Here is a 121,693-nt window from a genome sequence, read left to right as displayed (position 1 = left end):
AAGATAGGGGGCCAAAAGTGCAATTAAGCCTTTATTTTATGGTTGGGCAGCCCTGAAATTGTGAGAGTATTTAAAAACTCAAGGGTCAACACATCAAAAGCCTCATTGACATCAGCTTCAAATCAATCAACAGAATCCGCACTTAAATACTCTTTTTCGTCACCTATAAAACATTAAAAAAAAACTACAATTAATGATAAAAAATTACAACAGGAAATTGGGAAAACATGTTGAAACATTGTATTACCTGGAATCAAGCCCAAAATGTATTCGTTGATGGTATTAACAATCTCGAGTGTTCCAGCCAAAATAGCTCTGGATTGTAGAAATTTTGGATCCTTGTAATTCTTGACTAAGTCTGGATATGAGCTTTGAACAATCGCCTGAATTGGATCATCAAAATTAGTGATCAATGTAACGCCCTATTTCTATTAAAGCGATAAAACACGAATATAACAAATATTCAAGAAATAAACACTACGTCTAACACGAATATATATATATATATATATATATATATATATATATATATATCTCAACAGTCGCAGCGGATACAAATCAAATATTCTCCAAATCTCAACAAGGAGTACACCTCAACATAACAACAAAATTAAAGGACACCGACTCAACCTAATCAGAGCCCTAAAACTACGACGCCAAAATGATAACGGAGGCTAGCTCCCGCTATCCAAGTACAACATCAAGCAACTAACCAAGCGACTAAACATGCACAACGTCTACCCATCCATACAGACAGGTAGGCGGTCGAAACCACTGGGGGTAAGCATTACATCAAACATAATCCACATATGAAGACATAACATTCACGGATTCATACATATCACATATACATAACCATCCCTCCTAGAACACTAGCATCACATGATTATTATCCCCCATCACTTACATTTCAAGCAATCACATTATTAACATGGCATAGTAAGTATGTCCAACCTCTAAACAAATCTTCGACATAAGTTCATCAATTATCAATCAATGAAAGATTACTCACCTTATTCTTCACTTAGCATACTTAACTCAACAAGTACAATTCATCTTTTCAAAGTTATAAGCAAGCAATTATCATTATCAAAGAAATCACCACATCTTATGTATATACATATACAATTCTCACCTCATCATTATTATCAAATTAATTATCATCAAATAGGTTCACCAAGTGTATAAGCACAAACAAGTAAGACATACAATTAGAGCATGATTCAATTACTCACAACCATCAATAAAATCCACCAATGTACATATACACCAATCCACATAATCACAACATTCACCAAATTTCACCATTACACAAATTCACCAAGTCACATATTCAATTATGACACGACTCATCAATTAATCAAATGCATGCAATGTTCTAGACTTTTCTAGATGCATGTGGTACCAAATCACCTCAAGGTCGTCACCTTCGATGCAACAAAAACATCGTAATCATCTCAATTGAATATAAAATCAGTCATCATCAGTCATGAATGCATGAACATATGACTCGACTCAATGCATATGTTCACACAAACAATAATCACCTCACCATCACCATCATTTTGCATACATGCATTCACCAACAAGATCACCATTAATATTAGCATGTATGAATTCACCACCAACAATCAACATTTAACATGTTCAACAAACAACATAACATAAACATGTTCATCACCATTCAATTAGTATATATGCATCGACAACAATTCACCACCACTTGACATATATACAATCACCGACAACATCCACAATTCAATCAACATATAGTTGTCACATATATACATCATCAATCATCTCCACATAAATCAACATATAGTTGTCACATTTCCACATAATTCCTTACAATCCAAATAAAGGAACAAATACAACATATGATCACAAACATCATATTCATCACTCAACAACCATTCATACATCATCTCATAATCATATTAATCTATTCATAAAGGGTTCATAAGCAATTGGCTCTCAAAACCATTTTCTACCAGGTTCGTCTCCAAAAATCACAACATTGAATTAATTAGGCATTTAAGTCAAAGCCAAGTAAACAAGCCTAATTGCCTATGCCATGTATTCTCATAAGTCACATGTACGTGCAGTAGAGGTTACATAAGCATTTCATCGGCCAAATACGATGAATTCATGAAAATCACAAAGTTCGTCTCACTATATCACTTTTCACAAAAATTTCCATTTTCAAATCAAACAAGTTAGATTCACCACATCATAGTTTAAATATCATTAGGCACCTTAATTGAACTCATAGAACATAAATTTAAAGTTAAGGAACAATCCATGAGGTTTGGGTCGACTTAGAAATAGTTATGCAGATTTTTCGTAAAAGCTCACTAAGACCTCTTAAGAGTATTTGCCCTATAACTCAAAAACCAAAAATCATTTTCAAGTCAAATCAAAGCCATTGGAAAGCTAACAAAATTATCTACAACTTTCATGTTTACACCGAAAGTCAATTCAAAACAGAAACGAGGGAAAAAGACGCAAGAACGCGAAACAGAAAAAGTTGTCTCTGGGCAATTTCGCTGATAGCGAAATTTTCGCAAATAGCGAAAAAGTTCCAGACAGTTTCGCTATTAGCGAGTTTCTTAGCGAAATTCCCCTGTAGTTACGGGTTTGGCACCATTTTTCACCCCAAAAACCCAATTTTTGATCTCCCAAATGCCCAAACTCGTCCCAAAGGTTGTTTACAAGTATATGTACTCAAAAGGACTTTCAAAAACACAACCAAACATGAAATCAAACACCATTCCAACACTATTTATCAAATCAACCCATTTTTACAAAACCTTCAACAACCATTCAATTCTCATAATTATTCACCAATACATGATACCCAAAGCATCAATTCATCAATAACACATCTAACAACAACCACAACAACATCTAATCATGATTTCATCAACAACAACATCTCACAACAACAATAGCAACAACCAATCATGAATGCATCAATAATTCATCAATTCACCAAACTCTCACAACTTTCAACAACAACAACAAACTCATCACCAATCTACCATTTCAATGATACCCATTGCATCAATTCAACAACAACATATGTCAAGATAACAACAACAACAACAACATTTGAACATGAATTCATCCACAATTCAACAACAACTTAATTCGTCATCAATTTTGCACAAAAACAACTTATGTTAGAATACAATGCATTTAGATCTAGATCGGTGATAATACATTACATTAAAGCGATTTATCAAACAGTTTGAATGCAAGTGCATATTAAGGAATAATTAAAATCAATAAACGTTAAAACCAATTTATGTTAGAATACAATGCATTTAATGTTAGAATACAATGCATTTAGATCTATATCGGTGATAATACATTACGTTAAAGTAATTTATTACACAGTATGCAAGTCCATATTAAGGAATAATTAAAATCAATATACGTTAAACCCAATTTATTGGATTGGATTTGTGATGGAATGAAGTTTGTACCTCGGTTTAATTTTTCGGATAGCTGGCCATAGGTTTTAGATTATCCCCATTGTTACTGAGAGGAGAAGAAATGTTGAGAAGAATTACGTAGTTCAATATAAAATAGAGAAAATAATTTTATATAGTTTTACTTCTTTTCACTATGGTGTACAAAATAGAACAAAAAAAACCGTAAATTGAACCAATCGAAACTGAAATCGTAAAGAAACTCTTTACGGAGAGAAAAAAATGTATTCTCTTTACGGTAGTACATATGCAAAAAACTCTTTACGGTTCAGCAAAATTCTTTACGGTTGGGAAATGCATTGTATTGTATCGTGTATGTATGTATGTATGATCTATGTTTATTAATTTAATTTATGAGTTAAAACAAATGCATATATGGTCAGAAACATGAGTTTAGCTTATACTATTTTACATGACTCAAGAGCATTTTATCAAACGATAATTTACTATTTATGTTATAATACATTACATAAGCATTTTATCAAACAGTTTGAGTGCAATGATTAAAATCAATTTAACTTAAACCAATTTATGTTAGAATGCAATGCATATAGATCTAGATCTAGATCGGTGATAAGATATCACATTAAAGCAATTTATCAAATGCAAACATGAAAACAGTATGCAATTTATCAAATAATTAAAATCTATTCATTGGATTGGATTTGTTATGGAATGAAGATGTACCTCGGTTTAGCTTTTTGGAAGAGGTTTTGGATTATCCCTATTGTTACAGAGAAGAAATGTGAAGAAGAAGAATTGCGTGGTACAAATGTGGAGAAGAAGAAGAGAAGAAGAAATGTGGAGAAGAAGAATTGTGTGGTACAGTAAAAAAGAGAGAAGTAATTTTATGTAGTGTTACTGAATTACGTGGTACAATAAAAAAGAGAGAAGTAATTTTATGTAGTGTTACTTTCTTTTTACTAAGGTGTTCAAAATCGAACAAAAAAAAACCGTAAATTGAACCAATCGAAACCGAAATCGTAAAGAAACTCTTTACGGAGAGAAAAAAATGTATTCTCTTTACGGTAGTACATATGCAAAAAACTCTTTACGGTTCAGCAAAATTCTTTTCGGTTGGGAAATGTATTGTATTGTATCGTGTATGTGTGTATGATCTATGTTTATTAATTTAATTTATGAGTTAAAACAAATGCATATATGGTCAGAAACATGAGTTTAGGTTATACTATTTTACATGACTCAAAAGCATTTTATCAAACGATAATTTACTATTTAGGTTATAATACATTACATAATCATTATATCAAACAGTTTGAGTGCTATAATTTAAATCAATTTAAGTTAAACCAATTTATGTTAGAATGCAATGCATATAGATCTAGATCTAGATCGGTGATAAGATATCACATTAAAGCAATTTATCAAATGCAAACATGAAAACAGTATGCAATTTATCAAATAATTAAAATCAATTCATTGGATTGGATTTGTTATGGAATGAAGATGTACCTCTTTTAGCTTTTTGGAAGAGGTTTTGGATTACCCCTATTGTTACGGAGAAGTAATGTGGAGAAGAAGAAATGTGAAGAAGAAGAACAGCGTGGTACAAATGTGGAGAAGATGAAGAGAAGAAGAAATGTGGAGAAGAAGAATTGCGTGGTACAGTAAAAAAGAGAGAAGTAATTTTATGTAGTGTTACTGAATTACGTGGTACAATAAAAAAGAGAGAAGTAATTTTATGTAGTGTTACTTTTTTTTACTAAGGTGTTCAAAATCGAACAAAAAAAACCGTAAATTGAACCAATCGAAACCGAAATCGTAAAGAAACTCTTTACGGAGAGAAAAAAGATGTATTCTCTTTACGGTAGTACATATGCAAAAAACTCTTTACGGTTGGGAAATGCATTGTATTGTATCATGTATGTATGTGTGTATGATCTATGTTTATTAATTTAATTTATGAGTTAAAACAAATGCATATATGGTGAGAAACATGAGTTTAGCTTATACTATTTTACATGACTCAAAAGCATTTTGTCAAACGATAATTTACTATTTAGGTTATAATACATTACATAAGCATTTTATCAAACAGTTTGAGTGCAATGATTAAAATCAATTTAAGTTAAACCAATTTATGTCAGAATGCAATGCATATAGATCTAGATCTAGATCGGTGATAAGATATCACATTAAAGCAATTTATCAAATGCAAACATGAAAGCAGTATGCAATTTATCAAATAATTAAAATCAATTCATTGGATTGGATTTGTTATTGAATGAAGATGTACCTCGGTTTAGCTTTTTGGAAGAGGTTTTGGATTATCCCTATTGTTATGGAGAAGAAATGTGGAGAAGAAGAATTGCGTGGTACAGTAAAAAAGAGAGAAGTAATTTTATGTAGTGTTACTAAATTACGTGGTACAATAAAAAAGAGAGAAGTAATTTTATGTAGTGTTACTTTCTTTTTACTAAGGTGTTCAAAATCGAACCAAAAAAAACCGTAAATTGAACCAATCGAAACCGAAATCGTAAAGAAACTCTTTACGGAGAGAAAAAAATGTATTCTCTTTACGGTAGTACATATTTAAAAAACTCTTTACGGTTCAGCAAAATTCTTTACGGTTGGAAAATGCATTGTATTGTATCGTGTATGTATGTGTGTATGATCTATGTTTATTAATTTATGTGTTAAAACAAATGCATATATGGTCAGAAACATGAGTTTAACTTAAACTATTTTACATGACTCAAAATTTTAAAACTATAACTTGAAAACAACATATTCAGTGTCCTAAATTTTGTAGCATTTTATGATACTTCTTCGTTGTATGTCGCTTTAGAAGAAAAAAATTGTCTCAAATTGTATGCCACTTTACAATTCCAATAAAACATTAATGTTATTTTCCCTATTATATCCTTAACTATTTTTTTTTTCTTTCAATTCTTTCATTTATCTTTTCCATATCATGACAATTTTGAAAAACAACTCATAATATCTCGTTTCCACACAATATTAATTACATTTCTTTATATGTGTGCAATGCCCAAAACATCATACAACTTGAGACGGAGGGAGTAAAAATTTTGTAACACCTAGTAAATAATGATGACTTGAAACGAATTAAATAGATTCAAAGTTCAAAACAAACTTAGGAAAACAATTAAAAAATAATTCTAGTAACTAGCTTACTTAAAAAAAAATAAAAAAAAATACATAAGAAAGTACCAAACACAAAACACAACTGAAATGAAACACAAAGTACATGTGTAAGTGACTTTGGCAAACACAAGGCACGCGCTCAAGTTAAGTTGTTACCTTGAGTTTGGCAAACCTAAATTTGTCTTGCAACCCGCACTTTCTTCTCTTCCTTAATTTCCTTGTGACCAACCAGATTGGTGATAATACATTGCATTAAAGCAATTTATCAAACAATATGTAAGTGTAGATTAAGGAATAATTAAAATCAATATATGTTAAACCCAATTTATGTTAGAATGCAATGCATTTAATGTTAGAATAGAATGCATTTAGATCTAGATCGGTGATAATACATTACATTAAAATAATTTATCAAACAGTTTGAATGCAAGTGCATATTAAGGAATAATTAAAATCAATATACGTTAAAACCAATTTATGTTAGAATGCAATACATTTAAGGTTAGAATACAATGCATTTAGATATAGATCGGTGATAATACATTACATTAAAGCAATTTATCGAACAGTTTAAATGCAATTGCATATTAAGAAATAAGTAAAATTAATATACGTTAAAACCAATTTATGTTAGAATGCAATGCATTTAAGGTTAGAATACAATGTATTTAAGGTTGATAATACATAACATTAAAGCAATTTATCAAACAGTTTGAATGCAAGTGCATATTAAGGAATAATTATAATCAACATACGTTAAAATAAATTTATGTTAGAATGCAATGCATTTAAGGTTATAATACAAAACATTTAGATCTAGATCGGTGATAATACATTACATTAAATCAATTTATCAAACAGTTTGAATGCAAGTGCATATTAAGGAATAATTAAAATCAATATACGTAAAAACCAATTTATGTTAGAATGCAATGCATTTAAGGTTAGAATACAATTTAGATCTAGATCGGTGATAATACATTACATTAAAGCAATTTATCAAACAGTTTGAATGCAAGTGCAGATTTAAGAATAATTAAAATCAATATACGTTAAAACCAATTTATGTTAGAATGCAATGTATTTAAGGTTAGAATACAATGCATTTAGATCTAGATCAGTGATAATACATTACATTAAATCAATTTATCGAACATTTTGAATGCAAGTGCATATTAAGGAATAATTAAAATCAATATACGTTAAAATCAATTTATGTTAGTATGCAATGCATTTAAGGTTAGAATACAATGCATTTAGATATAGATTGGTGATAATACATTACATTAAAACAATTTATCAAACAGTTTGAATGCAAGTGCAGATTAAGGAATAATTAAGATCAATATACGTTAAAACCAATTTATGTTAGAATACAATGCATTTAAGGTTAGAATATAATGCATTTAGATCTATATCGGTGATAATACATTACGTTCTAGTAATTTATTGAACAGTATGCAAGTGCAGATTAAGGAATAATTAAAATCAATATATATTAAACCCAATTTATTGGATTGGATCTGTGATGGAATGAAGTTTGTACTTCGGTTTGATTTTTCGGACAGTTGACCATAGGTTTTGGATTATCTCCATTGTTACTGAGAGGAGAAGAAATGTTGAGAAGAATTACGTAGTTCAATATAAAAGAGAGAAAATAATTTTATGTAGTTTTACTTTCTTTTCACTAGGGTGTTCAAAATCGAATTCTTAATATGATGTAACTTATTCTTGTCTAAAGATTTATTATAAATACTTTCTAATATATAACTTTGTCCACTGTTTTTGTTGTGGTTGATCATCATGATCCATCCTTAGATTTGACTGACGCACATGCTGAAAACGTGCAGATTCTCCTATGTTTTCTAGCTTACAGAAACATCAACAACTACACAAGATATGCACACAAGATATGAATGTTATATCTAGTGTGGCTGCTCATACAATCCAAAAGAAGAGGAAGATCCCATCCTTATAGCTACATCATACTGAAGCCAAGAAAGCATTAGCCCCTTCAAATATAGGCTACTATAATTTATGGTTTTGTTTCTTTTAATATTTTATGTAACCAAATTGCTCGAGTAAAAATATTTGTGGTTGCTATGTATGATGTTAACACTTGTATCCCTATGAAAATTCATTATTTCGAATGATAAGCAAATTTAACATGTATGCCCCTGCAAGAGGTCCCACTATACGGTCCTCTGCGGCCTAACTAGGAGGCAAACAACAACGAATCTGTGTCTGTATCGCTGACACTTCAGGTTGTGGGCAACATGTTTGAGTATTATTCAACATGTGTATGTCCAAAAATATACATGTGCTCAAGTATTATTCTAAATTATAAACTAATTTCTCACCAAACATAAACCCTTTTTACCCCTTTCCTTTGTTCCCAAAATGGACTGTGATCTATATATAGATTCACACTGTATCTTCATTCAAACGATAATTTACTATTTAGGTTATAATACATTACATAAGCATTTTATCAAACAGTTTGAGTGCAATAATTAAAATCAATTTAAGTTAAACCAATTTATGTTAGAATGCAATGCATATAGATCTAGATCTAGATCGGTGATAAGATATCACATTAAAGCAATTTATCAAATGCAAACATGAAAACAGTATGCAATTTATCAAATAATTAAAATCAATTCATTGGATTGAATTTGTTATGGAATGAAGATGTACCTCGGTTTAGCTTTTTGGAAGAGGTTTTGGATTATCCCTATTGTTACGGAGAGGAAATGTGGAGAAGAAGAATTACGTGATACAAATGTGGAGAAGAAGAATAGAAGAAGAAATGTGGAGAAGAAGAATTGTGTGGTACAGTAAAAAAGAGAGAAGTAATTTTATGTAGTGTTAGTGAATTACGTGGTACAATAAAAAAAAGAGAAGTAATTTTATGTAGTGTTACTGAATTACGTGGTACAATAAAAAAAGAGAGAAGTAATTTTATGTAGTGTTACTTTCTTTTTACTAAGGTGTTCAAAATTGAACAAAAAAAAACCGTAAATTAACCAATCCAAACTGAAATTGTAAAAAATCGCATTTGGTTCGGATTATTTTTTTACTCAACCGCACGGTTTGGTCCGGTTTGCGGCCAATCAAACCAAACTAAACCTTAATATCATAAAATCACTAATTAAATATATATCATCTAGACCAATACCTTTAATAAAATGATTTTTTTTCTCTTGTTAATTTTCTTCTTTACTTTTTCTATAAAAAAATGTATTTATGTGCTACTTGAACTCTTGGAGAATAATTAAAATTTTAGTCTTTTGAATTTCTTACAAAATACGATTACTTTTTGTCCACGTTTTAATTTGGTTTGCGTGGTTGGAAATATAGTTGTATGAAAATAAAATTGTAATGGATGAAATTTAAAACATTGTTGAAAATATGTTGTCTTTTAGCTTTTTAATTTGATTTTAATGTTGAAAACAAAAAAAATTATTGTTTAAAAAAACCGCACCAACCGATACAATCCAAATTGCGTTGGCCTGGTTTGGTTTGATTTGGATTTTATTTTAAAAGTCAACTGAACCAAACCTAACCGCATACTTATTTATCTAGCGATTTGGATGACTTCTAGCCTCAAAACCGAACCAAACCGCACCACGAACACCCCTATTATTCACTCATTGGAATGAATGGTTTTGGATTAATTTTTGGTATGAAATCACATTTTTACATGTGTTTTCACTCTTTTAAATATGAGTTAAAAATGATTTTGGTCCCAATAAATATGTTAACTTTTCGTTTGTTTCTCTAAAAAAATTCTTCAACTTTTAGTCATTCAAAATTTGTCTTCACTTTTGGTCCCTCTTATAAATTAAACTCATGTAGAATTCATATTTTTAAACCAAATTTTGCATAAATACTATATTACTAGCGAAAATACGAGTTTTCGCTCTTTTTATTGTCCTAACGGTTTGAAAATTATGAACGGTGCTTTTTTATGACATTTTAGTTTTGATTAAAACTGAAAATATAAATGTTTGTTGCTTTCAAGTTATAACAAATCAAACTAACCATGATTATCTATTTCAATGACACCAACGATATAACAAAAAAAAAAATATAATCTTCTAGGACCATTTCCTAAAGCCGTCAGACAATTGAAATACTTGGTCGTATCGGTAGACTATTTTACGAAATGGATCGAAGCTGAGCCTTTAGCAAAGGTCGCGGCAAAAAATGTACTCTGTTTCTTCCAAAGAAACATCTTGGCAAAGTTCTGAGTACCGACCCTCGTGATCTCCGACAACGGGACTCGGTTCATCAATCGCAAATTCCAGGACTACCCGAGGGATTTAAACATCAAACAAAGCTTCACTTATGTCGAACATCCTCAAGCTAACGGCCTCGCCGAATCAGCAAACAGGGTCATCCTACGAGGGATACGAAGAAGGCTCGACGAAGCCAAAACTAGTTGTTGAGGAACTTCATACGATTCTTTGGTCCTATCGAACAACCTTTCACTCTATTACAAGCGAATCACCCTTTCGACTCACGTACAAAACGGAAGCGGTCATCCTCATTGAGTTAAACGAACTCAACTGGCGGACTGGTGCTGACACGAACTTCCAAGCCAACGCCGCGAACCTGCGCGAGGAACTCGAATTTGTCGACGAAATCAGAAGCAAAGCAGCCTTAAGAGAAATAACTCTAAAACAAAAGCTAGCTGCCCACCAAAACAAAAGGGTAATCAAACGAGAGTTCCAGGTCAGCGATCTAGTCCTTCGAAGAAATTAAAATGATTTTAGAAAGGGAAACTCGCTGCCAACTGGGAGGGCCCCTACATAATCTGAATGAAGACTGGGACGGGGGATTACGGCCTTGATGACCTAGGGTCCAGTTCCTAGAACTTGGAATGCCAAAAAAACTCAAAAGGTAGTACAGTTAGAAGGTAACAAAGCCAAACAACTCTACTTCACGTACAAGGTTCAAATTAACGAACTATACACTCTCACGATCAAGCACTTACAACAGAGGATGAAATTTGTGCAACTCTGAATCCAAAACTAGTTAAAAGGATGAATGAAATCTAAAATGCAAACATATTCATCAAATCCTCAGTATGTTCGCTCACAGCTGCGAAATCACTGCTCGACATTGTTAGGTAGAACTCCAGCTCGCAATGTGTGATTCACGCCTCGAGGCATTGAACTTGGATTGATTTTTAGTTCGTCCACCGTTATACGTTCGGAAGACAACTTCGAACACACATTCAAATGAACGATCTCTTGGATGTAAAATGCTTCTAACAAATACCCCACGTAAAAATTGGAACTCTCACGCTCGGATCCCCTTGCAAAAATAACGCACAATTATTCGTTTTTAAACAAACAAAACAATACTTGTGGGAGGAAGGGCACACCTTTAAGTCAAAACAACGAGTTAAAGAACTGATCCATTTGGCGTTCACAATCATCGGTAAACCATAATCACTTTATTTTAATAAAGCAACGACTGCGAGGGGCTGGTACTCACCTCTACCTTACCGAATCTACTTTTGATTTATTTGCTTAGATTGTTTACAAAATAAATCCTACATGCATACATCTAAATCAAACAAAAATATACGAGCATACAAATCACTATTCTTAAAACATAGAAGGATATTGATCACTCTTGAATACTTGAAATAAAAAACATTTCGGTATAAAAGCCTCACGCAACGAGCACTCAGATTACACATCATACTTGGAAAAAAAAACATACATTTTCACAACAAAGCATGATAACGAAACAAACAATAAAAGCAAACCAGAATATAGATTACATAATTGAGGGTGCTAACCACGAAGGGCGCACATTGTCATTGGCACGAAGGTCGGTCACAACAAAATAATTGTTCGACAAAGAAGATAAAAAATTACAAGGCTGTGTGGGCCTGGGCATTTCCAACATGCCTATCATCTTCTTCACGAGGGATCACAATCACCCCATCTTCAACAAACTTCAAGAAATGAATCCCGTCGACACACAACTTGACCTCGGGATTTACGACCTTCAATTGCTCGACCGCATTCTCAAAGTCATGTTGATCAGCACCCACCAGGTTCGCTTCTAGCTCCGCAATCCTGTCCATCAGGCCACAGTGATCCAGACCATGCAGATCTTTAGGTTCTCTTGGGCGAGGTCCAGCAGCATCACGGAGAGTGACTTCGAGGTCCGCCTTCTCCTTAACCAATTTCCTTCGAGCCTCTTTTAGTTGGCCCAGAATCTTACGATCCTTAGCGGATTTCTTCTCCAAAGTAATGCACTTGCAATCTTTCTCCTCAAAGGAAGGCCTCTCGAATTAACTCAGATTTGCTTACCCTTGCTTGACTAAGCCATTTTGTTTCTCTTTAGAGGGACCTCGTCCTCCTCCACATGATCATCAAGCACCCTCACAAGGAACCATGCCTCCAAGGTAGCTTCCCTCCGGGCATCCCTTTTCCTACTACCACTACTCTTGCCGGCCACCCTTTGGTTAACCTTGACAAGAAGGGAGCGCATATTCTTCATCTTTCTTGCAAACTAAGACATAAACAACGTATCACCAAAGTTGTTCAGGAAAAATGTAGCAATTAAAAGCGAAAAAAATGAAGACATCTACCGAGTAACTCCATCAGATTATTGGAAAGCACCAAATCCTGAGTATTGTTCGCACGAGGCGCAATAATCGAATTCCCTCATGAATCTAACACACGGTTAACCTCCTCGTCCACCATTTTGGCGGGCAGGAAATAATTGACAAACTTTTGAGTCCTATCGTTGCCCATTTTATCTCGTTTCGACAGACAATCATAACTATGACTGAAGGCTTTAGGCTCGTACTTAAAGTGGTCTAAATACCAGAAAAATGGAAACGGGGAACGATGGGTAGACATTATACCTCCGTTGTTATGTGGCCGCTCCACAGTCTTCAACAAACTTCTCAGGGAAACCTCAGTTCGTGGTCGCACTAAAAAGAATCGCTTTTTAAAGCTCTCAACCTTCCCTGCAAAAGCATTAAAAAGTCTTTTGTTCTGGCAGAAGGAGACCCAATTTTGCTTGCCTTTCTTTTCTGTTCCCCGCTGAATAGTAAAAATGGTAAAACATAGGTCTTTGGTTGGAGTAATTCGCAGGTGTTGACAAACTAACTCAAAGGCTTTCATGAAAGGATAAGAACTCCGGTGCAACTGCGAAGGGCGTAGTTCCAACCATTGGAACATACTCATTTGAAAGACAGAGAAAGGGAGCCTAAAACCCATATCCTTAAAAACTACCTCGTACATAGGGATGCGGTTTGCAGCGTACCGTGAGCAAATTTGATCCGACGTGCTTGGAAAGTTTACTTCTCAATCTTCTCTCCTCCCAACGGAACTGTGCGGGATTTCCGCCGCACCATCCGACGAGAACAAAGATATCACCTCTAAAGGCTAATTTCCTACCCAGGAAACATCATGCATGATGGCCTCATTTCTATTTGGGTTACCTGCCATAACCAAACCTGAAAGGAAAAGCAGAGGGAGGATGAATTTAATGATCAAATCCACCCTTCCTTCACCTATCAAACTTATCGTGGCAAGAAATGGCTAAGAGCCCTAACGGGAAAAACAAACCGAAAAAATGGGGTAAACCACCAACAAAGGCGGAATGGTACCCATCCAGTGGTGACAAGTCAGAACCCTAAACATATATGACTCATCACCGGCGGTTTCTCCTCAAAATACAACGAAAACAAGCTCTAAGTCTTAAAACTCCTCATACACAGTGGAAACCTCCATAACAAATGGCGGAAACCACTGTACCGGAGCAAACATAACTACACATGCAAGATTACCATTTTCAACAAAAAAACTAACGCAATCAAACAGGAAAAAATAGACAAGAGAATGCAGTAGAGAACGAATGAAGAACTGGACTTGCAAGTGAAAGGTTGAGGGACCAAAATGCACTGGAACTCTTGAAGAAATTCTGAAACTTCAGGGTTGCTAAAATACGAAAATGGTAAAAGTGTTCCAAACATACGTTTGAACCTATTTATATTTCCTTCACAACCTTTCAGAAAACAGCGAACATGATCTGGTGCAGTCCTTCACATGCAACCATTCATTAATTAAACAAGACAACAATCCATATCACACCCATCTACACCTCCAACGGTTTTGATCAAACGTATCTGATTCCCAAACGTCAAGATCAAACCAACGACTACGATGAAACTTTAGGAACATAAATCGAGACACTCTCAAGGCACTAGTACTCAAGTACTACACTAGCCTTTACACGTGGCCTAAAGGAACCAAAGGTCATGTCCCCAGGCTCACACTCGATACATAGGCATTGATGGCTGAACGACAAACGACAAAATCTCTGACGAGGGAATCTTTCCATCTCACAACAATATAGACGGTCACTTGCATGCCGAACGCACCTCACATAAATCAAGGGATTCACTCTCTCTTGACTAACGAGCATGTCCAAGGGTTTAGCGGGCATAGCCCTGGGCACAACGCCGTTAACCACGATGTCGACATATGATAAGTCCTGAGGTAGGTTCGCTCCCTCCATCAAATCAACTCGCTCGTGGTAGAATTTGTGCGACATCCCCTTGCGAACTATACATTTCCATAAATTATATATAATTTGTTTTAAAAAAAAGTTATATACAATTTGATTATTTGAATAGTCACACCATAAATTCTTCTCAAACAATATTTTTTTTTTTGTGGCTGATGTTTAAACCTCCGACCTTACATATATACATTGTTCTTACCAACTGAGCTAAATCACGAAGACTTCTTCTCGAACAATTTAAAATAGTTAACCTATAGATTACAAATTGTTCAAGAAAAAGTAAAAGAAGATAGTTGACTTAGTATTAAATTCTGTCAAAGAAATTAACTTTTTTTTTTTTTTTTTGGATGGGTCAAATAAATTAACTTATTACTTAATTAATCGAAATAAATTATGGCTTATTCAATTTATTAAAGAGTGAATTTGGCGCCAAAATCCAAAAGCAAAACGCAAGTGAAGTACAAGTCCTCAGTATTGAAAGAAAAACTAAAATCAAGGGATTTTCTTTGGCTCATCATTATTATTCAATCAATTTCAACAACGCTTCAAACGCTTTCCGTTTTCGTCTTCTCGATTCCCAATTTCTCTCTTTCTAGGGTTTCGTTTCTTGCTCTTTCTTCCGCATCAATGGCTTCCACACCTCCTTCCTTCTCTCCTTCTCGCACCACATGCGCTTCTCTCCTCCGTCAATTGCAGGTTCTTTACTCATTCACATCCACTTCAAACTTTTTTTTTTCTTTCTATTTTTTGATTTTTTTTTTGTTTTATGAATTTTGAGTGGCGGAAATTATTGAAATTCGAATTAGTCATTTAAAGATTCAATTGAACCAATAAAGTAGAGATTTTGATGTTGCCTTGAGTAAGATTCATCACAATTCTTTTCTTTTTTTGGCTAATAATTATAAAAATGTCAGATTTTGTTGTTTTTATGCTGAATAGTTTAATGATTCTTATGCCGGTGATTGCTGAATTTAAGGGTTTCTTGATGAAATGTTCCGTAGTTTGATTTCTGGCTGTTATGTGCGAAAAAGAGTAAATCTTGAATAAGTACGTGGCAGTTTTTCGGTAAATCTTGAAATGGTTCGGTGTGTGTTTGGCGAAAATCACGGGTGTGGTAGCCAACTAAATTCTGATTTGTTCTTGTCGAAAATCGTTTTTGTAATGTTCAGCATTTTACGTATGAAGAAACATCTGTTAATATCTTATCTTATATGTATCCCATTAGTGTCTTTAATTGCGCGCGTAGAAAAATCTTGGTTTACCTAAAAAAAGTGGTGTGCACAATTGAAAAAGGGTATGCTGGTAATCCCTTTTTATTGGTGATTAATTTGTTATCTTAAGTAGAAATAGAATGAATGGTAATAGAGATATCTTAGTAGTTTTTTATCATAAAAGACGCTAATTTTTTATTATAATTTGGTGTAACCCTCCAACAAAGGAACACATTAGAATCAGCCTTGATGGGGTGATATGCTCAAGTTTTGACGGATATGTGAATGCAACCTTTGGTGAATGCATTAATGATCTAAAGTTTTGGATTTTTAGGTGATATGGGATGAGATTGGGGAGAGTGACACTGATAGAGACAATATGCTTCTTCAACTGGAGCAAGAGTGCCTTGACATTTATTACAGAAAGGTTGAGCAAACCAGAAAGCACAAAGCTGACTTAAATAAGTGGTTGGATGATGCTGAATCTGAAGTCGCTGATATTGCTTCTTCACTTGGGGATGATTGTGCGTTCTCACGGGTATGTTCCATCGACATTGGCATTCTGTTTTGTACTACCACTACTGTTGCTAATAACACGACACCCTTAAGTACCATTTTGTATTAGATTTCTGCAGAAAGAGTAAATCCCCTAATCTAGGTGAATATCTTCAATCGTCAAGTCATTCTGTGACAATTTCAAGGATCAAATTGACAAATTTGAAAAGATTAATTGAATATCTTCAATCATATTCGGCATTTTGTGACCATTTCAAGAGTTAACTTGGCTAACTTTACAAGACTAATACTGTGTTTGACGATTTTAAATTTTATGATCATTTTGAAATTTGGTTAATGTCAGAAACCAAATTACCCTATCTTACAATTTCAATAACTAATTTGGTGATTCCCTTAAAATAAAACATTAGGAATTTAACCTAAAACTTTCCATAGTTGGATTTTGTTTGCTCTCTTGAAATCTTTTATGCAAATCCAAACATAATTTTAGCATTTATTAGTTACTTTTATTTTCCTCATTGTTTAGTTAGATAGAAGACTGTATTCTTAACACTTGATGATTCCCAAATCTCATGTTTGCTCATATTCACAATTAGAATTTGGCTAATTGAATCTTCTAGATAAATATTCATTCAATTCAGTTCTGTTTTTAACAGGGAAAGGGTACTCTGAAGCAGCAATTAGCCAACATCAGACCTCTCTTAGAGGACTTGAAGTCAAGGAAGGCTGAGAGAGTTGAGGATATTTTAGAAATAAAGTCCCAAATATCACAGATATGTGCTGAAATAGCAGGCTGTGGACAGTCCAAAGGTGTAACGGATCAAGATGTTGATCAATGTGATCTGACCATGGAGAAATTGGGGGAACTTAAATCGCATCTTCATGAACTTCAAAATGAAAAGGTGCTACCAAATTCAAAATATAGTCACATAATATTGGTATCCATATTTTTTTAGTTCCTATTAAGTGCTAGCTCAATATTACTTCCTTTTTTCTCTCAGATCATACGACAGCAGAAAGTGAAAAGTCATATCAGTACTATCAGTGAGCTTTCAACTGTAATGTCAATTGATATTTGGAAGACTTTAAATGACATCCACCCAAGCTTGAGCGGTTCATCAAATGGTGCACCACAATGCATTAGTAATGACACTCTTGCTAGATTAACTGGGGTTGTTCTTTCATTAAAGCAGGAAAAGCAACAAAGGCTACAAAAGGTGACTTTTTCTGATCTAGATTGAAATACTGCAAATAAATATATACGTGTCTTGCTGCATGTATATGTATGTGTCTTACTGTTGCTATTGCAAGTAACACATCTGGATCATCTCATTCGATACATCAAATGATCACTGTAAAAGCTGTACCAACTGTTATAGTTTAGTGTTGAATGGTTATTAGTATCATAGTCAACTTACTCATTTCTTGCATATAATTGCAGTAGCTTTTGATACCATGTCTCTTAATTTCTTGCAGATCGCATAATCATTTTGATTTCCTAATGTCCTGCTTTGTATACAATTGGAATTTGGAATAAGGTGATTATGAAGTCAGAAGAAAGAGTATTGGACAGTAAACTCAATGTTTTATAAAATAAGGTTTAAGATGCAATGAATGAAACAGAACTCATAATTTTTCTTTTCGTTACTAAGATGCAATGAATGAAACAGAAGTCATATTTTTTCTTTTCTTTATTGTGTATCAGATTAGTTTGCTTATTTTTTCTAATTTTGTTATTGACGGAGCACCTTTTTCCAAAAGGTTCTTTAAGATTTATGAATATAATTTTACTTTCTTGCAGGTACAAGAACTTGCTAAGATTTTGGTAGAGTTATGGGATCTTATGGAGATACCAATTGATGAGCAAAAGGCCTTTAGCCATGTTACTAGATTAATTTCAGCATCAGTTGATGAAGTGTCAATCCAAGGTGGCCTTTCTGCTGATGTCATAGAGCAGGTGAAACCTTCAACGACTTGTACTTGCATTACAATTTTATTTGTATAGTCTGAATTTTAGTTGCTTGATTTTTTATATTTGTGTAGGTTGAGGTTGAAGTTCAGCGCTTAAATGTTTTGAAAGCCAGTAAGATGAAGGAATTAGTGTTCAAAAGACAGAATGAACTTGAACAAATTTACAGAGGAGTTCACATGGATATGGATAGTGAAGCTGCTAGACAGACTCTGACCAGCCTCATAGAATCTGGTACGTAAATTATGCCTAAAGTGTCATTGAATTTTTTTTTCTTGAAATTTCAATGTGTCTACTTATAAATATACCTTTAGATTCCATTTTCTTCCCTCCGAAATACTCTCTAGACCTGATGTTACAGAAATTATTGTCAGAATCCTAATCAAAATCGTGAAAATCAATGATTTTGCGATTTCACTCTCCCCTACCAATCCGAATCGTAAATTGAATCCTGATTTGAGTAAAATTCCCGCGAAATCGCATGAACACGTGAAACTGGCATGAAATCGTGCAATGCCATAGGATTCCAACAATCCTGGCATTGAGTCGTCTATGTTTAAGCTTTGTGACTAGGTTGTTTTATGTTTAAGACTTGAGACCGAGTCATTTATGTTTAAGATTTGTGTCTCCGAGTCTTATATGTTCAAGATTTGAGACTTGGTTGTTTTACTATTATGTTTGTTTAAGATTTGAAACTTTGAGCAGTTTATACACTATAGAAGATTGGTTGCGATTTTATGTTTTACGATCTTGCTATCCCCTTTCGATCCGACAAAATTAATTGAGTAGAATCCTTCGATCTTGTTTGCGATCTTATGTTTTACGATCTTGCTATCCCCTTTCGATCTTATGCAAGATCTCGATTCTGACAATCATGTTTACATATTTATGTGTGCATCCATAATGTCTGTTCTTAGTTTCTATTTTCCTTTAATCACATAAGCATTAACGGCTTTGCAGGTAATGTTGATATGTCTGAATTGCTTCAAAGCATGGATGACCAAATCAGGAAGGCCAAAGAGCAAGCTCTAAGCAGAAGAGATATCTTAGACAGGGTGGAGAAATGGAAATTTGCTGCTGAGGAGGAAAAGTGGTTAGATGAATATGAAAGGGTATATAACTTTCTTCAGTATATTTCATTCTTAAATAAGCCATAAATCGATGCAGTTTAAATTTATCACCATAGAGTACAACAAATGTTATTTTATATCATTTATATATGCAAATGTTTTTATGATTGTTTTCAACCCACATATTTAGCTTATTGTTGTCAAAAGGGAAACTGATGACTGTCATATGCACATAATTTACCATAGTTTATTGGTAATTTAATTTGAGTTTATTTGGTTTCCCTTTAATATATATATATATTTTGAATAAATTCCTTTTAATATTTAACTATTAACTATTTTTGAGCCTTTACAACATCTAAACTTTGATACTCACAAGCTGTGGGTCCCTCTTGTAAATAAAGTTGATTTTTAGCACCAGGTAGGGTGGTCCTGTGCATTTCCTCACTTAAAACCTCAAGTATCGTTACATGTGATATAAAATCATTTATCTACAAGCATTCACTCATAAATTTAGTTATTAGTATAATTGATCATTGACAGTTTGTAGATTGTATAACATCTTATAGGTTCTTTATATAAGGAATTTGATGATTCTGAACAATTGGTTGTTGAATTTGCTTCAATATCTTGACTGTGTTCTTTGTAAATGTGGTAATGGTATCTCACCATGTCTATGGTGCATAAAAGAATATTCTCTGCTTTGGTCATTTTGCATCATCTTGAAAATGAAATCATAAAAGTTACTGAAAGCAATACTAAGCTATCAATGATGGTTATTCATGGCATTTGTGAACTTTGACTTTGATATCCGAAGTTAATTCATCAATTCTACCTAGTAAAATGAAATTTATTTTGGGAACATATAAGAATATAAAACATGGTGAATGCATTATGAGAATTTCTTGTTGGCACAAAATACCTTGTTGTGTAGGATGCAATGAAACTTTCTTATTGTTGTTTCTTTCTATATGATTTAGTCTTATAACATGTTAGTTTGAAAGATTTTCGCTAAGTCTTAGGTTGTTGAATTTTGCGATTTTAAGCAAAACCAAATTACTATATTCCATTGATCAATTAAATTTTTTTGATAAGCTTTCTCTTGTTTTCTTTACTTAGTAGATCTATTTTTGAGAAACATAACAAAATATAGTCTGTTTGCACCATTTCCCGTTTTCACCCTTATACCAGGATCAAAATCGATATAGTGCAGTAAAAGGAGCACACAAAAATTTGAAGCGTGCGGAGAAAGCACGGATTCTTGTCAGCAAGATTCCATGTGAGTCATTATTTTATTTTAATTTTTACATTTATATGTGATCTAGAGAATCTTGATTAATATGATAGATATTTTTGTCTTCATGTTAAGGGAAACCTGTGAACTTGTTGCTGTTTATGATTGAATCATAATGCTGTTAAGATGTTAGTGTTATTTAGAACAAACTGAGTGATTCCAAGTATGGCCATATATAGTTTGATTATGCGATACTGAAAATCAATATTTTAAAAATCTGACGATCAAACTGGCGAGACCTGCAGATCATGGTTTAATTAGTTCCTCCATGGCTTAAATGGATGACTAATAAATAAATAAAAAGTAAATAGCATTAAAGTTCAAGATTAAACCAACTGGCAAGCAAAGGAATATCCACTCATATCTGACCTATACTAATTTGAGATGGTGTGTTATAAATGGAAAGCTCTTTGAGTGCAAACCGTATGTTAAGTAGTTAACTAGCAAAATAGGCAGAGGTCAAAATTGGGAGGCTAGACAACTGTCAAAATATATTCTTTAGCTGCTGTTACCTTTATCTAAGAAATCTTAACTAGTGAGGCCACAAAGGTTTTCCGTTTGGTAGTAGCTACTGAATCTGCGATTCTGCAAACTGCCAATTAGAAACTTCTAACCTTGCTTGACTGACAAAGAGCTTTTCATATGCGGTGTTGGCAATCAAAATCTATATAATTTTAACAGCAGCTATATAGTACTGTCTAATTTTGAAAGAAGTGAATTCAATAAATGTGGGGAGAATGAGATTAGCTTTATCCAATACAAGATGATCATCATTTTATATATGTATGTTGTTCAAAATTTCATGTCAGGCTTCTTGAAGCTCGTGTCTGCTTGAAGTTTGATATTTCATTTTATCAGAAGCTTTTCTGTTTGATGATAGAAAGCGTTTATACTCACTGGGTTAAAATAGTAAATTAAGGTCAACTAGGCTATGGATTTCTTTGTAAAATTTTAGTAAGAAGCAGCGCCAAAGTTACAATTTAGTTATTTTTCAAATTTCCAATTATTGGATTTGGAATAGAAATTGGTCAAGTTAGTAAGTGAAAACCTTTATTTAACGTTCAATAGCTGGCAAACTTAAAATAATTATGTTTTGAGAAAAAAACCTATGTAAGTGCTTAGTCCTAGGTTGTAACTTGTAGTATTATCATGATGCTAGTTTCCTCATTCGTTTAAAAGTAACTTTCCTTCCAATTTTTTACTGAGCAGCTGTGGTTGAGAATTTGACTGCAAAAGTGAAAGCATGGGAGACAGAAAAAGGAATACCTTTCTTATACGAAAAGGTGATGATGACTATACTATGTTATTGACTATAATATGCAGAATGATTAGTCAGGTTCTGACTCAAAATTATTTCAGGTTCCGTTGTTGAATAGCTTGGATGAATACAACGTACAACGACAATTGAGAGAAGAAGAGAAGCGGAAATCTCGGGTATGACTTATAGTGATAATATTTTTTTCTTCCTCTATCGTTCTTCTCTTACATATTACTTCTATATCATTGAAATTAAAATCTATGCGGAATGAAAATTAATATGCATTTTCCGTCAAGCACATCTGTATTCCTGGTTATCTTATTTTTGACTTGTTCAAAAATTTATTTGAACATTGTCTATAATCATGTGAATTTTTTTAATTAGTAATTTTATGCAAAGATAGGACAAAATAATGACGTTGAGTAAATGATCATTACAGCCATTTTATGTTATGGCTATGCGTTACTGAAACTAGGAAATGAACAAAAATGACAAACACAGCAAATAAGTTTTGAAGGTTAAATTTGGTTTTAATCCTTATAAATATGACTATTTGCTTTTAATTCCCCCTTTTTAAAAAGTACAATTTTGATCCTTAGTTTTTGAAATACACCACTTATAGTCCCTCACCCTGACACCGCTCAGTTAAATAATGATGTATCTCACTGAAAGACAAGTCATTAGTGCCAATGCGGTCAATTAAATTTAGTTGACAGAGGATATAAAAATGATTGTTATTTTAAAATGGAAATAGAAACTAGGAGGGATGAAAAGAAATTTTAAAATATATATATTTGTAACTTCTTACGTGACGGAAAAAATTGAAAAATGTCCTATAGCACTTCACAAATAAATCAAGTTTTACATTATTTTTGTCACATAATTTAATTTGGATGGTAATTGATTGTTTTTGTCAGCTTCAAACTTTTGATTGCGCAACTATTCATTCTGGTCTTTTTTACAGGAGCAGAAGCGGCTTAATGAACAACTTGCTGTAGAGCAAGAAGCAATGTTTGGTTCAAGATCTGCAACAAAGAAGCCTCTGAACCAGAGTAGTCATGTTAACACTCTAGCTGGGACACCAAACGGGCGCCGAATGCATACTCCTTCAGGCCGTTATGGAACATCAGGTGCAAAGGATCGCAGAGAAAGTGGCAGAGTGAATAACATAATTCCAGTGAACTATGTTGCTCTTGCGAAAGATGATTCTGTTTCAAGGGGCAGTTAAAGCTGCCCCTCAAATTTGACTCATGTAAATCAGTTTTATCTGTAAATACGCTTATTCTAGTTACTATGTTTCTTTTTGCAACATTATACAAAAGCTTTGCTCTCTAAAAGTAGAGATTGATGTTAACTTGGGGTGTTGATTGTGAATTCTTACATGCAGATGACAAGATTTTTTGTAGGATCAATACAGAAAGATTGTGTAAGTTGTGGGCTAACTGAAAAAAATTACAGAAAAGTCATCCATACTCATTCATGTCAGTAGTTGTAACAAGGCATGTAGTTTCAACTTTGCTAGAGTTTGAATTATATGAATGAAGTATGACGTAGTCTTAAATTTTTTGTTTTATATATAATGGGATTTTTTAGCTGAAGGCACATTGTGAAAAAAAGTGAAAGCACGACTGTAATTTAAAGTAGGATTAGTTCTTGACAACCACGACACTCATTTGATAAATCTTATTTTAGTAAAACATTTCCCATTTAATAAGTTCTTTATCAGGTTATCTGGATGATGTATCATTGTAATTTGATGAGCTATTGGGGTGCATATTGTTTTAGTGCTATCTTATTAGATATTTGCTATTATATTATGTCGGGCTTCTTTTATTTTGAACAACTTTTGATCTTGAAAAAGTATGCACAAATGGTTAACTCCTAGCGTGAGTTAACTCACGCGGGGTATAACACCTGCGTGAGTTAACTCATGCGGTGTGACTTAAGTCACGCATGTGTAAAACAAATGAAATTTTAAGTCATGTTAATTTTACATTTGTGTTAGTTAACTGACGCATGATATTTTGGTCAGTTTGGTTGGGTAAGAGCGAAACTTGCTGGGAGAAGAGCAGAAATCCAAATGGTTAGATACATTGTGAAGATGTTATCTTTTCACAAATTAATTTGTAGACAATTCTTCACATATTGCAGAATAGATTCCACACCAATTTATATTGAAAAGATATCAATAAAAAAAATACTACAGAATATACATCTTTTGTTGCATTATTTGAAGATATGCATATGTAATAATAAAGCACGAATGTGACTGCAAATACAAAGAATGCAATTAAAATTTAGAACAATGCCTCCACTTGACTTTAGAATTGTTAAAAATATGATGAATAATAGGACGAAGCACACTTGGTGCAAGATTCCCAAACAAAGTAAAATGGTTTAACACACTGTTTTCCTATACTGATGTGTGTGACACAATAATAATATGAGAAAACACAAATCACTACCTGCCTAGTGGAATCTGAATCAGGCTTCATTAAAAATATAAAATAGAATGAATGTAATCCCACAAAATTTGTTGACCACAAATTCCACAACATCAATAGCAAATAAGAAACGATTCAAAAAATAGCAAATAAGAATGAAATAAAAAAAAGATATATAGAGAGAGAAAAGAGATAAGATGGAAAAACTTTATGATTCCCTTTTCTACATGGATTAGTTTGAATTTTGTTACAAAATTATATATAAATATATTTTGCTCAAACACAAGGGGTGATGGGGGGAGGAAAACTTGCAAAAAAGGGACAAAATGGGGATGATGGAAGATGAAGTAAATGACATTCCAATTCATATTCCATTTCTCTTAAGTGGGCTAAAGGCAGTTGCAAAGACAGGTCCTTTCTTCCTAATCACTAGCCCTTGTACATAGTATGCCAAGCTTGAGGTCACAATTCCCTAACAAAAATAAAGTAAATTATTAGGAAAATAATATTTCTAAGAATTACAATAGTAATTTAAATATCTTAAGTCCCTTGAATATAGGTATCGACACAAAAACCAAAATAATAGAGTAAAAACACAATAAGCATCAGAGAGTTGTTTTAAAAAATTGTCAAAAAAATGGATGTACAAATATTATTTCTCTTAAATCATACTGAGCGAAATTGTTTTACATATAGTCAATAAATTTTAACCGTCGAATTGTAAAAATAATTTGACTTTTATTATAATTACTTTTAACTTCATGCATAGATGTTGATCATTATGATTTATTGACAACGTAAAACTTTAGACATTGACAGCGAATCAAAATTAAAATATTGTCATAAAGTTAGAAAAAATTGAAAATACTTACAGCATAGGCTGAAGCAAGTAAACTCATATCCCAACCAATCCTCCATACAGAAGGATCATGCTCAGCCACAAAAGTAACAGCAATAGCTTGAAGAGTACCAATAAAGACCACAAGTGAAGTAAGACTTGGTTGATGATGCTTGTACGTCTCTATAACTTTTGCCTAACCCAATAAATAATTTTCACAAAAAAAAATATGTTATAATTAATAAAACATACACTTTTTCAATAAAAAATGTATGATAATTAAAGTTAGTGCATATTTTTTGAGTATTACTTTTCCCACCCTATGGTCTTCTCTCGCACCCTGTAAATTTTCCAAAAATGCCCTTGTGCATTCCGGATTATAGAATCCGGATTGCATTAGCACCATGAAAAAAAGTATAAATGATGGAATTTTGAATTTTGGGTGTAAAAATCATGGAGCAAATGATAGAGGAGAACTTTTGTATATTGTTAGTGCACTCCAATGTGCTCCTGGCTTGGTTGAACTTATTATACATGTAAACATGATTACCTAAGCTTCTTAGCTTATTTCTTATTGTTGTATTTTGACACTTTAATTTTTACACTTCAGAGTTACATCGATGTTTCTACCGTACAAGTGTCGGATCATTCAGAAGAGTTAGAATGCAGTAGTGATTGCCTTAATAATCTGCAGATGGTGAATATCCATGTTAGAGCATCTAGAATTTCTCAGCATGCAATGAGTTTGATACGGTTCATACTTGCAAATTCAACATCGTTAAGGACTCTTACTTTTAAAGTTTGTCCTGATTCTAAGAGTTTAGATGCACATAGAATTTTAGAAGATTTGTTACATATGAAAAATTTGGTGCTGGTGCATTCCGTAATATAGAATCCGGATTGCATCAGCACCATGAAAAAAGGGTGTTTAGGGGGTTTTCGGATTATTTAATCCGAAAAAATCATGTAACGCGCCCTATTTTTTGAGCTTTCCGGATTACAAAATCCGGAAAAATCCGTAACTCACGTTGAAAGTCAACAAATAGGGTGAAAAATGATGTTTCCGGATTACATAATCCGGAATACGTTAAACAATTCGGATTTTGTAATCCGGAATGTGATTATATGGAGGATTTCTCTAGTATGACCAATACTTTTTTCCAGAAACAAGCTTTGAATTGCATAAAAAATGGTTGGGATATTTTGTTGGGAAGAATAAATCCTTGGAACCCGGTGTTGGAGTACTTATTTCTCTACATAACAATGCTCAAAGTATGAAGTTGACATGTCCATAACTCTTGTGATGAATGAGACAAGTAAAGTTTCAATACTCACTTCAAAGCATTAGAATCATGACCTAACAAGTATTTGAAAACTTCATTCAGTGCTGATGCCTTTGGAAGAAAGAAATTAAGAAAGACAACTCAGTAATATCATTCATATTATATTTAAAATCTGCAGCACATTGCAGAATATACCTCTCTCCATAAATGTTAAGTGCACCGTTATTTTTAAAATCTGTAGCTTGTACATAACCAATTCCACAGCAATAGAAAGCTTAAAATCAAAAAAATTCTGTAAAAACATCATTCCGGATTATAAAATCCGGAAAACTCCGAGGGTAATTTTGGAAAAAAATAGGGCGCGCGAGGAAAGGCATAGGATGGGAAAAGTAATACTCTATTTTTTTTATTATATACTTTAAATCTTTGACATAATGTCTTACTTGCAAAACAAAGAGTGAAGCCCAAGCAAAGGTGGCAATGATAAGAAAAGTGCACCCTAAAATCCAATCTCTTTCAGAAGATCCTGTGGTTGTTGTTTCATGTGTTTCATTTTGAGGATGTCTATTTTTGGCCCATACCATCTCCACAATAGGACCTTTATATAATGTCATTAACATTGCACCAGCTACTGTCAAAATTGTTCCCAATATCTTTGATTGGCATCTTACTTGCTTTATGTTTATCTTCTCCATCCTTTTCATATTTAAAAACAAAAATGAGCAATTATCAAGGAGAAGAAATAAACTTCAGTGTAAATTGACTACTAAAAAAACTCATGGCAACAATTCACTACACCGAAAATAATAATTTCATGATGATGTGCATAGTACGAGGTGCACATGTGTCTCTACTGGTTAATTTTCCATACAAGGAATGGTTTTCAAATTATTCCATCCTAGGGCATTAACCAAATCAAGCAACAAATCATTGGTGATTGATCAAGCTTCAATAACGACTCTTTGATGCGTTGGCACCTCTACAACGTCTCTTTCATACCTCTAAAAGGAATGAAGACTTGAAGATTAATAGAGACTCTACAACATTTAAATTGTGCCAAAACTCTGCTGAAATTGTTGTGCATCAAACACTTAGAATTTCTTAACAACTTTCATATCTTAGGAAATTCTAAAGTCTTAAGAGTCTGATTTGATTTGTATTGTGAACACCACTGATTGTATATCAAGTGTTCAACCAAACTTATTTCTTTGTAATTTGTTTGTTTAAAAGTCTCTTGCTTTTTTGCTTGAGCATAGGAAATCTCTTGTTTGTGTGCTTGAATATTTGAAGTCTTATGCTTGTGTGGTTGAGCAATTGTATTCAGATTGAATTATAGTGAAAATCTCCTTGGAAGTGCAAGGGGGACTGGACTACTTTCGGATTGTGGAAGGAACCAAGATAATTGCTTTGTATCTTTTTCATCTCTCTCTCTCTCTCTCTCTCTCTCTCTCTCTCTCTCTCTCTCTCTCTCTATCTATCTTTACTTCATCCGCTGCATTAGACTCTGATCATTGCTCCATATTTTGAACTCTATCAGACTCTGAACTTAGTTTAAAAAGAAGCAAAAGCTAACACAATTCAACCCCCCTGTGTTTTTCTCACCTTCAGGATCTGATTTTTATTTTTATGAGTTAGAAGAAGCAAAAGTTCTGCAAGGAGTAAAGATTAGAATTAATGAAACAAAAACATGTAAGTTTTTCTTTTCTATCTAATACTGCAATGAGAATTATTATACATGTGCAGTGGGAGGTTAAATGTAATTCTTCACCTGAACGTATTATATTTGTGCAGTGAGAAGTCAAATATAAAAAGAACATCAAAATTGACTGCTAGTTGAACACATTTAATATATACTGAAAATAACTTGTCTATCTTGCTTGTATCATAAGAAGGGGAAAACCTTGACAAAAGGAAAAGAAGAAGAAGGGGAAAACAAAAAAATTAACAGAAATTATATGTTGCATGGAAGACACTATATTTATCAGTTTGTGTTGTATAAATTGTCATTACCTCCTCAGCAAAGACCCTTTTAGGCATTTTCATAATAATCTCATGAGGGTAACCTCTGAACCGATTATACTTGTGTAGTGAAAATAAATTGTACTAAGAACATTAAAAATCATTGTTAGTTGAACACATTAAAAAGAAACTTAGTGTATCATAAGAAGGGGAAAAAAAAGAAAATGAAAATAATTAATCTATCTTAGCGCATCATAAGGGGAAAACAAAAATATAAAGAGAGATTATATGCTGCATGTCACTACTATTTTTTATTTTCATTCTTTTACTAAATTTCAGCATGGATTAATTGAAGGTGAAATAAAGCAGCATTGTTGATGAAGAAAGTGCCATTCTTTAATGAAAATGATGGGGATTGAGAAATAAGAAAGAAAGAAAGAATGGAAATATGGACTTGGCATTGATCAAAGCAAAACTTGTTGTATTTATAGAGAATGTTGTAGTGGTAAAAAAAAAGCTTTGAAAGGGGGATTTGAGTCCCATAAAATCTGTAAAATGAATTTTAAATCGAAAATAGTTTTATACTATGGTAGACTTTTTGACTTATAAGACCTATTTGCAATTCCATATTTTATGGGTTTTTGTGTTTTAGTCCACATTTTTAGGCTTTTGCATGTGGTGTAGCCGCAATATTCAAATGCTTGGAAGAAAAACAAAACTTCCCTCGTTGTACTTTATAAATTGGGTTAATTATGTTTCTAGTCCCTGTAAAATAGCGACCTTATAAGTTTAGTCCTTACTTAATTTTAATAGCATTTTTAGTCCCTAATTTTGTTTTTCTGCACTGAGTATTAGTCTCTACTCAATTCAAATTTGTTTAATTTATGCTTAAACTCTTAAATTTTTGAACAATTTTTTGCAGACATGTTTAGAAAATTAATAAAAGTTCCTCTGCAAAAAATTATCGCAAAATTTGATTTCTACATCCAGATTTTATTACTTTTTTATCTTTAACTTTTGTCGTTTTAAAAAATTCATATTTAATTAATTTCATGTCAGAAAATTCTAAATTTTAGTAAACGAACCTTTCATAGTGTTCTAATCTTGTCTCAAAAAAATCGTTCAAAAATTTAAGAGTTTAAGGATAATGAATCAAACTTTGTTTTAGCAGAGACTAAAATTATAAGTAAATTTTTTTTATAGGGACTAAAAATGCTATTAAAATTAAGTAAGGACTAAACTTACAAGGTCGCTATTTTATAGGGACTATAAACATAATTAACCCTTATAAATTCCACTTTCAAAGACCATCTTCGAGAAGAGGATCTTCAACATTTAAGAAACATTTAAGACCTGATACCTATTAAGTACCCCCATTGCGGAGAAACTTTTTTGGAGTCTTATAAGACCTAGGGTCTTTCTTAAGACATCCCGTCTTACGTGGGATCCACACTTTTTTAATATTAAAAAAATGGAAAAGTAATAATATAAAGTTTTTGAAAGTTGATTAGTAGGTTTCATTTAAAAAATTTGTGTGAGATGCTAAGTTTGAAGGGTTGAGTACTTATTAGATACTACTATTAAAAAATTATAAATGAGTGATGTGTAAACGTAGAATCCATTTAAATATACAATAATGAATTATACATTGTGGATGCTCTAAGAAACCAATTGCGCATATTTTTCAACAAAGTTTGAGAAATTTAACTTTCCAGCCGTACATCTTAAAACTTGAAGACTTTTGGCACAACAAACTTGTAAAATTCATTCAAAACTCTATAATTCCTAGAGGCAGCCACGTGGAGCAAAAACAATGGGGATTCAGAGGTTTCCCTTGTACTCCCTCCGTTCCTTTTTAAGTGTCACTTTTGGAGAATTTTTTTGTTCATATTTAAGTGTCACTTTACATAGTTCAATGCAACATTAAATGTTATTTTACTAATATTACCCTTATTTATTATTGTGGAGAGAGAAATATATGTAATGAGATATTAAATAAATAAGGTTATTATAGTAAAAATAGAAATTATTGTATCAAAAGTAGCAACATTTATTGATTGTCTTGGTTTGTGTAAAATGTCAAAATGTGACAATTAAAAAGGAACGGAGGTAGTAATATTTGCATTATATGCATAAAGAGGTGATATTTGAACAATTATTTCATACAACTTTTGTGACAACTTTTCTTTTCTCTCTTTTCATTGGTCAAAAACAATAGAAAGAGAAAAAGGAAGAGAGAGAATAAAAACATAATGTGAGTATGAGAGAGAAAGTTGTCAAGAAGTTGTCACAAAGTGGTTGTACAAATATCATTTCTCTTATGCATATTTGCAGCCTAACACAATAAAAGGTTTGAAAAATCCTCTTCTCCCATAAAAAATTGCTCGCTCCCAACCAAACTTCCATAAATACCCTTGCGTGACTTAAGTCATGCAAGTGTTAAAGTCAGCGTCATCATCATCCTCCTCCTCCTCCTCCTCCTCCTCCTCCTCCTCCTCCTTCTTCACGCTGCCTTAATCAAACACGCTCTACATAAATTGACAAATTGCAAACATGAAAATACCATTTTTTTTAATGACACAATTGATTGAATTCAAAAATTAGTAATGAAATCACGCGAAAAAGAACGAACCTTGGCATGTCGATGAAGAGGGGTAGCAGCCATTAAGCAAATAATAGTAGAACAATTAGGATTAGCAATGAGAGCACCTTTTCCCATTGGTTCTAACTAATTCCGTTCTAATCCCGTTCTAAATAATAGTATAACATTGCTTCTGGATTCACTTTAGCTATCACCAATGGAACATTCTCATCCATTCGAAACGCAGAGCTTTTATCAACAACTATGGTACCACGATTAAGAAAGAAGAAGCAGAGAAGGAAAATGACAGTGAAAAACCAGCATGAGTTAATTCATGCTGCCGTTAACACCTGCGTGACTTAAGTCACGCAGGGGTATTTTTGGAAGTTTGGTTAGAAGCAAGCAATTTTTTATGGGAGAAGAGGATTTTTCAAAAGGTTTTGGTAGACTTAGAATTGTAAACACACAAACAAAAATAGCACTGACTCACTGAGCAACCAACAAAAAAAAAATATAAAATATATCTTTTCAATTTAATAAACAAAAAATATAATACATAATGGAAAAAGAAACACAGACAACCATAGATGAGTGAAGCAATAACTCTTGAATTTTGCATCATGCTTGAATGAGTTTTGCAAGTTGAAAAAAAAACACAAACAACCATAGATGAGTGAAGCAATAACCATAGATGGTGTTTTATTTTGAAAGATGGAGATCAATAATGCCGCATGAGCGCCATGAGAGTACGCCATCAATATCAATTAGCTTTTTCATAACTAATACAGTTTGCCTAATTGATTGAGTTAGAACAAAAGGAAATACTTCCGAGGGGCTTTCCTGTAACCATTTCAACTTTGCTATCAACAATTCCACCAATTGAAGGATTTCATTTTCAGTGAGAGACATAAAAAATGTTGGTCCATGCCTTTGTAATCTATGAGCCAGATCCTCCCTGACAACACAAACAACATGCAGCAAAATATTACTATTGAATTATTCCTTTAACAAGTAGCTAAATAAATATTGCATAGCGAATGGATACTTATGAAAAGAAGATCTACAAAACTAGCAAACCTGCTTCTTGATCGGGAAATAAGACGCGATCCTCTAGAAGAAAAAACAAAAGATTCCACATCATCCCCAAAGGAACCAGTAGAAAATAACACAGGTATTTCTGAATGATTAACGTCTCTCTGCTTCTTATTCTTCTTAACATTAGATGTTGTTGATGGGATCAAACGTACACAAAAAATATCATATCCTATATACAAGAGTTGTACATGTGGTAAAGATGCTATAATTTTGGAAAACATTTTAATATTAAGTATACCTATGCTATTTTGGTAATGAAGATCTCCGATGGAGATCCCGTTCGAGTACGAACTCAATACCTCCCTAATCTGCATAGAAATCAAACTGAATACCTCCTTAACCTCCCTAGAATCAGATTCCTGATCTTCATCAACAAATAAATCTATGTACGAGGATGGTAAATGGATTTCTGCATTTTGTGAAGATGTGGGCTCCTCAGCAGTTGAGAAGGGGTTTTCGTGAGGCACCTTCCAATTTCAATTAACAATTCACAATTCTGAAACCCTACAACAAGAAACTACAGAAGAAATGAATTAGAGAATCAATTGGCTTACCTTAGCTTATCTAACAACAAAAGGTGAGAGAGACGAGAGAACCCAGCGGGAGAGGAAACACAAGGACGAGATAATAGAGACGGTACGGTGAGGCGAGTGAATCGTCAGTGAGAAGAGGAGAAGAACTGAAAAGAGGAGAACAACTGAGATAAAATGATACACAAGAGAAGAATTGAAATACTTGAAGTTATTGCCAATTTCAACCTTCGATTGGTGTTATTGCTGCATACGATGAAAACTAAACTGAATGCATTTTCACACCCCTGACTACTTAGTACTCTTTGGTAGTTATATACCGGATTCTCTAAATAAGGGCAAAATAGGAAATTCGGGGGCACAGAAGATTTTGGGGGGGCCAATAAAGCAATATGAGGAGTCCATTCAAGTTGGAACAGGCCCAACACTTACGCTTTGTAGAAATTTGCTTTTGACACATCATCATTGGCTGAAAAACGCATGTAAATGACCAAAATACCCCTCGGCACTTAAGTGGGTAACTGACGATTCTCTACCTAAGAGATTTGATATGAAGGTAACTGCAATTGAAGAAGCCCATGACATCTTAAATTTGAAGGTTGATGAGCTGATAGGATCACTTCAGAACTTTGAATTAAATGTCAATAACAAAACTGATAAAAAGGGCAAAGGCATTGCATTTGTTTCAAATGTTGATGCTGAAGAGACACAAGAAAATCATGAGGATAATGAAAACTTGTCAGAATATCTTGTGCTACTTGGAAGACAGTTCAGGAGGATCTTAAAACAAGTTGACAGAAGATCTAGGCCAAATGTTCAGAACATCAGACCCAACATCGATAATCAACCTGGAAATATGAAGAATGTAAGAACTGATGAGAAGAGCACTCAATCAAAAGGGGTCTCATGCCATGAGTGTGAAGGGTATAGTCACATCAGAACAGAATGTGCCACATTTCTCAAAAGACAAAAGAAAGGCTTGGTTGTTTCTTGGTCTGATGAAGATAACTCAGAAGGGGAAGTTGAGAGTGAGTGTGCTAAACATGTGTCGCGTCATTTTTCGGACGGTCCAAAGACCCCTTTTTGATTTCACGACTGAACATTTAATTCTTTTCAAAAGAAAGTGGAAAAAGGTTCAAATACCACGTTTTTAAGGGATTAAGGGTTCGGGGGTTGGTTATATTTAGGGAAGGTGTTAAACACCCTAAATATTCGTAGTACTCTACGAGAACCTCTTGATTTTATTTAGACTTTTGTGCTATAAACTTGCTTGCTTTAAAAAAAATGGAATTAGCAATGATAAAAGAAAATTAGAGACCTAAATTATCTACGTTTTATTGATTTGGAAGGACGCGTGTCCCTTGCCTACGTACCCGTGAGGGATCAAAACCTCGTAGTTCGGGGTAGAAATTGACGTTTGATTTGTTTTGTGTTTTTTAATAGTTTTTGAAAAAAAGGTTTTAAAATGAAAAGCCAAGTGGCAAATTGGAATTTGTTTGTATTTTTGATATTTGAAAGAAAATAGACTTAAAGTAGAATTAAAATTGATTTGAAATTTGATTAAGAAAGAAAATAAAAAGACGATCGCTTGATTTAGGATCAAGGTTTGTTTATAAAAATATTTTAGTGATTTTGATATATTTGAATGTTTTTGTTATTTTTAATAATGATATAAAAATTATATAAGCAGAATGAGAAAAATGTTGTTAAGCTGAAATATAATAATAACAGTTAATTTAGGACCAGAGCATTCTGGAGAATGATTATATAAGCAGAAATATAATATTAACAATTAATTTAGGACCAGAGCATTCTGGATTAATTTAATTAACAAGGACCAGAGCACTCTGGAGAATAATATAATATTAACAGTTAATTTAGGACCAGAGCACTCTGGATTGATTTATGTATTTAATGACAAAATTTAAATATGCATATGATAATAGTAGATAATAGGATGTACTGCGAAAATAAAATAAAAATGCATGAGAACTAAAATGGACCAGAGCACTCTGGATTTGATTTATGTATTTAATGACAAAATTTAAATATGCATATGATAATAGTAGATAATAGGATGTAATGCGAAAATAAAATAAAAATGCACGAGAACTAAAATGGACCAGAGCACTCTGGATTTGAGGTGTGTATTTAAATGATGAAAATTTCAAAAATGCATGATGATATAATAAACATGAAGTAAAAGAATAAAATGCAAAAGAAAATATGAAAATGCAAGAGAATGTTAAAATGCATGCAAAATAAATAGAGTTAGATGCAGGGGGTGCAGGAATTAAAATGGGGGGTGTAAACAGCGAAAACGTAGAGAAAGCAAATGAGTGCAGTGGGCTTAAGCAAAAACGACATGGGCTGGATTATGGAGCGGGTCAGGTGGGTTGTAGTTGGGTCGGTTCATGGGCATGTATATAAAGTTGTGTTGCTGATTTTTTCATTCATTTCCAACAAAATTCCTCTCTCTTCTCTTCTCATGCTCACTCGGTTCTCTCTCTTCTCTCTCTATCTATCTTCTTCTTCTTCAATTATCCGGTGCGGTGGTTGGCCGGCCGGAGTGGCGGCGCCACCGCACCGGAGGCTTAAACCTCTTCTTTTCTTATTTTTCTTTGCGATTTCCTCACTCTTTTTCTCTCCTCTTTTTACCTCTTCACTCAAAACTTTCGAAAATAAACCGGTAAGCCCTAGATCTAAAAGTTAAAAAAAAAGCTACCTTTGAGAATGTTCTTTTGAAAAAGGATGTGTGGGATTCGAGTTTGTGGTGATTTGGAACCGTCAGTGATTGTTGTTGCTGCGTGTGGGTGTTGTGCGTGTGTGTGTTTTGGCCGTGTGTGAATTTTTCTGTGTTGTGGGTATATGAAAATTGGTTTTCTTTGTAAATTTCTTGCTGTGAAAATAGTTTGTGTGTTGGAACAAATTGCAGGTTACTCTTTGATGAAGATTGGTGTGTTGTGATGGCTGTTTGGGTCGAATTTTTTTGAATGGTGATTTTTTGCAGGTTTAAGAAATCGTTGGGAATTTGTGTGTATGTTTCTGGCTTTGCAGGTTTATGAATTCTGTTTGTGTTCGTTCCTTGGATCGAAATTCCTCCTCTATTGCAGGTTTATGCCTCTTGTATTTATAGAACTGGCTGAGACATACAATGTGTTAATAACAGAGACACAAACTGCCCTGGCCTGTCTCAAAGGGAACATCACAGGCTGTTGGTTGTGAGCTGTGTTCCTCAGGACTTAATTTGGGACTTAAAAAATAATAAATGAATAATAATAATAATAATAATAATAATAATAATAATAATAATAATAATAACACTAATAATAATAATAATAATAATAATAATAATAATAATAATAATAATAATAATAATAATAATAATAATAATAATAATAATAATAAAAATGAGAGAAGAAGGCCCGACTCGGAACCAAATATGAGGTATTTTAAAATACCTCTCTGTCGAAATTTTCGCTGAAAAGTCAAAGATTAGTCGGGTTTAAAAGATACGTGTCGGTGTATGAATGCAGGGTCTAATGGTCAAAATTTGGGGTATGACAGATGCCCCTATTTAAGTTTCTTCGTCACTGGGTTTAAAAAGATAAATCTTTAAATCCACGGGTCGAAGAGACTTAAATACTAAGTACACCAATTTTGACCAGTTGAAATGCTGAGAATGCAATGCTTATGAATATAATGATATGAATGTATGTGATGCAATTATGAATGCAACGAGCGACAAGCATGTGCCGACTGAGGGACAAACTGATATTTATCACTGGGAAAGAGAGGATTGTCTAACATCATTACTGTGGTGAAGACGAACAGCTTGTCAGCTACCCGTATGAGCAACGACCACATACAGAAAGAAAATATCGTCAGTTACCCGCATGAGTAACGACCACTTACAGAAAGAAAATGTCGTCGGTTACCCGCATGTGTAACGACTACGTTTAGAAACAAAAAATGTTGTCAGTTACCCGCATGAGTAATGACTACGTACAGAAACAAATGCTATCGGTTACCCGCATGAGTAACGACTACATACAGAAAGAAAATATTGTCAGTTACCCGCATGAGTAACGACCACTATAGAAACAAAATGATGTCGGTTACCCGCATGTGTAACGACCACTACAGAAAGAAAATGTTGTCGGTTACCCGCATGTGTAACGACCACTATAGAAAGAAATTGCCGTCAGTTACCCGCATGAGTAACGACTACGTTTAGAAACAAAATGATGTCAGTTACCCGCATGAGTAACGACTACGTACAGAAACAAATTGTTGTCAGTTACCCGCATGAGTAATGACTACGTACAGAAACAAATTGTTGTCAGTTACCCGCATGAGTAATGACTACGTACAGAAACAAATTGTTGTCAGTTACCCGCATGAGTAATGACTACGTGCAAAATGACTACGTGCAAAAACAAAATGATGTCAGTTACCCGCATGAGTAATGACTACGTACAGAAACAAATTGTTGTCAGTTACCCGCATGAGTAATGACTACGTGCAAAATGACTACGTGCAAAAACAAAATGATGTCAGTTACCCGCATGAGTAATGACTACGTACAGAAAGAAAATGTTGTCAGTTACCCGCATGAGTAATGACTACGTGCAAAAACAAAATGATGTCAGTTACCCGCATGAGTAATGACTACGTACAGAAAGAAAATGTTGTCAGTTACCCGCATGAGTAATGACTACGTGCAAAAACAAAATGATGTCAGTTACCCGCATGAGTAATGACTACGTACAGAAAGAAAATGTTGTCAGTTACCCGCATGAGTAATGACACATTGGGATGATTTAATGGGTCCTGCCACTTTGACTTGAATCAGACACATTGGGATGACATTTTTATGTATTAGAGTAAGACATAGACAAATAATGGAACTAAATATGAATGATATTTTATGCGTGCCATGTATGCATGAATGAATGTATGCGTATGAGACTCATATGACAGTATAATGCTAAGACTGTTGAGACAAGATTGGGCAGGTCCAAAGAAAGCAGCCCGACGTTATGTTACAAGCATTCAACACTCTTCATTGGGGAATAACATCACTTGGGGATGAATCAAGCGTTGACAGGGTACAGCCCTTCAAACAAAACACTGGCAGAAGTCGCCATTCGTAAACCAGCATAAAATGATGCCTCTGTCTTTGTTTTTTCATTTTTTTTTTCGGAATCCCTAATTTTTGCCTGGATCGCCCTTTCGGGTTTTCGATCCACCGGGACGCTCATTTTTGCCTAAGTCGCCTTTTTTGGATTTCGACTTAGCGAGCTTCTTATTTTTTTTTTTTTGACAGAGGTCATCTCACAGCTTTTGGTCATGCTTACCTTGCAGAGTTTAACTGTCCTTGAGACGGATGCTGATGTATGTTTCACCTACTCATAAGTTCAAAGAAAATGTACTTGTTGTTTATGCTATTTCAAAAGACATTTTTTTTTTTTTTTTTTTAAAAAAAAGTTTTAAAATTTTGCTTTACATAGTAACATCAAAATAGAAGAAGATTTTGCAAACAGAATAAATGAGAACTTTAAATAAACGGGTATAGGCTCAAATTAGATGTAATGGAATGGTAGCCTGCCAAAGGCGAAGCTCCACGGATTTTAAAAAGTTTGGAAAATGGTAATTATATGGGAAAGGTACATTGAACACAATAACCGCTATACTTCCTGACAACTTTGAATTCCACTGTTCCGAGTCATTGATTTGCAGATGCTTCATATTGGAGATCCTTTTGACAGTTGAGATGCCCCAGATGAACCATGTCTAACCCGATGCAGTTACTTTGTCATGATCCTTAACTTTTGCATAGATCGCCCTTGCGGGTTTCAACCTATCAGGATAAACATTTTTTTTATATGTCTCTAACTTTTGCATAGACCGCCCTTTCAGGTTTTCAGTCCATCGAGACGCTCTTTTTTTTTCTAAGCCGCCTTTTCAGGTTTGTGACTCATCGAGCTTTCATTTTTTTTTTTTGACAAAGTATTTCTTGACTGCATCGGTATTCATAGGACGTGCAAGTTTGCTACCATTCATTGTGAATTGGCATCCATTTGCCCCCGGAATCGAGTAATACATTTTTGAGCACAAAGCCACTTTCTTGACGTTCGTGGGGACAACCCTTCTTTGTTGCATACTTGCTTTATCCTTTTGATATGACTGTCCGTGACATACGGCGGTAACACTTTTAAATCTTTCATTCAAACTTCCGTTGACGGGATTTTTGACTTCCATGGGAAGCACTGCCTTTATGTTGTATGCTGAGGGATGGAGGGGGATTGCCCCTGTTTAAGTGTGTACTGAAGTACAATACGCATGCAAGGCAAATTGTAGCATCTCGTGCCAGTTCTTGTACATGAAAGTCCTCTTCTGGACAATCTTTCTTGATATTTGCAGCTTCGATGGCCAAGATGCCCCAGTAGGCAGTATATCTTATTGGAAACTTCTTCATCATCCTTCTCTTCAGTCTCGAATACAAGGAACTCAAAGTTGAGAGAGAGTACCGGGTTTAAGTGTTCAATGGGTTTAAAAATGTATGATTTGATTATTGATATAAACAATATGATTATGCAAATATGTGGAAATGATTAAAGAAAAAGAAATTTTTGGTTTTTTTGTATTACCATTTTTCCAGAAAAAAGCACAAAATAAAACAAAGTCGTGATCAAAGCGACTTTTCATTAATGATGAAAATACATAAAGCAAAAGGAAGCCCTAAACAAGTTCAACTTCGTCTTGGGTGGGACGAGAGGATTTTTTTTTTGAAAAACATAAAGCAACAAACAAACATATTATTTTGAACAAATGAGTAGTAGAAATAAATACCAGCAAAGCCCCAATTGCAGTTAAACATTCCATGTACCACCCGAAGCTCATGGACCTCTTGCCCAAGCTGATCCATCTTTTGTGTTTGTACGAGTGTTTGCATACGTGAGCCGAACTTGGATAAAGACATCAGACCACTTTACTGACGGATGGACCTTTTGTAGATAAAGACAAAGTATGAGACACGGACTAGAAACTATGAATGCATATGATGTATGAAATGCTTTATGCAAGAAATGTACAAAAAAATTTTTGTTACCGAAGGATTTGTCAAGGTGAATTGTAAACATCGCGGATGAACATGATTTCATTTGAAAATTTGTAAAGATATTGCAACCGGTTCTATTTCCGAAAGGTAAGAATGAAACCAAGGAAGAAGTTCTTAACAAAAGCAAAAGCTTAGTTAAGATTTTTAAAGTTTGTATTTCTTGGTGTTCCTCTTTTCAAGGTGGAATATCTTTGATGTTTACAAAAAAACTTATCTAAATCCTTCGATGTTTTGTTGAGAAAAGTTTTTATGCATGTATGCATGATTATGCTACACAAACAGTGAAAACGTGGTGAGGTTTAAGGTCCATGATGATGGAGTCAAGGGTGTGTACGCCATTTGGTAAGGACTATGGTTTTATTTTCACTTGTAACAAGGGTTCTACCAAGTTCCCAGAGTTGTCAACCACTTCCAAACATTATCGGGTTGCGGAACTACTTCCGGTCCAACAACGTTCGTAAGAAAGTCTCGTCTGAGTGTAGTATCGCGTATCAACCAACTCAAGACTACTCTTGATTAGCCACCGCACTACGTCCTAAAAGGCCAAGATGGGTTAAAGGTAACTAAAGGTCCTCAACATTAACAGTCACTTGAAAATAGCAATGCCAATCACGACTACTCATGTCGACATACATTACTTCCAAGAGACCTCCGTTGAGTGGGGTTATCACATGTGCCATATCCCGAAACTTACTCTCGGTATGGGACTTTGATTATACCACCATCCTATCTTATGTTTCCCTCAAGTCCGGGTTAGGACTTATCTCACCACTCACGTTAGAAAGGAGAAAGAAGAAGAATGAACAGATATACACGTATTTCCATCTTTTATTTTTATTTTTATTAAGCAAGTTATAGCACAAAATTTAAATAAGACCAAGTTAGGCTCAACCCTCTTAGAAAGTCCCCAGTGAAGTCGCCATTTCTGTCGCGTCATTTTTCGGACGGTCCAAAGACCCCTTTTTGATTTCACGACTGAACATTTAATTCTTTTCAAAAGAAAGTGGAAAAAGGTTCAAATACCACGTTTTTAAGGGATTAAGGGTTCGGGGGTTGGTTATATTTAGGGAAGGTGTTAAGCACCCTAAATATTCGTAGTACTCTACAAGAACCTCTTGATTTTATTTAGACTTTTGTGCTATAAACTTGCTTGCTTTAAAAAAAATGGAATTAGCAATGATAAAAGAAAATTAGAGACCTAAATTATCTACGTTTTATTGATTTGGAAGGACGCGTGTCCCTTGCCTACGTACCCGTGAGGGATCAAAACCTCGTAGTTCGGGGTAGAAATTGACGTTTGATTTGTTTTGTGTTTTTTAATAGTTTTTGAAAAAAAGGTTTTAAAATGAAAAGCCAAGTGGCAAATTGGAATTTGTTTGTATTTTTGATATTTGAAAGAAAATAGACTTAAAGTAGAATTAAAATTGATTTGAAATTTGATTAAGAAAGAAAATAAAAAGACGATCGCTTGATTTAGGATCAAGGTTTGTTTATAAAAATATTTTAGTGATTTTGATATATTTGAATGTTTTTGTTATTTTTAATAATGATATAAAAATTATATAAGCAGAATGAGAAAAATGTTGTTAAGCTGAAATATAATAATAACAGTTAATTTAGGACCAGAGCATTCTGGAGAATGATTATATAAGCAGAAATATAATATTAACAATTAATTTAGGACCAGAGCATTCTGGATTAATTTAATTAACAAGGACCAGAGCACTCTGGAGAATAATATAATATTAACAGTTAATTTAGGACCAGAGCACTCTGGATTGATTTATGTATTTAATGACAAAATTTAAATATGCATATGATAATAGTAGATAATAGGATGTACTGCGAAAATAAAATAAAAATGCATGAGAACTAAAATGGACCAGAGCACTCTGGATTTGATTTATGTATTTAATGACAAAATTTAAATATGCATATGATAATAGTAGATAATAGGATGTAATGCGAAAATAAAATAAAAATGCACGAGAACTAAAATGGACCAGAGCACTCTGGATTTGAGGTGTGTATTTAAATGATGAAAATTTCAAAAATGCATGATGATATAATAAACATGAAGTAAAAGAATAAAATGCAAAAGAAAATATGAAAATGCAAGAGAATGTTAAAATGCATGCAAAATAAATAGAGTTAGATGCAGGGGGTGCAGGAATTAAAATGGGGGGTGTAAACAGCGAAAACGTAGAGAAAGCAAATGAGTGCAGTGGGCTTAAGCAAAAACGACATGGGCTGGATTATGGAGCGGGTCAGGTGGGTTGTAGTTGGGTCGGTTCATGGGCATGTATATAAAGTTGTGTTGCTGATTTTTTCATTCATTTCCAACAAAATTCCTCTCTCTTCTCTTCTCATGCTCACTCGGTTCTCTCTCTTCTCTCTCTATCTATCTTCTTCTTCTTCAATTATCCGGTGCGGTGGTTGGCCGGCCGGAGTGGCGGCGCCACCGCACCGGAGGCTTAAACCTCTTCTTTTCTTATTTTTCTTTGCGATTTCCTCACTCTTTTTCTCTCCTCTTTTTACCTCTTCACTCAAAACTTTCGAAAATAAACCGGTAAGCCCTAGATCTAAAAGTTAAAAAAAAAGCTACCTTTGAGAATGTTCTTTTGAAAAAGGATGTGTGGGATTCGAGTTTGTGGTGATTTGGAACCGTCAGTGATTGTTGTTGCTGCGTGTGGGTGTTGTGCGTGTGTGTGTTTTGGCCGTGTGTGAATTTTTCTGTGTTGTGGGTATATGAAAATTGGTTTTCTTTGTAAATTTCTTGCTGTGAAAATAGTTTGTGTGTTGGAACAAATTGCAGGTTACTCTTTGATGAAGATTGGTGTGTTGTGATGGCTGTTTGGGTCGAATTTTTTTGAATGGTGATTTTTTGCAGGTTTAAGAAATCGTTGGGAATTTGTGTGTATGTTTCTGGCTTTGCAGGTTTATGAATTCTGTTTGTGTTCGTTCCTTGGATCGAAATTCCTCCTCTATTGCAGGTTTATGCCTCTTGTATTTATAGAACTGGCTGAGACATACAATGTGTTAATAACAGAGACACAAACTGCCCTGGCCTGTCTCAAAGGGAACATCACAGGCTGTTGGTTGTGAGCTGTGTTCCTCAGGACTTAATTTGGGACTTAAAAAATAATAAATGAATAATAATAATAATAATAATAATAATAATAATAACACTAATAATAATAATAATAATAATAATAATAATAATAATAATAATAATAATAATAATAATAATAATAATAATAATAATAATAATAAAAATGAGAGAAGAAGGCCCGACTCGGAACCAAATATGAGGTATTTTAAAATACCTCTCTGTCGAAATTTTCGCTGAAAAGTCAAAGATTAGTCGGGTTTAAAAGATACGTGTCGGTGTATGAATGCAGGGTCTAATGGTCAAAATTTGGGGTATGACAACATGTTACTGTGTTGACTGGTAGATTAATGTCAGATACTAATTCATGTGATGAAGTACTTCCATATGAAGAGCTCGCTGTCTTTTACAATGATTTGGTTGCCAAAAGTTCTGATATGTGCCAGGGTTCGCCGCCTTCAACTGAGCTACCGCGCCGTCAAATCCGAGCTTGACGACATCCACCAAGCTTCATTCCAGCACGCTGACCCACATTTTCATTAAGGAAACCGTTTACAAGCTTGAAATCGTGCTTTCCTGCCTTCATTGCTTGACTTCGACGCGAGCTTTCTTCGATTTTGTTCCATCGAACTTTAAAATACATATTAGCTTGCTATTTTGTCGAAATCTTCATCCTTGGAATGAGAAAGCCTTCGATTCCTGCAAAGTAAAAGGTCAAACAAATGTTGACCATATTAAATGAGCCTGTTGAATTTACAGGCTAACAAAGTGCCCCCCAAAATTTCCATTTTCGACGATACGACTCAAAAGAGGATAACATTGGCATTTTTGAATAATTTTATTTTGAAAAGAATGATGTCACCCCACTTCAAACATGATTTTTTTTTTAGTTTCTTTCCCCTTGATCGTTTCTAGCCCTTGAGTGGGTTGCGTTTTCCATTCATGTGTAACTGCTTTGGTAGATTGTTTTTCGGGAAAACCGCCCTTAATGGCATCAGCAACGTGTCGTTCTTTAAGTAAACAACGGTTACAACTCCTGGTTTCATGTGGGAAAGGGAGACTGTCGACACATAACCTAATGTGGAAGATCTGTATTCCCTAACTTTAGGGAATAATATGGTTGATCATCGCTTCTAAACAAGATGCTTAGAACATAATCACGGTTGTTTAGCCGGAGTAAAATCAAACATGCCTTAGTGGCTAGTATTTGGCAAAAGATGGTTAAAAAACCATTAGCAAAGATATTATCGAAACACTTAGGGTGAAACTTAAGCAAATGTTTGGTCGATTTGACCACGAACTCGATGGTATCCATGATGGGGAATTCGTATCGTTCCTACTTGAAATCAAATGGTGAAATTTGGCATTTTAGTTGTGTTTGAGATTCAAAGTTTTGGGTAAGAAACCAGAAAAAGTGGTTGAAACTAAAAATAGATATAATTCTTGTTTAGAGCCCTATTGATATTTTGATCGATAGCAACAGGTGAGAACAAAGAATTATGTTTATTAAAGTTTCTATTACAAACTGTGGTTTATTTGCAAATGCTTATTTTGGTGGCAAATAATTCTTATCTTGAAGAATTGGAAATCTTTACCATCTTACAAATTGTCAAAGGAATTTGATTTCTTTGATAAATATGTCGAAAATAAAGGCATGTATTGAAGAATATAAAGTGTATTGTGTGAAATTAAAACTAGCACAAACATTAAATTCGACAAGAGGTAAATATTCGACTTAGATTAATTGAACAATACAAGACCAACTATTGGGTCAAAATACAATAAGTCACTTGGATCACTTTTGTTTCAATTCTTAGCCAATTTATCAATTGCATATACATTGTGTCCTTAGTTATAGCTTGTTTAAATTGCTTATAGGTTTGGTTTGTGAATTGACTTGTTTTGCAAATTGTATAAGAATCATTAATTGGAATAAGATTTAGCCTTTGAATATCTCAATTCATTTGTAAATCTTATAGTAGTGTAGTCTTGTCTATTTGTCATAGTTATTGAGATTGTTCAATTATAATTCCAATAATTCTAACATTTTCTAAAACGCTAAAACTCCATAAATTTTTTAAATAGCTATTCATCCCTGTGGTGTGCATCTTTATTGGCAGTATAGACCAACAACAATGTAACAAAATACATAAAGTCTCTCATATTTGAAAAAGAGACATTGACTGCTCCTTCTCAAAGACCATGCTTCTCCTAAGCAATGTTAAGAGCTACTCGAATCCGCACATAATATAGCAGCCAATTAACATTTCTACCGTCGTATATTCATTCATGTAACCAGATTAAAAACCTGGACCCAAACTTCTGCCTCATTGAACTGATTGCTTCACCAATTTCAAGTTTCTTAAGCACCAGCAAATATTCTTCAAAAGTCCATTTTGAAGAACTCTCTCCATATCGGATTCATGATAGAACTGGAAGTGGAATCTATTTTCTCCGGCTTGGATGATATTAACTCCTTGCAGATATGAAAGAAGCGAAAAGCAGTTAACACATAATTCCCACCAAGGATTGAAATTTTCCACAACCTTTACGACAGTACATATGCTCTTTACGGAGAGAAAAAAACTCAAGCTCATATGCTCTTTACGGAGAGAAAAAAAAAATTCAATAATGCTCGCGTAGAGAAAAAATTCTTTACATTTTAGTAAAATTCTTTACGGTTGAGTAGAAGGTTGGTCCATAGTTTTTGTTGTGAAATGCATGTATGTTGTATGTGTGTATGATCTATGTTTATTAATATAATTTATGAGTTAAAATAAATGCATATATGGAGTTTAGCTTATATGATTTTACATGACTCAAAATATCACAACTATAACTTAAAAACAACATATTCACTAATGTCCCTAACTTTGTTGCATTTTATGCTATAAATTTTGTAACACCTGGTAAATAAATATAATGAGAAGCAAAAGTGAGAAGAAATATCTATGTGGTGTCCATTCAATAATGAGTGGAACAAGGAACCACACCTTTCTTCTTTGCATAATCAACTTTGATGCATTCCATGTTTACTAATTAACTCACCTTACTACCATGCTCTTTACCCAAATGTTAACATTATTTTTTCATTTTCTCCGAATTTTGAACAAAGACCTAAAAAATACACCCAACCCTAGTTTTGAGAAGATGAACTTTGAAGGCATTTTCGTCATTTGCAGTTTAGTCGGTCCATCTTATATTTTGGACTTACCCATACGGTTGTGACAAATTAGCAAATTAGTGACGTAAAACATATTAAATATATTTAGAGATCAAACCAAACTTAGGAAAACAATTACTCTCTCTGTCCCTGTATGTAAGCCCTCTTTGTTTTTTCACATTTATTAAGAAAAGTTGTTAGTGTAATTAATGTGTCTATTTTGTGTATTAATATCACCAAATTGTCCTTTGTTTGTATGTGTATTAAATTTGACTTTTCATATTTCAAGGCAACTTAGTAGTATTAATTATGGGTATGTTTAGGAAAAATAAATAAATGTATCCAGTAATTTGTAAAGGGGTTTAAATTTAGGTACAAAAATAAAGTCAAATGGGTGCTAAATAATTCTAGTCATTAATTTACTTAAAAAAAATTTAAAAAAAATAAAAAAAACACAAAAAAAGTACAAAAGACAAAGTACAAACAAACACAAGTGAAACACAAGTAGTGCACGCGTAAGTGACTTTGGCCAACCAAATCGGTAATCTCCATCATTATGAATAATTCCAGTCATTAACTTACTTAAAAAAAAATAAAAAAACATAAAAAAAGTACCAAACACAAAAAACAACTGAACTGAAGTGAAACACAAAGTACACACGCGTAAGTGACCTTTGTTACTCAAAAAACAAAAACACAAAGTACATGCGTAAGTGTTCACGCGCTCAAGTTAAGTTGTTACTTTGACTTTGTCAAACCTAGATTTGTCTTGCAACCCGCACTTTCTTCTCTTCCTTAATTTCCTTGCAACCCGCACTTACAATCAAACACACACAAGTGAAACAACAAGTACAAACAAACACACGTGAAAAAAAAAGTACAAACAAACACAAGTGAAAGATAAGTAGTACACGCGTAAGTGACTTTGGCCAACCAGATCGGTAATCTCCGTTGTTATGAATAATTCTAGTCATTAACTTACTTAAAAAAAATAAAAAAAAGTACCAAACACAAAACACAACTGAACTGAAGTGAAACACAAAGTACACGCGCATAAGTGACCTTTGTTACTCAAAAAAACAAAAACACAAAGTACACGCGTAAGTGTTCGCGCGCTCAAGTTAAGTTGTTACTTTGACTTTGGCAAACCTAGATTTGTCTTGCAACCCGCACTTTCTTCTCTTCCTTAATTTCCTTGCAACCCGCACTTACAAACAAACACACACAAGTGAAACAACAAGTACAAACAAACACAAGTGAAACAAAAAGTACAAACAAACACAAGTGAAAGATAAGTAGTACACGCGTAAGTGACTTTGGCCAACCAGATCGGTAATCTCCGTTGTTATGAATAATTCTAGTCATTAACTTACTTAAAAAAAATAAAAAAAAGTACCAAACACAAAACACAACTGAACTGAAGTGAAACACAAAGTACACACGCATAAGTGTCCTTTGTTACTCAAAAAAACAAAAACACAAAGTACACGCGTAAGTGTTCGCGCGCTCAAGTTAAGTTGTTACTTTGACTTTGGCAAACCTAGATTTGTCTTGCAACCCGCACTTTCTTCTCTTCCTTAATTTCCTTGCAACCCACACTTACAAACAAACACACACAAGTGAAACACAAAGTACAAACAAACACAAGTGAAACACAAGTAGTACATGAGTAAGTGACTTTGGCCAACCAGATCGATAATCTCCATTGTTATGAATAATTATAGTCATTAATTATAGTCATTAACTTACTTAAAAAACTCACAACTTTGTCAATGTACTTACATGCATAGTAGTTGACTATTATTGAATGTCAGTGTAAAATTATATAATAGTATTAACATTATATTATGATGATTGTCTAGTTTCTGATTCGTTAAAACCCTTAAAACCCTTTCCATGAAAACCCATTTCAGATTTAAATCAAACTGGTAAAATTCGTAAAAAAAATATCAACTCATTCCTTTAACACCTATATTAGATTCAAATTAAACAGTTACAATTCCTACAAATCAAAACCCATTCCATTAAAACCAATTTCAAAACAGTTATGATGCTTATAAATGAAGGATTAAAATTAACCCATTGCAAAAACAACAGTTACAATGCTTATAAACGACGGATGTATTAAGAAGTTACCGTGGCTTAGCCTTGGGGATCGATGACAAAATCTTTGTGAATATCCCCATCTCAGATCTCGATTAGCAGAAGAGAAAATGTTCCAGATGAAGAAATGTTACTTAGTTTCAATTATCTAACCCTTTTACATAGGTGTTTTCACTCGTTTACATTTGGGTTAAATATGCACACACTTTAATCTATTTTAAGATATATAAATATTTTTATAATATATATTAATTTCGAACCATCATTTGTGATATTTGTTACTTTTACTTCGGCAAACCTAGATTTGTCTTGCAACCTGCACTTTCTTCTCTTCCTTAATTTGCATGCAACCAGCACATACAAACAAACACACACAAGTGAAACCAAAGTACAAACAAACACAAGTGAAACACAAGTAGTACATGCGTAAGTGACTTTGGTCAACCAGATCTGTAATCTCCATTGTTATGAATAATTTAGTCATTAATTCTAGTCATTAACTTACTTAAAAAACTCACAGCTTTGTCAATGTACTTACATGCATAGTAGTTGACTATTATTGAATGTCAGTGTAAAATTATATAATAGTATTAACATTATATTGTGATTATTGTCTAGTTTCTGATTCGTTAAGACCCTTAAAATCCTTTCCATGAAAACCCATTTCAGATTTAAATCAAACAGGTAAAATTCGTAAAAAAAATTAACTCATTCCTTTAACACCTATATCAGATTCAAATTAAACAGTTACAATTCCTACAAATCAAAAGCCATTCCATTAAAACCAATTTGAAAACAGTTACGATGCTTATAAATGAAGGATTAAAATTAACCCATTCCAAAAACAACAGTTACAATGCATATAGACGACGAATGTATTAAGAAGTTACCGTGGCTTAGCCTTGGGGATCGATGACAAAATCCTTGTGAATATCCCCATCTCAGATCTCGATTAGCAGAAGAGAAAATGTTCCAGATGAAGAAATGTTACTTAGTTTCAATTATCTAACCCTTTTACATATGTGTTTTCACCCTTTTACATTTGGGTTAAATATGCACACACTTTAATCTATTTTAAGATAAATAAATATTTTTAGAATATATATTAATTTTGAACCATCATTTGTGAAATTTGTTACTTTTACTTTGGCAAACCAAGATTTGTCTTGCAACCCGCACTTTCTTCTCTTCCTTAATTTCCTTGCTACCCGCACATACAAACAAACACACACAAGTGAAACACAAAGTACAAACAAACACAAGCGAAAAACAAGGAGTACATGCGTAAGTGATTTTGGCCAACCATATCGGTAATCTCCATTGTTATGAATAATTTAGTCATTAATTCTAGTCATTAACTTACTTAAAAAACTCACAACTTTGTCAATGTACTTACATGCATAGTAGTTGACTATTATTGAATGTGCGTGTAAAATTATATAACAATATTAACATTATATTATGATTATTGTCTAGTTTCTGATTCATTAGAACCCTTAAAACCCTTTCTATGAAAACTCATTTCAGATTTAAATCAAACATTTAAAAATCGTAAAAAAAATCAACACATTCCTTTAACACCTATATCAGATTCAAATTAAACGGTTACAATTCCTAAAAATCAAAACCCATTCCATTAAAACCAATTTAAAAACAGTTACGATGCTTATAAATGAAGGATTAAAATTAACCCATTCCAAAAACAACAGTTACAATGCTTATAAATGAAGGATATATTAAGAAGTTACCGTGGCTTAGCCATGGGGATCGATGACAAAATCTTTGTGAATATCCCCATCTCAGATCTCGATTAGCAGAAGAGAAAATGTTCCAGATGAAGAAATGTTACTTAGTTTCAATTATCTAACCCTTTTACATATGTGTTTTCACTCTTTTACATTTGGGTTAAATATGCAATCACTTTAATCTATTTTAAGATATATAAATATTTTTATAATATATATTAATTTTGAACCATCGTTTATGATATTTGTTACTTTTACTTTGGCAAACCTAGCGTTTATGATATTTGTTACTTTTACTTTGGCAAACCTAGATTTGTCTTGCAACCCGCACTTTGTTCTCTTCCTTAATTTGCTTGCAACCCGCACATTCAAACAAACACACACAAGTGAAACACAAAGTACAAACAAACACAAGTGAAACACAAGTAGTACATGCGTAAGTGACTTTGGTCAACCAGATCGGTAATCTCCATTGTTATGAATAATTTAGTCATTAATTCTAGTCATTAACTTACTTAAAAAACTCACAACTTTGTCAATGTACTTACATGCATAGTAGTTGACTATTATTGAATGTCAGTGTAAAATTATATAACAATATTAACATTATATTATGATTATTGTCTAGTTTCTGATTCATTAGAACCCTTAAAACCCTTTCCATGAAAACTCATTTCAGATTTAAATCATACATGTAAAATTCGTAAAAAAAAATCAACACATTCCTTTAACACCTATATCAGATTCAAATTAAACGGTTACAATTCCTAAAAATCAAAACCCATTCCATTAAAACCAATTTGAAAACAGTTACGATGCTTATAAATGAAGGATTAAAATTAACTCATTCCAAAAACAACAGTTACAATGCTTATAAATGAAGGATGTATTAGGAAGTTACCGTGGATTAGCCTTGGCAATCGATGACAAAATCTTTGTGAATATCCCCATCTCAGATCTCGATTAGCAGAAGAGAAAATGTTCCAGATGAAGAAATGTTACTTAGTATCATTTATCTAACGCTTTTACATATGTGTTTTCACTCTTTTACATTTGGGTTAAATATGCACACACTTTAATCTATTTTAAGATATAGAAATATTTTTATAATATATATTAATTTTGAACCATCATTTGTGATATTTGTTACTTTTACTTTGGCAAACCTTGATTTGTCTTGCAACCCGCACTTTCTTCTCTTCCTTATTTTGCTTGCAACCCGCACATACAAACAAACACACACAAGTGAAACACAAAGTACAAACAAACACAAGTGAAACCCAAGTAGTACATGCGTAAGTGACTTTGGCCAACCAGATCGGTAATCTCCATTGTTATGAATAATTTAGTCATTAATTCTAGTCATTAACTTACTTAAAAAACTCACAACTTTGTCAATGTACTTACATGCATAGTAGTAGACTATTATTGAATGTCAGTGTAAAATTATATAACAATATTAACATTATATTATGATTATTGTCTAGTTTCTGATTCATTAGAACCATTAAAACCCTTTCCTTGAAAACTCATTTCAGATTTAAATCAAACATGTAAAATTCGTAAAAAAAATCAACACATTCCTTTAACACCTATATCAAATTCAAATTAAACGGTTACAATTCCTATAAATCAAAACCCATTCCATTAAAACCAATTTGAAAACAGTTATGATGCTTATACATGAATGATTAAAATTAACTCATTCCAAAAACAACAGTTACAATGCTTATAAATGAAGAATGTATTAAGAAGTTACCGTGGCTTAGCCTTGGGGATCGATGACAAAATCTTTGTGAATATCCCCATCTCAGATCTCGATTAGCAGAAGAGAAAATGTTCCAGATGTAAAAATGTTACTTAGTTTCAATTATCTAACCCTTTTACATACGTGTTTTCACTCTTTTACATTTGGGTTAAATATGCACACACTTTAATCTATTTTAAGATAAATAAATATTTTTATAATATATATTAATTTTGAACCATCATTTGTGATATTTGTTACTTTTACTTTGGCAAACCTAGATTTGTCTTGCAACCCGCACTTGCTTCTCTCCCTTAATTTCATTGTGTGTGACCAACCAGATCGGTAATCTCCATTGTTATGAATGTTATGAGTTAAAATGGAATGCACTGTCCGTGTAAATATATTTTACATTTTACACTGACAAAAAATAAAAAGTCACAACTTTGTCAATGTATTTACATGCATAGTAGTTGACTATTATTGAATGTCAGTGTAAAATTATATAATAGTATTAACATTATATTATGATTATTGTCTAGTTTCTGATTCGTTAAAACTCTTAAAACCCTTTCCATGAAAACCCATTTCAGATTTAAATCAAACATGTAAAATTCGTAAAAAAAAATCAACTCATTCCTTTAACACCTATATCAGATTGAAATTAAACGGTTACAATTCCTATAAATCAAAACCCATTCCATTAAAACCAATTTGAAAACAGTTACGATGCTTATAAATGAAGGATTAAAATTAACCCATTCCAAAAACAACAGTTACAATGCTTATAAACGAAGGATGTATTAAGAAGTTACCGTGGCTTAGCCTTGGGGATCGATGACAAAATCTTTGTGAATATCCCCATCTCAGATCTCGATTAGCAGAAGAGAAAATGTTCCAGATGTAGAAATGTTACTTGGTTTCAATTATCTAACCCTTTTACATATGTGTTTTCACTCTTTTACATTTGGGTTAAATATGCACACACTTAATCTATTTTAAGATAAATAAATATTTTTATAATATATATTAATTTTGAACCATCATTTAAGTAATATATTTAAGTAACCTTATGTTATTTTCTTTAGTAATTTTTCTCATATTTTAATATTTTGCTATTAATTTATAATTTATACTATAAAATTAACTTTTAAGCTTTATTGTCTTTAGTAATTTTTCACATATTTTAATTTTATTTTGGGTTGTTTCATAATTAAATTAACTTTTAAGCTTTATTGTCTTTAGTAATTTTTCACATATTTTAATTTTATTTTGGGTTGTTTCATAATTTATAATAGGGTTTAAAACTATATGTTAATAAAATTGTGAATAAAAAGTAACAAAAAATATGTATTCAAATTTTGATTATATTTAAATAGACCGCAATACTATGTTTGTTCGATCGTTATTTTTTTTTCTGGGTTATTAGAAATAAAAAAAAATTATTGAGCGAGTAAAGTGTAGATTTGGACATAAGAGGGGAGGGGAGTGGAGTGAATTATTTTCTAATATGTTTTGAATAAGGGGGAAGGGGAGCAGTGGCGGAGCCAAGAATTGTATAGAGCCTGGGCAAAAAATTTTATCGCAAAATATGGCATGCTTTTTTTGAAAGGAAAATATGGCATGTTAAGAACGTTAAAATATGACTTTACACAAAAAATTATAAATTTTTGACAAACGACAAATTAATTATGAATTTTTAAAATGTCAACAACTCAAAACAAAACGACGAAAATCTCGACCTATATATCAAATTTTGAGTTCATTATTTGTAGAGACATCTATAAAAATACATAAAAAGGATATGTAAAGTTTCATAGCATTTCGAAGTCGTTTCAATTTATTTTGATTTTTCAACCAATACCTGCAAAATAGAAATTTTGTTCCGAGTAAGCGTATACTCACAGGTCAAATTTAGTTCCCTAATTTTGTAGGCATGACTAGAACATGATAAGAAACTTCACAATGAAATTTTGTAGTTTTTAAACGAGATACAAATTAATTATAAATTGTTTAAGAAATTCATAATTATGGAGAATAAAATTTCATAATTAATTTGTCCCTGGTCGAAAAAATTTAATTTTTTGTGTAAAGCTATATTTTAGCGTGCTAAACATGCATGGAAAAAATTATGAAACTCGAATTACAATGTTAGAATATATGTTTTTTATTTTAAAAGGTTATTTTTTAGACATGGTGTATATTACATGGTCGATTTGAACAATTAACCCTACAAAATAAGAGAGATGAACCCGCCAATACTGTGCTAAATAAAATTAGAAGGTAAATGCCCTTTTCTGAGACCTCTTTGCGTGTGAGAATTTTCAGATTTTGCCAAATTTTTTTTTTAACTGGGTTAATGAGCTATTGGGTTGTACTATATATAAAGAAAGTGTCGATTGAGCCCGGGCAAGTGCCCGGGGTCACCGGGCGATTAAACCGCCTATAGAAGGGAGTGTATATTTTAACATACGAGGGGAGGGGAGGGGAGTATAATTTACTCTAGAATTTATTTAACCATGTTTATTGATTGGTTAGAAAATAAATTTATATTTTGGTACAAAATGACAACAATTTTCTAAGTTGTTTTACTTCTTCACCCTTTGGAAACAATGGTTTTGGATTAATTTTTGGTCTGAAATCACATTTTTACATGTGTTTTCACTCTTTTAAATTTGGGTTAAATATGTTTTTGATCCCTATAAATATGTCAATTTTTCTTTTTAGTCCGTCTAAAAATTTACTTCAACTTTTAGTCCTTCAAAATTTATCTTTACTTTTGGTCCGTCCTATCAAGTAAACGTATATGAAGAATTCATATTTTTTAATCAAATTTTGCAGAAAAATTTATAATATTATAAGAACCTCTCCAAAAAAAATTAGAAATTTTTAACAAAACGTGAATTAATTATGAATTTGTATATTTTTTACGGTTAAAAATTCATATTTAAACTATGGTTTGTTAAAAAATTCAAAAAAAAAAATTGAAGTGATTTTTGCACAATTTCATTAAAAAATACAAAATTTGACTTAAAAATACAAGGCAAGCAACACATCTCCCACAAATGCCATGCTTAAAAACCTGCTTCGAACGGTTCAACGACAGACGCTCATAATTGAGGAGCACAATCGAAAATAATTAAAGGATAAATGAAATCTAAAACAACAGAATCATTTAAGGAAAACAGACGAAGGTAGAACCACAACTCTTCTACTTCGTCTTCGCTTTTAATCGTTTTCGCTTTTTATACTTTGCGTGATAATGCTCCCAACTGCTACATCATCACGTGACATGTAAGTTAGAACCCCAACTCGCGATGGGTGATTCACACCTCGGGGCATTGAACTAAAATGATGTTTATGTTCGTCCACCGTTTACCATTCGAATTACATCTTCGAACACACGTTAGGAATACACTACTCTTGGACGTGAGTGCTTCTAATGGATACCCTGCATAATGATTAGAATGAGCATGCTTGGACCCCCTTGTAAAATATCACACAAGAATTCACTCTCAAACGAATGAGGCAAATGCTTGGGGTAGGAAGAGCAACATATTTAAGTTAAACAACGATTTAAAGAAGCAAGTCATATGCTCAATTTACCAGTTTTAAACCCTCAGAATGATCTAAGTCATCACTTCATAACGAAGCAATGACTACGACGAGGTGGGCACTATCCTCGGCCTATCAAATCTATTTTTGATTCAAAACGCTTGGTTATACAAACTAACCCTACAAGCATACGTTGTGTCAAAAAGGAAAACTCCTATGTATCATTGCGAGCAAACAAACCTAATCAAACTTCAAACTACGAGGATAACGATCACATTCAACACTTGAAAATTTTAAAGCAAATATATCAAGCTAATATAAGTTCGAAGTAAGCCTCATAAAAAGAGCACATCAATCGCAAAGTTATGTTTCGAAATGTAAACAAGCATTATCACGCGAGTATAAAAAGCAAAAACAATTAAAGAAAAGCAGGAAAATTGTACAAATTAAATGCGAGCCACAAAGGGCCACACATTGTCATGGCATAACGCCCGATTACAACACTTAGTGAAATTGATACAAAAAAAAAAAAAGGAGAAATAAAATTACAAGGCCGTTAGGCTTGAGCGTCATTGACAAGCTCATCTTCTTCAAAGTCTTCAGGGGTCACCAACATGTCGCCCTCCACGTACTTCAAATAATGAATCCCAGTGGTCACCCAGCTCGACCCCAAGATTCAATACTTTGATTTGGGCCACGAGATTGTGTTGAAATTACAAGTTTCAAGATATTCACTAGGTTCAATGTTGAAATCTATGCCATACATCATGGAGCAACTATAAAATTTGTAAGCATTATATTTCCAATTATTCACTTTTTTCTTTTTAACAAATATTTCCAATCATTCACTTTTATCTTTAAACCAATTTAGCTTAAATAATATTATACACCTATTTCTCAGCTCTTCATTTTTTATTTTTTAAGCAATTTAGCTTAAATAATAGTAAATTTAGAATATACTATTCCTGTTATTTTAAGAGTCTTAACATATCAAGAATGTTACAAAAAGTTTTCCTATTATTTTGATAATTATCACCTATCGTATCTAAAGCATGTCTTTTTTTGTGATAGATACAATAAGTTTTGGACACTTTCAGTGGCAGCAATGTCAAAGTGCAGTTTCAAGGATACTCTCATCAATACTCTAAAGCATTTTTTTCTCTCAAGGTTTTTCATGTTGATATACACATTCATGATTGGTGTAGCAAGGGACCCTTCAATATTTTACTCTCATCCATACTAGAATTTTTTCTTTCCATGTTATGCTTCCTTTTCGTACTCTAGAACACCCAATTATACATACACTCCATTATGGAAATTTATTTTGTACAATAATCAATAATAAAACTTAGGAGTATTGGACAGTTCTAAATTTGATTTAGCTAGAAGTTTGACTCAATTTGGCCATGAACTTCTGTTTTCAGCTCAAAATTGACTTGGTTCAAACTCGCAAATCACTCGGCTGAGCTTGTTAGTTTAATACATCGTCCTCATGCACTAAAGTTGCTCCGGCTACGCCACTCCACCGCGAGACATTGACCAAATCACATCCACCACACTCCTTTTCCAATTTCCTTTTCATTTTGCTGCATGTTGTGTTGAATTTTGGTTTAACTCTCTTGTAGTGACATTTCATGATTGGATACTTGAAGGAGAGCGTACTTGCAGTTGCACGATGGTTGAACTTCACGGAGAGATAAAACAAACTTTTGATTTTAATTTTATAAAACTCAGGTTTTAAAATTCCATTGGTTGTGTCTAAATTTGAGTGACCATGCAAGAATTTCTCATGAGAGATTCATTTCCATTGGATGGGAGTTTTATTTTGATACAATAATCTTAAACAATTATTGAAATGTCGGTGTAATTTGTTATACTTCATCCAAATATTAATCTTGACAAAGAGCGTTCAATTACTTAATCAAAACAATACATTTTGTAGATGATGGAATTGAAATGAACCTGTTGTATTAGAAGGATTTTCAAATTTCCTTGAATTTTGATTCCTCCGTTTTGAATTCTTGAGTAAAATAAATAAATTAATTAAATTGCTCCATTCAACATCTATTCTTCGATCATATATACTCTTTGCCACAACGGGGTATCGTCATGGGTGCCAAATTGAACACAACAACTTCATCTTGTATTGGAACTGACTCATCAATGTATAGAAAGTTGCTCAATAGATACCTCAATTTCTTTTCCTATCAGGTCTTAACTTCCAATTGGTTTATGTGTAAAATCTAATCATGTGTAAATTCCAATTGGTTTATATGTAAAGGATCCTGCTAACCGATGCCCCAGGGCACTGGTTAAGCATACCATAAAAGGGAATTATTACCATAAAAAGAAACTGTTTTTGACTTTATTATAAATTAATTATACAATTTCAATGATTTAACTACTATATAATTTCCTTTTTCATATCCTTAACCAATTCCCCGAAGGCACCGGTTAGCATTTCCCATATGTAAAATTTGTTCAGATCGTAATTCATGATCAACTTTTTCCAGCCTAGAGAGCAATTTGGATGTGCCTATTTGTGCCGAGAGTAATGTGTTCTTCACCAAACAATTGAACAAACTCGTTCTGAATACTAAACTTGTTCATCGTCCAAATGGAATTTTTACTAATTTCTAAATATTCTTTTTCTCCTTGTGTGATTTTTTTTTTAACTATTGATTACTACTCAGTTTTTATTTGAAAAAATGATTGACACTGGAATCCATACCTTAAACTGTTGTTATATCAATTTTGTTAAGTGAAGAAACGACTTGTTCTGCTGTAACTGTTACAGCCATATGGTGAAGAAGCTCGAAGGTATTTTATATCTTATTATGTTAAACCAAACGAATGCACATTTTAGTAAAAATAAAATTATCCAATCAATTGATTTAAATAAATTATAATTGGACTATAGTTATTGCTTTTTATAATTTCTCAAAATAATGAAATATTCCCAGGGACATGAAGGGACATGAATTTCCGTAAAAAGTAAAAATGTCACCGAAAAATTCACGAAACAGAGCATGAACCCAGCAAAAATATCAAGAACACAGCCAGCTTTCAACTCTGTAGGTCGCATGGCCACTCAATCTCAGAATTTATACAAAACCAGTCACCTAAAGACACCTACAAACTCCGATAGTCTAGCACGGATTCACGGTGACCTCTTCGTTTGGAGCATCCAAATCTTGATAACTGCAACACCAATGGAAAACATGCATTTCATACAAAGGTAACCACAGAACACAATACAAATTTGACGACATCAATTAAGTGCAAATAGCAATATTGATATCTGCATTCTTAGAACACTTTAGAAAAAAAAGAAGGGACAGACTGGAGAAGCACACAAAATATATGAGCAAAGGGTCATGCAGAGAACACTTTACCTTTGCCTCTTCCGTGGATCTGGTCTAAAACCTAAAACCTGGAGGAAGAGTAATTATTGGTTAATAAGTGTGCTCAAAAGCTCAACACCTTCTAAACCCTTAACAGATGTTAGGCCTCGTATAATGACTGTGGGACCCACATATCCGTTGTGAGACTTGTCATCAGTTTTGTTGTGATCACTGCTGCATGAAATATTATCTCCAATCCTCTTTTCTGTGTCAAGCTTGTGAACAAGGGCCTGAGCCTGTTGAACATCTGCTTGTATTCGTCTAGGTTCAGAACTGATAGGATGAGTCTTTAATGCAGTCCTTAATGTCGGAAGGGACGCCACAGCTGTCAAAGTCCCACCATACCGAAACCCTATATTTAAAGTTATCTCGATGAGGTTTCTCTTCAACATGACTAGGACTCTGGTCCACTTCGGACTTAGCATTGCTTTTCCAAAATGTCCACCAACTACTAATCCAACTATAGAAAGTTGAAGTAAATGGGCTACGACAAACTTCATCAACCTCCTTTCTAGCTGGAATCTCATGTTTGTTTTTGAACATGGTGCAATCATTACAAGTAGAGAGATTCTGTGAAGGGTTTATTTTTTCCAGAATTTCAGGATTTACATCAACAGACGTAATTTCACCATCGCTGCTAACACATGATGAGGATATTCTGGGAATCCCATCTGCACTTCTATCCAAATTTTTACCCTCATTGTGTAGCTTTTGAGTTGCGGCACCATCCTCCTGCTTATTCTTAACAGCAGATTTCGTTGATGGGACCAAACACACCCAAAAATTATCTCCTCCTAAATACTGGAGTTGTACATGTGATATAGATACTAGAAAGTCTATAGAAACTTTTCTCCAAAGATACTAGCTTTTGATAATCCCTACACAAAATAGAACCGAGAAACCATATAAAAAATTCACAATCAAGCATCACATTCACATGACACAACCAAAAAGTCAACAATAAAAGGAAAAGAAAAAACAAAAACAAATCATACCGTTGAAATCACAATAATAAACTTTTTCACTAAATTTGCCATTCTTGGGGTCCTGATTAAAGTTAATAGCTTCATAAACAGGATTCTCCCTTTTACAATTTACAATCATTTGCATTAATTACACCTTTTAACTAACATACATGAAACTTAATCTGTTGTTATTACTAGATATTCTCTGCGTACCCCTTGGAATTTTGGGGTGGTCATAGTTCTGGAACGGAAAGAGTTCATTATAGAAAGAGGTGGTGACTACAAGGAAACACTTCCATGTGGAATACATTACTTGAATCCTTTTGAAGACAGGATAGCATTTGTCCAAAGCATGGAGGAGCAGAAGGTACATATTACATCAGAGTATTTAAAATTTAAGGATCGGAACGTGCTTGCTATGGATATTGAGATGACCATAAAGGTACGTTTAAATTACCTAAATTTTATATTAATTTTGCAAAAATACTAGAACATACAATATTTAGACTTAGTTATGCGGGTAAGATGAGAGGAAGATGGAAATAGATGAGGAAATGGGAACCTATGTTCATTTAAGATAACATCCTTAGAGATGTAGAGCCTCCCATCAGTAGATAGACACGTGTAACCTTTGCGACTTGGTGAGTAGCCTATAAAGACACACTTATGCTGGTTATAAGGCCTGAGATGAGGATAACAAGGGGACTTGTAATCTGGCACTTGATTGTAAAGTTTGAAGAAAGGGGACTGCATTTGTAACACAGGAGTTGGCATTCTATTGATGAGATAGGTAGCTGCTTTCAATGCATAATCCCAATAAGTGAGAGGGAAGCTTGCTTGTGTTAGCAACAACTTCCCAATGTCAGAGACTAATAGAAGGTTTTTGAATGTAAGTTGAGTGCGTGGCTTGTATCGTTAGTGTAAGTGAGCTGAACCAATAGAGGTCAATTCTCTAATAAACCTGCAGTTTTGCTTTATCTTCATTGCGTCTTTCAACTTTTTAATAATGTTGTCCTAAATAGGTCTTTGATGCCAAGAAGGCATCGTACAATGGCGATGTCATAGCAAAAATGCTCAAAATTTCAAGCGAAAATCTTAAAACTGAAGTAAAAGACTGTCATTCAGATTCAATGAATGAACAAGAAAATAGAAGCAAGCTTAGTAAGAAAATCATAGTAAGTTAGCTCTCTATCAGCAAAAAAAAAATGTGTATCACTTTATTTCAAATGTAAATAATAAGTGCAAACAAAATTGTTTCAGGCTTCGATTAATGAAGCTACGGTTAAACCTTACGGAATAAAATGTCTTCGTCACAAAAGCGAGTGCTATCAAATCAATGTTTATTTATTATTTACAATACATACTAACTTAATTTGATTGTATTTGGTAGTGAATTGACACCCAATACAAAAGAAAGAGGGTAGCAAAGTAATTGAAGAAGAAGAAAAACAGCCAACAAAAATTAGTAAGTATTGAAACATGTTTACTTTGGTTAACATCATGTGACGTAAACTGATAGTTTTTGAATGCATAGGTGTTATCTCTTCTCCTATTGAAAAGGGAAAATAAGAGATCAGGCACACATATACTTTTTCCAAAAGGACTGTTTGATGATTTGACTGCAACTTTCTTAAGGGCTGCAACAATTCATATCAATGACAGAAAAATGGTTCCCCATGATATTGAAATATTGATTTATGTTTCAAGCATGTTGAGCTCTAAGTATGGCAGAAAGAAAATGTCACACCTTGGAGGCTGTTGGTGGGATCTTGAAAATTTAGGTCTGGACAAAGATGTAACACTTGAAAGATGAAGCATGTGTTGAGAGCAGAATTTGAAGATAAGAATGTTATAAAGGTTTGGGAAGACTTGCCTCCAATTGAGGTTTATTCAAACCCAAATTACTGCAAGAGGTTTTTAGACCAGTGGAGTGAAGGTTTTAAATACAACTCAACTATGAAGCTGATTATGAAATCTTAAAGGATATTATCTTTTAGCGCCTGAAAATGAAATGGAATGCTGAAAAATGTACGTTATGTCAATTTTTCATGTCATGGGCAATGAGAGTGATTGTAAAGAGGGTACAAAATCCCAGTTTGCTGATCTGTTAAAAGACATGGTTTCAAATGATAAAGTATTTGAGGAATTTTGGGTTGATGTGCAAAACCTAGTTGAAAACCTAGGTGAAACTAGAGCAAGTCCAGGCAGTTATGTGGCCCTGTTTTCTGAGGACAGGATTAACAAACGCCTATTGCGTTATTTGGGAAGACTAGGTTACAACATAGTTCTCATTAGTCGTGCAAGAAAAAATCAACTACAAAATGAAGCTAATGTGCGTATTACATGGGATAGATTTAAGAAGTAAAAAATAGTTTTTTCTAAGGTACACGGCTAGCTTAAATTACTTGGTTTTATAATTTGGTATGACTATTCGGTTGAAGTTATTATTAGTAGTAGTATATTATAAATTATTCGTAATTATATGTATTTATTCTAACATTTTTCTCTCAATCTCTCTCTTCAGCCACAAAATAGCCAAACCAAATAATTTATAATATACTACTAATAATAATAACTTCAACCGAATAGTCAAACCAAATTATAAAACCAAGTAATTTTAGCTAGCTGTGTACCTTAGAAAAAACTATTTTTTACTTCTTAAATCTATCCCATGTAATACGCACATTAGCTTCATTTTGTAGTTGATTTTTTCTTGCACGACTAATGAGAACTATGTTGTAACCTAGTCTTCCCAAATAACGCAATAGGCGTTTGTTAATCATGTCCTCATAAAACAGGGCCACATGCCGGGACTTGCTCTAGTTTCAACTAGGTTTTCAACTAGGTTTTGCACATCAACCCAAAATTCCTCAAGTACTTTATCATTTGAAACCAGGTCTTTTAACAGATCAGCAAACTGGGATTTTTGTACCCTCTTTACAATCACTCTCATAGCCCATGACATGAAAATTTGACATAACGTACATTTTTCAGCATTCCATTTCATTTTCAGGCGCCAAAAGATAATATCCTTTAAGATTTCATAATCAGCTTCATTGCTTCCCTTTAGAGTTTAGTTGTATTTAAAACCTTCACTCCACTGGTCTAAAAACCTCTTGCAGTAATTTGGGTTTGAATAAACCTCAATTGGAGGCAAGTCTTCTCAAAACTTTATAACATTCTTCTCTTCAAATTCTGCTCTCAACACTTGCTTCATTTTTCAAGTGTTACATCTTTGTCCAGACCTAAATTTTCAAGATCCCATCAACAGCCTCCAAGGTGTGACATTTTCTTTCTGCCATACTTAGAGCTCAACATGCTTGAAACATAAATCAATATTTCAATATCATGGGGAACCATTTTTCTGTCATTGATATGAATTGTTGCAGCCCTTAAAAAATTTGCAGTCAAATCATCAAACAACCATTCTACTTTGTAACAAATCCTTTTGGTAAAAGTATATGTGTGTCTGATCTCTTCTTTTCCCTTTTCAATAGGAGAAGAGATAACACCTATACATTACAAAAACTATCAGTTTACGTCACATGATGTTAACCAAAGTAAACATGTTTCAATACTTACTAATTTGTGTTGGCTGTTTTTCTTCTTCTTCTTCTTCTTCTTCAATTACTTTGCTACCCTCTTTCTTTTGTATTGGGTGCCAATTCACTACCAAATACAATCAAAATAAGTTAATATGTATTGTAAATAATAAATAAATAAATAAACATTGATTTGATAGCACTCACTTTTGTGACGAAGGCATTTTATTCCGTATGGTTTAACCGTAGCTTCATTAATCGAAGCCTGAAACAATTTTGTTTACACTTATTATTTACATTTAAAATAAAGTGATACACACTTTTTTTTGCTGATAGAGAGCTAACTTACTATGATTTTCTTACTAAGCTTGCTTCTATTTTCTTGTTCATTCATTGAATCTGAATGACAGTGTTTTACTTCAGTTTTAAGATTTTCGCTTGAAATTTTGAGCAATTTTGCTATGACATCGCCATTGTACGATGCCTTCTTGGCATCAAAGACCTGTTTAGGACAACATTATTAAAAAGCTGAAAGACACAATGAAGATAAAGCAAAACTGCAGGTTTATTAGAGAATTGACCTCTATTGGTTCAGCTCAGTTACACTCACGATACAAGCCACGCACTCAACTTACATTCAAAAACCTTCTATTAGTCCCTGACATTGGGAAGTTGTTGCTAGCACAAGCAAGCTTCCCTCTCACTTATTGGGATTATGCATTGAAAGCAGCTACCTATCTCATCAATAGAATGCCAACTCCTGTGTTACAAATGCAGTCCACTTTACCTTCGCATCTTCCATGGATCTGGTCTAAAACCTAAAACCTGGAGGAAGAGTAATTATTGGTGCCGGTCCACCCATATGATGCGGGCCAGACAGCATATTTCTTCCAGAGCCATCAAATGAAGATGGTCCACCTTGATCTCTAAACATCTGCAATGCAACTTCTGGTGGAGCAGGAACAAAAGGTCCTAATGGCCTGTAGAGTTATAGTTTATATAATCACTCACCGCTGAAGAAATAAAAAATTTGCATCAGATTGTGAGAAAGGTAATTGGAAGAGGCAACTGACCCAGCACCAGGTACAGGCATCAATACTGGTGGAGGTATATCTGAGGTAAAAGGAGGAACACCAGGCCCTGCAAAAGTATCTTGCATTGTTTCATCATGGTTTCCCATCTCAAGTGCTTTAGACTGCCTTTCACGGGATGGGGAATTAGCTCTATCTCCATTCATTCTGTCATACCGTTCATGGTCTCGACGTTTACCACGATCATCTCTCAATCGGCCCTCCAGACCTAACCTTTGATTTAAAGGCCTGTTGTCCTTCTACAGATGAAAAAGAAAAAAAACAGAAAGGACCATAGCAATTTGAAATGAGTATAGATTATAATATTTAAAAGAAATACAAGTGCTAAGCTCAAGACAAAGGTTGACATAAACTCCTTAAGGTTGATACATCAGATTATCTTCAATCATGGATATACCGCATAGTAAGGAAAGTAAAAGAAAAACTTTTCACTGTTTGACAAGCTGTTCAGAACCCATGGTTCTGAAATGCCATATTGAGGATAAACTGCTATCAAAACATGAACACCAAAAGGTTCTCGTAAATACAACGATCATAAAGAGTTTTATCAGATCATGTTTCAATGGATATAGTGGTCTACCTGAGGTTGCTGCATGACAGGCTTTCCACCGGGAGCATCTTGATCACTACAACAGTAGCAAGGCTACTATTAGTGATATTTTCACCAATACTCGCAATACTGACTACAAAATATAGAAAGTCTTACTTATTACTTACTTCATGTAATTTTGAGTAAAGAGATCCTCATGCAATTTCGAAGTTTGTTCAAGATCAAGCTCAGGGTGCTTTAGCTTCAGATGTTTGTACACAAATTCAGCAGCATGAAAAACTTTGTGCAGTCCTTAGCTCCACAACCATACTTCCATCCATACTTTTCGTTCCTGATTTTTATAACACATGGATCCAACACTTCAATTGCTGCAGCATCTATTTTCTCCTTAGCAGCTATTACTTCCAATGCAACCTGACCATTCAACCTTCCCTTCCAAAATGAGTCAAGTTTCTTCTCCCATTCTGACCCTGATTTACCTGTTTCTTCATGCCCTGTTCTTTCTGGCCTCACATGCCTAAAACCCTTAGCCTCATTAGGCTCAATCCTGCCATAATAATCTACACCATCAATCCGCCACAGATATGTAATAAGTGTGCTCAAAAGCTCAACACCTTCTAAACCCTTAACAGATGTTAGGCCTCGTATAATGACTGTGGGACCCACAGATCCGTTCAGACTTGTCATCAGTTTTGTTGTGATCACTGCTGCATAAAATATTATCTCCAATCCTCTTTTCGGTGTCAAGCTTGTGAACAAGGGCCTGAGCCTGTTGAACATCTGCTTGTATTCGTCTAGGTTCAGAACTGATAGGATGAGTCTTTGGAGCAGCTGAGAAATCAATTTTTTTATTAGAACCCCACCCATCTCTTCTTCGTTTATCGTCCGCTTCCTCCTCTGAATTTGGCTTGCTAGCTTGCCCTGATTTGCTGGATAAAGAGGCACTTAAACCCGGATTTCTGCATTGGTTGTAACACCAAATATGCACAAGTATGAACAAGGAAGGCCAGATTGAGAGATGCACAAACAAGAGTAAGTAAAAAAGAGGACAATACGTTATGTTTTTCAATTGATAATAATTACCTTACAATGACTGTAAGCAAATTTGTTGGATGATATTTATCTTTCAACTTACGTAAAAATTAAAACGAGAAACGAAATTCAACATCAGATTGTGTGGACTTCCAAAAATATGGCAATTCATAGTTTGACAGTAAACATTTAAAGATCGAAAACTATAGATTGTTAGAGAATAGAGAATATAAAGATACATACCACTCCTCATCCTTATGAGTATTGAAATAAGCTCTCTTTTGTGTAGAAATATACTCTGATTTGTATTCTTGATACCTAGAAAAAATCAATCAGAAGTCATTTGTCAATGAAGATCTGAAAATTTCTTACATAACTCGAATTCTCAGACATAATGCAAAAGATTATTTTCACAACTTACCTACGTTCTGCTTCAGTTGGTAGTATATCATCCTCAAGCTCCTGAATGAATTATTTATAGGACATCAACCCTTCTCTAAAACAGGTCATAATTATACTAATGTTAACATGTAGTTCCAGAAAGAACAATTATCAGACAAGTAAAATAAAGACAGCTTAGAATCATCAAACAGACAATAATATAATCATTGTGTACAATAAGTGTTACTTTCATTATTTATTTACTGAAGAAATTCAATTGTAGAAGCATTTAGGTATTAAAGTGTCGCAAATAGATATTTAGTGTTGAACGGATAAATGAATGTTCTATAAGTAGAAAGCAGAAAAACTGACTAGAAATAAAAGCAAGACAAAAATAATGCACTGAGTGCGTGCTCCTTAAAGCTCAGGATCAAGATTTTAAATATAAAAAATATGAAAAATGAATTTTGTTGAAGTTTCTTTTAGCTGAAACAACAGTTCATTCACCATGAGTTGATTAAAACAACAATGAAAATTAAAACCAAGACCTGAAACAATGAAAATTAAAACCAAGACCTGAAATTATAATATTGCAACTTTTTAAGGGAATTTCAGATTAAGTTGTTACATTGAGATATCAACAAAACCTAACCAGTACAACAGTAAGCTCAGGAGCCCATTATCTCTATTCAGCTGCCTATAATGCTCTCAATATATATTGCACACAAAAAGGAACATTGGATACGATGTATTCACTGATAGCATGATGAAGATCATGTTTGTGATGGTAATGATATAATTTTCTATGTGCCAAAAAGCATGCGAAGTCAAGGGCGACATGTGATGTGATACAGCACTGCAGTTATTTGATATGGAATAAAGAGGAAACCACAAACAGCTTGCGGTTAATTAAAATTGCATGAAAAAGGAGTTATGCAAAAGCAATTATTAGTTTTGAAAATATGAATTCTGAATTGGCCAGAAGAAGACAAGTTGCTTAAATAAGATATCAAACATGGTCAAGAAAGGCAATGCCAAGAAAAGTTGAGTCTAAATGACTTGATGAAATCCAGTTTAGGAACCTGTTAACAGTCATGTCATATAACCAATGTGGGGATCCAGTCAACATTGTATATAGACTTCCATAGAAAATATCAATGCCTAAAAACATCTTTTGGATAAAGACAAATTATTCATTAACCACTGATAAAACTCTCTGTCTATGATGGACATGAAAGACAACAATTTGTAGGTAATATTGATTCATCAAACGGTACAACTGAGAAAAAAACTAGAAAGCTGACCTTTGCCCACCGCCACTTGGCAAGTCTGCATAACCACGATTGGATTCCATACCTGTAAAAGGTAAGTACCAAAATAATAAGTCATCTTGATCCGATAATAAAATTCATGTGAAAAAAACCAAGCATCCCGTTCTAAATCTGGGTAAACCTGAAGAAGTATGTGATTTTGATTTACTTTAATTTTTATGTCACTAGCAAAGTTGTGTACTTTGATCAAGGATGAAGCCAAATCGAAAATAGAAATGCACAGAGCATAAACTTTAAAAAGCTGTTATCAGTCTTTGGAACAAATTAAGAACAGATTACAATTAATAACAAGGGAATTATGAAAAGCTGTTAACTGTAGAGAAATAAAGCTCATGAACTATACTGAAAACCATCAACCATTAAGAGAAGAAACTGACAATTTAGAGAATCAACTTGGCCGTGATAGGGCAAGTGTTGTCAAATATCGGCCATGGCAGAATGCAGTGGCGGATATTTTGATAACCAACATAGGCAATTTTTGAAAGATGACGGCGCCATAGCATTTTATGGCAGATATATATATATATATATGGCTACTAAAAATGGCAGAAATTTGGCTTTCCGCAATCGATAACACTGGTCTTAGGTGATCAACCACTGAACTCATACATATTTTGTAGTATAGTTTATTGAAAGGTATCAATTTGGTAGTGATAGGGCAAGTGTTGTCAAATATCGGTCATGGCGGAATGCAGTGGCATTCTGCCATTTTGAGTAGCCATATATCTGCCATAAAATGCTATGGCACGTCTATCTTTCAAAAATTGCCTATGGTGGTTGTCAAACTTTGACAACCACCATAGGCAATTTTTGAAAGATAGACGTGCCATAGCATTTTATGGCAGATATATGGCTACTCAAAATGGCAGAATTTTGGCTTTCCACCATCCGCAATCGATAACACTGGTCTTGGGTGATCAACCAGTGAGTGAACTCGTACATACTTTGTATAGTTTAATGGAAGGTATGAGATAAAACATAAGTATATACACATTGATTTCTTTTACGAAGAAAAGGCCTGTGATTGGGTGAAGAGAGGGTCCAATGTAAGATATTGAAGAAGGGAGTTCATGTTACTTGTACAAACTAGAATTAGGTCCTGTTTGGATAAACAACTTATTCGCAGCTTATAGCACAAGCGCTTATGTATAACCTTGCATAAGCTATTTTTATAGTAAAAGATAAAATAATGTTAAATTGTTTTTGTGCATGTTATAAGTTGTTTTTACAAGCTATATTGCCGAACTTATGAAAATAAGTTGAAAAAGCTTATGAAAATTGTCATAAGCTGTTTTCACAAGTCCTTCCAAACAGTCTCACAAAATGTATGCTAGTAGATAAGCTCAAATAAGCTAATCCAAACAGGCCCTTAATGCTTTGTCATGCATGAAACAAAATGATGGTAAAAAAGGAAGAACCCAAGCAATTAGCATCTATTAACATACCAGAGATCCCATTTTGATATCATCCTGTAGAACGATGTCCAAACCTACCAAAAGACCTGTCATCACCATAACCACCTCTTCCACCCACCCCTATCATAACCACCGTAATTATCATATTCAGGTCTGCGGTAATCAGATGATGAAAACACAGTCAGAATGATTTTTCTACAACAAGAACACACATGATATTAAACCATACCTCATATTAACAACACATCCTCAAGTAGTCAAACTTTTTGTACTTTTGTGTCCATTTGGACCCACATCAATATTGAAATTTATATCATCCAATGATTAAGATATCAGAAACTATAAAAGAAAACTGTGAACACTCAGCTTTCTAATCATTACCAAATGAAGTGCACCAGAACTATAGAATCATAAAAAAGGCTTATCTGATTTTAGATTATTTTTTTCTGATTTCATTTTCTATTTTCACTTTTAATTCTAAAGTATCACCTTGTTTTCAAATATTTGTACACAAAATCATCGAAATCAGAAAACAAAGTAAAATGCAACAATTTTGTAGTTAAAAATGAAACTGCAAATGAAAACTACAAAATTATTCTCAACGAACCTGCCAAAGGCTACAATCGAAACGTTTTCTAAACGTGGAATTTGCTTAACACACAAGTTCAAACTACAATCGTAGGAGTGACCAGTGTTGCATTCAAGTAATTCATTTTCTCAAATTATTTCCGGTGTCTGCGTGTCAATGTTGTGTTCATAAGCACACATAATTGATTTTAAAAAAATAAAACTACCAACAAAAAGTTCAAAATACTTTAAAAAGAAATTTGAAATTCATCAGGTTTTGTTTTCTGCATCCAAAATCAAATTCTAAGCAACTGCAACAACTAGCTAATAACATAAAATTCAATAATTGAAAATTTGAATTAGCAGAACAAGAACAAATTCTAGGCATTGCAATTTCACGTTAAGAAGTTCCATAATCGAAAAATTGAACTAGCAAAACATTGAAAAATTTCTCTACATTGCAATTTCACACTTGGAAATTCAATAATTGAAAATTCAAAATAGCAAAACAAGAACAAATTCCAGACATTGCAATTTTACCTATCATCGGGTCCATAACCGCCACGGGACTACCACCTCTCCTGGAGCGTTTATAATTATTATAATGCGGAGGCGATCTTCGCAGCGGTGGTGAATGACGGTTGTCACGATACGGAGGAGGAATAGGACTACGCGTCAAGATATGGAGGAGGACTAGGACTACGCCTGAGGACGATCGAAATCTCTATCTCTATCATCGCGGGGTAATCTCTGCGATGGAAGGAGGATTGTAGAGGTAGTGGAGCGAGATCGGAATCGAGGGTGGAGGTGGGAGGAGGTGATTGGGATTGCGGTTGTGACAGTGGTGGAGGGGAGGTGGTGGTTGGGAGTATCAGATCGAAGTGTGAAGATTGTAAAACTATCCAACCTTGTTTGATTCGATTCAAAACCTAACCGAACGAACCTAAATCGATCTAAAACCTAACCGAACCAACCTAAATCGATCTAGTTTGATTGATTAGTTCTTTATTTTGAAATCCAAAGAACGATGAATCTAACCGATACTAACTTCACTCCTTATTTTAGTAATATTTGAAGTGGATAAAATAGTCACAAGAAAGGGGGGTTTGAATTGTGACCCTTTAAAAATTAACCTGCAACTTAAAAATGATTCTCAAGTAGTTTACTTGGAATAGTTAAGTTAACTTTCTGACTTCAGAACGTTCTGACGTTCTTGTGCAGATTATGCAGAAACTGATTTAATTAAGTAACTGTGTTGTGTGTGTTTAGTGTATACTGAATTTAAAGAGTATAAGGAAGAAAGAAAGAACACACAGAGATTTATAGAGGTTCACCCAATGTGGGCTAGTCCTCTCCTCACAATCTTGTGAGAGTTTCCACTATGATGCCTGAGATAACCTCTCAAGTCCTGCACTTTACAATCTGTGTTCAGCTGAACACTTACACCTCTGTATTTTCTTAGCTTCAGCAGGCTTGCACCTTGTTGCTAAGTTACCCACTTAGACTTTTACACCTTCTGCTCAAACTAACACTTTAGCACCTCTAAAGCTAGATGAGACTTTCTTTTCTTCTTGCTAAGTTACCCACTTAGACTTTGCACCTTCAGCTCAAACTAACACTTTAGTACCCCTAAAGCTAGATGAGACTTTACAAGATGTTTGGAGTTTGAATGTTTGAGAAACAAACAGAAGAAGAAAGAAGAAGAAGTTATCTTGAAGATAACAGAGAGTATTGATTTGCACCAAGTAATGAAAGCCTTAGTCATTGATCAATTTCAGTTTGCGAAAGCTTCAAACAAAATCAAGTTGTTTTCTTGTATGCTTTGCAATATGTGTGGAGTTTGAATGTTTGAGAATCAAACAGAGGAGGGGGAAGAGAAGTTATCTTTGCAAGAGATAACAAAGAGTATTGATTTGCACTAAGTAAATGAAAGCCTTAGTGATTGATCAATTTCTATTGCAAGAGCTTTTAAACAATCTTCAAGTTGTTTATTTGAATGCTTTGGCAAGGTGCAAGTTTTGCTGAGCCTTAGATCTGTATTTATAGAGTCTTTGGGCTCATATAGCCGTTGTAGGGTGTCCAATGGTGTTATGCCACGTGTCCTGGGCCCCACAAGCTTTTACTTGAAAATCTGGGTGAACATTCTGATCTCTGATGAACATCAGAATGTTGTTGCGTTCATGATGATCTTCATCTGGGTTCATCATGTTCTTCATCTGGGTTCATCATGTATGAATGAACATATGAAGTTCTGGGCATGTCATATGCTTTTCATATGAATTTCTGGGCAATAACCAAAGTATGGACTTTTCTTCATACTTCAGAAAGTTCATTTCCCAGATCTGCCTTGGAACTTGGTGCAAGAAGATATAGTGGGATTCTGCATCTTCATACACATGCTTTGAGAGATTGTGTGGTCCTTGTTCTGTACCAACTCCCATGTGTGTCTATCTCTGATTGAGCAAGACAGATTTGCTTTGCTTTGGCTTTTGCTTTTCACCTACTGTACTGTTCATAAAGTAAGCCTGTGCTGAGCTGAACATTCTGATCATCAGAATGTTCCATTTGTTTCACTTAGGATGATTTGTAAGACTATCATTTGATGTAATCAAATGCTAATAGTGAAACACAATGAAGAGCAGTGTATATAACATCTAGGATGATATTCCTCTTTGGAATATTCCTAGGACTTTAATGTTCATAGTCTTAAATGAACATTAAGTATCCTTTTTAACATAATCCTTGTATATGCCTTTATTGCTTGATTGATCCATGCAGAAGTACTTCTCTTGACATTTATTTATGTCACATGTGCCTTGCATGACCTTTGATGACATTCTGTCATTACGTAATATTAGGGACTTATTGTGACATTTTGATAGAGTTCTCATGCAATTTATACTGTTCTGGAGTGCAAAAAGCTTAAAATTTGAAGTCTGTTCGAAGGAAATCGCGCCACGCCAATTTCAAGCCGTGCTGCGATTTTTGAAGCAAAAATACACACTTCCTGTAAAGGGGAAATCGCGGCACGCCAATTAACAAGGCGCGGCGCGATTTTGATGGGTCAGGCCCATGACTTCTATAAATACTGCACTCAATCTGAAGAACAGGGGTGACGATTTTGGAGAACGAAAGTGCGATTTTAACACCCAGAAGGCTGCAGCGGAGAGGATTTCATCATCTCTAACCCAGTTTATGTATGTTTTAATTCTTTCATTGATTATGCTATTTGTAAACTCAATTATGAGTAGCTAAATCTCTTAGAGATTAGGTCGGAGATGAACCTATGTAACCCTAATTGATCATATGTTGCTGTGAAACTCTATTACTTATTAATGATATTCTAGTTTTCATTCAATTCAATTGTTCTTACTGCTTTTTATATCCTGATCAAATATAAACATGATTTTGTGAGATCGAATGACTATTGACCATAGCTTTCGACTTAGACCTAATTGAATTGTTCTAATAAACATGGTTAGTCTAGGAATGGATAATCGTTTGTTAGTGATATTAGGTTAACGTGCTTAAACCTTTGATGATTATTAGACCACCTAAGGAATTAGGGGCTGTAGTTTAAAAAGAGGGTCCTAACTCAAGGGATTGATTAGGGCTAATTTGTTAACTATCGTGAAACTAGAGAATCATTAGTAATAATAGGTGCAGTAACCAATTAGGGGAAACATAGAGGATTCGAAGACCTGATCTCATCTCTCTCCTATTTTCTTAATCAAATCTTTACTATTTTATTTGATTTCTTAAAATCAAACCAAATCTACTGCCTAGTGGCAAAACAAAATAAACTTTTATACATCCTACTTTTATAACGAAATTGAATTATTGAAGTTAAAAACAGTCCTCGTGGGATCGATATTTTTACTACTTCGATAGTATTTGGTGCACTTGCCAGAGATCTATCAAGTTTTTGGCGCCGTTGCCGGGGACTGTTGAATTATTTCAACAAGGCAATTACGTTATAATTTAGGGTTTTTGCAATTTAATTTTCTGTTTTTTAATTTTTATTTTTCTGTTTTCATATTCACTTGATTACTTTGCGTTGTGCAGTGCTACTAAGGTATTTTGCTGTTTATGCGAGGTAAACAGAGCTCTGACGACTTAGAGTACGATCCGGAGATTGAAAGAACTGCTAGAGCACTTCGGAAAGCTGTCCGATCGCAAAGGTTAGCTCAATCCGTTCCACCGGGTGTTCGAGAACAAGTACCGGAGCAACTCTCAAGTGAATCTGAAACAATCTCTTCTCCTAAATCTGCAACGATGGAAGGAGAAGGAGTTGTACCACCAAGACCTAAGCTTGGAGACTACGGGTTAGCCACTCATCGCGGTCAACTGACCCACACTTTTCAACCAGCTAACCCCGTAGCGTTCGACATCAAGACAACTGTCCTCAATGGTTTGAGGGACAAGCAATTCGATGGGACTGAAGCTATGAGTCCTCATGAACACTTGAGCCGTTTTGCTGAAACCTGTGAGTTTTGTGTGCAACCAGCCACCGTGACTGAAGCACAAAAGAAGCTAAGGCTATTTCCTTTCACCTTGACGGGAAGAGCAAAAGATTGGTTGCTAACAATTCCAAACGGGACTGTCCAAACATGGGAAGAGTTAGAGCTGAAGTTCTTGGAGAAATACTTCCCTGTGTCTAAGTATTGGGACAAGAAGATGGAGATCTCTAACTTCAAGCAAGGAGAAGGTGAATCATTGTATGATGCTTGGGAGCGATTCAATTTGCTTCTCAAGAGATGCCCTAATCATGAGTTCACCGAGAAGCAATACCTCCAAATCTTCACTGAGGGGGTAACACCAAACACTCGAATGTTCTTAGATGCTTCCGCGGGAGGTAGTCTCAAGAGCAAAACTGATCATGAAGTCCAAGCTTTGATAGAAAACATGGCTGGAAATGAGTATCGTGCTGAAGCTAAGAAGAAGGAAAGAGGAGTGTTTGGGGTAAGTGAACAAACTGCTATCCTTGCCAACCAAGCAGCAATGAACAAACAGATCGAAGCTCTAACTAAGGAGTTTCAAGGCTTCACTTTGGCTCAAAAGCAACAACAAGTAGCTGCAATCAAGTGTGACTTATGTGGTGAAGAACATCCCAACGGTGAATGTGTTCCGGAAGGATCAAGTGAAGAAGCTAACTTCATGGGAGGATATCAAAGGCAGAATCAATACTACAATTCAGGCATTAATAAGCATCCAAATCTAAGCTACTCAAATAACAATGCTTTGAACTCTCAGATGCTCACTCCTCCTCAACAACAACAAAGGAAGCCATCAGCTCTTGAGGAAACTATGATGAACTTCATGAAGATGACTCAAGGCAACTTTGAAGAGATGAAGAAGAGTCAAGAAGCTGAAAGAAAGAACAATGAAGCTTCTAGGAAGATGCTTGAAACTCAACTGGGGCAATTAGCTAAGCAGTTGGCTGAACAAAACAAAGGCGGATTCTCAGGTAACACTAAAGATAACCCTAAGAATGAGTCTTGTAATGCTATTGAATTGAGGAGCAAAAAGGTTTTGACACCTTTAGTTCCAAAAGCTCCAAAGAAGGTTGATGAAGTGGTTGAGGTGGAGGAGAATGATGTAGTTGAAAAAAATGAGAATGGTGTAGTTGAAAAAGAAAATGATCATGGAGTAGTTGAAAACGAAAGGAAGGAAAAAATAGAGGGAGAAAAAAATGAGAAGTTAATTGATGAAGATTCAATCTTGAGGAAGTCGAAGAGTCAAATTTTGAAAGATGGAGACAAACCACAGGTTATTCCATCATATGTGAAGCTTCCATACCCTCACCTTTCGAAGAAGAAAGAAAAGGATGAAGGCCAATTCAAGAAGTTCATGCAACTTTTCTCACAACTTCAAGTGAATATTCCTTTCGGTGAAGCTCTTGATCAAATGCCGTTGTATGCTAAGTTCATGAAAGACTTGTTGACTAAACGAAGGAAGCCTAAGGATGATGAGAACATAGCACTTTCTGAAAATTGTAGTGCTATTCTTCAAAAGAAGCTGCCACCTAAGCTGAAGGATCCTGGTGCTTTTACTATCCCTTGTTCAATTGGGCCGGTAGACATTGGAAGAGCTTTATGTGATTTGGGAGCAAGTATAAATCTGATGCCACTTTCAATGATGAAGAAGCTTAAATGTGGGGAACCAAAACCAACAAGAATGACCATCACTTTAGCTGATCGGTCAATCTCTTATCCTTTCGGTATACTTGAAGATGTGCTAGTCAAGGTTAATGACTTGGTATTTCCAGCAGATTTTGTGGTCCTAGATATGGCTGAAGATGAAGACATGCCACTCATTCTAGGGAGACCTTTCCTTGCAACTGGTCGTGCTTTGATTGATGTTGAGCGTGGAGAGCTAATGTTGAGATTCCATAAGGAGCAGGTAGTCTTCAATATCTTTGAGGCAATGAAGCACCAAGATGAGAATCCCAAGTGTTACCGGATTGATGTTGTGGAAGAAACTGTCGAAGATAAAACACTTGAATCTCAATCTATTCAATCTACGGAGGTGGAAAGTGTGGAATCTATAGATAGACAAGAAGTGATTGAAGATGTTGGAATGTTAAAGGATGTTAAGCAACTGGAAGTAAGCAAAGGACAGATGCAACAGCGATCATTAGGAGACATCCGTGACAACGAGTATGGGGGATTGACAACTGGTAAAAATGAAATAAAGACTACTACCACTGGTCCGGGTGGTAAATTGGCTTATAGAAGGATTCCCTATGGGATGCGTAATGGGCCGGCTGCTTTTCGATGGTGTATGCATTCAACTCTCTCTGATACTTTGGAAAGAATTAGGAGGTACTGTGACGAAGGGTTGGCAAGAAACAAGCCTGTTGATGAAGCTGTAGACCTAAAGAAGTCTGGTGCACAAGGAACTTTCAAGGGTAAGGAACAAAAGCTGAAACGGTACCGTAAAGGAGGACTCCCAAACAATGAAGAGGGAGCCACATCATATGATCCTTAGAAATAGTCATCAGTCAAGCTAGTGACGGTAAAGAAGCGCTGAGTGGGAGGCAACCCACTATTTATTTTTCAGGTATGATTTTATTGCTTTCAAAAATAAAAACACAAAAATATTTTTCTTTTCTTTTAATACAAGGCAGGGAAGTTTTAAAATTTTGTTCAAAGATACCTCTTGCCAAGAAAATCATGCAAGGTACTGATGTCTTGCATGATTCTCTCCTCAAAAGTTTTTCAAAAATTCAAGGGACTCAGGCATTTTTCAAGAAAACAAAATTTTTGGCCTGAGAAAGCAAGGAATTACCCCCTGTTTCACCAAAATCGCGGCACGCCTATATACATGGCGCGACGCGATTTTGACTGTTTTGTGAAAAAAAATAGCCGTTGGAACTATCCGTTACTAGCCGTTACAAAATCTGCCCGTTATTGACCGTTGCAACGCAAAATCGCGCCGCGCCTTGCATTTTGGCGTGCCGCGATTTTGCCCAAACAGGCCTATAAAAACCTAACTGTTCATCATCATTTTCATTCCATTCTTCCTACCTTTCTCTACCAAAACTTCCCTAAACTTCCATTCACGAATTCTCTTCATCTTCATCTCAATATTCACTTCCTAACCATCATCAAACCACATTCTTATCACAAATTCACCAACCCAAACCACCATCAAACCACAAACATTCCAAATTTTCCCAAACTTCACAAAACTTTCCTTTCACCATCTTCCTAAACCACAAATGGCCTCCAACCAAATAAACACTCGCTCCAAGAAAGCCACCAACCCCAAACCATCCACAAGCAAATCCAAACGCCCCCGTGCCGCATCCGAACCACCCGAAAACGCCATCCATTTCATCAATGACCTAGCCCAGGAGTTCCATCAATCTATGAAGAGTTTTGAAGTCATAGGGGAGAGGAAGTTTGATTTCACAAAGCTTGTGAAATATCCTTTCTTTGAGTCTGAAATACGAAGGAGGGGATGGACAAGATTGAATGAAATGATCGACGAGGCAAACAACAAAACGGTGATCGTCGAATTCTTTGCAAATGCAAGGGTGTCCGATACACCCTTTCAATCTTTTGTTCGAGGAAAGTACATTGACTTCAGCCCGGATGCTCTCAACGCATGGCTGAATGTTCAAGCACCGGAAGAGTGTTGGGTTGAAAAATTGAGGAGGGAGAGATTTGCTATTACGGAGGATACTTTTGATGAGATCATCACCACCATGTGTAGGCCTGGGTCGACTTGGAAAAAGTCCCGGATGCTTACCTATGCGGAGATGCTGCCGGTACCCAAGGCGTGGGTATCATATGTGGTCCAGACTCTTGAGAGTGCATCCTGCACTTCTGAAATTCCTCTCAAGAGGGTGCTTGCTGCCTATGCCATCATTAAGGAGCACCCTATATATATTGGCCGCCTCTTGGCCAATAGTCTTCATGATCTAGCAACCGGAAACACCACACAATTGGGGCATGGGAGTCTAATTAATTGGTTGTGTGAGCAAGAGTTGGTACCGGCTTATGATAGTGATCTCAACACAAGCAATATGAAGCCAATCACCGACTCGGTCATGGATGGGTTTGTCAAGAAATATGAAGGCTATATGAAGGAGAGAGAGAGGGAGGCAGCGAGGCAACAACAAATGGAGCAAGGAGGGAGTAGTAGCCAAGGAGGTTATGCTCCTCTTCATCCAAAGCTTGAGGAATTCATGCATGTGCAAGCTAATTGGATGAATGAGACTTCGGACCAGCTGTGGGTGAACCGTCCTAGGTTCTCAGCTGCGTTTGCTGCGGAGGCTCAATTGCATATGGGTCCGATTCGTGGGTCTTATGAGAGGTTTGGAGGCTCCCGTGAGCACATGGAGCAATATTTTACACATCAAGAAGAGTATGGGCTGCGCATGAGGAGGGAAATCACTGATGATTTCAACACCACCGAGCAAGATCAAGGGGATGGCATCTTCGAAGGATTGAGGACACCGGGGGCTGGAAACTCGGATGATGATCAAGACATGGGCTGATCTACTGATGGATTGGCATTTTCTGCTTTGTATTTTATTTTTCAGTCATTTTTCTTTTAATGTATTTTCTTTGTATTTTCTTTTTAATGTCGAAGTCCATTGAACTTATTTCCCTATTGTAATTGCTCCTGCACTTGTTTATTATTAATGAATTTGTTTTGTTTCATGTGACCTATTACAGTTTAGTAACAGTTGTTTGATGAAACGGTATTCCAAAAGTTCTCAAGGAGGGGTGACTTGATTCAAAGGCGAAGTGTACGGCGTTGCTAGGTAGTCACATACTCCCAGAAATCTCAGCCATAAGGTTCATTGCCAAATCTTGTTTTTCAATTTACTTATAGTTAGATTAGTTTTCCATGCGACTACATTTCTAGAACTTGCATTGTTTCTCTATTATTGATTGGTCTCTGTCAATTACACACTGAGGCAAAAGTGCTTGGTCCTGTGAGCCTTTTTGAAGCCTACCCTGTTTTAATTTGTTGAATTTATCCTTTCTTAACCAATTGTGAGCCGGTAGGATTAGAACTTTTTGTTCGGTGACAAACTACATTACAAGCCTAGAGACTTTTAAGACTTGTCCCTTAATGTATTTTCTGAGTTAAGGCATTGTAGAATGTTGCTAAAGATTAAGTTTGGGGTTGCTATTGGAATTTGCAACCAACTAAGTTTGGGGTGGGGGTACTAGAGAATAAGAGAACAAAAATGAATAAAATATGAAATTGTCATGCAAAATACACACAAAAATGGTGTATTAAAAAAAAAAAAAAGAAATTGAATGATGAAAAAGGGACAAAACATTCACTACAAGAAAATGTGCAAATTGCGACACTTCATCTGCGACCCTTACCTTATAACTGCCTCAAATGTACATTTGCAACACTTGTTGCGACTGTTTGGAGCAAATGTCGCAGGTGTTTTTTATTAAATAAATTAAAAGGCGCGTTGATAATTTCATTTACCCTCTCAACCCAAAATTTCATTCCCCGCTCTCACTTCCCCCAAAACCCCCAAATATCAAACTCACTCACCACACTCACCACCAACACAGTCGCTCCTCATCCCTTCACACTCGCTCCTCACCACCAACTCACACTCGCTTCCTCTTCCTCGTTATGGCTCTCACACTCCCAACCTAGCTTCAGATTCAGATTCGTGGCTTCTCACAAACCCTAACCTAGCTTTGAATCGGTCCAACTCAATCAGTGATTTAGATTCTTCTCACACCCAATATTGCTCAGATTCCAACTCAATCAGTGCTACAATCGGTGATTTAGATTCTTCTCACACTCAATCGGGATTTAGATTCTTCTCACACCCAATCAGTGCTACAATCCATCAACTTGATTTTGTTCCTCTTAAAGGTAACTTCTCTGCTCGTCTCAAAACTTGGAGTCACGGCGCTCAGGTTCGTCAATTTCTTTTTTAACTGTTGATATTTTTTTAAAGCTAGTATAATAATTCGTTGATTGCTTCTTCTCTGTTGAATCGATTTTGAATTAACAACTTAATTTGCAGTTATGTATAAGCTAAAGTTATTTCTATAATAAGCAATAAAATAAAGTTGAATTTTTAAGTGTAAATTATAAGTTGTTTTTGTAAGCTATTTTTGGGAGCTTATGAAAAGAAGTTGAAAACAGCTTATGAACATGTCATAAGTTGTTTTCTTAAGTTTTCCCAAAGAGTCTCCCAGATAATTGTGTCAGTAGATAAGTTCTAAATAAGTCAATCCAAATAGGCATTTATTGCGCCGAGTTTGAGTGGACTGATGAAATAATATGCTGTTGTACTGAGAGGCAATTTTGATATGTGACAGACATTGACGAAGCTGCGGTTTTCGCGAGATGCTTTCACTGAAGACGAGAAGAATAAATTTCAAGTAATTATTTGTTTCCTCTGGATCTATTTTGAAATTTGTGTATGTGTTTGAGATGTTTGTACTTTGAATTGTATAAAGATTTGGAACTGTTTTATTATTACAGGAGTTGTTGAAAAGAGATGATTTCTATAGGATTAGACTGCCATCCAATGTTTTGAGCCCTCCCGGCAGGGATTATATTGTTTCATCGGTGAAAGCTGTAAGTCTTAATTAGAATGAAGTTATTGTTCATTGATAGCATGCATCAAAATGTTAAGCTTCTTTTTTTCACGCCAATCAACTATTCATGTATGGTTTTATATTTGAATTTATGCTTGGGGAAGTGTGAAGAAGCTTTTAGTTCCCAGGTCTGTTTGTTCCTATTCCGGAAATACTTTCAATTGTGTAAGAGATGATAGTTATTAGTGTGTGATATTGTTCTAGTAATGCTGGATATTGTTTGTTTTGCACTCATCACATGATGTTGAAAGATAATAATCCATTTGCCGTCTCTTATTTTTTCATGGTTATCTTTTAGTAGCTTGAATCTATATGATGGTGTTACTGTTGTGTACCTTAAAGTGTACCTTATTACTTCAATTGGTATCAATCCATCACCGAATTTTATTGCTGTGTACCTTAAAGTGTTGTACTTTTCTCCTGTTATCTCCATTTATATTAAGATGTCCTTTTCTCCTGTTATTTATATTCAAGTGTTGTACTACGATAATAGAAAAAGAAACATTTGGTTATGGGCCCAACAAATCAATAGATTATTAAGTTACAGGGACTAGAAAACATTTGGTATTTATATTCATTGTTAACAGGGGAGTAGAAAACATGATTCTAAACCAGTAAATTGGTCAAGTGATTGGTTCAAAAAAAGCCAATTTTGGACCAATGTTACAGGGACTATTAAGTTCATACAAGTTATTAGCCAGCTGCAACATTTTTATAAATTAGTTCATACTACATAATTTGAAGTAAGTTACTAGCGAGCTGCAAGTTTGACAGTGTCACTGATTTGCTATTTGATCCTAGTTATAGATCGATTTCGGAGGTTGTTATTTTGAAAACCCTGGTTTTTAATGGTAATTAAGAGCATGAGTTGTTTTGCATCTTTAAATGAGATTTTTTGTTGCCAATCCACCCTAATAGGTTCTTTGGCGCTATATAGAAGTATTTGATTTTGAGCGTATGTTATATTGTGTCACATGATATGGTAGTAGTGTCACCCTTTTATGCCCATAGGTTGTTTTGTTTGTCCACAGATGGTGTTTTTGATTGGCGATATACTATTTTAATTTAAGAATTCATTGTTTGTTTCCCTAATTGTTTATTCATTTTGGTCATTCACAGATATTTTGATTAGGCTCAGTGAAAGAAGCATTTCGCGCTATTGTTTTTTTAAGTCTGCTGCTGTTTATGTAAGTCCTTTTTCCCTCGTGTTTTTTGAACTTTAACTATTAAGTTTGCACATTTTTCTGATTGGTTATTGCTGGAACTATTAGTCATTGTGTTGTAAAACATGGAAATTTAGATTATGTCTTGTAGGATATATATTTGATTTGCTTCTGTTTGGTATTTTTGTTTCTAAAATATAATGACACGAAGCTGTGATTTTCCAAACTAGCTACATATTGTAAACACACTGCTTCTAAGTACACTTGATTTTTTTAGTTGGTTGTGTGAATCACTTTTCATGAATATTTGTATTGTTTTGACATGTCTATGTCAACTTATTGAAATCCATATTTTATATTTAAAGCAATGGATAAGTCATGGATTATGAAGCCACAAACGTCGGCTGCATACGGGCAAGGGATAGTGGACTTCATTAATCTTGTTTATCCTACTTTGCTATTTGCTTAGCTATTTGCATCGTTCTGACTTGTTTATCATCAATCTTGCAGTGTAAAAACATGACACCATACGAGCAAGAAAAGTTGGAAAGAATGGCAGAACTTAAACAAAAGATGGTGGATCTAAAGATTCCAATTATCTCTCAAGAACTTGCAAAATCCTATTCTGCCACTTCAAAACCTTCATCAAAAAAGGTTGTAGGCTCTAAACATTCTAATTCTCTCTCTTAAGATATATTTTCTTATTTTTCTGTCATTTGATAATGTGAAGGGAAAATCAAAGTTTGTACAACCCGGAGCTCTTGAGGCAGCCAATAAAAAGCGCCTCCGTTCACAAGGTTTACCACATGCAGCCAATAAGAAGCGCCTCCGTTCACAAGGTTTACCACATGCAGCTTCACAGCCTACACATGTGACACCTTCACCGCATGATCATGTTACAGATCCACCACCCACACATGAGACACCTCCATCGCCTACACATGTGACACTTTCACCTACACATGTGACACCTACACATGATATTCCGTACCATGGCTCTGGAGATGATGGAGATGATGATGTAGATGATGATCTAGATGATGATCTAGATGATGATGTAGATGATAATGTAGATGAAGATGTAGATGAAGAGCTGGACATTACTGATAAAAAGAAACCAAGATACTGGGAGGTTGATGTTATAAGTATGTAATCTAGTGTTCCTATTTGTGGGGCAGTGTTTTTTCTCTTGTAGGTGATGTTATTGATTGTTTTAAATTATTGTTTCAATTAATGCAGGCGATTGCACAAAAAAATGCAAGAAATCGAAAAAAGCAAAAAACTCCTCATACACTAGGAACTGACTCGCTTGTGATCAGAAAAGATGAGTTGGTATGGTTCACTCAAAGATGAGTTTATATTTGATATGTTGCTTTTCTGTGTATGCAATACTCTGCAATTTACATGTAGGCACATCTCTTTTTAGTTGATCTTATCATCTCATCTAGGCAATTAGTGATCTCATCTGGACGTACATTATAAGATTGTTTGGAAATGAACAAGTAATTATCATATGTGCTTACTTGTAGGAATTGAGATATGGTCGAGAATATAGCAGGGGAGATATGTATGTTGTTTCGCATAAAGATGCCAAGGGAAAATTTGTCAATGAATATGCAAAGGAAAAAGCTGTAAGTGACAATTTCTTTTTTGCACAATTGAAAATGAGGTCATCTGTCATGACAGAACAGCAGCTGTTGGTGCTGTTTCTGTCGGCTGGGCAGCTGGTTTTTTGGGTCGGTTGTGATTGTGTTAGGTGCTGCCGATTTGGGTCTTTTGGTTGGGGCTGTTCAGAGGGGTATTGGCTTAGCTATGGGTTTGAATTTTGGGATTGTTACTAGATTTCAAAGTCATAGTGGTTGCCATAGTTTTACCTAACATTGAATATGTGTGCCATAATTTTGGTTTCCTACATTAAAGATTGCCATAGTTATTGTTTGTCACCCTGCTGACAGGGTTATCTAACTTTTGTTCTGTTGAATCTTCTCTACCCACTTGAGTTTTTGATAATTTCTAAGTTTAGGTTGAATAAGTATAATCTTGAGTCACTTTCATGGTTTATAGACACACTTACTTAGTCCAGAGGTCTTTATTTGATATTATTAGAAGTTTAACTATGAACATTATTGCCTCTGCCTCATCCATTATACCCTTGTTCATGCATTATTGATGAAAACTAATCACTGTCGTATTTTTTTTTTCTTCTTTTCAGCCAACAAATTTAGAAACAAGAGATGGTAGACATTCATCTGAGTCTAGCCACCGCCTTCAGGATCATTAAAGCAACATCACTAGGGAACTTCTAATTTTGCTACAGCTGTTTTGTTATGGACTTCTAATTTTTCTACAGCTGTTTTGAATGTTCAATCACTAGTGTTTCGATTTTTTGAATGTTTAAACTTGGTACTATATATCTTTTGGTTTAGTTAAGGATGTATGGATCAAACTTCTTACTCTTGAATTATGTATATTTTGTATTTTAAGTCTTTAGTAATATATTTTGAGATTGACTTCAAATTCTGTAGAAAAAAATTCGAAATCAGGGCATATCAATTTCAAAAAGTAAATAAATTTGTACATTTAAAAAAAAAAACAAATACATTTGTGACTGTTCAAACAGTCGCAGGCATTTTAAATTTTAAATTAGACATTTGCGACCCTTTCCGAACTGTCGCAAGTCCCTTGAAATCCATTTGAATCTCCTCATTTGCGACCCTTCCCCAAATGTCGCAAGTCCCTTGAAATCCATTTGAATCTCCTCATTTGCGACCCTTAGCAACTGTCGCAGTGCCTTTTGCGGCAGTTGGTACGGCCCTTCTATGAAGGGTCGCAAAAGACACTTGCGACCCCAACATCCGTGACAGTTGGGGAAGGGTCGCAATTGTACATTTGCGACCCTTCTAACTGTCGCAATTTGCCATTTTAAAGGTCGCAAAATGCAGTTTTTCTTGTAGTGATTGAAAATCCGAGTAACTTCAAACTCGATTGTCCCTAAATGTTAAAAATATTCTCTAGTACCTTTGCATTGATTGTTATTTCAAAAGGTGAATGATCGAAGGATTGAATTTTGTGCTTTAATTTCCGTAGGAATGCCTAACTCAAATTTTGTGTAGCCTACTTATCCAAATATATCCCACCTTTCACCTAAGCCCCGTTATAACCCTAAAGACCTCAAAAGTGTGTAATGATATTGACTTTGATTGATATCTAGAAACTTTTCAAGCGTATGGTAATATGTAGACCTGCATGTCGACTGGTAGAACCCTATTTCATATTGTTGCGTGGAGTTGTGAATTGGTGGATGCGAACAAGTCAAACTAGCTCATCTTTAGCTAGAAGGAGAATGAACTTTTGGGTACTATCGTTTTGTCAGGTAACTGTTATTTTACTGTCGTTTGTCACTGTTGCAAGCAAATTCCTTGAGGACAAGGAATGGTTTAAGTTTGGGGTTGTGATGACATTCTGTCATTACGTAATATTAGGGACTTATTGTGACATTTTGATAGAGTTCTCATGCAATTTATACTGTTCTGGAGTGCAAAAAGCTTAAAATTTGAAGTCTGTTCGAAGGAAATCGCGCCACGCCAATTTCAAGCCGTGCTGCGATTTTTGAAGCAAAAATACACACTTCCTGTAAAGGGGAAATCGCGGCACGCCAATTAACAAGGCGCGGCGCGATTTTGATGGGTCAGGCCCATGACTTCTATAAATACTGCACTCAATCTGAAGAACAGGGGTGACGATTTTGGAGAACGAAAGTGCGATTTTAACACCCAGAAGGCTGCAGCGGAGAGGATTTCATCATCTCTAACCCAGTTTATGTATGTTTTAATTCTTTCATTGATTATGCTATTTGTAAACTCAATTATGAGTAGCTAAATCTCTTAGAGATTAGGTCGGAGATGAACCTATGTAACCCTAATTGATCATATGTTGCTGTGAAACTCTATTACTTATTAATGATATTCTAGTTTTCATTCAATTCAATTGTTCTTACTGCTTTTTATATCCTGATCAAATATAAACATGATTTTGTGAGATCGAATGACTACTGACCATAGCTTTCGACTTAGACCTAATTGAATTGTTCTAATAAACATGGTTAGTCTAGGAATGGATAATCGTTTGTTAGTGATATTAGGTTAACGTGCTTAAACCTTTGATGATTATTAGACCACCTAAGGAATTAGGGGCTGTAGTTTAAAAAGAGGGTCCTAACTCAAGGGATTGATTAGGGCTAATTTGTTAACTATCGTGAAACTAGAGAATCATTAGTAATAATAGGTGCAGTAACCAATTAGGGGAAACATAGAGGATTCGAAGACCTGATCTCATCTCTCTCCTATTTTCTTAATCAAATCTTTACTATTTTATTTGATTTCTTAAAATCAAACCAAATCTACTGCCTAGTGGCAAAACAAAATAAACTTTTATACATCCTACTTTTATAACGAAATTGAATTATTGAAGTTAAAAACAGTCCTCGTGGGATCGATATTTTTACTACTTCGATAGTATTTGGTGCACTTGCCAGAGATCTATCAACCTTGATTCATGTTCTTGAGATTCTGGGCTTGTATAGAAGTAACCTTCTGATCTCTTGCGCGAACATTCTGATCTCTGAGCAACATTCTGATCTAACTTTCTGAACTCAGATTTAGTTCATGAATTCAAATGTCCTTTGATTTCTTGTATCTTGGTATGATTTAAACTTTGTTTGTGTCTTGGCTAATTACTCAAGAACGCACAAATACCAAGAACCATCAATTCCATTAATCCTTTCATCACCATAGATGTCTTTAATGATTTCTTGATCCAAAGTTAAAATCATTGCCTGCATAAGATATGTTCATGTCACATATGTTCTTGCATATTCTTGGTGTGGTCATTGATTTATGGGTTTGGTCTAATGAACCTTCTGAGCAACCTTCTGAACAACCTTCTGAACTCCTTCTGGGTTCAAACATATGAACTTCAGAATGTTTCTTCTTTGTTCCTTCCTTTTTGACGGTTGTACTTTGTGCTGAACATTCTGATGTTTTTCAACACTTTGAACCTTATGAAGGTTGTTTATTTATTTCCTTCAAGAACTACTTGAAGCATATAAATGAGAGATCATTTGTCTTGACAAACAAGATGATTCTTTCTTTGAAGTTCAAAAGAATATTTCTTTGCATCTAGTTCATCATTGCATGTAACTAATGACTTTAAATATTCTTGTTTATCCATGAAGCAATCCTTTAATATTTCTGGATATATTCAGGGTTAATGTTCATGATTGTTATGAACTCCATTCACATGAACATTCTGATCTTTGTTCATATAAACATTCTGAACTCTGAACTTCTTATCTATAGAAGCTTTGGAAGTGTGATACTTTGAGGAGGTTCTGAGAATCTTCCTAGCTTGTATGCATATTTCCTTTTATCTTCTTTACCCATGGTGGATCTTCAAATCATATAACATAAAACTCAATGTGAGTTTTGTCACATAACTTCAAGCACATTCTTGCGCAACTTGTGATGTAATTCTTCCAGCATGATTCTAGTTCTTCCATCATGATTCTTGAGCTATGAATCTTCATGGAGATATGATCTTGTTGTTTCAACTGATGATATACTCATTCTTTCAATGTTGAGTAGATATGATGCACTTATCAATGTGGGTGGCTTCTAGCTTATCCACTTATGTGATTCCTGTTCTTTTAACAAAAACTCAAGTGCAACCATCAGTAGATCACCATTCATAAAACTTATCATTTATTCCACGAGGTTTGTTATCATTAAAACATTCATCAAAAAGATTTTTGCTTCAACAATATTATCCCTTCTCACACACACTTATGATTAAACTTAAAATTAAAGGCCAACAGAAAATACTCGATAATTCATTCATTTTCTTCCATCATCATCATCTCATCACTCACACTTTATTTCATTCACTTTCTCCATAATACAAAAAAGAATGCATGTATGGTGGTAACATGTATATAGATGCCCACCCCGAATCCATACCCAAACCCGTCTCAAATACAAAAAATTACTTTATGTTCATGTTATTTTGTTTGATAATTGTCGTATTATAAAAACTACCATTGATATTTAAAGGAACAGCTAAAACAAATGTTAAAATGAACATATTGTTGGATAATGCATTACATTTCTCTAGGGGTTGCAAAAAAACTTCTATTTTTTATTAAAAATTTATTCAATGCGGGGACGGGGATGAGGCGGAGATACCCGAACCCGTCGGGACGGGGACGTAGTTCAATTTCTCATCCCCGTTGGGTATGTGTAGGGTAACGGGTAAGTATATGAGAATCAGCTATGAGGACGAGGAATGTAAAACCCGTCTTTTCATCCACTCTTCATAATTTTCAAATGTTAGTGCAATAAAAAGAGCGTGCCCGTCTTTTCGCTAGTGATCAATAATAGTAGGAAACACACTTGGTGAAAGATTCCCAAACAAAGTAAAATGGTTTAACACAGTTTTCCTATACTGATGTGTGTGACACAATAATATGAGAAAACACAAATCACTACCAGCCTAGTGGAATCTGAATCAGGCTTCATTAAAAATATAAAATAGAATGAATGTAATCCCACAAATTTTTTGACCACAAATTCCACAACATCTATACCATTAAGAATGAAAAAAAAAAAAGATAGAGAGAGAAAAGAGATAAGATGGAAAAACTTTATGATTCCCATTTCTACATGGATTAGTTGGAATTTTGTTACAAAATTATATATATAAATATATTTGCTCAAACGCAAGGGGTGATGGGGGGAGGAAAACTTGGTAAAAAGGGACAAAATGGGGATAATGGAAGATGAAGTAAATGACATACATTCCTAATCATATTCCATTTCTCTTAAAACTTTTTATTGCTGGTTAACATTTTTAGTAGTAGGCTCTCTAGTAGGAATGCTTATTGCAACTGAAGAAAGCATGTTGTTAGTATCTTCAACTTGGCCATGTTTTACTTGATCTGTGTCATCAATCACTAGACCTGAATTTCCACTCATTTGAGCACCCTTTATTGGCAAAGGAATATCATCTACTTTTCTCTCTATTTCTTCCTTGTGCTTTCCCCATAGAACAGAATATAAGCCTATAACAATCAAGATAGCTCCCATCACACTGCACCCACATAGTCCAAAATCAAATTCTTTAGTTAGTCACATAGCTTTATCCATTTGAATGATGACAAAATTTAATACAAGTTGGAATAATATTGAAGAAAACATTTTAATTTTATTTTTGATTTAAAAAATTCGTAATAAATTTTATATAATATAATGAAAATTTACCCTCCAGAGTAAATCTGTTCTGCAAGGATAAAGGATCCCATGATTGCAACAATGATCATCATAAGTGGGCTAAAGGCAGTTGCAAAGACAGGTCCTTTCTTCCTAATCACTAGCCCTTGTACATAGTATGCCAAGCTTGAGGTCACAATTCCCTAACAAAAATAAAATAAATTATTAGATTTTTTTTTCCTTCTAAGAATTACAATAGTAATTTAAATATCTTTTAAGTCCCTCGAATATAGGTATTGACATGTAAACCAAAATAACAGAGAGTAAGAATGCAATAAACACATGCGAGAGTTGTTCAAAAAATTGTCAAAAAATGGTACAAGTATTATTTCTCTTAAATCATACGTACAAAATTGTCTTACATAGTCAATAAGTTTTAACTGTCGAATTGTAAAAATAATTTGACTTTTATTATAATTACTTTTAACTTCATGCATACATAAAACTTTTGACATTGTGAATTAAAATTAAAATATTGTATTATTAAAGATAAAAACATTTTTTTAGAGGTAAGTTAAAATCATGGAAGATCCTTACAGCATAGGCAGAAGCAAGTAAACTCATATCCCAACCAATCCTCCATACAGAAGGATCATGCTCAGCCACAAAAGTAACAGCAATAGCTTGAAGAGTACCAATAAAGACCACAAGTGAAGTAAGACTTAGTTGATGATGCTTGTACGTCTCTATAACTTTTGCCTAATCCAATTAATAATTTGCACAAAAAAAAATATGTTATAATTAATGAAACATACACTTTTTCAATAAAAAAAAGTATGATAATTAAAGTTAGTGCATATTTTTTTTTACTATATACTTTATATCTTTTTAAACATAATGTCTTACTTGCAAAACAAAGAGTGAAGCCCAAGCAAAGGTGGCAATGATAAGAAAAGTGCACCCTAAAATCCAATCTCTTTCAGAAGATCCTGTGGTTGTTGTTTCATGTGTTTCATTTTGAGGATGTCTATTTTTGGCCCATACCATCTCCACAATAGGACCTTTATATAATGTCATTAGCATTGCACCAGCCACTGTCAAAATTGTTCCCAATATCTTTGCTTGGCACCTCACTTGCTTTATGTTTATCTTCTCCATCCTTTTCATATTTAAAAACAAAAATGAGCAATACTATAGTAGAAGAAATAAACTTTAGTGTAAATTGACTACTAAAAAGAACTTATGGTAACAATTTACTACACCAAAAATAATTAATTAATGATGTTGAGAAAAAAATAAAATTCTTGTCAAATTGTCTCGTCGCTAAATTTAGTGACGGATTAAGAATGAATTTCACGGCTCCCTTTTTATTTTACTTCACTATTTTGATTTTTTTTTTACTAGCAAATTCATATTTTCTTTCTCTAGTTTATGTCGCTATTTATTTTTTCTAGCGATGAAGTTTTAAAGGAAATACGAGATGTTAAGTTTTCTATTTTTAAATTATGATGATTTACGTAGTATATAAAATAAGAGATTATTAATTAATTGGTTTCATGCTGAAAATTTCTTGATTGAATTACATAATCTTGATTTGAAATAAAAAATAAAATATGCATTCCTTCTTCCATTTTCTACATAATATTGTCTTCCAAACATTCACACCCTTAAAATAATCTGAATTTTGGTTATTACCTGCATAAAACTGCCATCACAAAAGTCATGGCTGGAAGCACGTTGCTCATTGCACAAGAGAAGGTTGGAGATGTGAGCTTCAACCCAGCATAATAGAAATTTTGATCAATCACTGGCCTGTAATTTATTGATCAATCAAATACAATAATCACATTTAGTATATGCATGCAAGTTTAATTTAACTTTACACTTTCATTATTCATGCGATATTTTGTGGTCCATATATTAACTTTTCAGTCACCACAAATTATAAAACTGCACAATCATAGTCCCTTTTCAAAGATAATAAAAAACATGTAGTTTTTAGATTTGGAAGAACTGAAAATTGTGTATAGAATATATAAAATGTAAAGTTTATCCAACCGTGAATTAAGCTAGCAAGAAGAGACTAACCCAAGAAGAGCTAGGATGAAAATTTGCAAGAAAATTCGGAATGTTATCTTAGGTTGGCCTTTCCTACAAATGTGAAACCATAAGAGTTAGCATATTAATTTGCAATAAAAATGTGACTTTGTGTTAAAACATGTTTATACAAACCTCTCAAACATAAATGCAAATGGAGCTATAGAAGCAGTTGCAAAAGCGTGGCGATAAACGACGAGGACATAGTGGCTCATTCCTTGGTTGAGAGAAACCTTAGTGATAATGTTCATACCAGCATAGCCAAATTGTAAGCATATCATAGCAGTGTAATGTTTCATGTTCTCAAAGGAATTTGATTTTTCCATGGCCATTTTTCTTTGGTTATTGATTATTTATTTGAGAAGAAACTAGATAGGAGAGTTGGGCAAATTAGAGTATGGTAGTATAGAGAAAAGAGGAAGAACACTTGCAAGAAGGTTTGTGTTTCTTCCTAAGGAGTAGCATGGGTAGGGTTCTATTATTTATACCAACATGGAATTTAATTGGTTACGTCATATAATTGTACACGTATAATTTGCATTTAATATAGTGGGGTTGGCATTGGTGGATTTATTGTAAGAGGGGGCAACTCGACAATGCATATATTTTAAAGCTTAGGTAAAAACATTGAAACAACAATGGAATGCTAAATGATTGTTTTGCATAAAAAAAAGTTAGTTGTTTTTAAACATAAAGTGGTTTTTTTATAGAATAATTTTTTTTTAAAAAGAACGCACAATAATATGCTTCATTAGCATGAATGTATCTTCTTTATGGGAACAGTTGCCTTTCATAATTTCCAATGGAATCGAAAAGATATATTTTATTTCTCTGCTTTAACTTTGAACTAATTAATCCATTTTTTTAAGGCATCCCACTTCTTCAACAAAATCTCACAATCTAGCAGGAACCCAATTATAGCAGTAAATAATGACACATGTATCAATTATTAGAAAAAGTTAAACTACTTTAAAGTAAAATTCAAATATGTAACCAAGAAGAAATACCAACAATGGATTGTTAAATTGTTAAGGGATTCTTGTAAAAAAGAAATTGTTAAGGGATTTAAGCCCTTAAGTAAATGGTCATGACTTCAATCTCTCACTCGTGTCTGAAATAATCTGGTTAAAAAAGGAGAACGACTTTGTGTCCCATATGTTTTTTCAATGGAGATTAATCACTGTAAAACTGTGGTGAAAACTTCGTACACCAAACAAAAAAAAATGGTTTTGCTCATTGACATTCCTAACACATATATAGTGAGAAAAATAGATAAATTGATTTATTTTTTGGTTTCTTATTTTTTTTGTTGCTAATTCAATCTTTTTTTAGCATAGTGTACAAATTGTTTGTGATTTGAAACACTTATAAACTTTGAAATTTAAACATACGTTTCATGGGGTAGAAATGGATTCCTCTCTTCTTTTTTTTTTCCCTTGTCAATTCTACCAAAAAAAAAAATTAATGTACTATTATTTATTTGATCTTAACCATTTTTTCCCCTTTGTCAATTCTACCAAAAAAAAATTAATATACTATTATTTATTTGATCTTAACCAATATTTTTTTGGTCATAAGGATGAGAACCATGAAAATTCAAAGTATGACGGAAAATCAAAGTATGACGGAAAAATAAGTAAATTTTGATTAAGTAGTATTGTTTTATTCTCAAATAAGTAGTATTGTTTTACTCATAATACTCATAATTCAAAGTATGACGGAAAATCAAAGTATGACGGAAAAATAAGTAAATTTTGATTAAGTAGTATTGTTTTATTCTCAAATAAGTAGTATTGTTTTATTATTTATTCTCAAATAAGTAGTATTGTTTTATTCTCAAATAAGTAGTATTGTTTTACTCATAATTCAAACTCGGATTAATTCAAACTCGAATTATATTTTTTGGTGGTCGCAGGGATTTGAACCCCTGACCTTGCATATTTTATGCATTGTGTATACCAACTGAGCTAAGCTCACGAGGACAAACTCGGATCTATTAATATATTATTTGCACTAACACAAAGTAATATTTTCATAAATTATTAATTTTGCTTTACTTTTTCTGATAATAATGTGTCAATGATAAAACTTTTTTGCATACATGTAGTGTATATACTATATTTAGTAATCACATTTACCAATTATGGTGTGATAGTTATTACTTATTAGGATCATAGAAATTAACTAAATAATATTATAGACATAGTTTTTCAGGGTTGTTCAATTTGTAACGATGACAAATACAGCCATGATAGTTTTCAGTGCTAATGATAATGGAAATTTAGTGGCGTCTACTAGATAATTTGATTGACGTGAGGTTCTGATTTTGTGGCACTTTAAAGAATTTGTTGAACCAAGTGTCTCTTCTTACGTAGTAGGAGTTCGAACCCAAAATGACCAACAAAACCTAAACCTAATACGTAGTAGTAGTCACTATTGTTCATGGCATGTGAAATTACCATTTTTTCTTGGCTTAAATATGTTATTCGTCCCTGCAAATAGGGGTCGCTTAAAATTTCGTCCCTGCAATCGCTAATCCTTTTTTTTTGCCCCTGCAAAGTTTAATCAGTTAAAAATTCGTCCTTTGACCCAGTTAATCACTGTCACGTCAGCAATTTACCAAAAATGGCATGGGAATTGACGAAAATACCCCTGGCTTATTTTTTTTTTCCTTCAACATTTTTTTTTTCCAGATTTTTCCCGAATTTTTTTTTACAATTTTTTCTCCGAAAAATTTCAGTTTTTTCAGTTTTAATTTTAACATTTTTTTGTCCGAAATTTTTTATGATTTTTAATTATTTTTTCAGATTTTTTTTAATTTAAAAAAAAATTCAAAATTTTGAAATTTTTTTTTAAAAAAAAAAATAAGCCAGGGGTATTTTCGTCAATTCCCATGCCATTTTTGGTAAATTGCTGACGTGGCAGTGATTAACTGGGTCAAAGGACGAATTTTTAACTGATTAAACTTTGCAGGGGCAAAAAAAAAGGATTAGCGATTGCAGGGACGAAATTTTAAGCGACCCCTATTTGCAGGGACGAATCACATATTTAAGCCTTTTTTCTTTTAATTTATAAAGGGACTTTTGAGGGATTCATATTTAGATCTCTTCATGGCATTGCGTGTAAAAAGATCATTCTTCTTTTTCCAATTTGCTTTTACAGGTTTAGGAGTTTGGTGCGTGAGTTAATTGTGTGCAAGCAAGCACTAAGCCAATTAATGAGAAAGAATTATTCTAGGAATTGACTTCCTAATACTTCCTTATACATATGGTTGAACTTTATTCTTACACAAATCATGAAATTGATACGAGTTTTCAAAAACAAAATCAAGAAATTGATATAGGCAAGTCTATAAAAAAATTATGACTAACGTAATATTAAAACGGACAAACGTAGTTATTAAATTATGTTTGAGGGTTGAGTTTTTTGAAGGGAAAAAGACATAACAGACTTATCCTTAATTTCTAGATTAAATAAGTTATAAATAAGTCATAAAATGTTTTCTGAAATCCTTTTCTATTTTTGCTTGTAGCTGGGTGGGTGGTGTAACACCCGAGGTCTACGAGGGCGGAGAGTGGTTGTCAATGTATAATATATGATAATGAGCGGCTCTTGATAGCTTTTAGGAAAATCGAATCACATCGAATGAGTGGGAATCTGAGACCGTGCAGGTATGCGAGCGCATAGTTGAAGGAAGACTTAAAAGAATTGTTTGCTACTACTTATACCAACATAATGCATTTATTTTTGATGGCTCATTTCATATTAAGCGTACGTGTTTGACTTCTATCAATTTTGCTATGAGTAGCCTTCTAGAAAATTTCTCAGAAAGTGTGCAAGTGAGAATAAAACACTCTGAAAAGACTCGTGTTGGTTTGTAGGGTCAGTCAACAATACTTAAATTTGTGTGAGATGTTAAAAGTGGTAGCAGAGCAGACATCTCCCAATAAGATGTGGTTCAGTGACGAGGGCGGGGAGTGGTTACGATGCACATAACACGACAATGAGCGGCTTCTGGCAGTTTCTAGGTAAACCGAATCACATCGGAATGAGAGGGATCCTGAGACCGTGCAGATTTGGAACTGCATGATTGAAGGAATGCTTATTGATGACATGTCATCTTACGTTATTCTTAGCATGTTTTTCAGTTTATTTTAGTAGGAAATAGTAGCAAAAGGAGGAGTATTAGAACGATTGCCTATGATTTTGGGACTTTTGTAATGTTTTCTATATTTGAGTCTACAATTCTACTTTTCCCAAAACATAGCAATTTTAGGGGGTTTTTGACTTAATTTAGGGATGGCAATTGGCCCCATGGCCGATGGCCACCCGCAAAAAATACCCGCAATGGGTAGGGTAAAACCCCGCTTTTATGGGTATGGGCTTCGGTACGGGTAATTACCCACAAATTTAGATGGGTATGGGTGCGGGTAAGGGCACTATACTACCCAGCCCCGCAACCCGCATATACATATTTATATAATATAATAAATATTTTATTTATTTTTGGTGTACAATTATTTAATTTATTTAGCTATTCAAGCATAAAGCTAAACCTAAAAACTAATACGGTAATCGTTTGAATGTTTTTATTTTAATTTTCGAGGAATATTTTGGATATTTTTTTTATTTGGCTAAATACTATGATTACTACTATTTTATGAGTTGCTTTAAAAAAAATTGGATCATAGTTTTATTTCAATTATGATATTTTTTTATCGTCTTTTTATAATTAAAGTGCGGGTAATGGGCACTTAGGTGCCCATAGGGTATGGGGAAGGGCACTACAGTTGTTACCCACGAGGGTACGGGCTCGGGTACGGGCATTTTTTACAAACGCGGGTATGGGGAAGGGTACTATAGTACCCTACCCATTGGGTACCCATTGCCATCGACGACTTAATTCACGAAGAAATTATGCAACTCAGCAAATCAAGAACATCTGAAGAATTGTGAAGATTCAAGAGGCCTCAAAAGACTTACAAGTGGGAGGAATTCTGTTCCCAAAATACTGAGGCAAGTTATTTGAAGACGAAGACCTAAAAATGACAGAAAATCGGAGATTGGGCCCGAAAGGAAGGCCAAATCCGCCTAGGGCATGCATTGGGGGGCTAACTATGCGGCCCATACATGCAAAAAGTCGGGGCACAACTGTCTTTTCCTGCTTCCCTTTTGGATAAAGCCCGCACTTTTAGCCCAAACCCAGGTAGAAACTCTCACTATAAATACCAGTCTTCCTCATTCAGAATTTCTCGTTCGGAACTGGAGCAGTTCAAAAGTAAGGTAACTTTGGATCTTCGGGAGAGTTTTTATCTTCTCCGATTTTCTAGGGTTTGTTTTTATCTTTAGTAATTTGTTTTTAGTTATCATGTGTAACTAAATCTTTTTAGGTTAGAGTTCTAAGATTAACCTCTGTATATTTTTGTTGGATATTTATTTAATTTAATTTGTCGTTTATTTATTTTATTTATGCTTTTGTCCACTATAGAGTTTTATTAGATTATAGTCTTTATTTCTGTGAGAGGTGCAACCCTAGATTAGGTACTTAGGTTGTGACATGACCTAATATTGCTATCACTAACTGGATGCTTATATCTTGATATTTATATCCCTTTACTAATAACTATCTGTCTAGGAAGTAAGTGATTATTAGTTAGCCAAAGATACCATAGGAATTGTTGACCTTAGACGTAGGTACCCAGTGGCTAGAACTCATTGGGTCGTGTGGTGCATTACCGAAGCTAGGAATTAACTCGTAAGTAATTAGGGAAACAAGCACCTAGCTGTCCCACATAAAGCTATTACCTAGTAAGACCATTCTCTTGAAACCATTAGTAAGGTAGACGTAGATTAGGGTTGCTCGTTTGTAGAACTACTAAGTAAGCTTAGAGAGAGTGTGTTATGAGTGTCCTAAGATTCATAGATGGGCAGACCTAAGGGAACCCCAGCCTTCATTGCCTTGGGAAACACTGGAAAGCCAATTTAAGTTTATGTCTCAATTACTTTTGATTTATCAAGACCCCGCACGTAAGGATCACCGTGCGATCAGCATGTGCAGTTAGCCATCGGAGGGAAAGACCTAATTAGGTACCCAGTGGTTAAAACCCATTGGGTCAGGTGGTGCCCTACCTATTTAGGAAACTCCCAACGACCTTATCACTTTTATAGTCACCAACAGATAAATAAATGTGACATTTAGATTACATATTATCCAACAACTAATATACAGAGGGGATTCGAAGAATCCTAACCGCTGCTTACTTTTCCGCAACCAAAACAGGTAAATTCGCTTTGTTGCAAATAGATAAAAATTGCAACTTACTTTTATAGCGTCAAACTTACAAAAATTAGTAGCTAGAATTGTTCTGAAGAAAGGACAATCCATGTGGATACGATACTCTACTTACTACTTTATTACTTGATGAAAACGACTGGTACACTTGCCATTTTGCAATGACGCTAATCATAGTACATCACTTATAAAAATTGTTTGGCACTACATTTACCAACAAGATGCATATTATTTTTGGTATTTCATTTTATAAGAACTCCATTATTAAGCGTGTTTGACTTTGAGTAATTTTAGGATGAGTGACCTTATGAGAAGTTTCTCAAAAAACGTGAGGTAATGACAAAACACATTGAAAAAACTCATGTTAATTTATAGAGTAATGATATTTTGACATCCATTTGATGACAACTTTGTTGACAACCTTGTTTTTCTCACTTCTTATTGGTCAAAAACAATGGAGAGAGAAAAAGAAAGAGAGAGGATAACAACATCATGTGAGTATGAGAGAGAAAGTTATCCAAAAGTTGTCAAAAAGTGATTGTCAAAATATCATTTCTCTAATTTATAAGGCCAATCAGCAATAAGTAAAGTCTTCTAAGATAGGAGGTCGGTGATTTGTTTATTCTCTTTTGGCATGGGGGTTTAGAGTTAGCTAAGAAATATTATGAGTAGGTTGCAGATTCCTGCGATCTTTAACTAAACTTTTTTAAGATTATTGTTTTTCTAGTTTACCTTCACTTTTGTTCCCCGAAAACATAACATCAAGTGCTCTACCTTCGGCACCCAATGTCTATAGCTGATCCAGTAGGTCGCTCAATTTGAATTCTGCTCTTCCGCAAGCGCAAACCACTCGCGCCCAACATGAATTCCAAATATACCCCTGCGTGAGTTAAGTCACGCTGCGTGACTTAACTCACGCACCTTATAACCTCTGCGTGACTTAAGTCACGCACCACTGAGCCTCTGTGCGAGTTAACTCGTGCAAGTTGGCCGGTTGTTAGAACTCAAGAACACACGTTTTTTGGACGGTGGTCAATGCATTTTAATGGTTTTTACACGTTTTTTATAAAGTTTTTTCACGTTTTTTGACCTCATTAAGTGCTATGTTACCTTAAACCATCTATAAATACCCTCACAAACTTCATATTTTCTTCACATTATCTCCTCCCACTCTCTCCCCCTCTTTCTCTTCTTCTTTTTTGCTTCTTTAGTCTTTAGGCTCTTTATACCCCTTTAGGTATATAGCAGTGACTTTTGGGGGGAATAGTGGTCAGTCGAGTTGGGGAAAAAGACATCATCCCTTGAGGTAAAATTAGGTTTGCTTCCTTTTACTTCCAAAATCTTTTTACCGTGGGTAAAAAGAATCATCATGGGGGTATAAAAGGAACCAAATTTAAATTTACCTCAAGGGATTTTGATGTCGTTTTCCCCAACATGACTGATCACTATTTTCCCCAAGAGTTATTGTTATATACCGAAGAGGGTAAAATTACCCCAAGAGGGTAAAAAGATAATAAGTAGATTAGGGAATTCAAATAAAATATATGTATTGATTATTGTAATGTTTGAATGATATTAATAAAATGAGAGTCATATTTATTAATTTTGTTTTTTATTTGTCTTTATATTTGCATTTATTTTATGTTTATGATTATGTATTGAATAAATAAATATTAAATAAATAAAATTGAATTTATTTTCTAATTTTGTATTCAATGAATAAATAAATTAGAATAAAATCGAATTTATTTTAAGTGCATAACTAAATTAGAATATAGCAAATAAATAAATAATTTATAATAAAGTGAACAAATAATTTAGAAATTAAATAATTTAGAATAAAGTAAATAAAATATTTTACAAATAAAGTAAATAACATAATTTGAAAATAGTAAATATTTTTTTTTAAAAAAATAGCCACCTTGCACCACTTAACTTAAATTGCGCATTAGTTTGCACTTGCGCTAGTTAACTAGCGCATGAACATTTTGGACATGGCTGCATGGTGCGAGTGTTTTGTGCTAGGGAAGAGCAGAATTCCTCAATTTTGAGGGTGAATTACTCATTGAATAACCCATTAAAAGTCCGTTGTCCATAGGTCGGTTAGCGTTTTCAACTGGAAACCTCCATCGGTGAGGTTACAAGCTTCAAACGCTCCATTTAGTCGCCTACAATAACATGGGTTGTTAATGAAGTGCGGTAGACACACATTTACCGGTATAAATTAATTTTGAAACAACTTTTACCATATTTTCCATCAAATGACATTTTCAAACACATTTTTAATGCATGTACATACTTTTGTGTCATGATAGTGGTCACAACTCACGCACTATGCAGTTTTTGTGAATGATCAATCATTTGCATCTGGATTTTCTACAGGATATAATTGCTTTTAATGATAAATCTATGTATTTTTTTTACAAAAATAAATGATATTCATTCATATAAATTGATAGACACAGTACATCGATACAATGTAAATTCACTAAAAACAAAAAGAATGAATCTGCGAACAAACTTACAACATCCATGTTAATAGCATAAAACAACAAAGTACAAAAGCCTACACATATGACTATATTTAAGTCTCTGGAATACCTATGTCTCTGGATCTGCAACGTGGACGACGCCAAAGTCATTGATTGGATCTGCATCGGATCGAAGTTGATCTGACAATATGAAAATAATACCTGAACGAAACAAGAAAGACAAACAACGTCGTACAAAGACGACGAACAAACCAACATTGCACTGAAACCGACGAGTTAGAGGGGTGATTTTGGGTCTAAAATTGACTTTAAATCACCTCTTTTTAGTGGATGAATGAGATAAATCTAGGGTTTTGATAACAGCTCACAAGAGAGAAAGGGAAAAGAGAGGAGAATAAAACAACGAATAAGTTGAATGATAAATCTATGTCCTCTCAAACTTTTTTTAATTAATTTATTTCTTAATAAATTTTAACTTATCGATAATATTTTAATAATTCATATTCCTTATGGATATATTATCTAAATCAATTAATTTGTAACAGTGTTTTTTACATATTAATTTATTACAATTGAAATTATATTATTTTTCTCTTTGAAATGGGATGCTGACTTTAGAGAGGCATCATCCTTTTTCTATAATTGGAAATCCCACAACACAACAATATATTTGAAGCCGTTGGATTTTAATTAAACGACTCAATGATTTGCAGACTTTTCATTTTTTTATTGGTCAAGTAGTCTAGTGAAATATTGGCTTCAAATATTTGAATTTATCTTAAGTGGAATATTTGGAGTTCAAACTCCGACTATTTATATATTATTCAATATCCCTATCAACTTAAGATTTACCTTAGTAAAAAAAAAAAACCTATTTTATCGTCTTTTTATATGTTAACAGAATCCAGATTCCAATCATCTAATTTAACTATTTTTTTTCCTCGATAGATCCAACAGGAATATATTTTAATGTGATGTAACCCACCAGATTCATGTCCACGGAACAAAATTAATATGAAATAGTTTCACAATTTTTTATATTTTTTTGGAATATAGTTGTTCACAATTATTACAGTTAAATATTTAGATTTAGAGATGATACATAATGAGAGAGCAGTGGATAACACGTGTCACTGTAGCAATGACTGTTGTGGAACCTGAGTCATTCAAGTGATGGCAAAGTGGTATAACCCCAAAGCCCCCAAAATAATCCAACTCAAGCACGATAAAAAGAAAGGTCCTAGTAAATAGAATATACTCTACCATAAGTGATTATAAAATCATGCTATCCTTTTCTCTCATTTTGAAAAGTTATATTCCTTTTTTTAAGAAATTAAATATTTTAGTAATATAAATCTTTTGATCGTAATAAATTATGATCAATAAGTTGTTCCCGTAGTCTTAACTCAGTTGATAGGAATAATGCATAATATATACAAGGTCTGTGATTCAAATTCTGGACAAAAAAAAATTATGATCAATAAGTTATCAAGACAGTCTATTTGAACAAACAAATTCAATCAAACAATTCCTTTCCAATTCGATAATCTGTTGTGTAAAAAAACATAAAATAGAATGCTCTCTTTGCAATATTTCTGCTAGGAATTTAATTTATATAATTTGTCATTATATAATTATATTATTTTACACATGTATCAAATGATATATTGCTACATCAATTTATGAATATGCAAGTATATAAGTTGCCATATTCATTATATGATGTGTCATCGCATAATTGAATGTATGTGTAAAATGATGTTACACTAACAGAGTATACTAATTAAAATTTGTTTATTATTGTATACTAGCTAACAGAGTACATATTAATATTATGATCAAGGTTGTCAAATTTGAGTTTTTATCTTAACTCATTTTACTTAGGTGAAATCAACCTGTAAACTCGAATTGCAAACTGATACGATTTTATCTCATAATAAAATGACATTAAATATATGATATATAACTTATATAAATATCAATAAAGCTCAACTTGAAATATTAATTGATTAAAATAAGACTCTTGAAAATAAAGAAACAAACAAAACCAACAATCTTCTATATATCTTTGAATTAGAAACTTGAACTATTCTTAGGCTTTCATTGTGCCTATATGGCACCTCTAAAGAAGCTTGATTTCTACTCTCTTATTCTATCTAATATAATAGTTGTAATAGATAGATAGATTAGAAATAATGTGCAATTAAGTATAAGTGACATAAATATAAAGATAACTTTTCACTGCTCTCAATTAATATATACTCTCTCCGGTCTCAAATATAAGAAAAAAATTCCTTTTTTAGGTTCATTGAGTAGTTAATGTATCTAGTCTACATTGTAAAGCAAATACATTAATTATTCAATGAACCTAAAAAAGGAATCTTTTCTTATATTTGAGACCGGAGGGAGTAAGCCAAAGAGTTTTAACGGTTACTCTACATTTCGTATGTTCATATAAAAGACTCGTTTTATTTTTATTTTTTAAGGAACACGTAAAAGACTTATACACTAATCAAATTCTGTTTTGTTTAGTTCTATAGAGCAATCAAATTGCAGTTATAAATTAAATAAATTAAAATAGAAAGTGCTCAAATAAATTAGTTATTAAATTTTAGTTACCAAAAAAATGTTACAGTATATACATACTTCCCTAACAGGTAAAAAACAATAGGTTTCATATTTTCTCCACATGAACATCAAACAAATTTTTAAAATTATAATAGTGATCACGATACTGCCAATATTTTTATAAATACAAACAATTAAGATTAATATTAATTTAATAATAATCACTATGATTTATCACACCAACCTTTGAACTATCTTTCTTTTTATATTCCTTAACTATCCTACCACTCACTCACTCATGGGGTTAATGACAGTCTTTTAGATTTTTTTTTATTTTCAGTTATAGTTTTATCAAGTGCTATATATTGTCACATTCATAATCAATATATATTCTTTGTGCATCGATCTGCTAAGTGTTTGTAGTGTAAAATTTAGTTTTCATTGATCAACACTTTCTCCAAACAACTTTCGGTGGTAATTTTCAATTTTATATTCTGATTTTTGGTCATCTTTCTTGCTACTCATATATATCTTTGCTATTCATTGATTTATGTAAGACAGAGACTAAGTTAATCTATTATATAGATTCATCAAATACTTTTCTCTACATCTTTCTCATTGACTTGAGAATTGGCGTAACATTTGTTAATCTACTATTATATAAATTGGTCAAATATTTTTGCTCTACATTTTTATCATTGACTTGAGAATCGACATAACATTTGTTAGTCTACTTTTCTAGCTTCTTTCTTATATTTTCTATTGTTTAGTATGGATATAACTATTTTTCCATGTGAATAAGGAGAAGAAGACTAAATGTTGTTGCTTCTATTGTGTTCTTCCCGCCCAAAAACCTGTGAAAAATGGTGCCTCATATGTCTTTAATCATTATATTTGCTTCAATGAAATTAAAAATTATACAGTTTGTATCGAAGATGCTCTCATTCTGCTTCTATTCCACCTCTCATGTTAATACATAGTTTAGTTTTAATCAAAACATTACTTAATTCGAGTAACTATTATCAATTTTTATTTGAGATGAAAAGGAAAAGAGGTTGCTACAGTTTTGCTTTGAGTTTAAATTGGAGATTTTTCGAAGAGACAAAGGATGAAGGTTTCAACAGAGAATGAGTTGATAGAGCTTATCTAAGTAGTCGCGTCATAAGAGATGAATGATGAAGGTTTCAATAAAGAATGAGGTGATGAAGCTTATCTAAGTAGTCGCATCATCATAATTAGTTTAGATAGATGTAGATTGTCTTTACCGTTACTTTGGTAAAGACATAGATAAATATAGACTATTATATATTAGAGGAGATGATCAAATTTTCTTGCTTATCGGCATGCTTCTTTACTCTTTTAACCAATTCCGAAGGTAATCATATACATATTTGTTTGTATTGAGGTTTAAATATACTTTACGAATTCAGTGTACTCTTTTATTAGTCATCCATCTCATTTTAAAAGGTCTCATGTAAGTTCCAATTAAACAATGGACCGCCATTTTAGTAGACATTAGTTAAAAAAACATTTCAATAGATATTTGTATGTCTACTTTCTTAACTATATCAAATGGTTTTGTTTAGAAGGTATATTTCATGAAGAAAAAAAATTAAGGAATCATTAAAAAAAATTCATATATTTTATGTTTTCATTATAAACAATTTGTATTTTTTTTAATATTTATACAAATTACGTACTTTTTTAACATAATGTAAAAAAAAAAACAAGAATAACATAATGTAAAAAATTAGAGTGCAACCACTGATCTAATAACAAATAGTCTTTCTAACATGTAAGAGAGGGTTGGAATCAGTTCTTAGTTCTTATTTCTAAATCTACATTTATAGCACATAAATTCTTGATTCTTATTCTAAAATGAGTACATAAATAATATTTATAGTTTGAACTAGCTCATGACAAAAAAAAATTATAATATTTATAGTTTGACTGGCTCATGATAAAAAAAAATTACAATATTTTAGTTAGTATTTGTCGCTCCCTCCAATTTTTTGGGCAAGATCCGCCACTTTGGATGATTCCTTAAAATTTGGGGTTTTCTTTACTTTTTTGGTCGGCCTATTTTTTATTTTTAAATTCCTTTTCATCTTTTTTTGTTAATAGAGCAATTGCCTTTTAATGCCTTTACATGTCTTTCACAAACAGCAAATATATTCTTTTAAAAATAAAATAAAATTTACAAACATGCACCTTTTCTTATATAACAAAAGAAAAACATGAAAAAATTATCAAATAAAATGCATTTAAGGTTGTGCGATAAAAATTTCTATAAACCTCTATTTATTTAATTAGGGTTAATAAAGCTTCAACTTTTTTTTAAACGACTAGAGAAATGCTAATTATTTTTTTCAGTTCCCAATTTTTTTTTAAAAAAATGTTGTTTTAAATCCCTCTCTCTCTATCTATATATATAACAAAACATTTTAAACCAAAATTGAGTGTACTTAAAGGAAAAAAATTATAAGTTCATTGTATCAAGATTACCGATTTTTAGCAATTAAATAATTTTTTATTATTTGACCGTATTTTAACAAACACGTGCAACGCACGGGTTGAATTCCTAGTTTTTATTACAATAACAGAGAGTTGGATAAGAACAGTCCCACATCATTTGGCAGCACCCTTTAGTTTGATTTCTGAATAAAAAAAAAAAATGCTCCTTTTAGCTTAAGCTTCCAAATTTAAACAAATGGTAAGTTGTATAGCTCAATTAATTTGAGTTAAGAAATTAAAGGAGTTAATAAATTAAAAGTCTAAAATCTTGTCAATAAAAAAAAGATCAACATAATAATTAACATACTAATATTTATCAATAAAAAATAAAACTTCAAACAAATATTTGAGAGAAGTTCCACATCGGTGGTTTGTGAAATATATAAGAGATGTAGTTTAGCTATAAATAAGAGTAAAACATTATAATTTAGGGTACATTACGACTCATTTATAAGGGGTGTACGTAGGTAATTTTGAGTTGGATTTGGTCAAACCCAAAAACTGAAGAGAATTGCCCTTCTCCCATTTGTTTTTGCTCATTCATGTTCAATGTGAGTTAACTCACGTTGAAAAATGCACCTATGTGAGTTAACTCAAATCGAAAATACACCTACGCGAGTTAAATCACGTTCGACTTTTTTTACGGGAATTAGCAATTATAAATGGTAGAAGAGCAATTCTGAAAACTGAACCATATAGGGTATGATGAAACCCAAAAACCGAACCATATAGAGTATTCAGATTTGGACGAGGTAAAATAACCACCTGCCATACCACGGGGGTGGTTTAGAGAAACTCTCTAATTTTCAGGTTAGGTTGGATTGGGCAGTGGGTTACCCAATTATTTTTCCTGTCTTTTTAATATTAAATGACTAAACAATGAGTCGTCATATTTTTTTCATAAAGTTTACTCAACTATTTTATTTTCTTAAAAAATTGTGTAATCTATTTTCACTATTTTTTTAGTACCATAAAATAATAAATGATAATATCTAATAAAAATCATTAAAAAAATACTTGCAACAAACTAAAGTTGCATGACATAAAACTACATTAACATCAAAATAACCAAAAAATGCAACATCTTAATTTATCACTCTAGCATGTTTTAATTTTCAATATAGAGGATGCACTATGTCAGTTTTAGAAATTGAATTTGATTTATGACCAAATTGTCTTTGGTCTTCTCCTTCTTCTCATTAAAAATATAAAAAATGGTGGCACTATTGGGTCAGGGGATTTCTTGGGTCTGAGTCTGGTTTTAGCAGCTATTTATTTATTTTATTGGGTTTTCATTTTTTGAAACTATATCCACCCAATTACCCCGTCTAATCTACTTTTTTGGGTAGGTTAGACCAGGTTATCCCGATTGACCCAACCCGTGTACACCCCTAGAACTTTCATAGTTAATGTTATGCCTCTTTGCTGTTACATAACATCGGAAAAAGTACAACAATTTAGAGCGTTGTATCGGGAAAAGATGAATGAAAAATAAAATTTACCGCAATAGATGTACATATATACACTCATATCCTTAACATATTCAAAATTTATTGACATAACACATCGAATTTTTATTGTAAGAAGAAGTTGAAGCACATACATAAATTAGACATGAAACAATGATTTTTTCCCATTAACTTCAGTGGAAAATAATTGCAAAGCAAAATCCAAAATCCATTTCAATTGTTTTTTGTCTCAAAGATAGTCATAAATTAAATTTTTAATATTTCTTAATGAATTACGAATACAATAGAGTAATTCAACAACGTACTCATCATTTATATTGTTTCATATGATGTTACACGAATCATCTAAAAAAGAGAAGAAAAAAAATGAATTCAACTTTGGTAGGAACAAAAACTATTTCTTTTGCATTTCCTAAAGATTGTGATTTAAAAGTTTTCCTTTACATAAATAATTTGTTGTCTAAGCTATAAGGATATAATCTTAAATGCAGAAAATGGGACTGATAAGGAATATGCGACGTGGTAAAAAAAAAAAACTTTTATGCTTCAAGATTATTCTCGTTGTTCTGCGTATTCTTATCAAGACATGAAAGAGAACCAAACAAAGTATTTTTTTTTTTTCATTTTGTTTGAATCTTCTACTCTAACCTAAAAATAAAAACTTTGATAAAATATTAGTCAAGATAATTATTAGTAACAATATCTATATTATATAAATTTAGGACCTTTTTTTCAAGTTTCAATATGGTATTGACATGTGGCACTCTTAAAAAAACACTCTTGAGAAACCAAGCATCCTCAAGCATTTGGATTTCAATAACTTTCTATATTTATATTTGTAACCATATATATCATTTATATTATAATTTATATTATAAAAAATATGTTAATTCAATTATAAATGGAGATTGAGAATAAATAGTCATCTTATAATGATTTTTTTGACAAAATAAAAGATATTCATTCATTCAAATTGAAAGAGTACATCGATTAAAAGATATTCATTCATTCAAATTGAAAGAGTACATCGATAAAATGCAAATTCACTAAAAACAAAAAGGATGAATTGCTCACAGCATCCATGCTAATAGCATAAAACGGCAAAGTACAAATGCCTACACATATGACTATATTTAAATCTCCGGAATAACCATGTTTCTGGATCTGCAACGTGGATGACGCCAAAATCATTGATTGGATCTGCACTGGATCGAAGTTGATCTGACAATCTGAAGCGATCAAATACCTGAGAGAAACAAGAAAAACAAACAACGTCGCACAAAGACGACGAACAACCAACGTCGCACGAAGACGACGAAATCACAAAATAAAACGAAATAGATGTGAAAATCACTTATTTCAATAAAAGGGAAATAGAAAAACGAGTTAGAGGGGTGATTTTGGGTCAAAAATTGACCCTAAATCACCCCTCTTTGGTGGACGAAGGAGAAGAAACTAGAGTTTTTGTGACGGCTCACAAGAGAGAAAGGAAAAAGAGAGAGAACTAGAATTCTAAATATAATGATTGTTTAATATATTATTAATAATGACATTAAATGGATTGAATATTTTTAATTTTTTGTGACGGCAACAAGTTTGTTAGACATTCTTAGAAAAAAATGATTTTTTTACTACAAATCGAAGAAGCCCGTGGAAAACTTAGGTACAATTTTTTTGGTGCTTTTGGTATGGTTCTTAACTAAAACTACAAATTTTTTGGATATAATAAACTCTGAGAAAATTATGAATTTAAGGAAATCAAAGTGAATTTAGTAAAGAACCATACGAAAAGCACCTAAGAAATTGTACCTAAGTTTTTTTCTAAATTGAATAGGTGCATTAGTTACTTTCAAATAGAACCATTTTTTTAAAGGAAATAGAACCATTTTTATTGGCACCGAAAAAAAAATAAGATTATTTTGTTAATGTCGGATACGTAAATTAATAGTGACTATTTTTATTGGACTAAAAAGTATACCACAATTAGTTTATCAAGAAAATGTCAGTTGTTTTTCTATTTTATTTCTTTTCTTTGTGTCAACTTCGTATCTCTCTATCAAATCAAAATGACCCCAAAGATCGACTTGGTTTCTGATGTATCCCCTTCCAAAGAAAGTTGGAATATCAGGGTTCAAATCGTTCGTCTTTGGTTTGTGAGAATCCGTACATTAATATGTACTTTAAATGAGTTTTTTTTGTGTCTATAAAAAAATGCAGGTCAACACATCAATACATTCAATAGAAAATAATGCACTTTAAACGCATTTTAATGTTTGTCCAAAAGTTTTATTTTAGTTCAGAATTACCTAATAGGCATAAAATAAAAATAATAATGTCTAAACTACCCCACAAAATATGTGTATAAATTAGATATCCATATCAACAACATTGCACATCACATGCTTCTATCCTACTTTTTTTCACCTCTTTGTTTTTCATTATTTGTTGTTTGTTGCTTTGTAAAACCAAATGACATCAAGTGTGATTATGTTCTAATGTATTCCATTTTAAAGAAAATTGGAATATCATGGTTCAAATCGTTTTTCTTCAAAAAAAAAAGTTTGCTTATTGTTGTGAGAGATATGTACAAAACAAACTTTCCTATTCTTTGGTAATGGTTTTTTGACGGATAAGAAGGTTAATTTATGATTTATCAGCATGTTAATTTTTTGATCTAACGTTAGTCATATTTTTTCCATTATTTTTTTATTGATTTAACGTTAGTCATATTTTCCATTATTTTTTTAATGAAATAATTTTTTTAAGGTCATGTTTTCGAAGAAAAAAAGTGTATATGATTTATTTATATTTATATTTTTTTTTACGATTAAGTCATTTTTTTTAAACAAACGCAAGAATTTCATGGCTACTTTTGTGATATAAACTAATCCTATACAATTTTTTGTTATTGTCGTGATTTTTAATTACGCAATTTTTTTATAGATTTGGAGCCATTATGAATTGTCATGATTTATGTCTATTTTTCATTTTTTAATTGTCATTGAATCGTGAAAATATAAAAATATTTATTTGCATTTTGTCAAAGAAAAAAATATCAAAATATATGATTATTTATAAATTACCATTAAATTCTTTTTAATTAGCATATTAATGTTAATTATTACCATTAGCTCACAAATCAAAATATTGAAGTTGAAAACCCCATAAATCAATATGGTAACTTTTTTATTTAAATATTACGTTTTTTAATCCGAATTCAAACTTGATGTTCTCTTTCTAATCCAAATTGACATTGTTTGTTGAAAAAATGCAACAAGAATTGTGTTATATTCACTTTAAATGTATAATAGTCATTCATGAATATTTTGTAATAAATCATAAAGTGATATTTTAAAGTTTCATCAATTTTTTTTACGGAAAAAAAGTTAAAAGTGAAAATAATATATCATTTTAAAATCATGGGTTAATTATGTTTTTGGTCCCTACAAAATTGCGACCTTGTAAGTTTAGTCCTTACTTAATTTTGATAGCATTTTTAATCCCTACAAAAAATTTCTGCACTCAATATTAGTTCTTACTCAATCCAAATTTGTTTAATTTATGCTTAAACTTTTAAGTTTTTCAACAATTTTTTACAGGCGTGTTAAGAACGTTATTAAAAAGTCCTCCGAAAAAAATATCGCAAAAATTTGATTTCTAAGTCCATATTTTTGTTACTTATATCTTAAACTTTTGTCGTTTTAAAATATTCATATTTAATTTATTTCATGTTAAAAAATTATAGATTTTAGTAAATGAACCTTTCATAGTGTTCTAAACTTGTATAAAAAGAATCGTTAAAAAATTTAAGAGTTTAAGGATAATTAAACAAAATTTATTTTAGCAGGTACTAAAATTATAAGTAAATTTTTTTTTGTAGGGATTAAAAAAGCTATTAAAATTAAGTAAGGACTAAACTTAGAAGGTCACCATTTTATAGGGACCAAAAACATATTTATCCCTAAAATCATTAATGCCATTTTTAAATTGTAATATTGTCTCGCAAGAAGTCACTTGGTAGAGAGTTTCTCTCTTCAACATGAGAAACTCGGTGGGATACCCAGCACCTAGAGAAATTGTAACATTATTTTCTATCATATAAAAGAGAAAAGGTGAAAATTAGAAAGAAAGTAATAAAAAAAGTGAAAAGAATATATTTTTTTTAGGAAAAAGAATATATTATTTTACATATTATGGGTAATGAACTTAATTGTACATCAATTGTATCGTCTTCATAATGTCATTATAAAGGAACTAAGAAGTGTGTAATTAAAAAAATGTTAATTATGTTTTAAATGAATAAAAATCATTAATGACAATTTCAATGTGGAGGTAACAACATTGATGTAGTGCAATTGTTGGTAATTTGATATTCTCTTTCTACCATTATATTTGAAACAATAGCAAAATAAAAAGTGGAGAAATTGTTGATAGTGAAAAGTTAACTCAATTTGCTATCATCTAAGCTATTATTAATAATAGCAAAAGAAAAAGTGGAGAAATTGTTGATAGTGAAAAGTTAACTCAATTTGCTATCATCTAAGCTATTAATGAACTAGATTTTTTTAACAAAGCAAAACATTCAATGTATTTTCTCTCAACTTTCGACCACAACAAAGCTTGGTGACATTCTTTCAACAAGAGCTTAGTGACATGACACTTCACCCTTGGTCCATAATTTATTTTTTTCTTTTCCAAAACATTAAATACATAATATACAATATTAAGTGTTAACGATTTCAAATGACAAACTAAGAGATTTACTCACCAAACATGCAAATCAAATGACAAATTACAAACCTTAGCTTTATAATATTATATTGATGTTGAGAAACATCTTATAATCAATCACTATGTCGTCACAATTTTGGTTTTCAACGATTTATCGATGACCATTTTTCGAGGAATAAACAGTGAAATTAGTCCCCAAACTATCACTCTCTCACCATTGGTACACGAAAGAATTAGATAATTCAATATTTAAGCATTCGTACACTGGAAAAATTAAATCGAGAAATGGTGTAGACATTATTGTGGATAAAGAATGAAAAAAGGATATTGTGGATGTAAAGATGATATGAGATTGGATTGTAGCCTACAAATTTGCAGTTGAATAAGACATCTTTAAATTTTTTTTGAAAGGAAATACTTCCTCTGGTCCTTGATATAAGAAAGAAAACCAAAAATCATCAAGACCAAAGAGCACATTAACTAATGTAATTTTGTTAACAAATTTCCAGATATGCCCTCATAAAATATATAATGTTACCAAATCCAAATAAGCATCACTTAAAAAAGGGATAGACACTATTAACTACACATTGTACGTAGTTTAATTAAATTGGAGAACAATCTAGAGCAATTTGATTTATCAGTGGCTAGCCATGTTCTTTTCATATTCCAACTTAAAAAACACGCTTATAGATGTAAATTAGAGCAACACACTAAAATTTAAAACAAATTGAATCAATAAATATGACATTTAATAGTAGGAATTAAATAAGGGTAAAAGTGGTATTCAGTCAATAAATATGCACTCAAAATTGTACTTTTTCTTATATTAAGGACCAAACATTTTTTTTGAAAAGTTGCTTATATTAAGGATCGGAGGGAGTAAGACAACTTTAATGGTATTAGTGTTTACGCACCTTAGGTAGGGTTGGAAGAATATCCTAAAGTAAAATTTTGAAAGGATTTAAAAGGCTTAATTCAATATATACCACAAGAAGAAAATATTTTTTTAGGAGGGGATCTAAATGGGAATGTAAGGAGTGTTTGATAAGTTTTGAAGGCGTGAATGAGGGTATAGCCTCGGGGAGATAAATGCAAAGGATAAATCCATCATATATTTTTTGTTGTCTTTTGATCTTACTTTAAGAAAACAAAAGGGAATCTTATTACATACAAGAGTGAGATGTCATGTTTTTAAATAGATCTATTTCTTATTAGTAATTCTGACAGAAAGATTTGTTTGAACTTAAAGTTTTACATAGAGAGAGTTTGACTATCCAACATATAATATTGGTTATGGATGCAAGAGTTAAGAAAAGAGTGAAGAGGGGATGCCCCAGTTGGGATAGAAGGATCAAGTGGTGACATTTAAAGGATGAAAAACAAAGTGTTTTCCTACAAAATATTTTAAAGGAAGGCTGCGTGAAGCTACATAGAAGTGAAAATGACATGTGGAACAAGATGACATATGAAATTAGAAAAGAAGCAAAGAATTTTGATTTTGGACCTAGATAGAAGTAAAGAATCTTGGTGAAACTAACATGTTCAAATTAAAATGAGAATCAAAAGGGGATATTTTTAAGTGTGGTATAGGTGTAAAAGTATAAATATTTACGAAAATTATAAGAGAGCTAAGAAAGGGGGCAAGAAGGCATGCAGCAACACAAGCTTTTGATGGGTTATAATAATCCTTACACACCAACGAGGGAGAAAGTTTATATATATTTTTGTTAAGGGACAAGAAAGAAAGAAAAAATATATGGATCAAGTGAAGTGTATTAAAAAGGAGATAGTAAATTTATTGTTCAGGAAAGAGATATAAAGGGTAAATAGAAGTAGTATTTAATGAAGGTTATATATATATATATATATATATATATATATATATATATATATAACCATACTCAAACATGATATACATTAGAGAGGAGTATAAAAAATATAACTACTATCATCGGATTCAAGAACACGGGGTAAAAGAAGTGTTGAAACAGATGAGTAACAATAAGGCAGTTGGGCTTGAATATAGATACCTATTGAAGGGTGAAAAATTCTTTGGGAAATTTTGTCCTCAAACCTGAATCCGCCCCAAACTAAAAATTTTCCCCAAACCCAAACATATTACCAGAAATTAATATCCACCATTTTTTATTAATCTAATCCATTTAGTTAGGAAAACACCCAACACCATATTTGATATCAAACAGAAATCTCCATAAGGTAATTGGTCAATTTCAAACTAGGGTAAGATTACAGTGATTAAAAGTTTAAGAATATCTCAAAAGTATGGATAATATTTAGAGACCTGCATATTACATATCAATATATTTCTACATTCGGTACAGATTCAAAGTGGGTATCTATATCTTTAGAGACTTGCCAATCATAATAAAAACATGGGCTACCATAGATATTATCGAAAAACCATTTTCAAAAGGTGAATTTGACAATAGTAAATCTAAGTTTTTTTTTTAATGTCAATGTAATATATTCTTGGGGCAAATATTATATTATGTTGGAGAGATCAAAACAATTGTCCTTTTTTTGATGATAAATAATAGTAATTAGTTGTTAGATTAATATTTACTCCTTCATTTAAGTTTGACCCAGTACCTCCAACTTCTTATTCCTTAACTCAAATCATTTGAACTACTCAACCCCCGAAACAATTTATTAGTTAGGATAAAAATAATAATTAAAAATAAAATATAGTTGTAAACTACATATATACTTTATATTTGTAAAAACAAATATCTTAATACAACTATATAGTATATATTTTTTTACAAAAACTACACAATATAACAAGTTATATTTTTTGTCAAAAAAACTTTATAATTTATACTGATTTATATATCAAACAACTTAAATATTCACTAACTTTGAGTACGTTTATTTCCCGTGCTTTGCACAGGTATCACACTAGAAAAATAATATAAAGTTCATTGACATTTCATTGAAAAGGTTGCATTGCATATATTTCTTGCTATCATTTTTCTTCAGGTGTTAATATTAATTTCGTGACTTTACATTTAATATGCAGATCTGCGTATCGGTGACGATGACTTGAAGAACATGTGTTTGATTGAAATTGAAATGCTGCTTCAGGAAAACGGATGGTCGCTTACTGACTTCAAATCTATGCTCATGCCAAACGCAGCAGACATGCCAACTTTCACAAACAAGCTTATCGTTGATGAGCTAAATTACAACAAAGATGAACTGGAAAAGACACACACTGATATGTTACTGATGAACAAAGATGTGTGCATGACAAGATCATGGAGTCGGTTGGTTCTGACGACGTTGATTTCTTTTTCTTATATGGTTATGGTGGTACTGGAAAAACCTTTATATGGAAAACATTGTAGGCTGCTGTTAGATCGAAGGGGTTAATTGTATTGAATGCTGCATCGAACGGTATAGCGGCTCTTCTATTACTAGGTGGAAGAACCGCACACTCGACGCTGACAGTCATGTTGAGATTAATGAGGCATCATCGCTTACGATGGAAAAGGATAGTTCTAGGGAAGACCTGGTGCGTACTACAAAGTTGATAATTTAGGATGAGGCTCCAATGATGCACCGATGGTGTTTTGAGGCAGTTGACCGATCATTGCGTGATATCATGTTCAAGAATGATCCCCTAAGCGAGTTTAGACCTTTTGGTGGAATGACAGTAGTTTCAGGTGGTGATTTCAGGCAGATATTGCATGTTGTCCGAAAAGGAACGAGGCAGGATATTGTTGATGCCTCAGTCAATTCATCAAAGATATGGGCTTATTGTAATGTGTTGAGGCTTACTGTTAATATGAGATTGGGTGCTTCTTCGATACCTGCAGAGCAGGAAGAAATTGCTAATTTTGGCAAGTGGATACTCTCAATTAGAGACGACAACGACGCTTCAGATGAGAATGGTGAAATGAAGGTAGAAATTCTTGAAGATTTGCTCATATCAGACACAACAAATCTGTTGATGTCACTTATAGACTTTGTGTATCCCAATTTGAATGATAACCTTGGTGACCCGCTATTTTTCCAAGAAAGGGGAATACTCGCACCAACGCTTGATTCAGTTGAGCATGTTAACGAATATATGATGTCACTTATTCTAGGTGAAGAGAAAGAGTATTTAAGCTCTGATTCTTTTTGTCGATCAGGCGAAAATTTTGATGTCCAGAGCGAGTGGTTCACAACAGAATTTCTTAATGGTATTAAGAGCTCTGGAATTCCAAATCACATGTTGAAACTAAGGGTGAGATGTCCAATTATGCTGATGAGAAACATCGATCAGGCCAATGGACTGTGTAATTGTACGAGGCTGACAGTTACACATCTAGAGAAGAGCATTATAGCTGCTACCGTAATTACAGGAAAAAGGGCAGGTACCAAGGTATTCATTCCCATGATGAATCTTATTCCGAGTGATCTAGGACTACCCTTCAAATTCAGGTGCATGCAATTTCCATTGACGCTTTGTTTTGCAATGACAATAAATAAAAGTCAGGGTCAATCTTTATCTCGAGTGAGAGTTTATCTTCCTAAGCCAGTGTTCACGCATGGACAACTCTATGTCGCTGTCTCTCGAGTTACTTCTAGAAAAGGTTTGAAGTTACTCATCTTGGATGAAGATAATAATGTTTGCAAGGAGATCACAAATGTTGTGTATCGCGAAGTTTTTCAAAAAGTATGATCATTGGTTATGTTTTAGAATTGTTGTTGCTATAATTTAGAAAACTAAAGTTGCGTATTGTTTGGAAGTCGTTTTTTTTTAATTTCTTTGTAAGGCATACTGGTCATTACAGGACATGCAATTTCTATATAAGCAGATCCTACTGCCATTGATTTTAAGTGATGCACTTTTCAGGTATAACAATAAGCGGAACTTTATTTTTTTTTTACATCGTTGTCACCCTAAAATACAATATTTACATTAGACCATTTGTTTTGTAAAAAATAAAAACAAATAACAATCGGCGTTTCTGTAGCCCAAACTATATTTATACACCCGTAAAAAATTTAACGTTTGCATTCACAGACTAGGTGTATACATCAGACACTGACTATTATATAAAAAAATACAAATTTTTTAGTTTTTATGATTAATAAAATACATTATGTCAACAAATAATAATATACAACACGTCGACGTATTTTTTCAAAAAAATTACATATGTTAAGTTTAACAATGAGTACATCTTATACTACAAATAATTAGTATAAGTATAAATCCAAATACTTTAATCGTTATGTGCAATGTTTAGATATTTCAAAATATATACAAAATTAACAAAATTAAGATGATATTTTTTCCATATCAAATTTAAATTATAACCACACTTATAACTTTAAGATAACATAATATAAAATCTATTCATTTGATCTAAAAAGTTTTTTATTTCCCGTGCTTGGCACGGGTCACTATACTAGTTATCATTAAATATAAACTGGATGCATAACCTTATTTTCTCTTTTACTTATTTTTCTTTCTGAAAATTTGGAGACCTTTGTTTAAATCTTCTACTCTAACCTAAAAATAAAAACTTTGATAAAATATTAGTCAAGATAATTATTAGTAACAATATTATCATTAAATATAAACTGGATGCATAACCTTATTTTCTCTTTTACTTATTTTTCTTTCTGAAAATTTGGAGACCTTAACATGAAGTATACATGCATCCATTGCTTGAAGATTATTTTTTTCATTTGTATCACCAATATTCTAAAAATTATTTGAAGGAGTTTAAGAAAAATAGTATAAATAATTATACTCGTTCAAATAATTTTCAAAACATTGGGGACACTAATGAAAACACTAATCTTCAAGTAGGTGATGCATGTATCTTTCCTGCTAAGGTCTCCAAATTACCCAATATAAAAAGAAGAAAAAGAGAAAATACAGTTATGCATCCAGCTTATATTTAATAATAATTTTGTTACTAATCATTATCTTGACTAAATATTTTATCGTAGTTTTTTATTTCTAAGTTAAAGAAGAAGATTCAAACAAAATGAAAAAAAAAAAAATACTTTGTTTGGTTATTCTTCATGTCTTGATAAGTAGACTGAAGGACAAGGAGAACAATGTTGAAGCATAAAAGATTTTTTTTACAATGTCATACATTCCTGACGAGTTAGATATTTAGGAAATGCAAAAGAAATAGTATATGTTCCTAGCAAAGTTGATTTCAATTGTTTCTCTTTTTTAGGTGATTCTTGTAACATCATATGAAACAATATAAAAACAGTATAAATGAAGAATATGTTGTTGAACTACTTAATTGTATAGGATAAATTATTAATGCATACAAATTTCAAAAGTAATTTTTATTATGTAACAAAGGAAAAATGAAAAAGTCTTATAATTAGGGACGGATTGAGGATTATTGTTAGTCCCTTAAAATCTCATCAAGCAATTGTTTGGAAATTTGGAATTGGTTTGACACTGGAAGAATTGCTAGGCGGAAGTGTAACAGCCCGATTTTTAAAACAAGAGTGCATTTTTTTTTCTTTTTAAAATAACTCAATGTCATGCACTAAAGGATTCAGGATCGTCTTTAATTTAAAATCAGAGTAAGTAAAACATTTTGAAAGCATTACCAACAATACAATCTGAATCAAATGTTACATTTTATAAAACAATATTAGGCAATGAGCTTTTAATATCAAATCATGCACTGCGAAAGTATAAATTAGTGTTCGGGTATTCATTTCCCATGGTAGTATCATTTACAGCGGTGCCCAAACAAAAGAAGTAAAAATACATAAACATAAGACACCACAAGTAAAACATCTAAGCTGATCCTTAACTATGAACTGGGATGACATGGTACAAGATCCCACCAATGGCATCAAGCTTGACAGCCAAACTGCTACACCTCCAACGCTTTTGCTATTCCCGCAAAGCACACTCCCTATTTAGATATGGGGAAAATCCATGACAACATAATTGCAAAAATACTGCATGCCTCAACTGGCAGTTCACATATTATCTTTCAATTCATATCAAAAAACATTTCATAAATCAACATGCATTTCATGGTACGTGTTAGTCCGTTGGACGCACGGGTCTCATAGTACGCGGTAGTTCGTGGAGACGCACGAACGCGCGGGGTGTGGACTGCCGTGAAGGAACCCACCTTAAATCTATGAGATTGGGTCTTATAATACGCGGTAGTTCGTGGAGACGCACGAACGCGCGGGGTGTGGACTGCCGTGAAGGAACCCACCTTAAATCTGGTCTTATAGTACGCGGTAGTCTGTGGAGACGCACGGACGCGCGGGGTGTGGACTGCCGTGAAGGAACCCACCTTAATTCTATGAGATTGGGTCTTATAATACGCGGTAGTTCGTGTAGACGCACGAACGCGCGGGGTGTGGACTGCCGTGAAGGAACCCACCTTAAATCTGGTCTTATAGTACGCGGTAGTCTGTGGAGACGCACGGACGCGCGGGGTGTGGACTGCCGTGAAGGAACCCACCTTAAATCTATGAGAATCATGATTTTTCTTACCCTCTGCAGAGTGGATTATTCCGGAATCATTTGCATGTGATAGGCCAGTGGAGGTTGTATCACACATGCAGAGTCTGCATTTGCTAGGCTAATTGTGCATCATTATATTTTGTGTGAGGAATGTTTAAACCGATGTCATTTACCATGCTAGTATATATGCCTGCAGTATTTTTGCAATTATGTTGTCATTAGATCGTGACCCTTTACATTAATCCGTGGATCGGGCTTTGCCCCATATACAAATAGGGAGTGTGCTTTGCGGGAATAGCAAAAGCGTTGGAGGTGTAGCAGTTTGGCAGTCAGGCTTGATGCCATTGGTGGGATCTTGTACCATGTCATCCCAGTTCATAGTTAAGGATCAGCTTAGATGTTTTACTTGTGGTGTCTTATGTTTATGTATTTTTACTTCTTTTGTTTGGGCACCGCTGTAAATGATACTACCATGGGAAATGAATACCCGAACACTAATTTATACTTTCGCAGTGCATGATTTGATATTAAAAGCTCATTGCCTAATATTGTTTTATAAAATGTGACATTTGATTCAGATTGTATTGTTGGTAATGCTTTCAAAATGTTTTACTTACTCTGATTTTAAATTAAAGACGATCCCGAATCCTTTAGTGCATGACATTGAGTTATTTTAAAAAGAAAAAAAAATGCACTCTTGTTTTGAAAATCGGGCTGTTACAGGAAGCATCATATCACAAGGCGTTTCATTAGAGGTTTTTGAGCTGTTGACTGCTAGAGTTACCGCGATGCGATTATTGTAAGTCACGAGGCGATTTACTCAATGATCTTCTTATCCCGAGGCATTCCTAGGAGGCACGAAGTGATTTGCCTTGGCCTCTAAATTATATTTAAGCATTCTTTCATCTTTTTGTTGTGTAATATTGAGAGACCAAATGGAGAAACTTTTAGGGAATTTAAAGGCTAAAGGTTGAGTGCTTTTGGGAGATATATTTAGGTTGAGAAACACTTTTTTACAACCTGGATAGCGAGATCTCATTAGAGGGAGGATCAAAGGTTTCTCTCTTGATTTCTCTTAGGATCTTACTTTAAGTTGAGAGACTTGACAAATGGGTAAAAATTAAGGTTTTCTCTTGAGAACTCTTAAAACTAATTTCTTAAAGCTTTTTTGAATCATTCATTTCATAGTGAATTGAAGAGTTTTTCTCTCACCGAGACGTAGCTCGTTTTTGGGCAGCACTAGGTAAACAAATACCAGCGTGTTGTTCATCATCTACTATCTTATCTTTGTACTTTAGATATGTTTGTAAATTTGCTTTACACAAAATTGCTAGGTCTGCTCACTTGCTTGAGACCATTTGATTATTTAGTTTCCATTGATTTGCTCCGCATTGGATTGTACTTATGTTACATAATGTCACGTGATATTTGTCAATTCAAGTGTGACACATGACAATATAATTATCTTTTTTTTAACATAAAAGTTGTGTGTGTGAGAGAGAGAGAGAGAGAGAAAGAGAGAGAGAGAGAGAGAGAGAGAGAGAGAGATTGAAGAGAGAGAGAGAGAGAGAGAGAGAGAGAGATTGAATTGACTTATGTATCACAGTTAAATTGGTCAATGTCAATGATATTTCCACCTTAATGATACACAAGTGGAGTCCTCCACAACTAAGTTCTTGGCGTCACTTGAGTTTAAATTCACAACAAAGATCACTTTGAATACTTTTAAAATCAATGAAGGGCTATAATTTAGATGCGTTGATCCATTTCTGTTAGAAGTCACGTGTGGTGTGGCAGTGTGATTGTGGGAAGCAGTGAAATAACCACACAACCTGTGGATGTGTTGGAACCCATAGTGACATTTCCAAATGGAGTAATGCAAATTGCTTTTATTCTTGAAGTATAATTTTATTTTGCTTTTGTTTTGAAAAAATAATTAATAAATAGATAATGCTGCTGTGTGGATGTTTTGGGACCCACACAAACAATTCCAAATGGAATAAAACAACTATGCTGTTTTTTTAACGATAATTGTTAATATTGTAATTTTTCAAAACAAAAAATTTAATTTTTTTGTTGGTGATAATCGAACTATTTGCATCTTTATTAATTCAATCACAAAGTCATTTTCATATCCCCTACGAATATGCTCTTATGTAATAGATAAATAGATAAAAAACAGAAAAGTAAATAATAAAACTTTTGATCTATGTTATAAGTGTGATATATTTATCATGATCGACTCTATTATTGAATAATATATATCGTATAATCTACTAAATGAATATACTCTATTGATAGAGTACACGAGTATTCTAACACATGTGGCTAGCCACCTTTAGTACTGAATTTTCGCCCTCAATTACCCTTTTAACTAACACAAGTTTCAATCTAAAATATCAGGGTTGGTCCAATGTATTTGTAAGACTAAAACAAATTTAAAATTGAGGTCTTTTTTTTT

General features: G+C 33.3%; 7 protein-coding genes, 1 long non-coding RNA gene, 1 other non-coding gene and 2 pseudogenes across 15 annotated transcripts; 2 read left to right on the top strand and 9 right to left on the bottom strand.

Moving 5' to 3' along the window:
- Window positions 1–12,513: 12,513 nt before the first annotated feature.
- LOC146898441 (uncharacterized) lies at window positions 12,514–13,148 on the bottom strand. Its single transcript, XM_085736556.1, has 2 exons — window positions 12,999–13,148; window positions 12,514–12,915 (listed from the first exon to the last, which is right to left on the bottom strand). The coding sequence occupies exons 1-2, from the start codon at window positions 13,146–13,148 to the stop codon at window positions 12,514–12,516; spliced, it is 552 nt and encodes a 183-aa protein (XP_085592682.1).
- A 2,481-nt stretch (window positions 13,149–15,629) lies between these two features.
- Window positions 15,630–24,075, top strand: MAP65-5 (microtubule-associated protein 65-5). 2 transcript variants are annotated; one of them, XM_085737651.1, is made up of 12 exons: window positions 15,630–15,881; window positions 16,731–16,934; window positions 17,569–17,814; window positions 17,914–18,129; window positions 18,714–18,869; window positions 18,956–19,115; window positions 19,842–19,993; window positions 21,143–21,230; window positions 22,455–22,528; window positions 22,605–22,679; window positions 23,468–23,755; window positions 23,891–24,075. In XM_085737651.1, exons 1-11 carry the CDS (start codon window positions 15,813–15,815, stop codon window positions 23,729–23,731), a joined length of 1,704 nt encoding a protein of 567 aa, XP_085593777.1. In that variant the 5' UTR covers window positions 15,630–15,812; the 3' UTR covers window positions 23,732–23,755; window positions 23,891–24,075. The 2 variants fall into 2 exon arrangements, with proteins under 2 accessions (XP_085593777.1, XP_085593778.1); XM_085737652.1 differs by having other exon boundaries at window positions 15,650–15,881; window positions 23,468–24,075.
- Window positions 24,076–25,140: 1,065 nt separating this feature from the next.
- On the bottom strand, window positions 25,141–29,486 carry LOC146898439 (WAT1-related protein At5g07050-like). Of its 4 annotated transcripts, XM_085737647.1 has the most exons (5): window positions 29,079–29,203; window positions 28,671–28,717; window positions 27,512–27,764; window positions 25,820–25,981; window positions 25,141–25,419 (listed from the first exon to the last, which is right to left on the bottom strand). In XM_085737647.1, the coding sequence occupies exons 3-5, from the start codon at window positions 27,761–27,763 to the stop codon at window positions 25,312–25,314; spliced, it is 522 nt and encodes a 173-aa protein (XP_085593773.1). In that variant the 5' UTR covers window position 27,764; window positions 28,671–28,717; window positions 29,079–29,203; the 3' UTR covers window positions 25,141–25,311. The 4 variants fall into 4 exon arrangements, with proteins under 4 accessions (XP_085593773.1, XP_085593771.1, XP_085593770.1 ...); XM_085737645.1 differs by having other exon boundaries at window positions 28,671–29,486; XM_085737644.1 differs by having other exon boundaries at window positions 27,512–28,717; window positions 29,079–29,486.
- A 2,632-nt stretch (window positions 29,487–32,118) lies between these two features.
- On the bottom strand, window positions 32,119–33,160 carry LOC146898438 (uncharacterized). The gene is made up of 3 exons (XM_085737648.1): window positions 32,942–33,160; window positions 32,686–32,872; window positions 32,119–32,563 (listed from the first exon to the last, which is right to left on the bottom strand). The coding sequence occupies exons 1-3, from the start codon at window positions 33,015–33,017 to the stop codon at window positions 32,308–32,310; spliced, it is 519 nt and encodes a 172-aa protein (XP_085593774.1). The 5' UTR covers window positions 33,018–33,160; the 3' UTR covers window positions 32,119–32,307.
- Window positions 33,161–58,805: 25,645 nt separating this feature from the next.
- On the bottom strand, window positions 58,806–66,303 carry LOC146898435 (serrate RNA effector molecule-like; annotated as a pseudogene). Its single transcript, XR_015023157.1, has 7 exons — window positions 65,498–66,303; window positions 65,361–65,406; window positions 64,763–65,019; window positions 64,504–64,669; window positions 59,314–59,697; window positions 59,174–59,211; window positions 58,806–58,979 (listed from the first exon to the last, which is right to left on the bottom strand). The product of XR_015023157.1 is annotated as a serrate RNA effector molecule-like (transcript).
- Window positions 59,783–60,902, bottom strand: LOC146898437 (uncharacterized). Its single transcript, XR_015023462.1, has 2 exons — window positions 60,178–60,902; window positions 59,783–60,060 (listed from the first exon to the last, which is right to left on the bottom strand). It is a non-coding gene; the product is annotated as an uncharacterized LOC146898437 (long non-coding RNA).
- Window positions 63,579–64,503, bottom strand: LOC146898436 (uncharacterized). Its single transcript, XM_085737649.1, has 4 exons — window positions 64,325–64,503; window positions 64,039–64,191; window positions 63,897–63,954; window positions 63,579–63,816 (listed from the first exon to the last, which is right to left on the bottom strand). The coding sequence occupies exons 1-4, from the start codon at window positions 64,352–64,354 to the stop codon at window positions 63,719–63,721; spliced, it is 339 nt and encodes a 112-aa protein (XP_085593775.1). The 5' UTR covers window positions 64,355–64,503; the 3' UTR covers window positions 63,579–63,718.
- A 109-nt stretch (window positions 66,304–66,412) lies between the features above and the next one.
- LOC146898434 (uncharacterized) lies at window positions 66,413–72,497 on the bottom strand (annotated as a pseudogene). Its single transcript, XR_015023156.1, has 7 exons — window positions 72,411–72,497; window positions 70,597–70,985; window positions 69,520–69,642; window positions 68,048–68,099; window positions 66,784–66,858; window positions 66,606–66,680; window positions 66,413–66,460 (listed from the first exon to the last, which is right to left on the bottom strand). The product of XR_015023156.1 is annotated as an uncharacterized LOC146898434 (transcript).
- A 2,227-nt stretch (window positions 72,498–74,724) lies between these two features.
- On the bottom strand, window positions 74,725–74,831 carry LOC146898433 (small nucleolar RNA R71). The gene has a single exon (XR_015024395.1). It is a non-coding gene; the product is annotated as a small nucleolar RNA R71 (small nucleolar RNA).
- A 5,181-nt stretch (window positions 74,832–80,012) lies between these two features.
- LOC146898432 (uncharacterized) lies at window positions 80,013–84,838 on the top strand. Its single transcript, XM_085737643.1, has 7 exons — window positions 80,013–80,424; window positions 82,278–82,345; window positions 82,832–82,975; window positions 83,052–83,453; window positions 83,561–83,653; window positions 83,851–83,952; window positions 84,534–84,838. Exons 3-7 carry the CDS (start codon window positions 82,841–82,843, stop codon window positions 84,600–84,602), a joined length of 801 nt encoding a protein of 266 aa, XP_085593769.1. The 5' UTR covers window positions 80,013–80,424; window positions 82,278–82,345; window positions 82,832–82,840; the 3' UTR covers window positions 84,603–84,838.
- Window positions 84,839–89,003: 4,165 nt separating this feature from the next.
- On the bottom strand, window positions 89,004–92,133 carry LOC146898431 (WAT1-related protein At5g07050-like). Its single transcript, XM_085737641.1, has 7 exons — window positions 91,816–92,133; window positions 91,672–91,734; window positions 91,279–91,395; window positions 90,490–90,742; window positions 90,181–90,342; window positions 89,635–89,786; window positions 89,004–89,464 (listed from the first exon to the last, which is right to left on the bottom strand). The coding sequence occupies exons 1-7, from the start codon at window positions 92,010–92,012 to the stop codon at window positions 89,206–89,208; spliced, it is 1,203 nt and encodes a 400-aa protein (XP_085593767.1). The 5' UTR covers window positions 92,013–92,133; the 3' UTR covers window positions 89,004–89,205.
- Between the last annotated feature and the right edge of the window lie 29,560 nt (window positions 92,134–121,693).

The sequence above is a fragment of the Medicago sativa genome, chromosome 8, assembly GCF_051527215.1.
Source record: "Medicago sativa cultivar Bolivia chromosome 8, Bolivia_mono, whole genome shotgun sequence".
Taxonomy (NCBI): domain Eukaryota; kingdom Viridiplantae; phylum Streptophyta; class Magnoliopsida; order Fabales; family Fabaceae; genus Medicago; species Medicago sativa.
This window is presented reverse-complemented; position numbering and strand designations above follow the sequence as displayed.

Excerpts from the sequence above, each read along its gene's own strand:
- LOC146898431 (XM_085737641.1), bottom strand. The coding sequence starts at position 92,012 with ATGGCCATGGAAAAATCAAATTCCTTTGAGAACATGAAACATTACACT. Across the intron at positions 91,735-91,815 it reads TTTGCATTTATGTTTGAGAG|GAAAGGCCAACCTAAGATAA; the intron begins GTTTGTATAAAC and ends TCACATTTGTAG. Across the intron at positions 90,743-91,278 it reads GTGATGGCAGTTTTATGCAG|GATGGAGAAGATAAACATAA; the intron begins GTAATAACCAAA and ends AAATATGAAAAG.
- LOC146898436 (XM_085737649.1), bottom strand. The coding sequence starts at position 64,354 with ATGTCAGGGACTAATAGAAGGTTTTTGAAT. Across the intron at positions 63,955-64,038 it reads AGCTTAGTAAGAAAATCATA|GCTTCGATTAATGAAGCTAC; the intron begins GTAAGTTAGCTC and ends AAATTGTTTCAG. Across the intron at positions 63,817-63,896 it reads AAAATGCCTTCGTCACAAAA|TGAATTGGCACCCAATACAA; the intron begins GTGAGTGCTATC and ends TGTATTTGGTAG.
- MAP65-5 (XM_085737651.1), top strand. The coding sequence starts at position 15,813 with ATGGCTTCCACACCTCCTTCCTTCTCTCCTTCTCGCACCACATGCGCT. Across the intron at positions 18,130-18,713 it reads AGCAACAAAGGCTACAAAAG|GTACAAGAACTTGCTAAGAT; the intron begins GTGACTTTTTCT and ends ACTTTCTTGCAG. Across the intron at positions 21,231-22,454 it reads TCTTGTCAGCAAGATTCCAT|CTGTGGTTGAGAATTTGACT; the intron begins GTGAGTCATTAT and ends TTTACTGAGCAG.
- LOC146898432 (XM_085737643.1), top strand. The coding sequence starts at position 82,841 with ATGACACCATACGAGCAAGAAAAGTTGGAAAGAATGGCAGAACTTAAA. Across the intron at positions 83,654-83,850 it reads TGATCAGAAAAGATGAGTTG|GAATTGAGATATGGTCGAGA; the intron begins GTATGGTTCACT and ends GCTTACTTGTAG. Across the intron at positions 83,953-84,533 it reads AATATGCAAAGGAAAAAGCT|CCAACAAATTTAGAAACAAG; the intron begins GTAAGTGACAAT and ends TCTTCTTTTCAG.
- LOC146898438 (XM_085737648.1), bottom strand. The coding sequence starts at position 33,017 with ATGCAGATTAGGGAGGTATTGAGTTCGTACTCGAACGGGATCTCCATC. Across the intron at positions 32,873-32,941 it reads TCATTACCAAAATAGCATAG|GATATGATATTTTTTGTGTA; the intron begins GTATACTTAATA and ends TCTTGTATATAG. Across the intron at positions 32,564-32,685 it reads ATTTCCCGATCAAGAAGCAG|GGAGGATCTGGCTCATAGAT; the intron begins GTTTGCTAGTTT and ends TTGTGTTGTCAG.
- LOC146898439 (XM_085737644.1), bottom strand. The coding sequence starts at position 27,772 with ATGAAAAGGATGGAGAAGATAAACATAAAGCAAGTAAGATGCCAATCA. Across the intron at positions 25,982-27,511 it reads CTTCACTCTTTGTTTTGCAA|GCAAAAGTTATAGAGACGTA; the intron begins GTAAGACATTAT and ends TTATTGGGTTAG. Across the intron at positions 25,420-25,819 it reads TACTTGCTTCAGCCTATGCT|GGAATTGTGACCTCAAGCTT; the intron begins GTAAGTATTTTC and ends TATTTTTGTTAG.
- LOC146898441 (XM_085736556.1), bottom strand. The coding sequence starts at position 13,148 with ATGAAGAATATGCGCTCCCTTCTTGTCAAGGTTAACCAAAGGGTGGCC. Across the intron at positions 12,916-12,998 it reads ATCATGTGGAGGAGGACGAG|AAAGATTGCAAGTGCATTAC; the intron begins GTCCCTCTAAAG and ends TCCTTTGAGGAG.